The following is a 121,297-nucleotide window of genomic DNA, read 5'->3' as shown; positions in this document are numbered from 1 at the left end:
GAAAGGCATTAATACAGCATATTGTAATCCCTATTATTATTTTCCACATGGTCTTTAACGTAATGAAAACATCTAATGAGGGCCATTCGCAACGGATTCTCACTCCATGCTGTAATGATAAGCACACATTGTTTTCTTTCCTTGTGTATCACTTCTGTGAATATGCATATGTGACAGTTGCTTTGGCTGGCATTTACCCATGCTTCCTGACAATAGGGCTGACACACATGTGAATGACAGATGAGACAGGTCCAAATATACATTTAAAGCACAACTTTGTCAGATCCTGGGCGGTAGACAAATGTTTGTTGCATTACTGTTCATTAATACTATATCTCATATCTTTCTGTCTTCGGTTCTCTCAGGCTTCAAAGAAATTGCAGGCAAGAATTGCTCTTCACATATTTATCCCAGAGGGTTTGTGGTTGCTAAATACAGTGTATGGGTAATGATTTGTCTTAGTTAGAAGAATTCTAGGCCAATTATTACACATTCTATTCATGGAAATAAAAGAGTTTTATTGCCTTTGGAATGTGAAATACAATACTGTACTTCAGATTTTTGTTTAAAAATAAATATGGAAAAACAATACATTTTGGGACGGTTTACTGGTCCAAGATTAAGCCAATTTCTGAAGATTCAACATTGAGCTTTATAGTCCAGGAGTAGGTTTTCCCTGGACCTGAGAAGCCGGCCCGTTGGGTAGAGTTTCACCACATTTAAAGTCCCAGTTTATCCCCTGGTGACAACACAACAATTACTTTGCATCTCCCTCTTTGCTCTCACTGACCTCTGCTCTGCTATTTGATGATGGAGAGGATGCTTCTCAGATGTGTTTCAGCAAAGACAACCAGAAGTTGTATTTTCCTTTTGTTTGACAGGGACAGTGTGATGGTGTGGAGAGACATTGAGGGATGTAGGGAAAAGAGAAGGAGTATCTGAGGATATCACAGGCTCATGCGTCAAATGATAGTGATGAATTAATGTGTTAAAAAACATACTTTTTTGGTGGTGTCACTATTTCTTGCCATGTAATCAACCTCCAATCCTATGTATCACTTATTATAGTGATTGAATGCAACAACAGGATTTGAACCATTGCACTACAGCACACTGCAGTGGTGTAAAATACTTAAGTAAAAATACTTTAAAGTACTATTTAAGTCATTTTTTGGGTGTCTGTAGTTTCCTTAACTAATTATATTTTTGACAACTTTTACTTTTACTTCTCTACATTCCTAGAGAAAATAATGTACTTTTTACTCCATACATTCCCCTGACACTCAAAAGTACTCGTTACATTTTGAATTCTTAGCAGGACAGGACAATAGTCCAATTCACGCACTTATCTAAGAGAACATCCCTGGTCATTCCTACTGCCTCTGATCTGGCAGACTCACTAAACACACATGCTTGGTTTGTAAATCATGTCTGAGTGTTAGATTGTGCCCTTGGCTAAACATAAATAAAACAAAAACTAGAAAATGGTGCCGTCTGGTTTGCTTAATATAAGGAATTTGAAATGATTTATACTTTTACTTTTGATACTTAACTATATTTTAGTAATTAAATTTACTTTCGATACTTAAGTATATGTAAAACCAAATACTTTGAGACGTTTACTAAAGTTGTATTTTACTGGGTGACTTTCACTTTCACTTGAGTCATTTTCTATTCAGGTATCTTTACTTTTCTGACATTTGGGCACTTTTTCCACCACTGCCTTCCTGTTCCATAAAGGTTTACTCCTCTTCACTGATGCTGTAGTACATTTCAAATAAACAACTATACATAAAAGGGTTGCTTGGCCGCATTCTCTCTTTCAAAGTGGCCATGACAAGGACACAAACCAGGACCAGTTATCCTGCCACCACTTAGCTGAAAAGCTAAAAGCAAATCCAGCCGTCTCTCAAGGATTGGTGTGAGAGAACTGTTTACACTCTAGCCATCTTTTCTCAAGAGGACCATAATGGAAATAAGTCCAAGACTTTATTCTGTGTTCTCCTCCATGATTTTACTCACGTACATGTATGGCTTTTTCAAGTTTTATGTGTGCTTGTTTTTTTTAAATGGTTGAATTAATAAACAAAGCCGTACGTACTAACCCTGATCCCTTGACTGATGGGTATTCATTTAACAACCAAGAACAGACTATTTATAACACAACCTGGTATAAACTCACAATGCCTACGTAGTTGAAGAATTAAGTTGTCCTGAGACCCTAGACTAGACTCCTCACCCAATGGCTCAGGTTAGGTTTTGGATTTCTACCCAGAGCGATAGCACTACACTGCACAGCCAATTTCCTTTATCATTTTTTTATATCCAAGCCATTAATACCCTCTGCTGTGGCTGTAGCCATGTATGGTCAGGAGTTTTTTTTTTATCTTCAGGGTGCCCTCTCTCTGAACAGTGTTTTGAATTCCCCTGGTAAGCTGGCTTGGCCCACTCTCTGTCCTGGGTTGTGTAAGCACTACGCAGCACTGTATTTTTTCCATAAACCGGCTAAAATAAACATCTGACCATCAGTGAGGCTTCGCTGCCTAGACTAGACTAATAGATCAGGCCTCCTGGCAGGCCTCTCCATCTCTATCCACTCTGGGCAGAGAAGTGACAGTCGTCTGGCCTGTATGTCCGTCTGTGTGTAAGTGCCCTATTCCTGACTGAGCTGAAGTCACGTATCTGTCTGTGACGCCATGCCACTTCCCTGTAATGCCATACTTCCTGGTAGGCCACTCCATCTCTATAGAGAGAAGTGGCAGTTATGCCGGCTCTATGCTTAAGTTTCCTTAGCAAACCAACCAGAGTCTCATCTGTCTGTGACACCATGCCCCTGTAATGCAGCACTTGGTCTGTGGATCTGATAGCATAAACACAGTAATATAATGAAGTATTAGGCATGACAAGTCACCTGTCATTGCCATGAGGTTATGTTCAGTCTAGAAATTGTTGTTGAGGCTGATCAGCTGAGTTCTGGCTAGATAGGACAAGGTGAGGTTAAGTACTCTGACAGGAGCTGTCAACTAATTACTATACTAGTATCCACAAAACACACACACATACACACAATCAGTAATAATGAATTCATATCTTCCCCAGCCTCTGTCACGGTCAAACCTTTGTACATACTGTAACTGATAGATTCCTGCTCGTCGGTGTGAACGTTTTCCAATTATTCATTGCAGTGGCCAGATTTTTTTTCCCAATGAGAAAGCGAGGACCTAGAGTCCCACACATCTGGGCTGGATTTCCTACACAGCATCAAAAACAGATAACGTCAGGTCATTTTTGTTTCCATTTCCAAGAGCCTGGACCTCATTAACACATTGTTTGAAAATTCTTTCTAAGATTCCCTGAGTCGATGCAGGGTTTCGAAAACGTGCTTTAAAGAGAGAGTGGGTTGTTTGGTTCTAACACCTCTCACCCAGGGGAGTCTGGTGGGCTTCAACGTACGACTGGATTGGACTGACTCAACCACCCACACAATCTTTATAAAACAAAGTTTATATTTTTCAGGGTTAGGTCAATTAAATTTCAATATCAATAAATTCAGGAAGTACACTGAAATTCCAATTACTTAAAAAAATTGGAAAATTTGGAATTGAAATTGGAAATTGGTTTACTTCTGAATTGACTTGAATTTAAATGGATATAACCCTAATCCTGATATTTTTCACCTGAAGGAGAAGTAGTGTCCTGGAAAACAGTGTGTCTGTACCTTTATGTTTGCCAGCTAATTTACAACAGGACATTCTATATTTATAATCCTCATTGTGTGTCCTGAGGGACCACTATACTGTATAACTGTTATTGTTCAACTGTGCATGTCTCCATTTAGTTTCATAGTGCATGCAGGGCCGTAACCAGGACTTTGAAGAGTTTGAAGCTCATTTGCTGCATTTCTATACAATTAAAAAACTTTAAAATGATATTTAGAGAAAAGGGAAAAACAAGCAAAAATGACCCCAGACATTATCCCCTTGCTGCTGTAGGCTTATTCACCTCAGTCGATCTACAAACACAGCCTATTAGCTATACAATTGTAATGTTATACCTCTGAAAGGGGAAAAATATGATACATTATTAACACTCTGTGAGAGCTTCCCATGTCTGGAATACACTGCCATCGGACACACATAACTGCACCAAATATCACACTTTCACAAAATGCTTGAAGACCTGGCTAAAGGTCAATCAGATTTGTGAACATGGTCCCTAGCTGTGTGTTGCCGCTTTCCATGTTGTCTGTTGTCTGTAGCTTGTGAGGTGTGGAAACACTTTGTTGCTTTTATGAATTTTGTCTTGCTGCTTTTTGTTCTATGTTGCTCTGTCTGTATGCTATGTCTTGCTTGTCCTATGTTGATATGTCTTGCTTGTTCTATGGTGCTATTGTCTATATTGTAATTGTTTTTAATAACCTGCCCAGGGACTGCGGTTGAAAATTAGCCGGCTGGCTAAAACCGGCACTTTTACTGAAACGTTGATTAATGTGCACTGTCCCTGTAAAAATAAAATAAACTAAACTAAAACTAAACTAAACTAACACGTAGCATCAGTGTTGAAACTAAAACATATTGTATTTTTTAAACTGTATTTTTTGCCTTTTGATTGCATTTTAATGTAGGCCTATAGGGAAGATATGCCATGTGGAGATGTTCATATTGAATGTAGGCCTATAGGGAAGATATGCCATGTGGAGATGTTCATATTGAATGTAGGCCTATAGGGAAGATATGCCATGTGGAGATGTTCATATTGAATGTAGGCCTATAGGGAAGATATGCCATGTGGAGATGTTCATATTGAATGCCTATAGGGAAGGCCCTATAGGGAAGATATGCCATGTGGAGATGTTCATATTGAATGTAGGCCTATAGGGAAGATATGCCATGTGGAGATGTTCATATTGAATGTAGGCCTATAGGGAAGATATGCCATGTGGAGATGTTCATATTGAATGTAGGCCTATAGGGAAGATATGCCATGTGGAGATGTTCATATTGAATGTAGGCCTATAGGGAAGATATGCCATGTGGAGATGTTCATATTGAATGTAGGCCTATAGGGAAGATATGCCATGTGGAGATGTTCATATTGAATGTAGGCCTATAGGGAAGATATGCCATGTGAGATGATGTTCATATTGAATGTAGGCCTATAGGGAAGATATGCCATGTGGAGATGTTCATATTGAATGTAGGCCTATAGGGAAGATATGCCATGTGGAGATGTTCATATTGAATGTAGGCCTATAGGGAAGATATGCCATGTGGAGATGTTCATATTGAATGTAGGCCTATAGGGAAGATATGCCATGTGGAGATGTTCATATTGAATGTAGGCCTATAGGGAAGATATGCCATGTGGAGATGTTCATATTGAATGTAGGCCTATAGGGAAGATATGCCATGTGGAGATGTTCATATTGAATGTAGGCCTATAGGGAAGATATGCCATGTGGAGTGAATGTTCATATTGGCCTATAGGGAAGATATGCCATGTGGAGATGTTCATATTGAATGTAGGCCTATAGGGAAGATATGCCATGTGGAGATGTTCATATTGAATGTAGGCCTATAGGGAAGATATGCCATGTGGAGATGTTCATATTGAATGTAGGCCTATAGGGAAGATATGCCATGTGGAGATGTTCATATTGAATGTAGGCCTATAGGGAAGATATGCCATGTGGAGATGTTCATATTGAATGTAGGCCTATAGGGAAGTTAAGCCATGTGGAGATGTTCATATTGAATGTAGGCCTATAGGGAAGATATGCCATGTGGAGATGTTCATATTGAATGTAGGCCTATAGGGAAGATATGCCATGTGGAGATGTTCATATTGAATGTAGGCCTATAGGGAAGTTAAGCCATGTGGAGATGTTCATATTGAATGTAGGCCTATAGGGAAGATATGCCATGTGGAGATGTTCATATTGAATGTAGGCCTATAGGGAAGATATGCCATGTGGAGATGTTCATATTGAATGTAGGCCTATAGGGAAGATATGCCATGTGGAGATGTTCATATTGAATGTAGGCCTATAGGGAAGATATGCCATGTGGAGATGTTCATATTGAATGTAGGCCTATAGGGAAGATATGCCATGTGGAGATGTTCATATTGAATGTAGGCCTATAGGGAAGATATGCCATGTGGAGATGTTCATATTGAATGTAGGCCTATAGGGAAGTTAAGCCATGTGGAGATGTTCATATTGAATGTAGGCCTATAGGGAAGATATGCCATGTGGAGATGTTCATATTGAATGTAGGCCTATAGGGAAGGCCATGTGGAGATGTTATTGAATGGGAAGATATGCCATGTGGAGATGTTCATATTGAATGTAGGAAGATATGCCATGTGGAGATGTTCATATTGAATGAGGATAGGGAAGATATGCCATGTGGAGATGTTCATATTGAATGTAGGCCTATAGGGAAGTTAAGCCATGTGGAGATGTTCATATTGAATGTAGGCCTATAGGGAAGATATGCCATGTGGAGATGTTCATATTGAATGTAGGCCTATAGGGAAGATATGCCATGTGGAGATGTTCATATTGAATGTAGGCCTATAGTTAAGGAATGATTGAATGTAGGCCTATAGGGAAGATATGCCATGGAGATGTTCATATTGAATGATAGGCCTATAGGCCTATAGGGAAGATATGCCATGTGGAGATGTTCATATTGAATGTAGGCCTATAGGGAAGATATGCCATGTGGAGATGTTCATATTGAATGTAGGCCTATAGCCATGGAATGATGAATGTAGGCCTATAGGGAATGCCATGGAGATGTTCATATTGAAATGTAGGCCTGAATAGGGAAGATATGCCATGTGGAGATGTTCATATTGAATGTAGGCCTATAGGGAAGATATGCCATGTGGAGATGTTCATATTGAATGTAGGCCTATAGGGAAGATATGCCATGTGGAGATGTTCATATTGAATGTAGGCCTATAGGGAAGATATGCCATGTGGAGATGTTCATATTGAATGTAGGCCTATAGGGAAGTTAAGCCATGTGGAGATGTTCATATTGAATGTAGGCCTATAGGGAAGATATAGGCCATAGGGGAATGTGGAGATGTTCATATTGAATGTAGGCCTATAGGGAAGATATGCCATGTGGAGATGTTCATATTGAATGTAGGCCTATAGGGAAGTTAAGCCATGTGGAGATGTTCATATTGAATGTAGGCCTATAGGGAAGATATGCCATGTGGAGATGTTCATATTGAATGTAGGCCTATAGGGAAGTTAAGCCATGTGGAGATGTTCATATTGAATGTAGGCCTATAGGGAAGTTAAGCCATGTGGAGATGTTCATATTGAATGTAGGCCTATAGGGAAGATATGCCATGTGGAGATGTTCATATTGAATGTAGGCCTATAGGGAAGATATGCCATGGAGATGTTCATATTGAATGTGGAGATGTTCATATTGAATGTAGGCCTATAGGGAAGATATGCCATGTGGAGATGTTCATATTGAATGTAGGCCTATAGGGAAGTTAAGCCATGTGGAGATGTTCATAATGAATGTAGGCCTATAGGGAAGTTAAGCCATGTGGAGATGTTCATATTGAATGTAGGCCTATAGGGAAGATATGCCATGTGGAGATGTTCATATTGAATGCCCTTTTTTTTAAAGTTCCTAATAAATTCCTAATTTCAAAGTTCTGGTAAGATTAGTATATATTGTCTTGGGGGACCCCACACATCTGCTTGCTTCATCTCTCTCGCTCTCTCTCGGTCTCCTTTGCTTCCTCCTGCATGCATTGCAGCCTGCCTCAGCCTCACCCCTCAGTGTTACATCTCTGGCTGTCTCAGTAGCCTACTCTCTGTAAAGCAAGATTATTATGAGAACTTTCTAGTGTATTTTTTGCTCTTCCTGAGGTAGGCTCCGTTTAATGTTAACTTCCTTCATCCTTCTAGCTGGCTAAGTAATACTAGCCAGAGACCCCTTCAACGTTGCTGCAATAGAAGTCTCTGTCGGCAGCTAGCCACCTGATTGACTGACATATCTGACATAAGCAACTATTTACAAGTTGTGCACTCTCAGAGTCGTTTATTGTTTGTTTGGGGGATGTCTGTAGACACTGCAGGTGGTCGTGGGACAGTTTATAAAGTGCTTTTATGTCCAGCATCTTTTACACGTCTCAGGCTCTCGGCCTGTGCCACGAGAGGGTGGAGTTAGCTGAGAGAGTGGCGAATGTTTTGCAAGTAGAAGTCTTCACAGGTCCACCCAAACCCAAATACCCGAGACCCGACCCGGGAACCGAGCGGACCCAAAATTCTAACTCTTTCCTCGGGTCCGGGTCAGGTCCTGTTTGATTGTCATCAGGTCTCTGGTCTATGTAACTACAGCTGAGAGACCCAAGTGGACCTGAATGGACCCAACCACGGCTCTGCATAGCCGATAACATATTAATTTTATGATGAATTTATTGTCTTATAGAAGGCCTAGCCAACACCTATTCAGAAGAGCAACTTGGCTGATAAATATGATCTTTTTGTCACTCAGGTCCAATCGGGTCTGGTCTAGACCCGGACCCATTAGGATATGGGTCGGATCTAGGTCTGATTGTCGTCGGTTCCATTTGTGTTTGGGTCTGATTGTTCTCAGGTCCGGGTTTCCTGTTAAAAAATGGTATCAGGTCCGTTCGGATCCTGGTCTGATTGTCCTCGGGTCCGTTCGGGTCCAGGTCCATCTTTTTGGACCCGAGAAGACCTCTAGCTGCTAGGGCTAGGCAAATCTGGGTGGAAAAACCCGGGGGACGCAGGTGAACATTACGAACAAACCACTGTTTGTGATTTCACTCGATCACAAAGAGGTAGCGAGGCGTTATTATAACTCAGTCAGAGCAAGAATATAAGCGTTCTGAGCTTTGATCAGCGTGGGGAGCAATATTTAGATGTTGACCCGTAATATATTTTCTTTATTGTGTACAAAATATATGCTATATACACACTGCTCAAAAAAATAAAGGGAACACTTTATACAATACATTTCACATGCTGTTGTGCAAATGGAATAGACAACAGGTGGAAATTATAGGCAATTAGAAAGACACCCCCAATAAAGGAGTGGTTCTGCAGGTGGTGACCACAGACCACTTCTCAGTTCCCATGCTTCCTGGCTGATGTTTTGGTCACTTTTGAATGCTGGCGGTGCTTTCTCACTAGTGGTAGCATGAGACGGAGTCTACAACCCACACAAGTGGCTCAGTTAGTGCAGCTCATCCAGGATGGGACATCAATGCGAGCTTTGCAAAGAAGGTTTGCTGTGTCTGTCAGCGTAGTGTCCAGAGCATGGAGGCGCTACCAGGAGACAGGTCAGTACATCAGGAGACGTGGAGGAGGCCGTAGGAGGGCAACAACCCAGCAGCAGGACCGCTACCTCCGCCTTTGTACAAGGAGGAGCAGGATGAGCACTGCCAGAGCCCTGCAAAATTACCTCCAGCAGGCCACAAATGTGCATGTGTCTGCTCAAATGGTCAGAAACAGACTCCATGAGGGTGGTATGAGGGCCCGGCGTCCACAGGTAGGGGTTGTGCTTACAGCCCAACACCGTGCAGGACGTTTGGCATTTGCCAGAGAACACCAAGATTGGCATATTCGCCACTGGCGCCCTGTGCTCTTCACAGATGAAAGCAGGTCCACATTGAGCACATGTGACAGACGTGACAGAGTCTGGAGACGCCGTGGAGAACGTTCTGCTGCCTGCAACATCCTCCAGCATGACCGGTTTGGCGGTGGGTCAGTCATGGTGTGGGGTGGCATTTCTTTGGGGGGCCGCACAGCCCTCCATGTGCTCGCCAGAGGTAGCCTGACTGCCATTAGGTACCGGGATGAGATCCTCAGACCCCTTGTGAGACCATATGCTGGTGTGGTTGGCCCTGGGTTCCTCCTAATGCAAGACAATGCTAGACCTCATGTGGCTGGAGTGTGTCAGCAGTTCCTGCAAGAGGAAGGCATTGATGCTATGGACTGGCCCGCCGTTCCCCAGACCTGAATCCAATTGAGCACATCTGGGACATCATGTCTCGCTCCATCCACCAACGCCACGTTGCACCTCAGACTGTCCAGGAGTTGGCGGATGCTTTAGTCCAGGTCTGGGAGGAGATCCCTCAGGAGACCATCCGCCACCTCATCAGGAGCATGCCCAGGCATTGTAGGGAGGTCACACAGGCACGTGGAGGCCACACACACTACTGAGCCTCATTTTTACTTGTTTGAAGGACATTACATCAAAGTTGGATCAGTCTGTAGTGTGGTTTTCCACTTTCATTTTGAGTGTGACTCCAAATCCAGACCTTCATGGGTTTGATACATTTGATCCCATTGATAATTTTTGTGTGATTTTGTTGTCAGCACATTCAACTATGTAAAGAAAAAAGTATTTAATAAGAATATTTCATTCATTCAGATCTAGGATGTGTTATTTTAGTGTTCCGTTTATTTTTTTGAGCAGTGTATATATATTAAAACTCAGCAAAAAAAAAGAAACATCCCTTTTTCAGGACCCTGTCTTTCAAAGATAATTCGTAAAAATCCAAATAACTTCACAGATCTTCATTGTAAAGGCTTTAAACACTGTTTCCCATGCTTGTTCAATGAACCATAAACAATTAATGAACATGCACCTGTGGAATGGTCATTAAGACACTAACAGCTTACAGACAGTAGGCAATTAATGTCACAGTTAGGACACAAACTTAGGACACTAAAGAGGCCTTTCTACTGACTCTGAAAAACACCAAAAGAAAGATGCCCAGGGTATTGCTCATCTGTGTGAACGTGCCTTAGGCATGCTGCAAGGAGACATGAGGACTGCAGATGTGGCCAGGGCAATAAATTGCAATGTCCGTACTGTGAGACGACTAAGAGACAGGACGGAGAGCTGATTGTCCTCGCAGTGGCAGACCACGTGTAACAACACCTGCACAGGATCGGTACATCCGAACATCACACGTGCGGGACAGGTACAGGATGGCAACAACAACTGCCCGAGTTACACCAGGAACACACAATCCCTCCATCAGTGCTCAGACTGTCCGCAATAGGCTGAGAGAGGCTGGACTGAGGGCTTGTAGGCCTGTTGAAAGGCAGGTCCTCACCAGAAATCACCGGTAACAACGTTGCCTATGGGCACAAACCCACCGTCGCTGGACCAGACAGAACTGTCAAAAAGTGCTCTTCACTGACCAGTCTCGGTTTTGTCTCACCAGGGGTGATGGTCGGATTCGCGTTTATCTTCGAAGGAATGAGCGTTACACCGAGGGTCCGTCATGGTCTGGGGTGGTGTGTCACAGCATCATCAGACTGAGCTTGTTGTCATTGCAGGCAATCTCAACTCTGTGCGTTACAGGGAAGACTTCCTCCTCCCTCATGTGGTACCCTTCCTGCAGGCTCATCCTGACATGACCCTCCAGCATGACAATGCGACCAGCCATACTGCTCGTTCTGTGCGTGATTTCCTGCAAGACAGAAATGTCAGTGTTCTGCCATGGCCAGCGAAGAGCCAGGATCTCAATCCCATTGAGCACATCTGGGACCTTTTGGATCGGAGGTTGAGGGCTAGGGCCATGCCCCCCAGAAATGTCCGGGAACTTGCTGGTGCCTTGGTGTAAGAGTGGGGTAACATCCCACAGCAAAAACTAGCAAATATGGTGCAGTCCATGAGGAGGAGATGCACTGCAGTACTTACTGCAGCTGGTGGCCACACCAGATACTGAGTGTTACTTTTGATTTTGACCCCCCTTTGTTCAGGGACACATTATTCTATTTCTGTGAGTCACATGTCTGTGGAACTTGTTCAGTTTATGTCTCACTTGTTATGTTCAAACAAATATTTACACATGTTAAGTTTGCTGAAAATAAACGCAGTGAGAACATTTCTTTTTTTTGCTGAGTTTATATTTTTTTGAGAAAAAGGAGAGGAGAGGATGAAGACAGGATGAGGAAAGGAGGACACTTCAGACAATTGACACACACTCTTAAGACTTCTGATGGGTGTGTGGACGGAGAGTGTGTGTAAGGGTCAAAAGGGAGTTACTGAGTCTTACTAGTGATTCATCAACATATCCATGGTAACCCACTCATTGAGTGTCATTTCTCTATCCAATATACACTCACAAATCATTTAGGACCTGAGAAATAAACAAACTCTGTTGGAGTAATTCGCTGTCAGGATTGAACAATGCTGTGTTTTCTCTATTCTCTATTCTCCATTCTTTCTGATGGATTTTAAGCCCTATACTTGAATGTTGCATTAGAAGGAGTGAGTGGTATTAAACGGGATTCCTTTCCAGAGTGTGCATTTGAACAGAATTATTTAGATATGGTACGGTTTGCATATTTTCACTGTGTTTATTTGTTGATGTATGTTACTGCACATTTAAGACAAACTGAACTTTTCCAGATTAGTAGTGCATTACTGGAAACGTTTGAACACTGTTTATAGCACTTCATTGTTTTTCCTGTAACTGAGACACAAGATATGTAATATAAATCATTAATAAATGTGAAGATTTTTTTTTGCTGAAGTTGAGCGTAAACAGGCCTATTCTTATTATCAAGGTTGTAAATTAATCTGAGTCATGTTTTGGAATGACATCTCTCTCTTCCTCACACTATTTGGATTTTTACTAGACCTATGAAAAGTTTTAAGGGTTGAGTAAGTTAGAATTTTGTCCAGAAATGTACCCAAATTTCTATGTAAATAGTTTATGGTTAGTGAATGGTATAAAGTAGTTGTATTTGATAGATACTACACTCTATTATTACAAAGCTATTTTAGCAGTCATCCTAGCTGTTTGATCCAAACAGATTCACAAATAATGGGAACTTGTCTCTCTATGCAGATGTTGCTTCCTTCCGAGGTAACTATTGCTAGGCAACCCCCTGCACTTAAGCCAGTGTGAGAGATTTGCTAGCAAACGTTTATGCTATGAAACTAAATAAATACTTATTTGCTAGATTCATGATAGTGTTGTTCGACAAAGGAAAGGAAAGTGAACTTCAAAACGTAATGTTGTTTTATTGTGATTTGCAACTTTTGTTGGTATGTAATGAATCTGCTAACCTTCTGAAATAACTTAATCATATTTTAAACTGCACCTGATGTCTCTCCCCAGCTAACATAAAATGTTCCCACAACTTGTGAGAAAGTAATTTCAGACATGAGTTTTGAAAGTAGATCTCAAGAGCCAAAACGGATCCATGAAAATTGTACACAACTGTGTACTACGTCAAGCATTTGTTTTTGTTTTATGTGTATTTAATTCATATGATATGTTATACATTTGTACGTGCTTAAGATCCCAGGCTGCATCTTTAAGAGGCTTATTAGGTCATTCCCTAACGTTTTCATAGGAATGTTCCAGTGATTTTCCAGAATTTACCCAGAATGTGGTTACCATGTTCTCAGTATATTCAACATTAATAATCTAGACAGTGTCATTGGAATATTGCAAGCACATTAATGTGTCCAGCTTTCTGAGGGTTAGGAGAATATTTCATCAACATCATGCCAAACATACACAGAACATGGTTGCCATGTTCTCAGAATGTAAGATATTAATGTTTTCATGGGAGCGTTGTGTCCAATGATGTTTAAAACATAGGACGTTTGAAGCTTAGCGATTAAGAGCATTGTACAAGTAAACACAAGGTCACTGGTTCATATCCCTGAGCCGATTGGGTGAAAAATCTTATCCCTTCTTGCTCCTGTAAGTCATTCTGGATAAGAATGTCTGCTAAATTATAAAAAGGTAAAATGTATTCAAGACCCTGATTGGGCTTTGGAGGGGTTCCAGTGCACTGGGACAGCACTGCCCCGACTCCTACTTCGGAGGCATCCACCTCGACGATGAAGGGGAGTGAGGGGTCGGGATGTGCCAGCACGGGAGCAGTGGTGTCTCGAACGCCCTCTCCGCCTCCGCCGTCCAACGAAGCCGCTGGGGACCTCCTCTCATCAGGGAGGTAAGAGGCGTGACCACTGTGCTGAAGCCCCGGATGAACCCCCGGAAATAGTTGGTGAACCCCAGGAATCGCTGGACTGCTTTCACGGAGTTGGCGATGGGCCATGACTTGACTGCGCTGACACGTTGCTCCTCCATCTCCACTCCCTCTGTGGATATGAGGTAGCCCAAAAGGGACACGGACTGCTGGAAAACCTTTTTTTTCTAGTTTAACATATAGATTATGCTCCAACAGTCTTTCCAACACAGACCTGACCAAAGAGACATGCTGGGTGCGGTCAGCAGAATAGACAAAAATGTAATCTATATAAACCACAACACCCCGTCCCAGCATGTCCCGAAACACTTTGTTAATAAAGGCCTGGAAGACTGAAGAAGCATTAGACATGCCAAAGGACAACACGAGATACTCGTGATGCCCCATAGTCGTGGAAAAGGCTGTTTTCCATTCGTCACCGGCACTCCTCAAGTCCAGTTTTGTGAAGTACTGCACCATCCCAACCGTGAGGCACGAAGGTGGCAGCATCATGCGACCAACCCAGCAGTCTCCTCTTGGCCCAATAAATAACAGGGTTATGCCAAATCAACCAGGGGAGACCTAAAACAATGGGGTGCGTGGGGCTGTCTATAATCAAAAAGGTGATCTGTTCTAAAGGAGTGTCATGGGTCGTGGAGGGTAGGTTGGGGAGAAATTACCCCTTTCTCCACAATAGGAGCAGAAACCGAGATTCCTCCTTCTCCTATGCGCTGCCTCGGGCAAACGTGCAGAGCCCGCCTCCATCGGGACAACAGGAGGTTGTCCAACCGGATCGCCATGCTGATGAGCTGGTCGAGTGACAGGTTGTCATCACGGCAGGCTAACTCTGTTTGTACCTCCTCCTACAGTCCGCTGCGGAAAACGGTGACCAGAGCTGACTCGTTCCATCCGGTGGAGGCCACGATGGTCCGGAACTCCAGGGCAAACTCTGAGGCGATCCTAGATCCTTGGAGTTGTCACAGGCGCTCACCCCCTCTCTGCCCTCCACAGGATGATCAAACACAGAGCGTAAGAGGAGGATGTAGCGCTCGTAAGACTCGACCTCGGGTCCACCAGTTTCCCAGACCGTGGCACCCCAGTCCAGGGCCCGTCTGGTCAGTGCCGAGATGATGGTGGCAACCCTGTCTCTCCCGGAGACAGCCTCGGCGTAGCAAGCAAGGTACAGGTAGCATTGTAGAAGGAATCCCTTGCATCTCGCTGGTGCGCCGTCAAAGCGCTCTGGGAGGGACAGGGGTGTTCTGCAGACCGGCTCAGATAGGACGGAGGCAGGTAGTGGTGGTGCCAGAACCGGTGCTGGAGACTGGAGGGACTGCACATTCCCCTCCAACTGCAGGATGGTTTCCAGTATGCTGTCCATGGAGCAACCAAGTCTGAAGAGACAGTCCATGTGATGCTGGACTGTCCCTACGATGGTCGCCAGCTCGGCCTTTCCCACTGTCTCCAACAGAGAGGTCGATTATTCTGTCACGTTGTATAATGATAGGAGACAGGCGCAGGAATACGAAAATAGTTTTTTGATTTCCCTAACAAAAATAGAGTACGTCATGAAAATGACAGGGAAAAAGCCCAAAACAAACATATATACATATATATATATATATATATATATATATATATATATATATATATCAGGGATGTAACCCAAACAAAAGAGCAAGGTGTAAACCTCTAATACACGGGACGAGACCCGTAATAACAAGTGCACACTAACACAATATGTAAACTGTAATACAATGCAAAGTAAACATAGCACGAAAGCCGATACCACAGAGCACAGGTACTCAGAAGTACAATTGGAACAATAATCAACAAGGACAATGGAGAACAGAAAGGTGTGCAAAACAAGCCAGTCCGGGGTTGGTGGTAATGATCCAGTTCAGTGACACCTAGAAGGCCGGTGACGTAGACCTCCGGAGCTGGTGAAAGGAATGATCAGCAGTACTGGGGGGATCCATTACAAATGCATTATTCAAATTCAATACTTATATATTCATTTTCACTGTTTATTGCATTCATTATCTGCGTATTAAGTTTAGAAACTGTCATTTTAAGTTTACAAAAGTTGAATATATTCAACTTCTCAGATTCAGGTCTCAAAATTCTGATTCAAAAACAGAAACAACAGTGATGTTCCACTGCTCAGACGTTGCTGACACATGAGCGCACTGGAGCAGATTTTCATCAAGGATCTCTCTGTTCTTTGCTCTGTTCATTTTTCCCTCGATCCTGACTAGTCTCCCAGTCACTGCCCGTGAAAAACATCCCCACAGCATGATGCTGCCACCACCATGCTTCACCGTATGGATTGTTTCCTCCAGACGTGACGCTTGGCATTCAGGTCAAATAATTAAATCTTAGTTTCATCAGACCAGAGAATCTTGTTTCTCATGATCTGAGAGTCCTTTAGGTGCCGTTTGGCAAACTCCAAGCGGGCTGTTGTGACTTTTACTGAGGAGTGGCTTCCGTCTGGCCACTTTACCAAAATACCTGATTGGTGGAGTGCTGCAGAGATGGTTGTCCTTCTGGAAGGTTCTCACCATCTCCACAGAGAAACTCTGGAGCTCTGTCAGAGTGACCATCGGGTTCTTGGTAACTTCCCTTTCCAAGGCCCTTTTCCCCCGATTGCTCAGTCTTGGTGGTTCCAAAATTCTTCAATTTAAGAATGATGGAGTCCACTGTGTTCTTGTGGACCTTCAATGCTGCAGAAATGTTTTTTGTACCCTTCCCCAGATCTGTGCCTTGACACAATCCTGCCTCGGAGCTCTATGGACAATTCATTCGATCTCATGGCTTTCTATTTGCTCTGACATGCACTGTCAACTGTGGTGTGTTAAATAGACAGGTGTGTGCCTTTCCAAATCATGACCAATCAATTGAATATACCTAAGGTGGACTCCAATGGAAACAGGATGCACCTGAGCTCAATTTCAAGTCTCATAGCAAAAGGTCTGAATACATATGTAAATATTGTATTTCTGTTTTTAATTTTTAATAAATTAGCAAACATTTCTAAAAAAACCTGTTTCCACTTTGTCATTCTGGGGTATTGTGTGTATATTGATGAGGGGAAATGTATTTCTGTCAAAGGTGTGTACGGGAGGTGAAGTCAGGTGCAGGAGAGCAGAGTGTAGTGAACAGGCGCACTTTAATTCCATTCCAAAATACACAGCACATAAAAACAATAACGTGCCAAAAACTGACACACGGATCATGACAAAAGTAAAGCGCTCAACAATAATCCACCATACCAAACAAACAATTACACACAAAGACATGATGGGAAACAGAGGGCTAAAAATGAATGATTAGGGAATGAAAACCAGGTGTGTATGGGACAAGACAAAACAAATGGATATATGAAAAATGGAGCGGCGATGGCTAGAAAGCCGGTGACGTCGATTGCCGAACACCGCCCGAACAAGGACAATCTCATCAATTTTAGAATAAGGCTGTAACGTAACAAAATGTGGAAAAAGTCAAGGGGTCTGAATACTTTCCAAATACATTGTTAACACTTTTAGATAAATATGTGTATGTTCCTAACAGGGTGGAAATATGTCATGGTCCATGTGTGAACAATCCACCTATAATTACTAGTGACTGAGCTTGACCAATAAAAAAATGATTTCTGATACATATATACTTTTTTCCCCAAAAGTTATGAGATCCAAAAGGCAACACATAGTGAATGACCGCAAATCAGCTATGTCCAAATCTACAGTGCCTTCAGAAAGTATTCCACCCCTTGACTTTTTCCAAAATGGTGTTACAGCCTGAATTTAAAATGGATAAAATGTTGATAAAATTTCATGTTGATAAAAAAAAATTGTCACTGGCCTATAATGTTTTTCAAAACTGTGTCCAAATTAATAAAAAATGAAACGCTGAAATGTTTTGAGTCAATCAATATTCAACTTCTTTGTTATGGCAAGCCTAAATAAGTTCAGGAGTAAAATGTAAAGAAGTCCTTCCTAACTCAGTTGCGGGAGAGGAAGGAAACTGTTTTTCAATTTAAAAAAAATGGAATATAGCTATGCACAGGAAAAATCCTAGAGGAAAGCCTGGTTCAGTCTGGTTTCTACCAGACACTTGTAAAAAAATTAGCCTTTCAGAAGGACAATAACCTAAAACACAAGGCCAGAAGACAGTGAATGTTCCTGATTGGCCGAGTTACAGTTTTGAATTTAATCTGCTTGAAAATGTATGGCAAGACTTGAAAATGGTTTTATAGCAATGATCAACAACCAATTCGACAGAGCTCGAAGCAGTTTGAAAATAATAATGCGCAGATATTGTACAATCCAGGTGTGCAAAGCTCTTAGAGACTGGCTCATTAAAACTCACAGCTGTAATCTACGTCATCAGAGTGCGCAGCTGAACACTGCATGCTGGAAAGACTCGCTTTGTTATTTTAACTAAATCATAACCAATCTTTGTTAAACATAAATACCAAACTTGTTATTTAATGGATTACGCAATGCAGTTAGCTTTTAACAGCTAGGGCCGCTATTTCTTGTCCTGGAATCGCGTTTAACTGACAGGTTAAAGTCTGCTTGAAAGAGCAGCTAACCTAGGTAAGCTGCTAATGTTAGCCATCAAGCTAACAAAGTTAGTCCCAGATGAGTTTTCTAATGGAGCCGTCTTTGTCTGGAGGAGTAAAATAATCTACTACAATTTGTTTCGGGACAAACTGGATCACTCAGTGTGCCAATGCGGCAATTGTTTGCTTGCTAAGGATTATAGTCTTGAGGTGGCTTCATTGATCATGCAGGTCGCCAGCCTACGTAAGAAACTGGGAAAAACGCAAAGCGGAATGTTTGCCTTTTCTACACCGGTGGCTGGATGGCGTTCACGCATATTGGTGCATCTCTGTCTTGTCATTTGTCATTATCCGACTGGCCGGTGTTGCCCGGAGTTTGTTGGTCAAGGGAGCCATCTCCTGTCTCTCTTCTCCCATATGATAGCGGAGTCAAAGGAGCACAGCAAGAGGAGTATGACAATCAACGATGGTCGTATCTCACAAGCCGTGGAGGCCGTAGAAAGCGACCTCGGGCAAAGCAGTCTGCACTCCCAACGAGAGGCCTGGAGCGGATACAAACAACAAATAGTTACTTCCCTGGAGCCTGATCTTCCAGTACTTTCGTCGCTGGGGGTATCTGTGTCTGCGGCCACTGTGCCTACTCCTACTCCTTCCTGTACGATTTTCATCTGTCGGAGGCCTGCACCATCCTGTAAAGAGTGCGGATTTCCCTGACCTTCTCGTCAGCTGTGATTTTGGGCAGCTCCATGATAATAATTGTGACCGTTCCTGATGCAAAAACAATGTCTTATCCAGGAGCGAGAGTAAAATGACATTACTAAGCTGCTCCCGAATGTACTACGCCAGGACATGGACACCGATTTTATCATAGTCCATTAGGGTTTTAATGACATTATGAAGGGCAGCTCTGAATAGTTGAAACTGGATTTTTTGTGTCTGCGAGACTAATAAAATACCCATCATATCTGGCTATGTGATTATTGCAGCTCAATGGGTATAACTTTTGTTGACAATTTCGATACCTTTTGGAAACAAAAAATAAGGAGGATGAGATCCACTCAAGTCATTTGGGTTCCTGGATCCTTTCGCACAATTATAAGGCTGCGTTGAGACAATGACTTATCAATGACCCAAGCCCAGTTAATCCCTACCGTTATGTCGCTGAGTCATCATAATGCTTTAGCAAATGCACATTATACCAGCGGCATTGGTAGACAAAATGTAAGTAGCCTAATTTATGTCCCTATAACTGCCCTGAATGCCTCTGCTGATCCTACAGCTATTGTATGCAACAATCATGTGCCTATGAACCAGATTAACGCTGTTAGCACTCAGGCGGTGTGCCCTAGTAGGAAGTCCACTGTGTGCCGCTCACCCTGCACTAACATAAATAGCATGAGAATATCTAATTCTGCTACGATTCCCAGTAAATAAACTAAAACCAGCAAGTATCCTAGAAAAGTGCTCAAAATAGCCCACGTTAACATATGTAGCTTAATGGTTCATGAAATTAAGAACTTGCTAGTAACAGATTCAATTCATATTCTGACTATCTCTGAAACTCACTTAGATAATACATTTGATGATACAGTGGTAGCAATACAAGGTTATAACATTTACAGAAAACACAGAAATGCCAGTGGTGGAGGTGTTGCTGTTCATATTTAGAACCACATTCCTGTAATGATTAGAGAGGAGCTGATGTTAAATACTGTTGAAGTAATATGGCTACAGGTTCATCTGCCTCACCTAAAGCCCATTCTTGTGGGAAGCTGCTATAGACCACCAATTGCTAACAGTCAGTATCTGGATAACATGTGTGAAACGCTTGATAATGTATGTGACAATCAACAGAGAGGTATATTTTCTGGGTGATTTAAATATGGACTGGCTTTTATCAAGCTGCCCACTCAAGAAAAACCTTAAAACTGTAACCAGTGCATGCAACTTGGTTCAGGTTATCAGTCAACCTAACAGGGTAGTTACAAACAGCACAGGAATTAAATCATCAACATGTATTGATCACATCTTGTCATGTATCTCCCCAAGGAGAAGTGGGTGTGGATTCGGGGGCAGGAGAGAGCATACTTTGAAAAATAGTGTTTTATTAACAAGTCCAAAGAACAGGAACAGGACTACAACAGTAGCCTCAAAACAACCGGACCCCGTCCAGAAAAAAACACCTGTTCAACAGAACAAAAGAAAACGCAACCCAAACAAAATGACAGCTATCGTAACAATCCCGCACAAAACCCAGAAGGTATGGCGAGATTAAAATACCCCCTAATTACCCTATATTGAACACAGGTGAAACGCAACACAGACATAACCAAATGAAAAGGAAAAAGGAGCGGTGGCAGCTAGTAGACCGGCGACGACGACCGCCAAGCGCCGCCCGAAAAGGCAGAGGAGCAACCTTCGGTGGAAGTCGTGACACATCTTTACTAATGTTGCAGAAATTTGCTTTAAAGCAGTATCCAGATCCATTGGATGTAGTGATCACACTATAGTAGCCATATCTAGGAAAACCAAAGTTCCAAAGGCTGGGCCAAATATAGTGTATAAGAGGTCCTACAATAAGTTTTGTAGTGCTTCCTATGTTGTTGATGTAAAGAATATGTGTTGGGTCGTGGTGTGCAATGAGGAGCAAACAAACACTGCACTTGACACATTTATGAAATTGCTTATCCCAGTTACTAATAAGCAAGCATCCATTAAGAACATGACTGTAAAAACTGTTATATCCCCGTGGATTGAAGAGGAATTGAAAAAATGTATGGTTGAGAGGAATGAGGCAAAAGGAATGGCAAATAAGTGTGGCTGCACAACCGATTGGCAAACGTACTGCAAATTGAGAAATCATGTGACTAAACTGAATAAAAAGAAGAAGAAACTACACTATGAAACAAAGATACATTTTGGGAAAAAAGGCTCCATCATTCATTGAATCAGATGGCTCATTCATCACAAAACTGACTGATATTGCCAACAACTTTAATGATTTTTTCATTGGCAAGATTAGCAAACTTGACATGCCAGCATGACATGCCAGCAACAAACGCTGAGACTACACATTCAAGTATATCTGATCAAATTATGAAAGACAATAATTGTCATTTTGAATTCCGTAAAGTGAGTAGAAGAGGTGAAAAAAGTATTGTTGTCTATCAACAATGATAAGCCAACTTGGATGGAAAATTACTGAGGATAATAGCCACTCATATTTGCCATATCTTTAAGCCTACTAGAAAGTGTGAGCCCTCAGTCATGGAGGGAACCAAAAGTCATTCCGCTACCTAAGAATAGTAAAGCCCCCTTCACTGGCTCAAATAGCTGACCAATCAGCCTGTTACCAACCCTTAGTAAAGTTTTGGGAAAAAAGATTGTTTGACCAGATACAATGCTATTTTACAGTAAACAAATTAACAAATTGGTATTAGAGTAGGGGCCTGAGGGCACACACTTAGTGTGCTGTGAATCTGTTATGAATGTATTGTAATATTTAAAATTGTATAACTGCCGGACCCCAGGAAGATTGCCTTGGCAGCAGGAAATGGGGATAAAAAATAAATAGAAAAACAAATCGCTGACAGAGGTGATTCCAACATGTATTGGCTCAGGGGTGTAAAATGCTTATGTAAATTGGACAATTATGTATTTCATTTTCATTAAATTAGCAAACATTTCAAAAAGCATTTTTTCACTTTGCCATGATAGGGTATTGTGTGTAGATGGGTGAGAGAGAAAAAAACTATCTAATCCATTTTGAATTCAGGCTGTAACACAACAAAATGTGGAATAAGTCAAGGGTATGAAAACTTTCTGAAGGCATTGTATATGGAGGTGTAGGTGATGTCATTGTTCAGTTCTGCTTCCACCGTGTGGCACATTTTAATGTTTCAGCATGGCCATGATCTCATCCCATTCATATGGCCTCAAATTGTAGGTCAGTGTAGTGATAGTACACTGAGTTCCCAAGCAAGGAAAACCAAACAAATGTGGATGGAAAGTTACTGAGGATAATAGCGGACAATATTGCCACATTTATTTGCCATATCTTCAATCTAAGGCTACTAGAAAGTATGTGCCCTCAAGCCTGGAGGGAAGCAAAAGTAAAGCTACCCAAGAATAGTAAAGCCCCATTTACTGGCTCAAATAGCCGACCAATCAGCCTGTTACCAACCCTTAGTAAAGTTTTGGAAAAGATGGTGTTTGACCATCTTTTAATTTTAATGTAAACAAATTGACAACTGTCTTTCAGCACGCTTATAGGGAAGGGCATTCAACAAGCACAGCATAAATGACTGATTATTGGCTGAGAGAAATTGATGATAAAAAGATTTTGGGAGTTGTTTCGTTAGACTTCAGTGAGGCTTTTGACATTATCGATCAAAGTCTGCTGATGGAAAACGTATGTGTTATGGCTTTATAACCCCTGCTATATTGTGGATAAAGACTTACAGTTGAAGTCGGAAGTTAACATATACTTAGGTTGGAGTCATTAAAACTTGTTTTCAACCACTCCACACATTTCTAGTTAACAAACTATAGTTTTGGCAAGTCGGTTAGGACATCTACTTTGTGAATGACACAAGTAATTTTTCCAACAATAGTTTACAGACATATTATTTCACTTATAATTCACTGTATCACAATTCCAGTGGGTCAGAAATGTACATACACTAAGTTGACTGTGCCTTCAAACAGCTTGGAATGTTCCAGAATATTATGTCATGGCTTTAGAAGCTTCTGATAGGCTAATTGACATCATTTGAGTCAATTGGAGGTGTACCTGTGGATGTATTTCAAGCCCTACCTTCAAACTCAGTGCCTCTTTGCTTGACATCATGGCGAAATCAAAAGAAATCAGCCAAGACCTCAGAAAAAAATTGTAGACCCACAAGTCTGGTTCATCCTTGGGAGCAATTTCCAAACGCCTGAAGGTACCACATTCATCTGTACAAACAATAGTACACAAGTATAAACACCGTGAGACCACGCAGCCGTCATACCACTCAGGAAGAAGACGCGTTCTGTCTCCTAGAGATTAACGTACTTTGGTGCGAAAAGTGCAAATCATTCCCAGAACAACAGCAAAGGACCTTGTGAAGATGCTGGAGGAAACAGGTACAAATGTATCGATATCCACAATAAAACAGGTCCTTTATCGACATAACCTGAAAGGCCACTCAGCAAGGAAGAAGCCACTGCTCCAAAACCGCCATAAAAAAGCCAGACTACGGTCTGCAACTGCACATCAGAACAAAGATTGTACATTTTGGAGAAATTTCCTCTGGTCTGATGAAACAAAAATAGAACTGTTTGGCTATAATAACCATCGTTATGTTTGAAGGAAAAAGGGGGAGGCTTGCAAGCTGAAGAACACCTTCCCAAACGTGAAGCACGGGGGAGGCAGCATCATGTTGTGGGGGTGCTTTGCTGGAGGAGGGACTGGTGCACTTCACAAAATAGATGGCATCATGAGGAGGGAAAATGATGTGGATATATTGAAGCAACATCTCAAGACATCAGTCAGGAAGTTAAAGCTTGGTCACAAATGGGTCTTCCAAATGGACAATGACCCCAAGCATACTTCCAAAGTTGTGTCAAAATGGCTTAACTTCTTGCGTCGAGCCATCCCGGATCCGGGATCGTGACTACAGCCTCAAGCCCATTACCATAACGCAACGTTAACTATTCATGAAAATCGCAAATGAAATGAAATAAATATGCTAGCTCTCAAGCTTAGCCTTTTGTTAACAACACTGTCATCTCAGATTTTCAAAAATATGCTTCTCAACCATAGCAAAACAAGCATTTGTGTAACAGCATTGATAGTTAGCATAGCATTTAGCGTTAGCATTCAGCAGGCAACATTTTCACAAAAACCAGAAATCCATTCAAATAAAATCATTTACCTTTGAAGAACTTCTGATGTTTTCAATGAGGAGACTCTCAGTTAGATAGCAAATGTTCAGTTTTTCCTGAAAGATTATTTGTTTAGGAGAAATCGCTCCATTTTGTGCGTCACGTTTAGCTAAGAAATTTTTTTTTATCCAGGATTGTGTAAATCTATCAGCAAGCTCATTAGCATAACACAACGTTAACTATTCATGAAAATCGCAAATGAAATGAAATCAATATGCTAGCTCTCAAGCTTAGCCTTTTGTTAACAACACTGTCATCTCAGATTTTCAAAAATATGCTTCTCAACCATAGCAAAACAAGCATTTGTGTAACAGTATTGATAGCTAGCGTTAGCATTTAGCGTTAGCATTCAGCAGGCAACATTTTCACAAAAACCAGAAAACCATTCAAATAAAATAATTTACCTTTGAAGAACTTCGGATGTTTTCAATGAGGAGACTCTCAGTTAGATAGCAAATGTTCAGTTTTTCCTGAAAGATTATTTGTGCAGGAGAAATCGGTCCGTTTTCTGCGTCATGTTTGGCTACCAAAAAAAAACGAAAATTCATTCATCCAAACGCCAAACTTTCTTCCACATTAACTCCATAATATCAACTGAAACATGGTAAACGTTGTTTAGAATCAATCCTCAAGGTGTTTTTCACATATCTCTTCATGATATATCATTCCTGGAAGTCTCCTCTCTGTCTCAATCACATGGATGAATGCGAGCAGCTTGGAGATTACGCAACAATTTCAACAAAGGACACCGGGCGGACACGTGGTAAATGTAGTCTCTTATGGCCAATCTTCCAATGATATGCCTACAAATACGTCACAATGCTGCAGACAACTTGGAGAAACGATAGAAAGGGCAGGCTAATTCGTGGCGCTTTCACAGCCATATAAGGAGACAATGAAAAACAGAGCGTCAAAAATCCTGCTCATTTCCTGTTTGAAGTTTCCTCTTGGTTTCGCCTGTAGCATCAGTTCTGGGGCACGCACAGATAATATCTTTGCAGTTTTGGAAACGTCAGAGTGTTTTCTTTCCAAAGCTGTCAATTATATGCACAGTCGAGCATCTTTTTGTGACAAAATATTGCGCTTAAAACGGGCACATTTTTTATCCAATAATGAAATAGTGCCCCCATAGGTTGAAGAGGTTAAGGACAACAAAGTCAAGGTATTGGAGTGGCCATCACAAAGCCCTGACCTCAATCCTATAGAAAAATTGTAGGAAGAACTGAAAAAGAGTGTGTGAGCAAGGAGGCCTACAAACCTGACACAGTTACACCAGTTCTGTCAGGAAGAATGGGCCATAATTTACCCAACGTATTGTGGGAAGCTTGTGGAAAGCTACCCAAAATGTTTGACCCAAGTTAAACAATTTAAAGGCAATGCTACCAAATACTAATTGAGTGTATGTAAACATCTGACCCACTGGGAATGTGATGAAAGAAATAAAAGCTGAAAGAAATCATTCTCTCAGCTATTATTCTGACATTTCACATTCTTAAAATAAAGTGGTGATCCTAACTGACCAAAGACAGGGGATTTTTACTAGGATTTAATGTCAGGAATTGTGATAACCTGAGTTTAAATGTATTTGGCTAAGGTGTATGTAAACTTCCAACTTCAACTGTACCTGTCTAACAGAACACTGAGGGTGTTCTTTAATGGAAGCCTCTCCAACATAGAATCAGGAATTCCCCAGAGCAGCTGTCTAGGCACCTTACTTTTTTCAATTTTTACTAATGACATGCCACAGGCCTTGAGTAAAGCCATTGTGTCTATGTATGCGGATGACTCAACACTATACACATCAGATACTACAGGGAGTGAAATCACTGCGACACTTAACAAAGAGCTGCAGTTAGTTTCAACAAAATATTGTAACCTCAACTAAATATTGTAGTAAATAACATGGAAATTGAGCAAGTTGAGGTGACTAAACTGCTTGGAGTAACCCTGAATTGTAAACTGTCATGGACAAAACATGTTGATACAACAGTAGCTAAGATGGGGAGAAGTACAGTATGTCCATAATAAAGAGCTCTGCTCTGCCTTTTTAACAACACTATCAACAAGGTAGTTACTACAGGCTCTAGTTTTGTCGCACCTGGTCTACTGTTCAGTCTTGTGATCAGGTGCCACAAAGAGAGACCTCCGAAAATTACAACTGGCTCAGAACAGGGCAGCACGGCTGGCCCTTAAATGTACATGGAGAGTTAACATTAATAATATGCACGTAAATCTCCCATGGCTCAAAGTGGAGGAGAGATTGACTTCATCACTACTTGTTTTTGTAAGAAGTGTTGACATGCTGAATCCACCAAGGTGTCTGCTAAACTACTAGCACACAGCTTGGACACCCATGCATACCCCACAATCCCCAAGTAAAGAACAGACTATGAGAGGTGCACAGTACTACATAGAGCCATGGTAAGTCGCTCTGGATAAGAGCGTCTGCTAAATGACTTAAATGTAATGTAATGTAATGCTACATGGAACTCTATTCCACATCAGGTAACTAATGCAAGCAGTAGAATCAGATAAAAAAAATGGATTAAAATACACCTTATGGAACAGCAGGGACTTTGAAGAGACACACACACAGGCACAGGCAGAGACACACATACACATAAGACACACACTCTACACACGTACACATAGATGTTGTATTGTAAATATGTGATAGTGGAATAGTGGCCTTAGGGAACACACTAAATGTATTGGATAAAGTGAAATGTAATGTCATGTAATATTTTTTTTTAATGTATAACTTCCTTAATGTTGCTGGACCTCAGGAATAGTAGCTACTAGGGGATACTTAATAAATACAAATACTCACATCTTTGTGGCGCAGAGGTTTAATACACTGCATCTCAGTGCTAGAGGTGTCACTACAGACCCTGGTTCAATTCCAGCCGGCTGTGTTTGGGAGTCCCATAGGGTGGCGTAAAAATGGCCCAGCGTCCGGGTTGGGATTTGGCTGGGGTAGGCCGTCATTGTAAATAAGAATTTGTTTTTAACAGACTTGCCTAGTTATTTAAAAAATATTCTAATGTCCTCATTTATTTCACTATCTTGAGTATATCTCCCACATTGAGATACCGTTACAGTGACATTGTCCATTATATAAATGCATTGTAAGAATGTAGTTGATTTACATTGTGCATAGTGTAAATTGTATAAATGATAGCTCGATTTTCCCGCTTGCAACATGTAAACAACAGTGTTTACTGTTTTCACCCCCCGCTTCTTGTCTTCTGACGTACTACACAAGGGACCGCCCCTCCCCTGTCTCTCAGTCACGCAGCAGCTACGTGTGAGTGTAAAAAATAGAAACTTCCAAGATGGCCGAGTCCGTAGGTTCCATGCATTTCTCAGCTAATGGCAAAACAAATCCCCCAAACCCCTTGGTACCCAAAATACCGCCAGAGAGTCGACTACAGTCTTCCAATGATGTCTACCCTCCACCGCCAAAGAAAGTCCGAATCGAGGAGAAGAGTTTGAAACACAATAAATTGAACGGGGACTTAGTGTGTGCAGGGGAAAAACACAACGGGAAGCAGAGTTATGGAAGCCCAGCGAAATGGAGTTTCGGCCCGGCCAAGCCGAGCAACTCCACCGCGCCAGCTCTCACACGAAAGATCTTCAAGATCAGCAACTTTCTCGCCTCTCCTGCGAAAGTCAAGAAACCGAATGAGAAACGCCACAAGGAAAAGGAGAAGAGCGCTAAAACGCAGAGTTCACTCATGGAGAAAGTGAACCCTGAGAGTTGCCATACAAAGACGGAGAACGGTGATACAGCGTGTGGTAGGGTCAACATTGTCAGTCTTTTGAATCACAGATGGAATGTAAAAAGTCATGAAAACTAGGTTTGAAATAACTAAAGCCAGCTGAAAGGATTAGTTAAGCAGTGCTACTGTACAGTAGGCCTACATAATGCTACTAGGCCCAGTATATTATTATACCACTGATTGACAGAAAGGCCTACAGTTGAGATTAAGTTTAATTAAATGTTGATGGTTCAGAATCAATGTGTTTGTTACTTAAACTGTATTCAATTTCTGTATTTTAGACCACACTGGCAAAGATGAGAGAGAGAAGAAAAAGGAGAGCGATAAAGAGAGGGACAGGGAGAAGAAGAACCACCAAGTTATGGTTGCGAATGAGAGGGAGAATGGAGAGGTGAAATCTCCCCTGAACGGTATGGATTAAAAATAAATATAAAAATAAATAATGGTGAAATCATGTAGATTCAATGCCAAGTTGGCAGGTGTTCACACTGTTTTAGCTTCCCTCATAATAAATTGAGTCAAAAGCTGTGAAGTAGGTAGGTCATGCACACATCTTATTTACACCTGTTGGTTTACACTGTCTTCTCTTCCTTGCAGAATCAACAGAGAAGCCTAAAGTAAACTCGGAGGACGAGCTCCTCTTGAAAAAGCTAAAGAAAAAGAAGAAAAAGAAGCACAAAGACTGTGAGAGGGAAAGACGCAGCCGTCCCAAGATGTACCACCGCTCCAGTCAGACGGTGTGTTCTGGTATGTCTGTGGACCTGCCGGACCTGCTCAACACACCAGACAGGAGTAACTACAACACCAATAACAGTTTCTTCCACACCTTCCCAAGTCCCCATCAGGATCCTTCCAGCACCACCACTACTACCTCCGTGTCCACCTCCACTACCTCCATGGTCAGGGAGAGGTTGGGCTACGGCTCCCCCCTCCACAGTGCCCAGTCCCAGGGCATGTCAGGGCTGGAGTTTGGCCGTCTGATCCACGTGGAGCAGCAGGCCAACGGAGGAGCCTCGGTGGCCCACGCCTACTGCCAGCAGCTGGCTTGTCTCTCCCCGGCCGAGATGCAGCGCTTCGCCCAGGAATTTGTCACCCTGTCATTCAGCGAGGACCAAGCTGAAGCGGCCCACTACGTCATGGGCATCATCCATGGAGCAGCCTCCTACCTACCAGACTTTCTGGACTACTTCTCCTACAAGTTCCCCAACGCGCCGGTCAAGATGGAGGTGCTGGGGAAGAAGGATATAGAGACAACCACCATGGCCAACTTCCACACTCAGGTCAGTGGATGGATGAGAATGCTTTATAATCATCCTAAAGAATCACCACCTCAGTACCAGCCACTTACACACACTGGTGCTGATGTATATGTGTGACTTTGAAGTGCATGACTCTTCCCTAGGTTCTACTAATGTAAATCATTGACTCTTCACTAGGCTCTGCTAGTGTGACACCTAGACTCTTAAGTAGGTTTTGCTAGTGTGACTACTTGACTCTTCAGTAGGTTCTGATAGTGACTCCTTCACTCTTCTCTATGTGTTTTTGTTTACTTTCAGAATCTGCATTTATATTTCCCCTCGACCAGGGACTCTTAGTTCTGTATCCTAGCAACCCTGTTTCCTTCCTCCCTGCAGATAGTTTGACAGGTCTACTGCTCTCTATGTGAGACACCACATGGTTGAGCATTCAGCGATGCTGAAGATGAAAGGCTATCACTTACTACTTAATGTGATTCTATCATGTGAACAAACATTGCAGCGTGTTAAAGGATTATTAGTGGGCTTCGGTTGCCATTAGCTATGTGAATTGGGGCATAAGACAGACACTTGCTACTGCTAGATGTTGCTGGTATGAATTAATTATTTATTCAAAACATTTTCTCAATATTAATGTATGGCTAGATGAATTCCCTTGATCAATTACATGACTACTCACTGTGTGAGTGGGATAAAAAGTAGCAAATCTGAATGACCACAGATGTTTGAGTTCCTCACGTTTTAACCTTACGAGGTCATTCCCTCCAAGTTCCAGTTTTACAATTAAGAATAAACACACGGCAGCAGTTTGTTTTGTTACAGAGCTTGCACAGGTTTCAGAGTTGTCTCTACTAGCAGACACTATCACACGTCTGCATGAGATGTACACCGGGTTAGGTAAACAAAGCTTTTATCATTACAGTGGCATGTACCAACTCAGTGATATCTGGCAGAGAAGCATGAGTTAAATTGGGCTTTAAAAAGTACAGTTGTAAATGTAATCTCCAAAATAAAGCCTGAGTAATAGTGGTTGGATGACTGTGGGACTGGGCTTACACATGACAAACAAGAACACAATCAAATTGCGCATTTGAGGTGTTTTCCTGTTTGTATTTGCATGCGGCGTCAGGCCTCCTGAGGTAAGGCTGGTGAGAGGTTAAAGATGGTTGATATGTGAGGTCAGTGGAGATTTGTAAACAGAATGGTGAGAGGGCAGTGTTTAATAACCCTCTAGAATCTAAGCCCTGTCTAAACCGGGGGGGGGGGGGGGGGTTCTAAGCTAACATATGGAATTGTTTTAAGATTGTGATACCAACGATTACTTTGCTATTTGATTTAGAATTTTAAGACCCCTTAAGGTATATATATAAAATTTTAAAAAATAAATGGTTGCATGAAACATTGAATTTGGTATTATTGCGATTAGCCAATAGAAACTTATTGAATGGCGGATTTACTATATGGAACAACCGATAGTCCCCCAAAAAATCAAAAGGAAGTTCATTCTGAAGTGTCTGTCCTATATCTGAGATAAATTAAGATCAGGAAACAATTTTTATTTGTACATGTATTTATCCCCTTATTTTTTAGGCACTAAACTATCTCCATACTGGTATGGTACCAGGGGCCTTCAGATGAATCTTGTGCAAAACAGAGAGCACCATCCTATTCATGAGTCTCATCTTTCAATAGTGTTTTCATAATAGTTTGTAGGCCAACCCGTTCGAACGCTACAGACTTTTTCGGGATTTCTCATGATCTGACAAACACCACTCTAGCTCTGCCACCTTTCACTGCAGATACAGAAGGGCGATATCGGCGAATGTGATGGATTGAGACACAGCCTATGCAAAAACAAAACGGATATTTCTAGCTTAAACAGATGGATTTTGATGGGAATCTCTTTTATGTTAATTAGATTCCCGTGGGGGCACACATTTTAGTTTAAGGGTTTTAAAGTACCCTCCAGAGGAAGTTCCTGCTGCTATTTAAATGTCATTTCCTGTCCTAGCGAGTTTAGGTTTCACCTCCGAAGAATGACAAAGGCTACTTGTACTTATTCACAAATTGGGTGTGGGAATTTCCACGTAGTTGATAAACAACAAATAGGCAGTAGCGGTGCGTGGGTAAAATCACTGGGGAAGCCAAGCCCCCCGACCCATAACCATATTACAACCTACAGTTGCAAGAAAAAGTTTGAACACTTTGGAATTACTTGGATTTCTGCATTGATTTCTCATAAAATGTGGTCTGATCTTCATCCAAGTCACAATAATAGACAAACACAATCTGACTAAACTAATGACACACATTCTTATTGAAGACATTGAGTAATCATTCACAGTGCAGGCTGGAAAAAGTGAACCCTTGAATTTAGTAACTTGTAGATCTTCCTTTAATAACAACCTCCACAAAACGTTTCCTGTAGCTGCTTATAGGACTTGCACAAAGTTGAGGAATTTTGAATCATTCCTACTAGTGATGCACCGATATGACATTTTTGGACGATACAGATATCCGATAATCCAATACCGATATTTACCATTTTTGCGCCCTTTCAAGCATTCTAGTACAGTTAAATAGTTGACACACACGGATGCAGCAGTCTAAGGCACTGCATCTCAGTGCAAGAGGCATCACTACAGTCCCTGGTTCGATTCCAGGCTGTATCACATCCGGACGTGATTGGGAGTCCCATAGGGCAGCATACAATTGGCCCAGCGTCGTCCAGGTTTGGCTGGGGTAGGCCGTCATTGTAAATAAGATTTTGTTCTTAACTGACTTGCCTAGTTAAATGAAGGTTACACACACTACAGCTATATAGCTAGGTGTAATCTAAAATAACCCTAATTTATTATTTGATTAATGGTGGTGGGACCCATCTATGTGACGCTAGCCACAATAAGGATTAGCCACAATAGTGGACTTTGAGGTTAGCCTTCAAATTAAAAGTGTCATTGACAGTGATGCAAATGAATACAAATAGTAGAATTATGCCATAATTGAATAGATCATGCTAAATGAGATTGGAATGTTATATAAACTCAACAAAAGACAATCATTTGTTAATTTGACAATCTGTTGAAATCACACAATCTATTATACTTTACAATTGCATTGTGGGGCATACCTATTTCACTGTACTTTTTACCTATGGATTGTGGATCAATGACATGGGGTATCAGTCTACTCAGTGCATCATAGCTCTTATTGTGGGACCCTGAAACAACTGTGAATTGAAACACATTTATTGTCAACTTGTTCTGTTGAACACTATTCCAGAGGAAAAACAATACTGTGTGGATGTTTTGAAGTCTGATAACTCTGAGGATAACGTTGGGAAAAAATAGCTTGGGTATTGAGTAGACTGTTACCCCATTTCATTGATCCCCAATCCTTAGGTAAAGCTGTACAGTGCAATATGAATGTCAACACACACAATAGGCTGACTGGGGAGGTGGTTTCACACAGTCACAGTTCCGCGATAAGAGCTGCAACGCTAATATTTGCGTGAACTCTTCACAGTTGTGTTCTGATGGTGTCACCGAGTAGACTGATACCCAATTTTATTGCTTCACATTCCTACCTTGTTTAACGTTATCTAGTATAAATATGGCATGATTCCACTAATTGTAACCTTCTGCATCACTTTCAAAGAGGTACTTGTATTTTGAAAGGCAGAGTGCAAATTGCACTATTATGCCTAATTCTTCTTCTGGTTAGCTTCACAACACATGACCTGGTCAGGTCGAGTCTCACTAGCCAGATGAAGCTAGCTGGCTGCTTATAACGTTAGCTCTGGGCTACAAGGTTAAGTAGCTGGCTAGCTATTAATTTTCATGAACTAAAGTAAAATTTCAATAGGCGAACAACAAGTGGATACCTAGCTAATATTTACTTACAATGATTCCTATGTCATTGCTAAGAATAGTGAAAATGACTGCAGGTTCTACTGGTCGTTGTTTTCAGGCTGGTTGTATTGGTGTTAGCTAGGTACCAAGCTAAATAAAGCTAGCTACCCCAGAAGTTGCGGTCAAATAAATTATGCTTTATTACCAACGCGGTATTGTAAACACATCGTTCTTGGCCGGTGTTTGCTTGTTTGCAGACTTTTTTGTACAGCTTTGACAGTGCTACTGATAGTAGTGGTCGCACTTGGCTTGCAAATTCAGAACACACAATCTGTGTTATTTGACGTGTCAAATTGAAAGCTTATTTAACGCGCCAAATAGTGCGAGTGTAGCATTTCGCTACACTCGCATTAACATCTGCTAACCATGTGTATGTGACAAATAAAATTTGATTTGATTTATTGTCAAATAGTGTTATTTGTCATATCTTTTTTGACACGCAAAGACCCAAAGGGGACCCATAGTATGTCGTGAAGCTAATAGCGGTGGCGCTATTACTGTGTAACTCCGGTAGGGCAACATCTGAACAATAGTGCACTTGGTAACGTTAGTATGTACCAGTGCTCAACCAGTCGTGAAAACCAACATCACCCACAAATGACTGCTCGGCTTGTTGACTGTTCGATCCACATAGCAAACATTGTGGGCTAGGTTAGGAATGCTGTGTTTTACGTGATGTCATTACGTCATGTACCTACGTTATATAGGTATGCACGTCAGCTTTGACATTGGTTTTTCACATCAGCGTTAAACTAGACATTGTGCCGATATCAATGTTGGCATTTTTATTTAATATCGGCCAATTACGATATGTTCGCTGATATATTGTGCGTCCCTAATTCCTACCCTCAAATCTGTTTCAGTTCATCAATATTTCTGGGTTGTCTTTATTGCACAGCCCTCTTCAGGTCACGCCACAGCATTTCAATTGGTTTAAGGTCAGGACTCTGACTTGGCCATTCCAAAACACAAATTTTCTTCCTTTTCAGCCATTCTTTAGTTGATTTACTTTTGTGCTTTGGGTCATTGTGTTGTTGCATCACCCAACCTCTCTTAAGCTTGAAGTCATATATTGCTCCTCTGACATTCTCCTACAAAATGTCTTGATACACTTTTGAATTCATTGTTCCCTCAATAATTGCAAGGGGTCCAGGCCCTGAGGCAGCAAAGCAGCCCCAAACCATGATGCTCCCTCCACCATGCTTCACAGTTGGGATGAGGTGTTGGTGTGCAGTGCCCTTTTTCCTCCACACATAGCGTTGTGGCTTTTTCCCAAAAAGTTCAATTTTTTTCTCATCTGTCCACAGCACATTTTCCCAGAAGTGATGTGAAACATCTAGGTGGTCGGTCTTGGGCAAACCTGAGACGTGCCGCAATGTTTTTTTTTAGACAGCAGTGGTTTCCTTCGTTGTGGCCTTTCATGAACACCATTGTTGTTCAGTGTTTTTCTGATAGTGGACACATGAACACAGATTTCCATTGTTTGTAGAGTTTTCTGAAAGTCTTTTTCTGTTACCCTTTGGTTATTTCTCACCTCTTTCATGATTGCCCTTTTTTGCTCTTGGAGTGATCTTTGCAGGAGACCCACTCCTAGGGAGAGTAGCAACCGTCCTAAATCTTTTCCATTTGTAGACGGTTTGTCTTACCGTGGATTGATGAACACCAAGGTCTTTAGCAATGCTTTTGTTACCCTTTTCAGCTTCGTGCATCTCTATAATGCGTCTTCTAAGGCTCTGTGAAAGTTGTTGGGATCGAGGCATGGTTCACACTAACCAATCTTTCTGGAGAAGAACAGATTTGTCAGTAACCAGGCTTTGTGTGCCTTTATTTAAAGGACAGGGCACCTGTGCAACCCACACCTCCAATCTCATCTTAATTGAAACACCTGGCTCCATATAGCTTTTGGAGAAGTCGTTAACACAGAGGTTCACTCACTTTTTCCATTCTGCATTGTGAATCATTACTCAATGTCTTCAATAGAAATGTGAAAAGTACAACTGTTTGTGTGTTATTAGTTTAGTCAGATTGTGTTTGTCTATTATTGTGACTTAGATGAAGATCAGACCACATTTTGAGTAATCAATGCAGAAATCCAGGTAATTCCAAAGGGTTCACAAACCTTTTCTTGCAACTATATGTCAAATCAAATCAAATTTGATTAGTCACATGTGCAGGATAAAACAGTGAAATGCTTACTTATGAACCCTTAACCAACAATGCAGTTAAAAAATAATGGATAAGAATAAGAAATAAAAGTAACAAGTAATTAAAGAGCAGCAGTAAAATAACAATAGTGAGACTATATAGGGGGGGTGTACCGGTACAGAGTTTATGTGTGGGGGCACCGGTTCGTTGAAGTAATATGTACATGAAGCTAAAGTTATTAAAGTGACTATTAGTGGTGTAACGGACCGTAGTTGATCCGTACGGATCACCCCCCACGGTTTAGCATGCATGTGAACCGCGGATCAATTGCAAAGTTTAACCATCATAGTGTGAAATACAGTTTTACTACCGCTGTTACTTTTTAAAGTAGTAATTCCCTAAATCTCCATGCAAAGTTGCAGTGAAAAGATAGACAAGACAGATGCGTGCTGTGTTTTACCCTGAAGCCTGAAGGTTGATTTGATAATTTTTTAAAAGCAGTTGTGTGTACTGTTCACATGAACGGGGCATGTTGAATCAATCCTGGATGCTTGCGTTGCAAAAAGCAAAGAAGACTAAAGAGCAGTGACAGCCATGGCTAGTGGAGGAGCTAAAGAACTGGAAAAGCCTCCCGCTTCATTTGTCTCATGTATGGGAGCATTTTGGCTTCCCTGTCAAATATGATGACGGAAGAAGGGTGGTGGACAACACCATTACGGTGTGTAGGCATTGTATCACAAGAAAGCCACATGACCATGGAAATACATTGGGCATGGCCACACATTTAAAGCGTGATCAACCTGGTGTGTCAGTGACAGGAGCCAACTCAGCCAAGAGACAACAACTTCTCACCGTGGCATTTAAGCAGCCCTTTGCTGCAGAATCAGACTGCACTAAAGCCATCACCAAATCTATTGGGATGCTTATCAGTGCAGACATGAGGCCATGCTCTGTTGTGGAAAACAAAGGATTTAAAAATATGGTGAAATCTTTTTTGACACGCAAATACCCAAACGGTGTTCCATAGTATGTCGTGAAGCTAATAATCAAATCAAATGTATTTATATAGCCCTTCGTACATCAGCTGATATCTCAAAGTGCGGTACAGAAACCCAGCCTAAAACCCCAAACAGCAAGCAATGCCGGTGTAGAAGCACGGTGGCTAGGAAAAACTCCCTAGAAAGGCCAAAACCTAGGAAGAAACCTAGAGAGGAACCAGGCTATGTGGGGTGGCCAGTCCTCTTCTGGCTGTGCCGGGTGGAGATTATAACAGAACGTGGCCAAGATGTTCAAATGTTCATAAATGACCAGCATGGTCGAAATAATAATAAGGCAGAACAGTTGAAACTGGAGCAGCAGCACGGTCAGGTGGACTGGGGACAGCAAGGAGTCATCATGTCAGGTAGTCCTGGGGCATGGTCCTAGGGCTCAGGTCCTCCGAGAGAGAGAAAGAAAGAGAGAATTAGAGAGAGCATATGTGGGGTGGCCAGTCCTCTTCTGGCTGTGTACTTAGATTTACAGCCAAAACCCACTCCCTAGGATAAATAACTTAGAGTAAATTATAATACATTATTTCTAGGAATTAACAGCACCACGTGAAATGGAACTGTTATCTTAAATGATACATCTGGATTCTCTACTGTCTTCTCTGCTCTGGTATCTTCATGATCATTCTCTGCTCTGGTATCTTCATGATCAATCACCAACGTTTAGGGTGGGTACAGACGTGGCATCTCAGTATGGAGCGCAGTTCACAATGCTAGTATCTCATCTGCTGTAACTTTTTGTCTTGTGGCCGATACATTTGCTGCAGCATAGCCTATGCTACATTACTATTAGGACTAATATATCTGAATTCGCATCTAATTTACACATCTTCATTTGGGTTTCTCGGGTCACCTTGTTTTTTTTGCAGCCTATCACTGGAATATCGTTGCTTTAAATCACTGCACACGGAAGCACTGTGTTTCTCTATAAATTCCATTTAAATTGCATCGAAAATAGATGATCCTGTTCAAGATGTCCTAGCCTAACTCTTTCAGGTAATACATTCAATGCAGTGTTAGCCTTATACACTGCTCAAAAAAATTAAGGGAACACTAAAATAACACATCCTAGATCTGAATGAATGAAAATATTCTTATTAAATACTTTTTTCTTTACATAGTTGAATGTGCTGACAACAAAATCGATCAATGGAAATCAAATTGATCAACCCATGGAGGTCTGGATTTGGAGTCGCGCTCAAAATTGTGGAAAACCACTCTACAGACTGATCCAACTTTGATGTAATGTCCTTAAAACAAGTCCAAATGAGGCTCAGTAGTGTGTGTTGCCTCCATGTGCCTGTATGACCTCCCTACAATGCCTGGGCATGCTCCTGATGAGGTGGCGGATGGTCTCCTGAGGGATCTCCTCTCAGACCTGGACTAAAGCATCCGTTGGTGGATGGGCTGTAAGCGCAACCCCCACCTGTGGACGTCGGGCCCTCATACTACCCTCATGGAGTCTGTTTCTGACCGTTTGAGCAGACACATGCACATTTGTGGCCTACTGGAGGTCATTTTGCAGGGCTCTGGCAGTGCTCCTCCTGCTCCTCCTTGCACAAAGGCGGAGGTAGCGTTCCTGCTGCTGGGTTGTTGCCCTCCTACGGCCTCCTCCATGTCTCCTGATGTACTGGCCTGTCTCCTGGTAGCGCCTCCATGCTCTGGTCACTACGCTGACAGACACAGCAAACCTTCTTGCCACATCTCGCATTGATTCGCCATCCTGGATGAGCTGCACTACCTGAGCCACTTGTGTGGGTTGTAGACTCCGTCTCATGCTACCACTAGAGTGAAAGCACCAACCAGCATTCAAAAGTGACCAAAACATCAGCCAGGAAGTATAGGAACTGAGAAGTGGTCTGTGGTCCCCACCTGCAGAACCACTCCTTTATTGGGGGTGTCTTGCTAAATGCCTATAATTTCTACCTGTTGTCTATTGTCAATCAGTGTTGCTTCCTAAGTGGACAGTTTGATTTCACAGAAGTGTGATTGACTTGGAGTTACATTGTGTTGTTTAAGTATTCCCTTTATTTTTTTGAGCAGTGTATTTAGCTAATGAATGATTGGTCAATATGCTTCCAACTTATAGCCTCTGTCTTAAAGGGAAAATACACTCAAACTATCTTTTGGTTTTTATTTTTATTAGGCCACTGTTGATACAATCCCAAAATATGTTTCATGTCAGCAGCTAAGTTTAAAAAAAATATATTTTGGACATTTATGAAGCAGAATGTCACAAGCTACATAATCATGGTAATGCAAAAATATTCTAACCTGTTTCTCCCGTGTCTCTGCCCCCAGGTGAAGCGTACCTACTCCCAGGGGACGTACCGTGCTGGGGCCATGCGGCAGGTCAGCCTGGTGGGGGCCGTAGACGAGGAGGTGGGAGACTACTTCCCCGAGTTCATCAACATGCTGGAGGAATCTCCCTTCCTAGAGGTTGGTTTAGAGTGTGTGTCTTTACATAGACAGTGTTTGTGTAATTTCATCAGCACTGTGCTATTCTACTTTTGTTTAAACTTAAATAAAATAAATAAATATATACCAGTAAATGAGCTTATGTGTGTGGTCCCAGCGTACCCTGCCCTGGGGCACGTTCTCCAGCCTGCGCCTGCGGAGCCCCACAGAGAGTGACGACGGACCCATCATGTGGGTCAGACCAGGGGAACAGATGATCCCTGTGGCTGACATTCCAAAGTCCCCCTTCAAGAGAAAGAGGTACATTGCTTGATTTTGTTTGGCATTGTTGTTTGTCCACCATTGTGAGAAGATTGCTGTAGGTCTAAGTTTGCTAGGGACAAGAACCAAGTCATTGCAGCAAGCCACCAACATGACATAAGACATTAAATTTAATGAAGCAGTCTGTGGTATCCTCATGCCACATCCTATGGCATTTAGTTTTTGCTTTAAAAATGCATTTACATTTCCCTCTGTTCCAGGTCGACCAATGAGATCAAGAACCTGCAGTACCTGCCGCGGGCCAGCGAGCCCAGGGAGATGCTATTTGAGGACCGGACCAGAGCCCACGCCGACCACATCGGACAGGGCTTCGAGAGACAGACCACCGCCGCCGTGGGGGTGCTCAAGGCCGTGCGCTGCGGAGAGGGGTGGGTACACATCTGGTCTCTGTAGCCCTGACCTTGTGTGTGTGTGTGTGTGTGTGTAGGTGGGGATGGTAGGGAAGGGGGTTGTGTGTGTGTGTGTGTACACACACCGGAGTTCCTCTTTATGACAGTCTCTCCCTCTCCACTGTCTCTCTCTGTAGTGATGCTCCTGCCAGGGTAACCAAAGACGTGGTGTGTTTCCACGCTGGAGATTTCCCAGAGGTGGTCCAGAGGCTCCAGCTAGACCTGTACGAACCACCCCTCTCACAGGTACGTCTGAGATCAATGGATTCTACATGGATCCTTAGAACAGATTATTAACCAATGATTGTGTGTGAATGGTTGCTTTAACCAACAAAATAATCTCCTCTACTGTCTTTTCCTCTCCCTCCTCCCATTCTCCTCGCCTCCCTCCTACTCTCCTCTCCCTCCCATTCTCCTTTCCTCCCACTCCGTAGTGTGTGCAGTGGATAGATGATGCCAAGCTGAACCAGCTAAGGAGAGAGGGCATCCGCTACGCCCGTATCCAACTCTACCACGACGACATCTACTTCATCCCCAGGGGAGTGGTGCACCAGTTCAAGACTGTGTCTGCTGTCTGCAGCCTGGCCTGGCACATCCGCCTCAGACAATACCACCTGGACCAAGAGAGGGAGGAGGAGAGCTGTACTTCTACAAGGGCAACAAGTCAAGTCATAGAGGAGGAGGAGGAAGAAACAGAGGAGAGTGAGGAGGAGTGGGGGAAAGAGGAGGACACTCTTACACAGCCACGGACGCAGGTGAAGACTGAGGAAAAGGAAGAGGGAGGAGAACGGACACCCGTACTGGAGCCGCCACTAGTTTGCAAGGAGGAAGATGACACCGAGGAAGAGAAGGGAGGGGAGAGAGGAGGCTGTACACCTACACTGACATCACCTTTGGTCAAGGAGGAGAGAGTGGAAGGAAACCCACTCACAGAGACACTACTGGAAGTCAAGGAGAGAAAGGAGGTTGACGAGCATCACAAGATAGAAGAGATGGAGAGAAAAGGAGCAAGAGATGTCAGCACATCCACACAGATGGCACCACAAGTGCAGATGGAGGGAGAGAGAGATGGAGAAGATATGGAACTCTCGAAGGCATCACAGCATGCTGGGATAAAGAGAGAGGAGGAAGAAAGACACCACAGGACACCTCCACAAGTCCAGAAAGAAAGAGAGAGGGGAAAGGATGGTAGCACAGCCTCACAAACACCACCAGTCAAGAAAGGGAAGGGGAAAGATTTGGAGAAAGATGGAAAAGAGAGGGAGAAAGAGGAGAGGGCGAAAGATAAGGAGAAAGTGGAGAGGATGAAGGAGAAAGTAGAGAGGGTGAAGGATAAAGAGAAGGAGAAAGTGAAAGAGGAGCGAGAGAAAGATAAGAAAGAGAGGGTTAAAGATAAGGACAGAGAAAGGGAGAGAGGGAAAGATGGAGAGAAGGTGAAGGGGAAAGATGAGAGTGTGATGGAAAGCACCACACAAACACAGACATCTCCACCCATTAGGAAAAAGGAGGATGAGGAGAGGAAACACACACATCCATCCCAACATGCCCAGAGGGAGGAGAAGGGAATGAGAGAGGCAGACACAGCCTCAAAGACACAACCTCAAATCAAAAAGGAACGAGACCGGGACAGAGGTGGTAGTAGTACACAGACACAGTCTCACACACGGCTAGAGAGAGAGGAGGGCAGAGAGAGCAGCACACATGGACATAAACCCTCACATGGAAAGAAGGAGAGAAATGGTTACAGGGAGGGGAAAGAGGGTAACCCATCCATACACACTTCACACACCAAGCCAGGGAGAGAGGAGGATGGAAAGGCTGTCACTTCTAGAAACACATCGTCTCATGTAAAGAAGGAGGGGAAGAGGGATAGAGGGGTCAACCATAAGGAGGAAAGGAAGAAACCGCCCCTGCCCCTAGCTGCCCCCCCTCAGACCACAAACCCCCACGGACGCTTGTAACCTTTGACCTCTTTAAGCCTATGGAGGCATTTCAAGCCCCACCCCTCTCCCTGACAGACAAGTCTCACCACCACAGCGACTGTCGAGGTGCTCTCTCCAAGTCCGAGAGCCGGACGCTAGCACCCTCTAAAGGACCAAAAGTAAAGGACACAACACAGACCAAACCTACAGTTCCTTTCCAGGACACACGGCCGCAGCACTCCCTAAAACACCCCATGAAACCACACACCACACACGCACAGCAGAAAGCCTTTTTATTATGAATGTGTAGTTTTCTCTCTCTTACTTAGTCTGCTCCCAGATCTGTTGCTGCTTCAGCCATACTATCATTGTCATGCCATAGTACATATACAGAGTTGAATTGGCTAAAGCACATACAGATCTGGGACCTAACCCTGTTTTGAAAACTTTGAAAATCCTTTTCTTTCCTCCATTCCTTGAAGTAATCACTGATCTAACACAGTTGGGTAGGTAAACGCAAATGTTCCACCACGTAGCTAATACCAATAGTCATGTCAGCATCAGATCTGAGGACGGATGCATTTCATAGCATCCGAAGAGGGCTAAAGTAAGAATTTACGCTAAGTAGCTCACTTTACGTTTGTTAGTGAATGTACGTAGTAGGTTCTTTATATGAAAACCGTTGTGACCTGTGCACTACTTAGCTACACTATTCTCTTAAAGCACCTACTCTAGGTACTATACAACTCAGTCCCAAAACAGCCCCTTGGTTCCTTTGTCTTCTCCTAGCCTTTCCTACTTTGAAGTTTGCAGATCTGACAGGACCAGATTGGTGTACTTTGGCAATATGGTTCCCCATCTAGACAGAATTTCCTTAGTCTACACTAGACTATACAGAAGCGGGTAGTAGGGGATAGGCGTCTATTTTAAATAGAGAACTAGTCTGCCTGTATGCTATGGGGAGCTTCTACCGCGTTCCTTATACCTATCCAGGCACTTCAGTTCTGCCAACACAGAAGGGCTCAGAGCTAGGGGTTGTTTTTGGACCAGGCTTACATGTATGATTCAATACAGGGCTGTAAATGATACGTACCGAATCTGTACAGTATGGATGTACTAGTACTGATGTGAGAAAATGTATACAGAAATGCATATATTTTTTGTAAGACAAGTTTTATTTTCCATAGAACTTATTTATCATTTTATGTATTTTTTTTGTTCAGATGTATGTGAGAAACTCTTGTAAATACCTTTTATTCCTAAAATTAAGACTTGGTAGTGTGATTTATACTTTGACCAGAACCTCTCAATAAAAGGTTCCTAATATTACAATGGCCTCTTATTCATTGTGCGCATTCTCATCTGACCAAGTTGAAAACTGAATTGACCCCAGCTCTGATCACACACACTCACTGAATCCACCAATCATCAAACTAGTGTAGTTTGATTTTTAATGCACGTGTCTGTTAAAGGGCAATTCCACCACTTTTCAACCTAATTTTCATTATCTCCAGCATCAACATATGCAAAAACGTTGCATTTCTATGTTTTGTTGGAAAAAAAGATCAAGTTGAAAAGTTATGAGTTTTTTTGGTGATTTGGGTAGCGAGAAAATACACTCGCTTGGGCTAGAAACTCAACCCTACCCTGTGTTGTCACAGAGAATCATTTTTCCCCCTTATCTTTTTAACCACATACCATAGAAATGTGCTGTTTTCACATATGTAGACACTGGTTTGATGCTGTAGATTATGAATATGCGGTTGAAAAGTGGCAGAATTGCCCTTTAACCTTGTACAACCAACCGTAAATCTTGCTCGCTTACATTCTGTTTCGCTACGCGGATGGCGCCGCAGTAAAAAGTCTAGCAAAAAGAAAGTTAGACGCACAAATATCATACCCCTGCAAAATGCTAACCTTACTGTCATGGTGAGAGGTTAGCATGCCTTGGAGGTATAATATTTGTGGGTCTTAACTTTTATCATTATTCACGATTGATTCAGGATTGTCTGTAATCATGGCAGAATCAACATGAATGTAGAGGTGTTTAGGAACATATTCTATTCTTATTTACAATAAAAGGGACTCCAAAATGACAATATTTACCATTCATTTCTATTGGGCACAAAATTATCTAAAACAAACAGCAAATGCATCCAACAAATTTGTAGAGTCACAAGCTTGATGTAGTCATTGCGTGCTAGGACTATGGGACAAAATACTATACTTTGACTACATATAAGTGAATTTTGTCCCAATACTTTTGGTCCCCTAAAATGGGGGGACTACGTACAAAAAGTGCTGGAATTTCTAAATGGTTGACCCAATGTGAAAATTCTCTCTGGTTAAAGTGGACAGTCTGCACTTTAATATCGTAGTCATTGTATCATTTAAAATCCAAAGTGCTGGAGTACAGAGCCAAATCAACAACAAATTGTGTCACTGTCCCAAAACTTTTGGAGCTCACCGTACATTTAAAGTGAAACTCCCAACACATAACATGGGCCCAACAGACAAAGCAATGGCCGGGAACATCCAAGATCCCCTTCAGTGTCTGCAGGTCTGATGGAACCTGATAGGTGTAAGGCTGCCGACAATGGGATTTTGTGTCTGAGAATTTCGGATGCTTTTTCAATGGGAGTCATCTGTTCCCCGGTGAATGACAACGGATGGTGATTCACTGACAAAAAAGGCACAAATGGTCCGTCTTTTGGCAGACAAACTTGTCCGAAAATAGTTGACTTGAGTTGATCTACATCATAGGCTCTATACGATTTCATCTATGTTCAGGAGTATGAGTTTGGCCGTAGCCCGTTACAGGTAGAATATTAAGGAATGTTCTAAGAAGTGTTGTCAAACCAGGCACACCCCAGCCGATGTTTCTCAATCCATTCCCGTGGGACTCTAAAGGGATGCACAGTTTGGTTTGAACCCAGCATTAGCCTTATTCAGCTCATATGGCTAGATGATTCCTTTCTTAGTCGAATCAGGTGTGTTGGTGCTGGACTAAAGCAAAATAACATGCACCCTCCTGGGTGTGCCACAGGAATATATTGAGAAACTCTGCTATAACAAACAACAAAATATCACAGAAGACAACATGGCGTTAATATGATTATAGATCCCTTTCTATCCCTGATTCTGTGGTTGTCAGTAACAGTAGGAATCATTCCACCAATTTGGTGCCTTTTGAGATGTGTAATTTGTGAAAAAAAACATTGATTTCACCAAATTGTAACATTCTGTCATTAAGACGAAATGTTCAACTTAATGAATGACACGTTTTACCATCTCAATACTATATTAAGTACAGAATGGTTACCTGGAGGGAAATGGGAGAGGGTTACGCTTTTTTCAATTTCAGTCAAGGGGAGGGTTAAGTATTTTTTTAATATAGCTTAGGGGAAGGTCATGTCATTTGTAATTGATAAAATGTCAATATTTTTCAATGTTTTAGAATTAGTTGCTTATTAGGCTATACACTGTGTATACAAAACATTAGGAACACCTTCCCCCTTTTTCCCTCAGAACAGCCTCAATTCGTCGGGGCATAGTTTCTTTGACATTCAGACACTGAGATACAACCTTCTACAGCAGAGGAGACCAAAAATAACTTTGCTTGGGAAGTAATCTAATTCTGTTACTATCAATTGATTAGGCTATTCACTTTCTGTACAATAGAATGTTTTTTATGGACACACTTGTGACCGTCTCTCGTTGGGTTAAAGCCACGGAAGAAGAGTAGCCAGAAGTTAAAGCTTAGATTTTTCTACATCGGTAGGCCTACTTTGTCTGGGGTGGAAAGGTCAGCCTAACTTTTGAAAGTACCATGCTTAACGACGACTCCGATTAAATTATTTGCAAACAGGGACAGTTTTGTTGCAAACAAGACATACTGATTTGGCATTGGAGAAATATGAAAATATGTACACATAGGCCTATGTCCGTTCTTGGCCTGTGATTTTGGTCATTTGTGTGGTATTAAAAAATATTCTGCTAATATGTAAAATGACGTAGAATTGCATAAATGTTTATGAACTGCTATTTTTTTCTCTGACCTGCAAAAACGATGATATATTCATGCAATGCTTTTACTATAAAAAAAATATTTTTCCACCACTACTCTTGTCCACAGTGCTCTGTGAACCCACAACCTTCTGATATCAAAATTCTGGCGTTGCCATGTAATGCTTACAGGACAAAGAACAGTTTGTAAAACTCCATATCTACAGTGCCTTCAGAAAGTATTCATAACCCTTGACTTATTCCACATTTTGTTGTGTTACAGCCTGAATTCAAAGTTAATTAAATGTTGTTGTTTTTCTCACGCATCTTCACACAGTACCCGATAATGACAAAGTGAAAACATGTTTTTAGACATTTTTCCAAATTTATTGAAAATTAAATACAAAAATATGTCATTTACATAAGTACTCACATCACTGAGTCAATACTTTGTAGAAGCACCATTGGCAGCGATTACAGCTGAGTCTTTCTGGGTAAGTCTCTAAGTGGCATTCCACACCTGGATTGTGCAATATTTGCCCATTATTCTTTTCAAAATTCTTCAAGCTCTGTCAAATATGTTGTTGATTATTGCTTAGACTTCAGGTCTTGCCATACATTTTCAAGTAGATTTAAGTAAAAACTGTAACTCAACCTAGAAACATTCACTGTCTTCTTGGTAAGCAACTCCAGCGTAGATTTGGCCTTGTGTTTTAGGTTATTGTCCTGCTGAAAGGTGAATTCCTCTCCCAGTGGAAAGCAGACTGAACCAGGTTTACCTATAGGATTTAGCCTGTTCTTAGCTCCATTCCATTTATTTTTTTATCCTGAAGAACTCCACAGTCCTTAACGATTACAAGCATACATGATGCAGCCACCACTATGCTTGAAAATATGGAGAGTAGGACTCAGTAATGTGTTATATTGGGTTTGCCCCAAACATAACACTTTGTATTCAGGACAAAAAGTGAATTGCTTTGCCACATTTTCTGCAGTATCACTTTAGTGCCTTGTTGCAAACAGGATGCATATTTTGGAATATTTTTATTCTGCACAAGCTTCCTTTTCCCACTGTCAATTAGGTTAGTATTGTGGAGTAAATAAAATGTTGATCCATCCTCAGTTTTCTACTATCAAAGACAAAACTCTAACTGTTTTACAGTCACCATTGGCCTCATGGTAAAATCACTGATCAGTTTCCTTCCTCTCTGGCAAATGAGTTAGGAAGGAGGCCTGTATCTTTGTAGTGACTGGGTGTATTGATACACCACCCAAAGTGTAATTAATAACTTCATTCTCAAAGGTATATATAATGTCTGCTTTTTTTAGTTTTACCCGTCTACCAATAGGTGCCATTCTTTGCGAGGCATTGAGAAACCTCCCTGGTCTTTGTGCTTGAATCTGTGTTTGGAATTCACTGCTCGACTGAGGGACCTTACAGATCATTCTGTGTGGGGTACAGAGATTAGGTATTCATTCAAAAATCAAAGGGGTTGAATACTTATTGACTCAAGACATTTCTGCTTTCAATGTTTTATTAATTTGTAAAAACAATTACAAACACAATTCCACTTTGACATTAATGGAATATTGTTTAGGCCAGTGACCAAAACATCCATGTTTAATCCATTTTAAAATCAGGTTGTAACATAAAATGTGGAAAAGGTCAAGGGGTGTGAATACTTTATGAAGGCACTGTAGACATGTTCTCTGCTATCCACTTTGTTTTAATTATTATTTTTGGTATAGGGCCATTTTTTTTTTCAGCGTTCAGGGAGGGTTTATGTCAAATATATTTTGCTGCAGTGAGGTCCGCTTTTCTCCATGTAACCGTTATTTTAAATAATGTTCACTCCCTAATTAGGGCTTTACAACGATGGTAAAAACTTGAGATTTTGGGGAAAAGTGGGTTAAAATCTTCCTGGAAGTCACAGAGGGACATGTAAAAATGCTGAATTTTGGCACTTTAGCAAGTCTTTATTCAAATAAAAAAATCTGATTTATTTAATTCTCTGTGGTCTATATTAAAGGGAACTTCATTGAATATAACAGTCTTAATTTCAGGCTTTTAAAATGTCTACTTAAAATATCAAAGGAACGCAAAAGGCACTCATTTTGTGGAACGACCCAGTAACAGTACAAGTCCTGTCCCGAGTCACCAAGACCTCTTACACAACACCCCGGAGGGCAGGCAATCCCCCCCTCCATACTCTCTGGATTGGGTCAGATTACCAGTTATATAATTCACTTCATATCACACTGAGCCATGTTCCAAACCATAGAAAATGTACACCTTCTCCCTTCTTTGAGGTAGTCACTGATCTGCATGTGATTGGATAAATGAATGCAGGGACCTACTGTTGTATAATCAGTCATTCTGCTTTCACCAATCCAACCCAGGCAGATATTTGAAAACTTCAGCAAAGTAGAGACATTTTATGATTTGTGTGTTTCTTCATGGTCTCCAGGGGAAAACATATCCCTATCACACTTAAAAGAAACATAATCAATACCAATGTTCACATATAAACCCATTGGACCTAACGGTCCCAGTTATCAGAGAATAACACAGGCACATGCACAGACCAGTCAGTCTGTCTGGAGAGCAAGGGTTCGAGTCTGCTTACGAATTCTCTGAATTCTCAACCAACACGTCTCAAATATCACAAGGCAGAAAAATTATACACTGGAGCATCAATTGAGTCGATTACCACTGAGTCCCACACATATATTTGAAAAACAATGAAAAGTTTGTTAACAAAATGACAGTAAACAGCACAAAATGTAATTCAGTTACCAAACTTTGCATTTGCATTGTTCTTCAAGTAAATGTATTTTCGTAACATTTTCTGAAGAAACAGGAAAAAGTTTCTGCACGCTCCTAGTCAGATGCAAATGTTTTTAATTATAGCTGAGCAATAACAAATCAGCTGTGGATCAGCTGTGGAATAGTCCCAGTCTTGACTTCAGTTCCCCTGGCAGAGACCATCATGGCTGCAACATTGCTTGATGCATCACTATGGCGAAATAAAGATTACATTTAGGAGCATCATAAAGTCAAATACATTGTCATTAGTGCCATTTCACTACTCTCTCCTCCCCCTCGGTCTCTATTGTAGTAGTCTTTACATTCTGTACTAGTGGGAACAATCTCCCTTCACCCCCCTTCTTTCAGTCTCTGCTGTAGTAAAATAATCCAATCCATTTGTTATCTTCATCACAGTCCTTTTCAGTTCAGTTTCTCCTGCAGTGGATTACAATACTCTCCCATTCACCTCCCTTACAGACTCAGTTGCAGTCTTTAGACTGAGTAAATAAAATCAATCTCCATCTTTCTCCCTCCTCTCAGTCTCTCCGGTAGTGAAAGACATTGTAGCCAAGCTCCACCATGGCCCCGACCAGCATGGCCCAGAGGGGGACACACACCACACTGAGCCAGATGTCCGTCAGCCTCTCCAACCGGGCGCACAGCGTCAGACAGAAGCCCAGTTTCAGCAGCATTGCAACCAGGTACAACACCCTCTGCTGCAGGTTCTGCTGGTCGTCCCGTGGGTCATACCCGGGCTTGCACCGACCCGCCATCTTCACCACCAGCATGAGGATGAGAATGGTGTCAAATGTCCATACAGGGAGGAAGATGAGGAACCAGTTCCAGTGGATCTTGGAGTCCAGTTTGAGGACCAGCATGATGAGGAATATGAGGGTGAAGGTCCATGACAGTAGGACTCTCTGGGCCAGAGACATTCTCATTTAAGTGAGGGGTGGCCTGGAGGGGGTACGTTAACTGTGACACTGGCAAGTTCTGGTCAAGCGTGAGATGAGCCTGAAGGTGGGACACACACACACACACACACACACTAGGATGAAAGACAATATTTGCTAAACATGCCGAATTACACTGGATGTAGTAGGAGGGAGTAGCAATGTTGTCTTCCTGGCAATGGTGGATCATCATCATGATCAATCTAGTTTGATATGACAATTTCCACTTAGTCAATTAATGACAACAATATATTGGTTAGCGTATCTAGCTATAGTTCAGCAACTACCGGTAGCTAGCTAGTCGAATTTAGCCAAATCTAATCAAGCCGAAATGACATTTGAGACAGGCAGCCATTCTCCTTACCTGGATCAGAGGATTTGTCACAGATATAAAAATGTATCTGTAAAATCCATATCATGAATAATACTGTGTTTTTATTGGAAGTTTGTTACGAAGTGGCTACAGCATTTTCTAATGTTTAGGTTTATCTTCCGGGAGTAGTTAGTGGAAAATAAATTGGACCCTCCTATAAACCACTACGATGAAATATTCTCATGATGTTTGTCAATCATACAAAACACCCCTCTGATTGAAGGAAAATAAAAACGTGGAACCGGAAAGTACATAAACGCTGTCCATACTTGGTTTAGTTCAGTCAATTAACTAAATGAAATATCGTCTATTATATCACAGATAAGCCATTATATTGTCCAGACACTCCATTGGCCACTCTAACGTTGAAAATAAATGTCTTCAAAAATGGAAGGAAGTCCGGGAGGCAAGATCAGGTGGGACCCTTCTAGCCAATGAGAGGGCAGATACGAGTGCGATAACAGGCACAACTTCGACATAAAGTATTTTCTCTCAAAATGTATACTTAAATCCGTACACTCGTAACAACCTAAGTATTGTGAAACTACACGAAACAAATAAACCGTTACATTTTTTGTTTACCAAATTCGACACTCAATGACCTCCATACAAAAACTCCTCGCTTAGTGAGCGAATAAAACGCCACCTGCTTGGAGAATACAGATTTTTGGGCCCAGTTATCCCTCGCCTCTGCCTCTGATTATATTGACAAGATAGACGTGACCGCTCTAACAATGGAAATACATGTTATACTCACAGATGGAAGGCAGGCGGTAGGAGGCGAGATCAGGTGGGACCATTCTAGCCAATGAGAGGGCAGATACGTGTGTGAGCAACACGCCATAGAGATAGTTAGGACTCAATCTTTGTGTCTGTGCCATTATAAACTGGGTGGTTCGAGCCCTGTATGGCCGTGGTATATCAGACCGTATACCACGGGTAAGGCAAAATATTTATTTTTACTCCTCTAGTTGCGTCGTGCATAAGAACAGCCATTGCTAGCCAGCCAACTAAAGCTAACACAGTCAATTCAAACCATGCAGCTAGAATATCAGCAAAGTAGCTGCATTTAATTTCGTTTGACCTGTTTTTATATTGGCATTTTTTTTGCATATATCCATTAAAATGATGTTGATTCATTTCGACTGGCTGAGAAAATATGTCCTTCTAGTCCTGATACAAAAATTCAAAATAGGACAGTGTAGATCGAATTTCAATATTGAAACAATGCTGCAAATGTTGAGAGACAGACATCAATGTTTGTACAAACCCCGGTTGTTACAAACCAAATGTTAGGCTAGAAGCAAGGGGAAATAATGTCTAGATGTTTTTTACAGTGGAGATCAAGTTAATGAATTGGCTGGGCTGAAGGGACACTGGCTGCGCAGGGAATTCTCAGATGGAACGGAAAACAAGATTTTTGCGTCATAGGATTACCGCTAAACGTTTTTTAGTATGGTTTAGAATATGTCTCAACCAATCACAATGCCTGTTTTGACCAACCCTTTGCAGAACAACGTTCTTCAGCCGCCACAGCCACATTGATGCTCGAAGGTAGAACGGGGCTAGTGACTGTTTCATCGAAAGTATACTATAGGGGTTTAGGAATATAATTACATTGGAAAAGTAGGCACATATTTTGTAGGAAACAACTTTGCCATCATCGTATTGTCAAATTTACTTTAGACAGATCGCAATGTTGTCATTAGCTAGCAAAGCTTGTGAAAAATAGATAGTAATGCTAATGTTAGCTAGTTAAAATCTGGAGGTCTCCCCTCAATCGTAGCTAACATACTGCATCTAAAGTCAATCTGGCGAGAAAATGTTTCCTCCTACCAATTATTTGCCTTTTTTAGAAATGACATGTTTTCAAGCCACAGTAATGCGCCCAATGTGGATGCATTGAGTAGAATACTCACTCAGTTGGTCATTAGTCCTAAACTTTATCAATAAAACGTCACAATAAGGTGCTGAGCGCTAGATTCGCCTGCTGATGGGAAATGAGATCCCCAGCTCAGCTAAAAGCATTGACAAATTGGTGCCGTTTTCAAGGTACTGTTAAATAAATGTTAACTACGATCAACAAAAATACAAACGCAACATGTAAAGTGTTGGTCCCATATTTCATGAGCTGAAATTAAAGATCCCTGTAATGTTCAAATTTTGAGCACACATTTGTTTACGTCCCTGTTAGTGAGCATTTCTCTTTTGCCAGGTTAATCCATCCCCCTTACAGGTGTAGCATATCAATAAACGGATTAATATATTGATAAAAGTAATCTTGTCCGAAAGAGATTTACAAGGTTATCAAAACGTCACGCCAGGGTAAACCTACACATAACACAGCCCGTTAAGAGGCCTGGAAAATATGTTTCCTGCACAATTTTTCCCCTTTTTTCATAAAGCTCTTTTGTGGGATAAGTCATTGTTCTACCCCAGCTGGCACGAGAGGAATATTGACTTTGTTCTTGATATTTTCGACAACAAGGGTAATATTCTCACATATGAACAATTTATAACATTGAAAGAGTTTCCAATACCTTTCAGATAGTTTATTTCTGTGATCAACGCCGTTCTCAGTGGTCTAACTACACTTGTGAAAAGTCATCTTTAATTTTGGGAATGATCACAAAGTTTATCCAGAACTCAGATTGGAAGGTGTGGGTTTACTTGAAACCTTACAAATACTGTATACCAAACAAAGTTAAGGAAGTGCACTTCAACATTTTACATAAGATATATCCATGTAATTCTATGATTTCCAAATTTGTGGCTATTGATGATATCTGTGTTTTCTGTGAATGTAAATTTGTGTCAGAATTTTGGGAAAATCTTGCAAAGTACTTATTTACCATTATGAACACTGCCTATAATTTTAACATACAATATATAATGTTACTATTGCAATGATAACAAAACCACTGAAATGATTGTTATTTTTTAAAATTCTTGTTGCCAAATACTTTATACACAAACAAAAATTCCCAAATTCTAAACCAAAATTACAAATTTTTCTGATTGAATTTAATGATCTTATTAAAACACTAACCCTAGTGAATAACAACAAGAATAACATCTTCATGATAATAAGATCTTTTCAGAGTGAATATAATTGCACTTAAATTGTTTCTTTTTTGTATTTTATTTTTATTGATATTTTTTGTACGTTTGAGCATTGTTAATACCTTTGTTTGATTTGCTAGACATGTTTGATGTAGCAATGTAAGTTGATTTTTGTATTATGAATAAAATACATTTATAATAAATAAATAAATAAAAATATATATTTTTAAACACAGCCCTTTAAGTGTTAGGATTTATGGGTATTATGACCCCTCCTCTTAAACTAAATGACGGCTTGCCTCTTATCCAATCATCGTTCCCTTATGCCATACTTTGTACATCTCAATTGTTATATTGCTTAAATAGGTCTCTCATTAGTATCTTAGTCATAATTTTAGGCAATGTTGGAATGATGCATTTCATTGTTTTGCTTACTTTGTGTATTATAATTAGCTCATGTGCTTTTCTTCACCAGGAGGGGACACGATATAATGTTTTTGGGTCTGTAACCATGTTTGCCAGTGACAGTCCCTTCCCATTCAAATACTGTATTCTCTTTCAACAAGAAGTTTAGTAATAGACCCATGTACTTTCGGTTGATATAGCCAGGGTTGTTTTGTTTGCGCAATGTGCTGTCTGTGCGTTGGTATATGGTCTATAAAAGGGGATCCTCGTGATTGTATTTTCCTTATTTTTTAGAGCACCTAATAAAATACTTCAAATGGTAGGCTAACCGCATCTCTCTCTCTCTCTCTCTCTCTCTCTCTTTGTCTCTGTGTGGTGGCTTAGAGCATAGTCAGAACTACAAATGTTTGATTATTCCATGCAAAACAATTGCGCATATTTAGCTCTATCATCAGAGTAATTCAGCAAGTAACTTAATTATTTCCGTGGTCAGTAAACATCAATTGATCATGTAATTTCAGATATGTATGGTATAGCTTCACGATATCGCTCAATATTGGCCACCGCCATTAATAGGATATTTGAGTGATATAAAATAAAAGTGAGCTATACCGGAGTATGTATAGTGTATAGTCCTTTTTGGCCTCTGCCTGTCAAGCAGGAGAAGGATGAAATTTGCAGATGTAGGCAACTGTTGGCTGATAATGTTTACTTTGCAAACTACTGGTTGAAACGTTGTACAGTTGGCTAAACATAGTGGTGAGTAGACCTAATGTACTTTTTTTCTCCAACCAATGTAGGCCTACCTAGCAAAGTTAACTAACATTATCTCCTTTTCAACATGTTTTTTTAAGAGCGTATTTTATCACAATTGCTGCTGACAGACATGATAGGCTACATTGATTGATTTACCACGTTGAATTGGCTAGCTAACATATCACCTCAATATGGCTAGTTAACGAGCTAACTTTAAGGAGATAAACTAGATGGCTATATACAAATATTGTTTGAGTTTCTTGCCATCTATAGTGGGGATGACAGTAGTCCGACTGACAACTTTACCAGGACGAGGATTTGCCGATGTCAAGCTCTTTTCAAAAGCCCAATCTCTGGTAAAGCAAGCTAAATGTGGAAAGGCCCTCTAGTATCTGAAATGACATGATCAATGGTTTTACTGATCATGAAAAGCATGCAGTTATTTGGTGCATAACTCTGATGGAGCTAAATGTGGAATAATCGGACATGTGGTGTTCTGACTGCTCTTCAAGAGGTGATATTAAACCCAAATAGTTCTAACATTTATTTAATCATCTCTAGAAAACGGCATGCAGTTGTCAATGGTTTTAGCAGAGATGGTGGTCTCCTTACCCCCCAGCAGCCAATTCTAAGGCACAGCACTGTATTGTGAAGTTTTGTTGATAACGACCTATAACGGGTTATATCCATGAAGAGTACTCTATCTCTATGACAACAGGCACAACTCAGATAAAGTCGGTTTTTTCAAAGTTGCTTAAATGCCACGTGTGTCCACTTAGTGAATTAGTAACAATCTAACCATTATGACACTTCCTCACGTAGCAAATTAGCAATTACATTTGTTTTTGACAGTCTTTGACCACCATACAAAAATTCCTTACCTCGTGGGTTTATTTTCACGGACATATATATATATTTTTGCCTTGTGGAACCTCTCGCTTTGCCTCTTCCTCTCAGATTAAATTAAGTCAATGGACTAAATAACATTTTATTTAAGAAGGCAATGAAAATCTGTACTTAGCCACTGAAATTTTTATTAAAATCTGATATCACAAATTAATGATCATTTACAATCATGGATAAAAACGTCTAATTACAGATAAAAATACAAATAAAAAAAGCAAAGTATACAAAAACGGTTGAGGTAAAACATCATAAAAATAGCTTCAGTTAAAAAGGCCTTATTGAAGTCACAAGTTAAGTTAAAAAGCTTACTTCACAATATCTAGCTGTCCTAAAAAACAAAAATGTATTTACAGTTGAAGTGCCGCACAACACAGTGAATGATACAACATTCAATATCATTAAACACTCATTTTCTCTTCCTATGTAAACAGCAAACAAACAATGAAATGTAATTATTAAGTCAATCATAACATGACTGCTTTATGACCTTTGAAAAGAGGATGATAGACCGGTCCCAGATGTATTTTAGCCATCTCCTCTGACTATCATTTTCACTCCATACATGTTTGGCATGACAGTGAAAAAACACAGAGGGGAGAGGGAACATACAGATGGGACAAGCCAGGTTAATACATACTGGACTATGCAGGTTCTTAGAATGAGGAGCAAGATGTGACCAAATCATATTCACATACTCTATTTACTCCAAAATACTGCAGGTCTCCCAAGCTTTGTAGAAAACCCAGACACAATCCAAGGGCCCACATCCAAATGCCCACAGGTTATGGCATCATAGTGGTGAGAGTTAAGTTTCAAAACACATCCCAAAAAATGCAGACATTATCAGATCGAATCAAATGCTTAGAAAAGTTAGTTTTTTCTTCTCCAAGGAAATGCTGACTAAAAAGAGGTATCTTGTGGAGAGGAGTATGGAGTGCACATAGCCACAGAATCCTTATAAGGATGAGGTTGCCTCTAGCCTAAAGACTTCCCTCCAATGTCTAAGCTAAGATATTTGGGGAGGGCAAGCTGATCCTATACGTGTGCCTAAGGCGCACCTTCTACCCATGATTCCCTCTCTACACAGTGCTCTGCCTGCTCTCCCGACCATATCCCACTGACTCCGAGCAGCAGGGTGGGAATTCTATGAATATCCCATCCAAATCTGTGTCCAGGGACTCCAGCACCTGTCCAATGATGGTCTCTGGGCTGGAAGATCCACTGGGGGGAGAGGAGGGGGCACCATTGACCATGTCTGTGAGGGTCATTGTTACCTCCGTCCTGTAGAGGGGTCCTGGGGAGTGGAGAGGGGGGATTAAGGGGGAGAGGAGAGGAGACTCCATAGTTCCTGCCAGAGGGAAGGTTGTCAGTTAGGATCCATCAGTCTGGCAAGAGTATTTTTCTTATTTTTCCTACTATGGCAACTTTTCCACCCTGCGCCTCTGGAAGTTTACAGTTTGTAGTGTATGCATAGCCTAACCTAGTAAGGACCTAGTGAGGAGGACTGAGGCCCTACCTGTGGACTGTGGAACCACACAGAGCCTGTTAGCAGAGGCGCTGGAGGTGGATGGGTCAATTCCAGAGGCAATGTCGGTGTAGGCCAGGCCTTGTTCCTCTAGGCAGGAGATGACCTCACAGGCAGAGTGGCGTCGGATGCCCCCGCTGCCCACCGAGCTGGCATCAGGGTCGTACTCTGCCACGGGCGTCAGGAGGAGAGGGATGTTGTAACTCTTAGAACGAACCACAGGGTTCTTAGACGGCTGGTCTACAGGCTGCTTAGGCCAGCACCACTGGAAACGATTCTCTGTGGGAGGGACAGAGTGTATAAGAGAAGGAGAGTAAAGGAGAGGGAAAATGTAGTGGAAGAACAGTGAACAGGGCAGTATATGTATCTTACCTAGCACACAGGAGCAATGTGCCACGCTGCCGTCTCCAGAGTAAAGGCCGTGGGTGCCCAGGTAAGGAGAGACCACCCTCTGGACCAGAGCCTCCAGACGCAGGTAGTCCTCACTCACACCCCGCGACTCATGGACACCCTACAGAGAGAGAGAGAAGACAGGTCAGAGCGTGGGTGCCCAGGTAAGGAGAGACCACCCTCTGGACCAGAGACTCCAGACGCAGGTAGTTCTCACTCACACCCCGCGACTCATGGACACCCTACAGAGAGAGAGAGAAGACAGGTCAGAGCGTGGGTGCCCAGGTAAGGAGAGACCACCCTCTGGACCAGAGACTCCAGACGCAGGTAGTCCTCACTCACACCCTGCGACTCATGGACACCCTACAGAGAGAGAGGAGAAAGGTCAGAGCGTGGGTGCCCAGGTAAGGAGAGACCACCCTCTGGACCAGAGACTCCAGACGCAGGTAGTCCTGACTCACACGACTCATGGACACCCTACAGAGAGAGAGAGAAGACAGGTCAGAGTGTGGGTGCCCAGGTAAGGAGAGACCACCCTCTGGACCAGAGACTCCAGACGCAGGTAGTCCTCACTCACACCCTGCGACTCATGGACACCCTACAGAGAGAGAGAGGAGAAAGGTCAGAGCGTGGGTGCCCAGGTAAGGAGAGACCACCCTCTGGACCAGAGACTCCAGACGCAGGTAGTCCTGACTCACACCCCGCGACTCATGGACACCCTACAGAGAGAGAGAGAAGACAGGTCAGAGTGTGGGTGCCCAGGTAAGGAGAGACCACCCTCTGGACCAGAGACTCCAGACACAGGTAGTCCTCACTCACACCCCGCGACTCATGGACACCCTACAGAGAGAGAGAGAAGACAGGTCAGAGCGTGGGTGTGAGTGAGGGACATAAAGAGACAGAGAAAAGGAGAGAGAAAGACAGAGAGAGAGAGGTGTTCTGTACATACCTGCAGTATAAGCAGCATTTGCGTGACGGAGGGGGGAATGCGGGCGCGAGGCCGAGACAGAGCATCCTCCAGCTTCACACTCAGAACTATGGTGTTCCTGAAATGGAGCAGAGACAGCTGTCTCACACTGGGCTCCTTACCCTGCAGAAAGAAAGAAGGGGAGAGGTAGAAAGAGGAATGGAGCGAGGGGGATGTAGGGTTATGAAAACGCAGCTTTAATTCCCTTATAGAATGTTCTTCTTTATTGTCTGCTGAGAGAGAATCAGAGAGTGAGAGAGAGAACAGGTTCGAGGAGAGTCAGGACAGAGAGAGATACAGAGTGAGAGAGAGATGAGGAAGGAGAGTGATACCTGTACTGGGTGAAAGATGGCCTGTAGCATGTTGAGAACATCACAGAAGAAAAAGTCCCATGTCTCTGCCAGAGAGTCCAGTAACTTCTGACCTGAACACCAAAGGAGGAGCAAACCAACTGCTGTTAGTACTAAAATAATCTCACAAAGCACAGCAGTTTGGGACCTATGGTCTCAGTTGACTTTGGTGCGTTAAGCACAGAACATCACAGACCCTGACAAAGGTAACCCTGACAAAGGTAACCCTAACAAAGGTAATGTAAGCTTCAGTTTAATTATTTTTTATTTGGAGCACTGACTGCTCTCGCTACTGTCACTGTTAACACATCTACTATGAAAAGTAAGACACCACAAATACCTTCGTAGAATCTTATTTTGTCCCGGAGAATGACCATGCCCTTTGTCAGCAACTGGTTCTGAGTGAGAGGTTCAATAAAACAAGCATTGGTAAAAATGTATATTATGGCCCAATCAGAAACAATCTATCCATGATATTATTTCACCATTTAGCAGTAACATCACCTACCTGGAGGTATTCTGTGAAAAACGACCCCAGCTCTGTTTTCAATAGGTGCCTGAGTAAACAAAGTCAAGAGTGTTAACACACATGAACAGAGCCTACATTTGTCTTGTGCAATACACTGATAACACAAAACAGGTAAATGCTTCAAAGCCATCTATGTGAAATTAGATACTATATTATTGTGTAGGTATATATACACAACATTACCAAAAGTATATGGACACCTGCTCATCGAACATCTCACTTGTATTTATATTTATTATGCCAAGGCAGCAGCTACTCTTCCTGCGGTCCAGAAACATTTAGCCAGTTATACAATTTAAAAACTTGACAATACATTCACAGATTTCACAACACACTGTGTGCCCTCAGGCCCCTACTCCACCACATAGCTACAATACAAAATCTATGTGTACGTGTGTGTGTATAGTGCATATGTTATCATGTGTGTGTATGCATGTGTCTGTGCCTATGTTGGCTTCACAGTCCCCGCTGTTCCATAAGGTGTATTTTTATCTCTTTTTTTTAAAAATCTAATTTTACTGCTTGTGTCAGTTACTTGATGTGGAATAGAGTTCCATGTAATCATGACTCTTATGTAGTACTGTGTGCCTCACATAGTCTGTTCTGGACTTGGGGACTATGAAGAGACCTCTTGTGGCATGTCTTGTGGGGTCTGCATGGGTGTCCTGCTGCTCGGAGTCAGTGGGATATGGTCGGGAGAGCAGGCAGAGCACTGTGTAGAGAGGGAATCATGGGTAGAAGGTGCGCCTTAGGCACACGTGTAGGATCAGCTTGCCCTCCCCAAATATCTTAGCTTAGTTTAGACAGACAGCTCGGTGCATTCAACATGTCAATACCTTTCATAAATACAAGGAGTGATGAAGTCAATCTCTCCTCCACTTTCAGCCAGGAGAGACTGACATGCATATTATTAATACTAGCTCTCTGTGTATATCCAAGGGACAGCCGTGCTGCCCTGTTCTGAGCCAATTGCAATTGCAAGTCCCTATTTGTGACACTTGACCACACGACTGAACAGCAGTTCAGGTGTGATAAAACTAACCTTGTTGATAGTGCTGTTAAGAAGGTAGAGCAGTGCTTTATTATGGACAGACTTCTCCCCATCTTAGCTACTGTTGTGTCAATAATGACACGCCCACCTCAGAGAAAGACACAGCTTAATGTGAGCTCTCACATCTTTCAACATATTATTTTACAAAAGGATAGATTTGGAGTTCGATAAACTTGGATTTTTCGGCAGGTACATATGCAGGATGCTACTCTCCACAGCATGGCCTTCGCTCCAGATCAAAACTCCAAACCTATGACATCATTTTGACCAAAATTAACCGGAGAGATTACTGCTTCCAAGGTTTGCTTTTTCCAACCTATACAGAGGGTGCTCTAGCCAACAAATAGCAGAGATCAGAGGACACCATTCCAACCTGGAACTGAGCCAGATACACATTCAATTAGCACTAAGGTGTGAAGTAAAAGGTCTTTGATCCCAACATGTGTCAGGAGTCTTTGAAGCGTCCTCTGAAGCCCCCTCCTGCTGTTCAAAGACCATTCACTGGCATTTTCTACAAGCAAACTGCCTCCAGAAATAAAAGCTTCTGCAGTTGCCTGCTGCACCACTGCTTGGGTTCCCCCTGGCGATCTCTTCACTCTCTGCCCTGGCCTGTCTCTGTCTCCCCCTGTCTGGTACAGGTACCTCCACCACACTCACCCCTCTCGCCTCCTGAACACAGGCACTGTTGGGGCGAGTGACTCTGAACTTACAATGGCTAGCCCCAGGTCGTTATATATATTTTTAAATTATTGTGCATTTTGCTATTTGCCTCATGACTCCTGCATACTTTGTTGACTACAAACTTTCTTTACCCAACCATGGGACGGACTGTTTGTTCCCACAGTCGGGACTCTGACTCTCTATTGGTTACAGACTTTTGGCCTCCCATCCTATTCTAACCATCTCTCGCCGGCTTTGTATTCATGTTACCTGATGAAATTGCTGTACAATATGATCTGGTTGCCATCTGATGCACATTCAGATGTCATAAAATCAGCACTGTAGAGTTCTCCCTTTTATTTATTTTTTATATTTAACCTTTATTTAACCAGGTAGGCCAGTTCTCATTTACAACTGCGACCTGGCCAAGATAAGGCATAGCAGTGCGACAAAAAGAACACAAAGTTACACATGAACAAACGTACAGTCAGTAACACACAGTGTGTGCAAATGTAGGACAGTAGGGAGCTAGACAATAAATAGGCCATAGAGTCGAAAATAATTACAACTTAGCATTAATACTGGAGTGATATACAGTGGGGAGAACAAGTATTTGATACACTGCCGATTTTGCAGGTTTTCCGACTTACAAAGCATCATGTAATTTTTATCATAGGTACACTTCAACTGTGAGAGACGGAATCTAAAACAAAAATCCAGAAAATCACAATGTATGATTTTTAAGTAATCAATTTGCAAATTATTGCATGACATAAGTATTTGATCACCTACCAACCAGTAAGAATTCCGGTTCTCACAGACCTGTTAGTTTTTCTTTAAGAAGCCCTCCTGTTCTCCACTCATTACCTGTATTAACTGCACCTGTTTGAACTCGTTACCTGTATAAAATACCTGTCCACACACTCAATCAAACAGACTCCAACCTCTCCACAATGGCCAAGACCAGAGAGCTGTGTAAAGACATCAGGGATAAAATTATAGACCTGCACAAGGCTGGGATGGGCTACAGGACAATAGGCAAGCAGTTTGGTGAGAAGGCAACAACTGTTGGCGCAATTATTAGAAAATGGAAGAAGTTCAAGATGACGGTCAATCATCCTCGGTCTGGGGCTCCATGCAAGATCTCACCTCGTGGGGCATCAATGATCATGAGGAAGGTGAGGGATCAGCCCAGAACTACACGGCAGGACTTGGTCAATGACCTGAAGAGAGCTGGGACCACAGTCTCAAAGAAAACCATTAGTAACACACTACGCCGTCATGGATTAAAATCCTGCAGCGCACGCAAGGTCTCCCTGCTCAAGCCAGCGCATGTCCAGGACCGTCTGAAGTTTGCCAATGACCATCTGGATGATCCAGAGGAGGAATGGGAGAAGGTCATGTGGTCTGATGAGACAAAAATAGAGCTTTTTGGTCTAAACTACACTCGCCATGTTTGGAGGAAGAAGAAGGATGAGTACAACCCCAAGAACACCATCCCAACCGTGAAGCATGGAGGTGGAAACATCATTCTTTCAGGATGCTTTTCTGCAAAGGGGACAGGACGACTGCACCGTATTGAGGGGAGGATGGATGGGGCCATGTATCGCGAGATCTTGGCCAACAACCTCCTTCCCTCAGTAAGAGCATTGAAGATGGGTCGTGGCTGGGTCTTCCAGCATGACAACGACCTGAAACACACAGCCAGGGCAACTAAGGAGTGACTCAGTAAGAAGCATCTCAAGGTCCTGGAGTGGCCTAGCCAGTCTCCAGACCATAACCCAATAGAACATCTTTGGAGGGAGCTGAAAGTCCGTATTGCCCAGCGACAGCCCCGAAACCTGAAGGATCTGGAGAAGGTCTGTATGGAGGAGTGGGCCAAAATCCCTGCTGCAGTGTGTGCAAACCTGGTCAAGAACTACAGGAAACGTATGATCTATGTAATTGCAAACAAAGGTTTCTGTACCAAATATTAAGTTCTGCTTTTCTGATGTATCAAATACTTATGTCATGCAATAAAATGCAAATTAATTACTTAAAGTCATACAATGTGATTTTCTGGATTTTTGTTTTAGATTCCTTCTCTCACAGTTGAAGTGTACCTATGATAAAAATGACAGACCTCTACATGCTTTGTAAGTAGGAAAACCTGCAACATTGGCAGTGTATCAAATACTTGTTCTCCCCACTGTATGTGCAGATGATGATGTGCAAGTAGAGATACTGGGGTGCAAAAGAGCAAGGGGTAAGTAATAATATGGGGATGAGGTAGTTGGGTGTGCTATTTACAGATTTACAGGCTGTGTACAGGTACAGTGATCGGTAAGCTGCTTTGACAGCTTATGCTTAAAGTTAGAGAGAGAGATAAAATACACTCATCGGCAGCAGAGAACTGGAAGGAAAGTCGTTCAAAGGAAGTGCTGGCTTTGGAGATGACCAGTGCAATATACCTTCTGGAGCGCGTGCTACAGGTGGGTGTTGCTATGGTGACCAGTGAGCTGAGATAAGGTGGGGCTTTACCTAGCAAAGAATTATAGATGACCTGGAGCCAGTGGGTTTGGCGACGGATATGTAGTGAGGCCCAGCCAATGAGAGCATAGAGGTCGCAGTGGTGGGTAGTATATGGGGCTTTGGTGATAAAACAGATGCACTGTGATAGACTGCATCCAGCTTGCTGAGTAGTGTCAAGGATCGGTAGGATAGTCAGTTTTACGAGGGTATGTTTGGCGGCATAAGTGGAGGCTTTGTTGCGAAATAGGAAGCCGATTCTAGATTTAATTCTGATTTGGAGATGCTTAACGTGAGTCTGGAAGGCGAGTTTACAGTCTAACCAGACACCTAGGTATTTGCAGTTGTCCACATATTCTAGGTCAGAACCGTCCAGAGTAGTGATGCTAGTTGGGCGGGAGGGTGCGGGCAGCAATCGGTTGAAGAGCATGCACTTAGTTTTACTAGCATTTAAAAGCAGTTGGGAGGCCACGGAAGGAGTGTTGTATGGCGTTGAAGCTCGTTTGGAGGTTTGTTAACACAGTGTCCAAAGAAGGGCCAGATATATACAGAATGGTGTTGTCTGCGTAGAGGTGGATCAGAGAATCACCAGCAGCAAGAGCGACAACATTGATATATACAGAGAAAAGAGTCGGCCCAAGAATTGAGCCCTGTGGCACCCCCAAAGAGACTGCCAGAGGTCCGGAACAGCAGGACCTCTTGCATAGTGGAGAAGGTACAGTGGGATTCGAAATGGTCGGTGATCTGCTTATTAACTTGGCTTTTGAAGATTTTAGAAAGGCAGGTGTCATGACGTGGGCCTCTTTGGGTATAGCGAGTGCCTTCCCCCTCTCCTCTCCTACACCCAGGTTCTGTTATCTCAGGTCGTAAATTCCTGGAGGAGACTCTCTCCCCCTGGCCATGCAGAAAGAGACACAGAGAGAGAGTTTCACAGTAGAACAAAGGATCTTCTTCTACATCACAGAACTGAACAATATCCATGTTTTGGAGAATGTGTAAACGGTCGGTGGAGAAGTCAGCTACGACCCGTCCGTTTTGTTTCATGTTAATGACCTCATGAAAGACAATACAGCCACATTACCATAACTCTGTTTATACAGGAGCCTCCGTTACGAGGTTTGCGTCTAATTATTTTACAAAATGAATGAGTAAAGATTAAACTATTTGTGAAATTATGTAATGCTAGGTTAAACCGTTAACGTGAGAGAATTGTATTCCCTTTAAAGTTTAACTAAGCCATTAGCCCGCTCCCATGAGCACAGACATGATCTGGCTCATGGGACAGCCCTTTTCTACTGTTACGAATTTTTTAAAACACCTAAAGAAATTCTCTTCAGACCATGCATACCTCGGTCAGCTGAGGGGGCAAAGGTTTGAGTAGAGAATGCAAAAACCTCAGTCTAAGCTAATGTTGTAATGGTTGTTGAATTCCTAACCACACCACGTAGAGCATTGGCTACATAGGTGGAAATGGTTCAACTCTGAGACTATCGATCCCGAGAGAATAAGAGCAAATCTTAGATACTAATTACTAGTCTGCAGCTAGAAATTATGTGAACCTGGGATGCGAAGACCGACAACAGCCGAAACATCTATTCTATAAGATCATTTCTGAATGGTACTCTGAAGTATCCATCCTAACAACTAAAGACTTCAGGGAAGCAGAGAGATGCTTGGATGAACTTTCCAACAGGACTGACGATTCCAACCGAGATCACGATGACACACTTGGCGTAAATATATATTGATTGCAATTATTCCAGAATAAGGGAGCGTTCATGTGCAAAGGATTAGCATTTCAATGAATATAATTATCAACTGCGTAGTGACCCTTTTGTCTTTCCCGCCCTTCTCAGTCCACACTAAAGGTTGACCAATTATGATTTTTCAACGCCGATACTGATACCTATTATTGGAGGACCAAAAAAAGCAGATACCCGATTAATCGGATGATTTTTTACATTTATTTATTTATTTGTAATAATGACAATTACAACAATACTGAATGAACACTTTTATTTTAACTTAATATAATACATCAATAAAATCAATTAAGCCTCAAAAAAAGAATGAAACATGTTCAGTTTGGTTTAAATAATGCAAAAACAAAGTGTTGGAGAAGAACGTAAAAGTGCAATACGTGCCAAGTAAAAAAGCTAATGTTTAAGTTCCTTGCTCAGAACATCAGAACATATGAAAGCTGGTGGTTTCTTTTAACATGAGTCTTCAATATTCCAGGTAAGAAGTTTTAGGTTGTAGTTATTATAGGACTATTTCTCTCTATACCATTTGTATTTCATATACCTTTGACTATTGGATGTTCTTATAGGCACTTTAGTATTGCCAGTGTAACAGTATAGCTTCCGTCCCTCTCCTCGCCCCTACCTGGGCTCGAACCAGGAACACATTGACAACAGCCACCCTTGAAGCATCGTTACCCATCGCTCCACAAAAGCCGCGGCCCTTGCAGAGTAAGGGGAACAACTACTTCAAGGTCTCAGAGCGAGTGACGTCACCGATTGAAACGCTATTAGTGCACAGCCCACTAACTAGCTAGCCATTTCACATCAGTTACACCAGCCTAATAGCGGGAGTTGATAGGCTTGCAGTCATAAAAAGCTCTATGCTTGAACCACAGGGAAGAGCTGCTGGCAAACGCACTAAAGGGCTGTTTGAATGAATGCCTACGAGCCTGCTGCTGCCTACCACCGCTCAGTCAGACTGCTCTATCAAAAATCAAATCATAGACTTAATTATAACATAATAACACAACAGAAATACGAGCCTTATGTCACTAAAATGGTCAAATACGTAAACTATCATTTCGAAAACAAAATGTTTATTCTTTAAGTGAAATACGGAACCATTCCGTATTTTATCTAACTGGTGGCATCCATAAGTTCCTGTTACATTGTACAACCTTCAATGTTATGTCATAATTACATAAAAATCTGGTAAATTAGTTCGCAACGAGCCAGGCGGCCCAAACTGTTGCATATACCCTGATTCTGCGTGCAATTAACTTCTTGGTGACAGGGGGCAGTATTTTCACCTCCGGATAAAATGCATGCCCAAGTTCAACTGCCTGCTACTCATTCCCAGAAGATAAGATATGCATATTATTAGTACATTTTGGATAGAAAACACTCTGAAGTTTCTAAAACTGTTTGTGAGTATAACATAACTTATTTAGCAGGTGAACCCCCGAGGACATTCAGTTTTCTTTTTGAGGTCACTCTCTTTTTGGGTCACTTGAAGTGTACTGTTAGATAGAGGCGCGTGACCAGAAAGCTAGCTTCAGTTTGCTTTCTTCCTGTATTGAGCACAGATCATCCCGTCTTCAATTGTATCGATTATTTACGTTAAAAAATAACTAAAGTTGTATTACAAAAGTAGTTTGAAATGTTTTGGCAAAGTTTACAGGTAACTTTTGAGATATTTTGTAGTCACGTTGAGCAAGTTGGAACCGGTGTTTTTCTGGATCAAACGTGCCAAATAAATAGACATTTTGGATATATATGGACGGAATTAATCGAACAAAAGGACCATTTGTGATGTTTATGGGACATATTGGATTGCCAACAAAAGAAGCTCGTCAAAGGTAAGGCATGAATTATATTTTTATTTCTGCGTTTTGTATCGCGCTTGCAGGGTTGAAATATGGTTTCTCTCTTTGTTTACGGAGGTGCTATCCTCAGATAATAGCATCGTTTTCTTTCGCCGAAAAGCCTTTTTGATATCTGACATGTTGGCTGGATTCACAACAGGTGTAGCTTTAATTTGCTATCTTGCATGTGTGATTTAATGAAAGTTTGATTTTTATAGTAATTTATTTGAATTTGGCGCTCTGCATTTTCCCTGGCTTGGCGCTCTCCCATTTTTCCCAGAGAGGTTAACGCAAGAGAAGTGACACAATTTTCCCCTAGTTTAAAATTGCCTGCTAACCTGGATTTCTTTTAACTAAATATGCAGGTTTAAAAATATATACCTCTGTGTATTGATTTTTAGAAAGGCATTGATGTTTATGGTTAGGTACATTCGTGGAACGATTGTGCTTTTTTCGCAAATGAGCTGTGCGAAGTTGGTCTTCACACAGTTCGCAACGAGCCAGGTGGCCCAAACTGCTGCATATAGCCTGACTCTGTTGCACAGAGCGCAAGAGAAGTGACACAATTTCCCTAGTTATAAGAAATTCATGTTAGCAGGCAATATTAACTAAATATGCACGTTTAAAAATATATACTTGTGTATTGATTTTAAGAAAGGAGTTGATGTTTATGATTAGGTACATATTGCGTGAATGCGCTTGTTAAATATCCGTTTGGTGAAGTAGGCTATGATTCAATGATAAATTAACAGGCACCGCATCGATTATATACAACGCTGGACAAGCTAGATAAACTAGTAATATCATCAACCATGTGTAGTTAACTAGTGATTATGTTAAGATTGGTTGTTTTTATAAGATACATTTAATGCTAGCTAGCACCTTACCTTGGCTCCTTGCTGCACTCGCATAACAGGTAGTCAGCCTGCCACGCAGTCTCCTCGTGGAGTGCAATGTAATCGGCCATGATCGGTGTCCAAAAATGCTGATTACCGATTGTTATGAAAACATTAAATCGGCCCTAATTAATCGGCCATTCCGATTAATCGGTCGACCTCTAGTCCACACCCACTTCCTTTTGTCCACCAAGCCGTCATATCGGCTTAGCACACCAGTGAACCTCCCCTATCATTTCCTTGTAACCATATCTACTTTTAGTTTGTTTATGCATTTCTGTGATTATTTAGTTAGTTAGTAAATAAATGATTAAGACAATTGATGTATGGATGATTCATAGTAAAGGCTGGGTTCGTGCAGATAACCAACAACTTACCATGTTTGGAATGAGACTAACATGAGGTAAAGAATAATGCATTAATTAGAAGACTAATTGATCAGATATTAAAATATCTGAAGAGTTTTATTAGGAAAATTATAACTTCATAATCTGAAGATTTTCCTTGGTGGCCCGACTTCCTAGTTAATTACATTTACATTATTAATTTAATCACTGTTTGTTTTGTTCGATAAAGTTCCAAGTTTTGTTGGCGCGTTTTGTTCAGTAATCCACTGGCTCAATGGAGGTCACAACATGCAGACGAATACATTCTAATAGTACAGGTAAAGTTCGTTGAAACATGTCAAACGATGTTTAGAATGAATCCTCAGGTTGTCTATTGTCTAAATAATCGGTAATATTTCAACCGGACAATAGCGTATTCAGTAGAAAGGAAAAAGAACGATGGGGTCGTCGTTCTATCGGTCATGCGCGCAAACGAGCTCTGCTTGATTCTGCATGCCACTTACAAAATTATCTCATTCTTCCTAATTTTTCAGAAAACAAGCCTGAAACAATGTCTAAAGACTGTTGACATCTAGTGGAAGCCATAGGAACTGCAATCTGGGTCCTAACCATTTAGATACTCTATAGGCATTCAATTGAAAACTACAAATATTTTCCTCAGGTTTTCGCCCGCCATATCAGTTCTGTTATCTTGTTAGAGACTAGCTCCCTCTGCGGGGATCAAATCAGCGGAAATTTCAAGAGCGCCACGTATAGTTTTTGATAAAACTCAAACTTTCATTAAAACACACATTCAATGTACTGAATTAAAGCTACACTCGTTGTGAATCTATCCACCAAGTCAGATTTGTAAAATGCTTTTCGGCGAAAGCATGAGAAGCTATTATCTGATAGCATGCACCCCCAAAGTACTGGAACGTCACCTAAAACGACAGATTTTGTGGTAGCCGGCGCTACCCAAAACGCAGAAATAAAATATAAAACATTCATTACCTTTGACGAGCTTCTTTCTTGGCACTCCTAGATGTCCCATAAACATCACTATTGGGTCTTTTTTTTCCGATTAAATCGGTCCATATATAGCCTAGATATCGATCTATGAAGACTGTGTAATCAAGGAAAAAACTGAGTTTTATAACGCAACGTCATTTTTTTAAATAAAAAAAGTTGACGATAAACTTTCACAAAACACTTCGAAATACTTTTGTAATGCAACTTTAGGTATTAGTAAAAGTTAATAATCTATCAAAATGATCACGGGCGATGTATATTCAATAGCTCCACGTCCTGATATCATGTCCAAATATTTCTCAACCAAAACATCCTGTCGGAGACCGGAAGAAATGGGCTGTCTCTTGTTCGTTTGACCAAGAAACAAAGCCTAGGCAAATGACAAGACTGGTGACATCGTGTGGAAGCTGTAGGAATTGCAATCTCGGCTTCATGTAATTTGGTTTCCCATCAACAATACATGCAACTGGCGCATTGATATATTTTCCCATTTTCAGTGATCAGATTTTCCTGCGCTTTTCGATGAAACACACGTTCTGTTATAGTCACAGCCGTGATTTAACCAGTTTTAGAAACGTCAGAGTGTTTTCTATCCACACATACTAATCATATGCATATACTATATTCCTGGCATGAGTAGCAGGACACTGAAATGTTGCGCGATTTTTAACAAAAAGCTGCAAAAATGCGCATGATCCATAACAGGTTTTAAACTCACAGACATTATTTTAATAGTTTTGGAAACTTTAGAGTGTTTTCTATCCAGTTTACTTTGGGCACGCTTCTCATCCAGATGTCGAAATACTGCCCCCAAGCCATAACAAGATAACCTTGTTCTGAACACCTCCAATACAAAGGTCATGTGGTTTGGTAAGAAGAATGCCCATCTTCCCACAGGTGTGATTACTACCTCTGAGGGTTTAGAGCTTGATACAAGTACTTGGGAGTATGGCTAGATGGTGCACTGTCCTTCTCTCAGCACATAGCAAAGCTGCAGGCTAAAGTTAAATATAGACTGGGTTTCCTCTATTGTAATCGCTCCTCTTTCACCCCTGCTGCCAAACTAACACTGATTCCGATGACCATCCTACCCATGATAGATTACGGAGACATCATTTATAGATCGGCAGGTAAGGGTGCTCTCGAGCGGCTAGATGTTCTTTACCATTCGGCCATCAGATTTGCCACCAATGCTCCTTATAGGACACATCACTGCACTCTATACTCTTCTATAAACTGGTCATCTCTGGATACCCGTCACAAGACCCACTGATTGATGCTTATTTATAAAACCCTCTTAGGCCTCACACCCCCTATCCGAGATATCTACTGCAGCCCTCATCCTCCACATGAAACACCCGTTCTGCCAGTCACAATCTGTTAATGGTCCCCAAAGCTGCAGATAGTGACAGGAATGAGCTGCAACAAACACTCAAACTGGACAGTTTTATCTCAATCTCTTCATTCAAAGACTCAATCATGGACACTCTTACTGACACTTGTGGCTGTTTTGTATGATGTATTGTTGTCTCTACCTTCTTGACCTTTGTGCTGTTGACTTTGCCCAATAATGTTTGTACCATGTTTTTGTGCTGCTAACATGTTGTGTTGCTACCATGCTGTGTTGTCATGTTTTGATGCCTTGTTATGTTGTTGTCTTAGGTCTCTCTTTATGTAGTGTTGTGTCTCTCTTGTTGTGATGTGTGTTTTGTCCTATATTTACATTGTATTTATTTTTTAAATCCAAGGCCCCCGTCCCCGCAGGAGGCCATTTGCCTTTTGGTAGGCCATCATTGTAAATAAGAATTTGTTCTTAACTGACTTGCCTAGTTAAATTAAGGTTAAATCAACATGTTTAAATATGTTTTGACCATGACAGTTTACAATCCAGGGTCACTCCAAGCAGTTTAGTCACCTCAACTTGCTCAGTTTCCACATGATTTATTACACAATTTAGTTGAGGTTTAGGGTTTAGTGAATGATTTGTTCCAAATACAATGCTTTTAGTTTTATAAATATTTAGGACTAACTTATTCCTTGCCATCCACTCTGAAACAAAGTGCAGTCATTTCTGTCGCTGTAGTAGCTGACGTGTATAGTGTTAGAGGGTGTTGAGTCATCCACATACATAGACACACTGGCTTTACTCAAAAAGTAGGGGGCTTAGATAGCTGCCCTGGGGAATTCCTGATTCTACCTGGATTATATTGGAGAGGCTTCCTTTAAAGAACACCCTCTGTGTTCTGTTAGACAGGCAACTCCTCATTCACAACACAGGAGAGGGTGTAAAGCCATAACGCATATGTTTTCCCAGCAGCAGACTATGATCGATAATGTCAAAAGCCGCACTGAAGTCAAACAAACAAGCCCTCAAACTTTTGATCATCAATTTATCTCAGCCAATCATCAGTCATTTGTATGAGTACTGTGCTTGTTGAATGTCCTTCCCTGTAAGTGTGCTGAATGTCTGTTGTCAATTTGTTTACTGTAAAATAGCGTTATATATGGTCAAACACATTTTTTCCCAAAAGTTTACTAGGCTTAGTAACAAGTTGATTGGTTGGCTATTTGAGTCAGTAAAGGGGGCTTTACTATTCTTAGGTAGAGGAATTACTTTTGCTTCCCTCCAGGCCTGAGGGTAAACACTTTATAGTAGGCTTAAATAGAAAATATGGCAAATAGGAATGGAAATATCGTCCGCTATTATCCTCAGGAATTTTCCATCCAAATTGTCAGACCCTGGTGGCTTGTCATTGTTGATAGACAACAACAAAAAATGTCACCTCTTCCCCACTCACTTTACGGAATTCAAAATTACAATGCTTGTCTTTCCTAATTTGGTCAGATATACTTGGATGTGTAGTGTCAGCGTTTGTTGCTGGCTTGTCATGTGTACATTTGCTAATCTTGCCAATGAAAAGATCATTCAAGTAGTTGGCAATATTAGTCGGTTTAGTGATTCAATGAATGATGGAGCTGAGTTTGCTTTTTTTCCCAAACATTTCAGTTAAGGTGCTCCAAAGCAATTTACTTTCATTCTTTATGTAATTTATCTTTCTTTCATAATGTAGTTTCTTCTTATTTTTATTCAGTTTAGTTACATGATTTTTCAATTTGCTATACGTTTGCCTATCGGTTGTGCAGCCAGACTTATTTGACATTCCTTTTGCCTCATCCACTCAACCACACAATTTTTCAATTTCTCATCAATACACAGGGATTTAACAGTTTTTACAGTAATTTCCTTAATGGGTGCATGCTTATTAGTAACTGGAATAAGCAATTTCATAATTATGTCAAGTTCAGCGCCTGTTTGCTCCTCATTACATGCCACGGACCAACAAATATTATTTAAATCAACAACATAGGAATCACTACAAAACTTATTGTATAAGTACACTATATTAGTACACTTGTACACTATATTAGGCCCAGCCTCTGGACATTTGGTTTTCATAGATATGGCTACTACATTGTGATCACTACATCCAATGGACTTGGATACTGCTTTAAAGCAAATTTCTGCAGCATTGGTAAAGATGTGAATACATTTTGATGATTTGATTCCTGTGCTGTTTGGAACTACCCTGGTAAGTTGACTGAGTGGGCAGCATTCCAAAATCATGGCCATTAATATGGAGTTGTCCCCTCCTTTGCTGCTTTAACAGCCTCCACACTTCAGGGAAGGCTTTCCGCTACATGTTGGAACATTGCTGCAGGGACTTCCTTCCATTCAGCCACAAGAGCATTAGTGAGCATTAGGTCAGGCACTGGTGTTGGACGATTAGGCCTGGCTCGCAGTCAGAGATCCAATTCATCCCAAAGGTGTTTGATGGGGTTGAGGTCAGGGTTCTGTGCAGGCCAGTCAAGTTCTTCCACGCCGATCTCGACAAACCATTTCTGTATGGACCTCGCTTCGTGCACAGAGCCATTGCTGTGCTGAAACAGGAAAGGGCCTTCCCCAAACTGTTGACACAAAGTTGGAAGCACAGAATGTTCTAGAATGTCTTTGTCTGCTGCAGCATTAAGATGTCCCTTCACTGGAACTATGGGGGCCTAGCCCTAACCATGAAATAAAGCCACAGACTTTGCTGACTTTGCTTCCAGAGGCAGTTTGGCAACGCGCTTCAGCACTCTGCGATCCCGTTCTGTGAGTTTGTGTGGCCCTCCACTTCGCGGCTGAGCCGTTGTTGCTCCTAGGCGTTTACACTTCACAATAACAGCATTTACAGTTGACCGGGGCAGAAATTTGACGAACTGAATTGTTGCAAAGCCGGCATCCTATGACGGTGCCACAGCATCCTATGACGGTGCCACCGAGCTCTTCAGTAAGGACATTCCACTGCCAATGTTTGTCTATGGAAATTGCATGAATGTGTGCTCGATTTTATACACCTGTCAGCAATGAGTGTGTCTCAAATAGCCGAATTCATTCATTTGAAGGGGTGTCCACATACCTTTGTGTATATATAGATTATTAATGTGTAGTTACATGTATTTACACCAAGGAATGTGAGTCTCATACAACTGCATGATATCTGGGTATTGTGCAACCCAGCTTTCTCTTTTAAACGTACTGTTCATGTTTGTTTCCAGTGCTAAGTATAAAGTACCAGTCAGAGGTTTGGACACAACTCATTCAAGAGTTTCTATTTTTACTATTTTCTACATTGTAGAATAATCGTAAAGACATCAAAACTATGAAATAACACATATGGAATCATGAAAAATCTTAGTGTTAAACAAAATCAAAATATATTTTATATTTGAGATTCTTCAAAGTAGCCACCCTTTGCCCAGATGATAGCTTTGCACGCTCTCGGTATTCTCTCAACCAGCTTCATGAGGTGGTCACCTGGAATGCATTTCAGTTAACAGGTGTGCCTAGTTAAAAGTTAATTTGTGGAATTTCTTTCCTTCTGAATGTGTTTGAGCAAATCAGTTGTGTTGTGAGAAGGTATGGTTGGTATACAGGCAATAGCCCTATTTGGTAAAAGACCAAGTCCATATTATGGTAAGAACAGCTCAAATAAGCAAAGCAATATGACAGTCCATCACTACATTAAGACATGAAGGTCAGTCAATCCATTTTGAAAGTTTCTTCAAGTGCAGTCGCAAAAACCATCAAGCGCTATAATGAAACTGGCTTACACGAGGACCGCCACAGGAACGGAAGACCCAGAGTTACTTCTGCTACAGAGGATAAGTTAACTAGAGTTACCAGCCTCATAAATTGCAGCCCAAATAAATGCTTCACAGAGTTCACAAGTAACAGATACATCTCAACATCAACTGTTCAGAGGAGACTGCGTGAATCAGGCCTTCATGGTCAAATTGCTGCAAAGAAACCACTACTAAAGGACACCAATAAGAAGAAGGTACTTGCTTGGGCCAAGAAACATGAGCAATGGACATTAGACCAGTGGAAATCTGTTCTTTGGTCTGATGAGTCTAAATTTGAGATTTTTGGTTCCAACCTCCGTGTCTTTGTGAGATACAGAGTAGGTGAGCGGATGATCTCCGCATCTGTGGTTCCCACCATGAAGCATGGATGAGGAGGTGATTTATTTAGAATTCAAGGCACACTTAACCAGCATGGCTACCACAGCATTCTGCAGCCATACGCCATCCCATCTGGTTTGTGCTTAGTGGGACAATCATTTGTTTTTCAACAGGACAATGACCCAACACACCTCCAGGCTGTGTAAGGGCTATTTGACCAAGAAGGAGATGGATGGAGTTCTGAATCAGATGACCTGGCCTCCACAATCACCCGACCTCAACCCAATTGAGATGGTTTGGGATGAGTTGGACCGCAAAGTGAAGGAAAAGCAGCCAATAAGTTCTTAGCATATGTGGGAACTCCTTTAAGACTGTTGGAAAAGCATTCCAGGTGAAGCTGATTGAAAGAATGCCAAGAGTGTTCAAAGCTGTCATCAAGGCAAATGGTGGCTACTTTGAAGTATCTCAAATATAAAATATATTTTTATTTGTTTAACACTTTTGGTTACTACAGGATTCCATATGTGTTATTTCATAGTTTTGTTGTCTTCACTATTATTCTACAATGTAGAAAATAGTACAAATAAAGAGAAACCCTTGAATGAGTAGGTGTGTCCAAACTTGACTGATACTGTATATTGAAACAAGGTTAGGACTAGTCCCTACACAGCAAACTGGATAGTTTTACCTAGTGTTCATTTCAGTGTAATACTTATTGTGTTGATTCAGGAGATAAATGGACTTTCTAAGAGTGAAATTAACACTCAGTGGTGTACAAAGAACCCAAGTGGTGGTGTTAATAAGTGTTGAGTGTGACAGTGTGATTGTGTCAGTTTTACTCTGTTGAGAGTAAAACATTCCATCAAAACCACAGCCCTCATTCTCATATTTCTCAGCATGCTCTACTGCAGATGGATTGTGTTTTTACATGTTCATTTATCGATTGATTAATCTTATGCAATACAAAGATAAAACAATACAAAAAAATAAATAAACTATTTCAATCAGTTACTTATATGTATTGCATCCATTACTGAAATGGTTGTTCCAGTTGAAATGGTTTAGCTAGTCTCCTTTATCAATGTTCCTAACCATGACAGTCATTCTGAATGCAGGTTGTGGGTGAATAAAGATTACAACTGTTGATGTCCTAACTCTGGCTGGATTCCAATAGGAATTATACATCACTTTGCAAGCCAGCATAATGTGACTTGCAGGCCTGATGTGGCCTGTAAACCAGGAGGTTCCAAACACCACTGTGTTAGGTTAAAACATGGCCATCAGAGTAAGGCCTTATGGTGTACAGTGCATTCGGGAAGTATTTAGAACCCTTGCCTTTTTCCACATTTTGTACTTTACAGCCTTATTCAAAAATGGATTAAATACATTTTTCCCTCATAAAAGTACACATAATACCCCATAATAACAAAGCAAAAACATTTTTAGAAAGTTTTGCAAATGTATTAAAAATGAAAAAATGAAATAACACTCTAATGGGAACTGTAATGTTTGTGCTTTTCTTACATACATTTTTTTTATTCAAGAGCACACCTGCATTGCTTGCTGTTTGGGGTTTTAGGCTGGGTTTCTGTACAGCACTTTGAGATATCAGCTGATGTACGAAGGGCTATATAAATACATTTGATTTGATTTGATGTACCATATATTTCAAGAGTGTGAATAAGTATACAATTTGGATTAAGTCACACAAAAACAACAGAAACAAAGAAAAAGGGCAGAAATGACAGAATAAGACCTGTACGATATGTCAGAAACTGACCAGACACCTTCATACCTGTGCTGTCTATGTTGACAGATTGATGATATTCCTTTTTTAATTTTTATTAAGTTTATCAGGGCTCATAAAAAACCGATGTAGTACTTTGAATTGAAACTCCCTTGTTCGGTTACATGTAGAGTGGCTTTATATACTGTTTTCCATATGTTCCCCCAGCTCTCCTCTGATATCTGAACCTGTAATTCAACCTGCCATGAGTTCCTAAGATTATCTATTCATGTGCTGTTCTAATAACACATTTCTGTGTTCATGCAAGTGGCTGACTGTACAAATCCTCACTATCAGTAGCTGCAATTTGGCAGTACACCCAGACTTTGTTTTGAGAACGAACAAAAGATATCTCAGTTTCAAGGTCTCAGCTTACAGAGAAGAATCCTCATGAGGTATTGGTCTGTCACATGTTATGAACCAGTACTGATCTGTCACATGAATGAAACAAAACGGTAATGATTAATTAATTATGCTAAATCATGCAAATATAACATGTCTGTGTATAGCCGTATATAAGACACCTGCTGGATCTGCCCAGGCAGAGTTTCTGATTGACATGTGTACTATGGTGCATTGAATTGGTTGGAACCTCTGCAGCGCGCTGACAATAAATAATGATTAATTTAAGATTGACTTTGAATGTCCCTGTGTAAGAATTTCCACAACACCACATTTCCATAAGTATTCAGACCCTTTACTCAGTACTTTGTTGAAGCACTTTTGGCAGCGATTACAGCCTTGAGTCTTCTTGGATATGATGCTACAAGCTTGGCACACCTGTATTTGGGGAGTTTCTCCCATTCTTCTCTGCAGATCCTCTCAAAATCTGTCAGATTGGATGGGGAGCGTAGCTGCACAGCTATTTTCAGGTCTCTCCAGAGATGTTCTGTGCTCTGGCTGGGCCACTCAAGGACATTTAGAGACTTGTCCCCGAAGCCCCTCCTGCGTTGTCTTGGCTGTGTGCTTAGGGTTGTTGTCCTGTTAGAGGGTGAACTTTCACCCAGTCTGAAGTCCTGAGCGCTCTGGAGCAAGTTTTCATCAAGAATCTCTCTGTACTTTGCTCCGTACATCTTTCCCTCGATCCTGACTAGTCTCCCAGTCACTGCCGCAGAAAGAAAATTCCCACAGCATGACGCTGCCAACACCATGCTTCACAGTAGGGATGGTGCCTGGCTTCCTCCAGACGTGACGCATGGCACTCAGGTCAAAAAGTTCGATCTTGGTTTCATCAGACCAGAGAATCTAGTTTCTCATGATCTGAGTCCTTTGGGTGTCTTTTGAGCAAACTCCAAGCGGGCTGTCATGTGCCTTTTACTGAGGAGTGGCTCCGTCTGGCTACTCAACCATAAAGACCTGATTGGTGGAGTGCTGCAGAGATGGTTGTCCTTCTGGAAGGTTCTCCCATCTCCACAGAGGAACTCTGGAGCTCTGTCAGAGTGACCATAGGGTTCTTGGTCACTTCCCTGACCAATGCCCTTCTCCCCCAATTGCTCAGTTTGGCCAGGCGGCCAGCTCTAGGAAGAGTCTTGGTGGTTCCAAAGTTCTTCCATTTAAGAATGATGGAGGCCCTGTGTTCTTGAGTCCTTCAAAACTGCAGACATTTCCTTCGACCTCATGGCTTGGTTTTTGCTCTGACATGCTGTCAACTGTGGGACCTTAGGTGGGTGCCTTTCCAAATTATGTCCAATAAATTGAATTCACCATAGGTGGACTCCAATCAAGTTATAGAAACATCTCAAGGATGGTCAATGGAAACAGGATGCACCTGAGCTCAATTTCGAGTCTAATAGGAAAAGGTCTGAATACTTATGTAAATGCATATATTTTGTTACATTTGCAAACATTTCTAAAAACCTGTTTTTTTCGCTTTCTTGTTATGGGGTATTATTGTGTGCAGATTGCTGAGGCAAAAAAAATAATGGAATCCATTTTAGAATAAGGCTGTAACGTAACAAAATGTGGAAAAAGTCAAGGGGTCTGTGTGCTTTCCGAATGTACTGGATGTATTGTCATAAACAATTTAATTTGACATTATTCGCCCGCAGTAGAACCTGACTTGGTGAATTGAATATAATTTCCCAAACGGGTGAATCCACAGACAATGACTGTATTTGTTAGTGAAAAAGACATGGTTGTTGAATTTGTTCATTTATTGTCCTGTGGACTCCATGTCTTTTTCACTAACAAATACAGTCATGGGTGGTAAATCTGCGATTCACCCGAAAGGCAAGGCACCTTGGGAAATTATATTGGAGGCGTGGCTTAGTGGGGGCATGGCTTTCAATTAGTTATTTTTGGCCACCAGTGAGTATAAGTGTTGTACCAGTCCACAGGACAATAAATGAACAAATTCAACAACCATGTCTTTTTCACTAACAAATACAGTCATGGGTGGTAAATCTGCGATTCACCCGAAAGGCAAGGCACCTTGGGAAATTATATTGGAGGCGTGGCTTAGTGGGGGCATGGCTTTCAATTAGTTATTTTTGGCCACCAGTGAGTATAAGTGTTGTACCAGTTGAAGTGGTGTACGTTTATGTTAATTCAAGTTGAGCATGTCTGCTGCCAGTTCTGAAGTCTTTATAAATGCTGACATGAGATCATTCGATGATAGGAGATCCCGTACAGGGAAGAAATTAAATCTACTTTCACCTCTGTGTATATTACTGTGTAGTAGGACAACAACCAGACCAGGCATCATCAAGACCCAAAACAGCACGCACCTGAGCGAGATGGCCGGGATGAACCTAGGAGCGATGCGCTGCTACAACACGGTGAGGCTAAAGCTGATCCCCAACAAGGAGGCTGCTGAGGACGGAGCCACTTATCGCCAAGGAGCAGCAACAGCAACCATAACCGCCAGACCAGAAACCATGGCCCGCCTGGAATTCAGCAGGAACTGCCTGGTGAAACCCCAGGGGTCACAGGAATCATTTGAAGCCAGTTTCAAGACCCCCCAGTCACTAGAACAGTTTCGGTAAAAATTCAGAAATTGTAAAGATTCAGCCTCATTTAACAGAATCAGAGGATACCTCCTTTCCGACACAGAATCCAAGATAGTTACAGTACGGTTAACAATGAATGCATCCAGGCCTATGACACGCATGTTTGGTTAAGCAGGTTCGCCACCCTCAAGTCAGTGGCAAGGAGGGTCCTGGACTGGGGCACAAAAATGGCTGGTCTAGTTAAGACCACACCCAACCTGAGTGGGCAGAGTCCAACACCTCCCAAGCACCATCACGCTGGGGAACAACAGAGTCTCCGTCCACTACTACGGCATGACCAAACTGTGCAGGAACTGGACCATCTGGCCGAGGCCTGCACAGCCATCATCTGCAAGATCTGTAAAGACAAGCATCCCAACTCAGACTGTACCTCCACACGCCGCTGCAACCTGTGCGGGATAGGCGGCCACCTACTTCAGAACCTGCCCTAGTTCCTATGCCGGCAGAGCAAGGGACAGCGCCACCAACCCTAACCCAAATCCCAACCCCACCAACCCACTCCGCCAGACAACGAAGATCCAGAACCAGACCTTTCCACAGGTAATGCCCAACCCACTTCCCAATATGTCCCACTCCACCCAAGACCTTCCAGAAACAGCCCCTACCCCTGCTGGCCCCTCTATCTCTGCCCCATCCCAACAAATCCCTTCCTAGCCACCTCCACCCCCATTAAACCCCAGGTCAAAAATTACCAAATGATAACTCCTCCCCCTGCTTCTTAATGGCCCAGATCCAACCTCCTTAGCCCTCCCTACCGATAATCCCACACAGCAGCAAGCTAGCCTCAGCCCAGACCCCTCGAACCCTCCAAACCGTCTTCACCCCTCCCAGCACCCTCATTTCTATCACCAAGTCAGTACAGGGGGCCACGAGGTAATCAGTGGGGAGACACGCCAAGACCTGTGAACAGCCAAGAACCACCCAACAACACAAATGACCCGGTAGAGACCCCTCACCCACCTCTGCAATGAAATGATCAAACATAGACCTGGTTCAGACTAAATATCACACCTTCAAGTGTGGACCCATATAGACACGGGCCCAGTGTTTAACACTGAAGAATTTGCTGTGTATGATTGACTCAGCTCTCTGGCCTGTTGGTTTTCTTCTATAGTGTGTGATATGCGTGACTTCAGTTGTTTACTGGGCTGTAATCGAGGCTGACATGACAGAACTGACAGCTCTGGTCTGGTCTTGAAAGATAATGAGATATCTGGCAAGACCACATGGCCTCCCACAAACACACACACACATACACACACACACACACTTAGCAGATAAACGCCATGCTAGCAAACAGATGTGTGTGTTTGCTTGTGTTTGTAACTCACCTGACACCTTCGTTGAGGACATAGAGTTCATTGTCAGCCAGACCTTTCTTCTGGAAGACGGCAATGACAGCATTGTGGATGCTAGTGGACACACACACAAACATCAACATGTACCACTCAGATTCCATTTACCCATGAAAATATATTTAATATTCATCTCAAGCACAGACTACATGCATGGTCAGGCTGCAGCATACCTGTTCCAGGTAGAGTTGGCCCCAGCCCTCTTCTGTTTCTCTCCTCTCTCCTCCGGTGATCCCTTCTCACTCTTTCCTAGCTCACTAAGACTGGGAGAGCTCATCAACTTCAGCCTGTGTAGAGTTCTCATGACAGAAGAGAGCGAGGGAGAGAGAGAAGGACAGCAGACTAAGCATTGAGCTACAGCAAAGACTAGAAACTGAACAAGAAGTAGATCATTCAAATAGGGGAATAGAGAGAGGGGTGGGGGTGTGAAGAGAAGCGAAGAGTATGAACCAAGAGTGTAACGTGAAAGACGGAAGAGAGACTGTGCATCTGGCCGAGGCAGAGACCAGAGCAGAAGACTCAATGTGACACTGAGGAGAAGAGAGAGAGGGGTGAGGGGAGGAGGAAGAAGGAGGAGCCATGGTCTGTGACTATTGCTTATTGTCTGAGGTCTCAGGAGAAAAAAACAATACCATTTCCTTGCTCTACCCCTCCCCTGGCTGAAGCGGAATTAGTGGAAGGGTATCAAATACATCAAACACATGGTTTATTATGAGCCGTCCTCCCCTCAGCAGCCTCCACTGATACACACATACATGCAGACATACAAATACAATAAATTCATTCACAGCACAAAATCAAATGTGTATGGGACTGCAGAGAAAGGGAACTAATAAAATTATTTTTTGCTGTTTACCTGACAGCGACACCATGAGCTTAACAGGAAGAAGTCTAGCTCTTTGACAACAAAAACAGGGACCGGAAACAGTGACACAATAAGGCACAATGAGAGACTGTTTCCTGCATGGTAGGGGATGTATTGCGGGTCAAAATATGCAACGAGACAAGCTAGGATAAAGGAAGTAGCCTCGCTAGGCTTCTAGGCTCTCCTGTTAGAAACACAAGACAGTTTGAGGTTAACAACAGATCTTGGATCAGATTACCCAACCCCCAATCGTAACCTTAAGCGGTCGTAGGATGAAAACGATCTGACCCTGTATCATTGGTTATGAGCAACACGGCCGGGAATGAGACGAGAAAGCAATGCTCTGATGGGAGAAAGACTAAAAAGACAGAAGTGGAAATTACCGCACAGAAAATAGATAAAATACAGTGATATGATTAGTGAGGGCAGTTAAAGGGTTGAAGTCTGGTTGGTTAGAAGGTTAGAGGTTGTCTGATTGGTGAAACGGATTGAAAATGTGTATTCTGATCGGTGGAGGGGTTAAAGTACAGTGTGAATAAATGCTTGTGTTTCTGGTCAAACCCACATAGTCCAGGAGAAGTCTGCTGACACCAGACCACTGAACAATAGACCTTTTCAACACCCCACTCCCACTCTCACAGACACAGGAACACACACAGGCATGGAGTACGCATAGGCATTTGGATAGACATAGAAACAAGCTCATACACACCAGCATGCACACACACACACACGTGCACACAAGCACACACACACTCAAACACTACACACACAGGGTGTAACCACATTTTCTGTGCTGTTCTGATCTCTCTCTCTGTGTGTTTCACTATACCTCACCCACAAAACCCCACACTCAGTCTCTTCTTTTGATTACTCCCTTTAGCCATTCCTGCAGAACTTTTCAGTAATAACTGATGAAACAACTCAGCAATGTTGCGTAAGGCCAGCAAAATGTTACACACAGTCAATGAGTCAAAGTTCAAATACCCATTAGCCAATAGGCCAGATGTGTTGCACACTTATACAATCCTTAGAGGGAGTAGTGACAGGTGGGTAAGGATTGGATAACTATAAGCAATATGCTCAAATCTTACCCGTTGACATGCAAACTGGACTTTCTGCCCTATCGCTTACACCCATCTTTTTTTATTTCCAGTTATTGCATGTTAGGTGTACCATTGAGATGGCAGGGCAACTCTCTGTAGTATCATCTGCCATCCACTACATAAGGAATCGGGCTTGGGGTTGATTTCAGACTGGCTATAGTTTTATGACCACCCTGAATGTTAATCCTTGGAGTTGATCCTCACCTCCTGATTGGATGATCGCTATTGTCCACATCATGGCTTGGGGGCGGGGCTGAGAAGGTGGTGAAGTTGAGTGACAGGGGCCGGGGGGAGGGGCGAGAGCCGTGCCGCCGACGGAGTCCATCCAACATCTGTCAAAGGAAACATTGAGAAAACAACAACATAAAAATGAACCAACAAGAAACTTCAAGAAACCCTTGACTCGCCAGGGTCTTTCTATTCAGGGTGGGGTCAGGGTGCAAAGTGACAAAGCATTCTCAGAAAGAACCATATTATACAGAACAGGCATTCCTCTTCATCATATAGAATAAGGAATTGATTGTGTCTGTCAACTTAATATTCTATAGATTATTATTATTATTGTCACAGCAGCTAGCCAACCAAGAAACATTCAACACACGGAAAGAGAGAGAGTAGTCAAAACCACAATGAACTCTGAATGGCCTCTCGATACTGTTGAAGTAGCAGCCTATCATTTTAGACGTGTAACAACAGTGGCATTTTGAAATCAAAAGGGTGTGTAAGGCTTACTCAATACTCATACAAACTCATTCAGTCTACACACACAGAGATGGCATAAGCGGTGGCAAAATGGGTAGGTTTGCAGGAAATTAGCTGTAACATTGCACAATACTCCTCTCCGCCCATGGCAGAACGTGTAGAATTGCAAGATTTAAAAAAAAGTCCTCTCCACCATCAAGAGGGGGCCACAATTTGGCTGTAAAAAAATACAAAATAAATACCATTGCTAAATAATTTATGGAAATACTTGTAGATGTAAATACATTTGACCTCATGCTTATTGGTCTATAGGTTCATTTGCATAATTTTGTGGAAGTCATTTTTTTTTTCACCTTTATTTAACCAGGTCTGCTAGTTGAGAACAAGTTCTCATTTACAACTGCGACCTGGCCAAGATAAAGCATAGCAGTGTGACACAAACAACAACAACACAGAGTTACACATGGAATAAACAAACATACAGTCAATAATACAATAGAGAAAGTCTATATACAGTGTGTGCAAATGAGGTAGGATAAGGGGGGGTGAGGCAATAAATAGGCCATAGGGTTGAAATTATTACAGTATGGCAAATTAAACACTGTGGTAATAGATGTGCAGAAGATGAGTGTGCAAGTAGTGGTGCTGGGGTGCAAAGGAGCAAATAAAATCAAATAAATAACAATATGGTGATGAGGTATCTGGATGGGCTATTTACAGATTGGCTATGTACATGTGCTATGATCTATGAGCTAGTGAGGGAGATATGAGTCTCCAGCTTCAGTGATTTTTGCAGTTTGTTCCAGTCATTGGCAGCAGAGAATTGGAAGGAAAGGTGACCGAAGGAGGAATTGGCTTTGGGGGTGACAAGTGAAATATACCTGCTGGAGCGCGTGCTGCGGGTGGGTGCTGCTATGGTGACCAGTGAGCTGAGATAAGGCGGGGCTTTACCTAGCAACAATTTATAGATGACCTGGAGCCAGTGTGGTAGCCAGGTGGAAAGCATGGCCAGCCGTAGAAAAATGCTTTTTGGAATTCTCAATTATCGTAGATTTATCGATGGTGACAGTGTTTCCTAGCCTCAGTGCAGTGGGCAGCTGGGAGGAGGTGCTCTTATTCTCTATGGACTTTACAGTGTCCCAGAACTTTTTGGAGTTTGTGCTACAGGATGCAAATTTCTGTTTGAAAAAGCTAGCCTTTGCTTTCCTGCCTTTGTATTGGTTTGACAGTGATGAGGGGTGGTCGCTTGACCGCAGACCCATTACGGACACAGGCAATGAGGCAGTGATCGCTGAGATCCTAGTTGAAGACAACAGAGGTGTATTTAGAGGGCAAATTGGTTAGGATGATATCTATGAGGGTGCCCGTGTATACGGATTTGGGGTTGTACCTGGTGGGTTCATTGATAATTTGTGTGAGATTGAGAGCATCGAGCTTAGATTGTAGGATGGCAGGGGTGTTAAGCATGTCCCAGTTTAGGTCACCCAACAGCATGAGCTCAGAAGATAGATGGGGGGCAATCAATTAATTGTCAAGGGCACAGCTGGGTGCATAAGGTGGTCTAAAGCAAGCGGCTACGGTAAGAAACTTGTTTCCGGAGAAGTGGATTTTTAAAAGTAGAAGCTCAAATTGTTTGGGCACAGACCTGGATAGTAAGACAGAACTCTGCAGGCTATCCCTGCAAATTTCTTGTCGTAAAATGTTATAGTTAGGGATTGAAATGTCAGGGTTTTTGGTGGTCTTCCTAAGCCAGGATTCAGACACGGCTAGGACATCAGGGTTGGCAGAGTGTGCTAGGGCAGTGAATAAAACAAACTTAGCGAGGAGGCTTCTAATGTTAACATGCATGAAACCAAGGTTTTTACGGTTACAGAAGTCAACAAATGAGAGCGCCTGGGAGTGGAGCTAGGCACTGCAGGGCCTGGATTAACCTCCACATCACCAGAGCAACAGAGGAGGTGTAGGATAAGGGTATGGCTAAAGGCTAAAAGAACAGGTAATCTAGTACGTTCAGAACAGAGAGTAAACAGAGCAGATTTCTGGGCATGGTAGAATAGATTCAAGGCATAATGTACAGACAAAGGTATGATAGGATGTGAATACAGTGGGGGTAAAGCTGTGCATAGAGTGACGATGAAAGAGATATTGTCTCTAGAAATATAATTTAAACCAGTTGATGTCACCGCATGTGTAGGAGGTGGAACGAAAGTGTTAACTAATGCGTATTGAGCAGGGCTAGAGGCTCTACAGTGAAATAAGGCAATAATTACTAACCAAAACAATAATGGACAAGGCATATTGACGTTAGGGAGAGGCATGTGTAGCCGATTGATCATATTAGTCCAGTGAATGGCTTCAGGCAGCTAGCGGGCTTGGGCCAGCAAGCTAACAGAAGGGCCTTTGAGGGACGTCGCAACGGAAGAAAGTCTGTTGTGGCTCCCTCGTGCTGTTACTTCGGCAGACGGATCAGCATGGCTCTGTGTGGTAAACCAGGCCAATTGGCAAAATAGGTATAGCGGGCAAAGAATTTGTCCGATGGGCCTCTTAAGCTAACAGTCCGATGCGCTCTAGACAGCTAGCTGGCCGCGGCAAGCAGGCTAGCGGATGTGCATTCAGGGGACGTCACAATGGAGGAGCCAGTTGAGAAACCCCCTCGGGTGAATCAAGTCGGTAGTCCAGTCATGATGGGTCGGTAGGGGTCCAGGCCAATCGGCAAACTAGGTATTGAAGCCCAAGGAGTGGCTGATGGACCTCTTCGGCTAGCTGGGAGATGGGCCTATCAGATGGGCCTAGCAAGGCTAGCTCCAGGCTAATTGCTTGTTGCTTCGGGACAGAGATGTGAGCCAGGAGTGGCCACTCGGATGGCAGCTAGCTAGTTGTGATGATCCAGGTGAAAAAAAGGTGCAGAGCTTGCGGTAGGAATCCAGGGATATGGAGAAAAATAAGTACGATTTGCTCTGGTTTGAGTCGCGCTGTGAAGACTGGCGAGAGGTGTCTGGGCTAAAGGTAGCTGATGACTGCTAGCATTGGCTAGCTGACTTCTGTTGGGGATTCTGGTTCAGAGGACGGATCAGCAGGGCTCCTTGTGGTAAACCAGGTCAATTGGCAAAATTGGTATAGTGGCCAAAAAAATTGTCTGAAATTTGTCCGATGAGCCTCTGAAGCTAACAGTGCTCTAGACAGCTAGCGGGCCGTGGCTAGCAGGCTAGCGGGTGGGCATTCAGGGGACATCGTGAAGGAGGAGCCAGTTGAAAAAAAACCCTCGGGCGGAATTACGTCGGTAGTCCATTTGGCATATGTATTTTAATTAGCCTTCATGTATCTTACTTATCCAACACAACTATTACACACACATCATACAAAGTATATTTTAATTAGCCTTCATGTATCTTACTTATCCAACACAACTATTACACACACATCATACAAAGTATATTTTGATTAGTATTTTTACTGCAGCTGGTTGCTGCTGGAGTAAATCATTTCTCAACTGATAATTTAATGCTCGCCTCCGATTCACCATTTAGGTGCAGGCAACAGACTATCAGCGCATTAACATGTGAGCTGGAGGCGTACTTAATTGTTTGAAACCGGCAAGTTTTACTTCATATTATGAGGCATGTCTACTTACCTTGCTTCAAAGTATAGGCATAATCCGACGATGGAGGCAATTATTTTATAAATAGCCTACTTCATAGGCAGCATCTGTGTTTCAAGTTTGTGGAAGCTTACAATTTATCCTATAATTTTACCTATCTGTGTACTAGTAATGATTGAATATGCACATTTTCGTGGAACAGTTTCATTTCAATGATAATGTTTTCATTTCTACAAATCCCTGTCACTTAGTTAATCATACAAATCTACATTAAAGTGATAAAAATCATCTAAATTCAACAAATGCGAGACCACCAGCCTATATAGACACATTGATACACCTTGTAGGTGTATCCTAGTCATATCAGCAACTCATTCTTGCGGTTGTATCTTTAGATTCCTCTTCTTTCTAAGTTTCCAAAGGAGATTTTCATCTCTGTCAAATATAAAACCGCTCTCATTTTGGCAAATGTTTGAAAATGACGTTTTATTGGCTGCTTCATTACAGGAATTGCATATTCTCTTAAGATGAATTACCATAATCTAAATGTGATTTCTGTCATTCTAAGCACCGTGGATGGACGCCCTAATCGGTTATGTACCCAATGCATATGGGTCCGGTAAATCACTCACAGAGTGCAAATTACACCATGACATTCAGGGAGTCTCTATTGAGTGCACTGCTTGAACACATTTTATGGGCCTAATAATAAAGACATGATTAAAATTGTAAAAATTAAATAGCTTTAATTGTGGTATGAACACAAACACTCAAGATATTGTCATCTGATTGTCAAACAAATCACTTCAAAAGTAGGCTACCTGGCACCTACTTCAAAAGTAGGCTACCTGGCACCTACTTCAAAAGTAGCTCAGGTAGTGCATGTTCATCCACACCAAAATAATACCATCACCCAAACTGCATGTATACTTGCCATTTGATCAATGGAAATAGACATCTGTTAACACCAAAAAGTGTTCCTAATGACATTCAATGTTTGTCATTGATTAGGCATACATAAATTGATGCGTCTTGCTGACAAATGTACCTTTTTTTGAAGTCTGAAAGTCGGGACACCTGAAATGGGGCTGAAAATGTCCCGGGAAAAACAGGATGGTCACCCTAACACATTTACATTTACATTACATTTAAGTCATTTAGCAGACGCTCTTATCCAGAGCGACTTACAAATTGGTGCATTCACCTTATGACATCCAGTGGAACAGTAGTGCATCTAAATCTTTTAAGGGGGGGGGGTGAGAGGGATTACTTTATCCTATCCTAGGTATTCCTTAAAGAGGTGGGGTTTCAGGTGTCTCCGGTGTCTCACATGGTCAACTTACAAGACTAGGCTACAGTGTGTATTACCAGGAACTTCAAACAGGCCTACCAGTAGCCAGTGATGTAGTGGTGAAAAAATAGGTGGTTAAACTCTGATTGCTGGTTGTGGTGAACAAAGTAATGCTCCCTATACTTTCAATGCATACTTTCCTGTGGGCCGGCTAAGGAGTATTGGTGTCTCTGAGGGGTCTTTGTCCTGGTTTGGTAACTACCTCTCTCAAAGAGTGCAGTGTATAAATTCAGAACATCTGCTGTCTCAGCCACTGCCTGTCACCAAGGGAGTACCCCAAGGCTCGATCTTAGGCCCCACGCTCTTCTCAATGTACATCAACAACATTGTTCAGGCAGTAGGAAACTCTCATCTATTTATATGCAGATGATACAATCTTGTACTTAGCTGGCCCCTCCCCAGATTTTGTGTTAAACGCTCTACAACAAAACTTTCTTAATGTCCAACAAGCTTTCTCTGCCCTTAACCTTGTTCTGAACACCCCCAAAAACAAAGGTCATGTGGTTTGTAAGAAGAATGCCCTTCTCCCCACAGGTGTGATTACTATCTCTGAGGGTTTAGAGCTTGAGGTAGTCACCTCATATTTGTACTTGAGAGTATGGCTAGATGGTACACTGTCCTTCTCTCAGCACATATCAAAGCTGCAGGCTAAAATTAAATCTAGACTTGGTTTCCTCTATCGTAATCGCTCCTCTTTCACCCCAGCTGCCAAACTAACCCTGATTCAGATGACCATCCTACCCATGCTAGATTACGGAGACATAATTTATAGATCGGCAGGTAAGGGTGCTCTCGAGCGGCTAGATATTCGTTACCATTCGCCCATCAGATTTGCCACCAATGCTCCTTATAGAACACATCACATCACAGCACTCTATACTCTTCTGTACTGGTCATCTCTGTATACCTGTCGCAAGACCTGCTGGTTGATGCTTAATTATAAAACCCTCTTAGGCCTCGCTCCCCCTATCTGAGATATCTACTGCAGCCCTCATCCTCCACATACAACACCCATTCTGCCAGTCACATTCTGTTAAAGGTCCCCAAAGCACACACATCCCTGGGTTGCTTGTCTTTTCAATTCGCTGCAGCTAGCGACTGGAACGAGCTGCAACAAACACTCAAACTGGACAGTTTTATCTCATTCTCTTCATTCATGGACACTCTTACTGACAGTTGTGGCTGCTTTTTGTGATGTATTGTTGTCTCTACATTCTTGCTCTTTGTGCTGTTGTCTGTGCCTAATAATGTTTGTACCCTGTTTTGTGCTGCTACCATGTTGTGCTGCTGCTATGTTGTGTTGCTATCATGTTGTTGTCATGTTGTGTTGCTACCATGCTGTGTTGTCATGTGTTGCTGCCATGCTATGTTGTTGTCTTAGGTCTCTCTTTATGTAGTCTTGTGTTGTCTCTCTTTGTCGTGATGTATGTTTTGTCCTATATTTTAATTAAATGTATTTTTAATGCCTTTTGGTAGGCCGTCATTGTAAATAAGAATTTGTTCTTAATTGACTTGCCTAGTTAAATAAAGGTTAAATGAAATAAAATAAATGAATTTTTCTGAAAAGATGGGTAAACAGTGTTTACTTGCGTTTACCCTCCACTAGGCCTACACCACTGCTGGTAGCCTACCCTCTCAGCAGAGGCAATTTTACACACATGAACACACGCAGAACAGGTAGCCTACATTCAATATAATACATGAGTTGAATCAAAACATGTTTGAATGCTTCTAACTGAAAGAGCTAACTATAGGCCTACTGTCATTAACGTACTTGTTGGATGGATTGGATGCGCATTGGTGTCTAGCTGTAGGCTAGTTGTCTAGTGATATTGTCGACCATCATCAGCTGATCCAGGAAAGAAAAAAAATATTGATAAAAAATAATAAAACTAAATAAACGGTCTGCTACTTCTGGCCACAGATGTGGAAACACCAGTACCTGCGTGCACCTGAAAAACAAAGTAATGAGCGCTCTATAAACAGCTGACCGACAAAAGCAAACAATAATAAATCAACTGATAAATCTAATGTATTGGAATAAAGGCTATTTTTGTCATGTCAAACAAATGGTGAAAATTAGGAAGTACAAAGGAAAATCGATGCCTAAAGGAGCTCAGATGAGGATGAAATTCAGCACTACTGAGTGGACAGCACCACCACATAGAAATAAATGGCTTAAACCATGACAGAGAGGTGGGGGCATTCGTTTAATTTGGAAGCTTTTATTTTAATATTTACCACTGCATTTTAAAAATACAAAAATTGTTAAATGTAGAGACCCCCCCCCAAAGCTAGACTTTTGTTGTATTTAGGGAGGCTAACGTCTCATTCAGGGGAGCTGAGCCCTCCCTTGCTCCCCCGTAATATGCACCCTGCATGCAAACACACACACCCTCTAACAAATGAAAATACAAGGTTTAGTTTATAATCTTTTGCATGAAGGAGCATGTTCTCCAGGCAGCAGGGAAAACACAGCTCTCCTACTAAGGCAACATCCAACTCTTCCCTGACTACACTATGGAGGTATTCAAAAAGCGAGCGTAATTAAAGAAGGTTAAATCTGCCCTCTACAATGCTGAAATAAGATTCAAACTACTCTACCCGGCGAGTCTCAAAATCACCAACAAAGACCGGGACAAAACCTTCTAATCTGGCCATGACATGGATAGATACTTCAAGGAGGAATTTTCCAGTCCTCACAGAATAAGATAAGCTATTTCCTACATTTCATTAATTCCGTAACACAATGACTCAAGCCTACATGGGCTAACCTCCTTGCCTGATAATAATAATAATATTGAAACAGAACTTGATAAAAACTGAACTGATTATGGCAAAGCAACCCCGCTGATACAGTATCAGTCAAAAGTTTAGACACACCTACTCAATCCAGGGTTTTACTTTATTTAAACAATATTGACATTGTAGAATAATAGTGAAGACATCAAAACTATGAAATAACACATATGGAATCATGTAGTAACCAAAAAAGTTTTAAACAAATCAAAATATATTTTATATTTGAGATTCTTCTAAGTTGCCACCCTTTGACTTGATGACAGCTTTGCACACTCTTGGCATTCTCTCAACCAACTTCATGAGGTAGGTGCCTTGTTAAAAGTTAATTTGTGGAATTTTGAGCCAATCAGTTGTGTTGTGACAAGGTAGGGGTGGTCTACATAAGATAGCCCTATTTGGTAAAAGACCAAGTCCATACTATGGCAAGAACAGCTCAAATAAGCAAAGAGAAATGACAGTCCATCATTACTCTAAGACATGAAGGTCAGTCTATCCGGAACATTTCAAGAACTTAGACATTTTCTTTAAGTGCAGTTGCAAAAACCATCAAGCGCTATGATGAAACTGGCTCTCATGAGGACCGCCATAGGAAAGGAAGACCCAGTTACTTCTGCTGCAGAGGATAAGTTCATTAGAGTTACCAGCCTCAGAAATTGCAGCCTAAATAAATGCTTCACAGAGTTCAAGTAACAGACACATCTCAACATCAACTGTTCAGAGGAGACTGTGTGAATCAAGCCTTCATGGTTGAATTGCTGCAAAGAAACCACTACTAAAGGACACCAATAAGAAGAAGAGACTAGCGTGGGCCAAGAAACACAAGCAATAGACACTAGAATGGTGGAAATGTATCCTTTGGGCTGATGACTCCAAATTTAAGATTTTTGGTTCCAACCTCCGTGTCTTTGTGAGACACAGAGTAGGTGAACGGATGATCTCTGTATATGTGGTTCCTACCGTGAAACTGTCTGCTTTATTGTTGACTGTCTCCTGCATTCTCTCTCTTCGTGAATTAAGTAAAAATGTAACTTCTGCATTATTTAGGTGTGGTAACTTCCTTCTTGAGATATTTATTTTGGGACATATTGCATTTTGCATTTTCAATTATTATTACTATTATTTTTAATATTCATAATACATTTTGGGGGCTTTGGGGTGCCGAATAATATTGCTGGCGGCCCAGATTTGGCCCGCGGGCCGCCAGTTGGGGAGGTTAGGTAGGTTATGTTCGTCATTTTCCCATGGAAATATCAAGTTCATATTCGCAAGATTGGGGAAGTAGGCTACTAAAGACATGTATACCTAAAAAAAAAGATTAAAGCATAGACAAATTAATTAAACACAAAAGATTTCCAAAGACAAATATTAAACAAAACTGTAGCACTTTAGAAGAACAAAAAGCAGTCGAGAGAGAATGCAGGAAACAGTCAACTAATAAAGCAGACAGTGGACCATTTGGTGGTGCTGAAATGTGAAGCTGCAACCGTAGCACAAACAATAGGTCTGGTGTTCTGGTGCGGAAAATATAGCTAACTTGTTATGCAAGTGGCGCACAGCTACAGATGGAAAGAAACTACAACAGCTGAGTAGTTAATTTAAACAATATTTTTATTGGTGGAGAAATTACAAGATTATGTTATAATACTGTAATTGCATCAAATGATTGTTTTATGCAACAGAATAGAAGGTTCTTAGAACTCTATTGTGTCTGTGTGAACTGTGTGTGAATTTTCTCCTATCATTGCTATGCAGACGACACACAATTAATCTTCTCCTTTCCCCCTTCTGATGACCAGGTGGCGAATCGCATCTCTGCATGTCTGGCAGACATATCAGTGTGGATGACGGATCACCACCTCAAGCTGAACCTCGGCAAGACGGAGCTGCTCTTCCTCCCGGGGAAGGACTGCCCATTCCATGATCTCGCCATCACGGTTGACAACTCCATTGTGTCCTCCTCCCAGAGCGCTAAGAACCTTGGCGTGATCCTGGACAACACCCTGTCGTTCTCAACTAACATCAAGGCGGTGGCCCGTTCTTGTAGGTTCATGCTCTACAACATCCGCAGAGTACGACCCTGCCTCACACAGGAAGCAGCGCAGGTCCTAATCCAGGCACTTGTCATCTCCCGTCTGGATTACTGCAACTCGCTGTTGGCTGGGCTCCCTGCCTGTGCCATTAAACCCCTACAACTCATCCAGAACGCCGCAGCCCGTCTGGTGTTCAACCTTCCCAAGTTCTCTCACGTCACCCCGCTCCTCCGCTCTCTCCACTGGCTTCCAGTTGAAGCTCGCATCCGCTACAAGACCATGGTGCTTGCCTACGGAGCTGTGAGGGGAACGGCACCTCAGTACCTCCAGGCTCTGATCAGGCCCTACACCCATACAAGGGCACTGCGTTCATCCACCTCTGGCCTGCTCGCCTCCCTACCACTGAGGAAGTACAGTTCCCGCGCAGCCCAGTCAAAACTGTTCGCTGCTCTGGCCCCCCAATGGTGGAACAAACTCCCTCACGACGCCAGGACAGCGGAGTCAATCACCACCTTCCGGAGACACCTGAAACCCCACCTCTTTCAGGAATACCTAGGATATGATAAAGTAATCCTTCTCACCCCCCCCCTTAAAAGATTTAGATGCACTATTGTAAAGTGGCTGTTCCACTGGATGTCTTAAGGTGAACGCACCAATTTGTAAGTCGCTCTGGATAAGAGCGTCTGCTAAATGACTTAAATGTAAATGTAAATGTAACTGAAAGTGGGCCTCTGGGAGATTTAATACTGACAGTTATCCCTCAGCTTCTTGATGAAATCTTACATCACCTCTGTGACAATACTGCGGCCTGGTCCCTCTGCCTGTTGTTTCTTCAGTGTGCTGAAGTGCAGCAGCCTGCCAGTCCAAATCGAACAACTCAAGCTTCCTAGTAAAGGCCTCAAGTTTTTCCACCACGTCCACAACTGTTTTCCCTCTTCCTTGTACCTGCAGATTTAGCCCATTTTAAGTGACAGAATATCACCAAAAAAAGCAACACTGGAGAGGAATTCCTATATTTCCAGAATACGAAGGTGGTCAGCTGCTGCCCTGATTTAGATTTTTCGGAGAAAATCCACAACTTGGACATGCAGCTCACAGAACTGCTCCAGCTCTTTTCCTTTACTCAGACAGCGCATGTTGCTGTGAGCCAGGAGATCATCGTGGGTGGCCTCCTCTGATTCTGTCACAAGCTTGTGGAAAAGACGGTGTTGGGTGCTTGATGTCACCGGTGGCCTAGTGGTTAGAGCGTTGGACTAGTAACTGAAAGGTTACAAGGTTGAATCCCCGAGCTGACAAGGTAAATATCTGTCGTTCTGCCCCTGAACAAGGCAGTTAACCCACTGTTCCTAGGCCATCATTGAAAATAAGAATTTATTATTAACTGACTTGCCTAGATAAATAAAGGTCAAATAAATAAAAATCCTGACAAAGTTGATTATGCAGCATTACTTTATCCATCACCTATTTTAGCTTGCCGTTTAGTCTGGTATGGGGCTGTTACAGTGACCGTATTACCGCCACACCGGCAGTCGCGAGTCATGATGGCAGTCACGTTTAGTCATGGTAGGCTTCTCCAAGCTCTGATGCTGCTGATGGTCATTAGTAGCCTACCAAACTTGCTAGCTGCCTGGTACTCCGCACTCTATTGTCCCTCTAATCACTCTGACATCAATGCAAGTGTAATCAAAAATCTAATCAAACACTTCATGAGAGCCCAAGAGCTCATGTTGCGCAACATTTCTATAGGCTATGCAATTGCATGAGAAAACTGTGTGACGGCCTCTATTAAAAAGAGGAGGTTCCCAACAGCTTTCTATAGGCTAGGCCTACTATATTTATTTCTCAACCTTCCTAATATTAAGCACATTGCAACTCTTTAAAACAGGATTATATGAATATTAACCATGGGAAAAACGTCCTCCAATCGCTATTTAAGTGCAGAGATAACATGTATTTTTCCCCTGGCCCCTGTTTCGAGACAAGTGCATGGTAATGGTCCATTCTAAATTAAAACAAATTTCACACATATATTATTTTGTATATGTAAAGACAAGATTAAAATAACACCCATCTTGGGAATTTATCTTTAGACCAAGCTTAACTCGATTACCGAGAGGCCTACGGTTTGAGTATAGACCAGTACCTCATCACAGAGGGTTTGAGTAGAGACTATGCATTTCTCTTGCTGAATTCTTAACCATACCACGTGGTTAAACTCTTAGACTATCTAACCGACAGAATAAGAACAAATCTTTGATACTAATTACTAGTCTGCAGCTAGGAATTCGGTATCATTGAACGCGAAGACCCACAACCGCCGAAACACCTATGCTACATTGCTGAATGTTACTCTGAACTATCCATTCTAACCATGGCAGAGAGAGAGAGAAAAAGAGAGAGAGAGAGAAAGAGAGAGAGAGAGAGAGAGAGAGAGCGGACAAACTCTCCAACAAAAACAAACTTTCCAACAGAGATCAAGACGATATCTATATTGATTGCAATTATTCCCGAATGAGTGTCACGTTCTGACCTTAGTTCTTTTGTTATGTCTTTGTTTTAGTATGGTCAGGGCGTGAGTTGGGTGGGTTGTCTATGTTCCCTTTTCTATGTGGTGTTTTTGTGTTTGGCCTGGTATGGTTCTCAATCAGAGGCAGGAGTCGTTAGTTGTCTCTGATTGAGAATCATACTTAGGTAACCTTTTCCCACCTGTGTGGTGGGGGTGATTGTTTTCTATTTTCCATTTCAGTGTTTGCACAATTTGGGACTGTTTCTGTTTTCATTTTGTTTCCCTTGTTCTTTTTGTATTCTTTATTCATTCTCATTAAATTACATTATGGATACATACCACGCTGCATTTTGGTCCTCCGATCCTTCCTACTACTCCTCGTCAGAGGAGGAAGAAGACCGTTACAATGAGTGAGCGTTCATGTGCAAAGGATTAGCATTTCAATTGTTATAATTATCAACTTTGTAGTGTCTTTTATCTCAGTCGACCCCCACTTCCATTTTGTCCACCAAGCCGTGATGCCGGTTTAGCCCACTAGGGCACATCCGCTATCATTTCCTTGTAACTATATCTACTGTTTGTTTATGCATTTCTGTGATTTATTTAGTTAGTAAATAAATTATTTAAGACAATTGATCTATGGATGACTCATAGTGAAGACTGGGTTCGTGCAGATAACCAACAATTTACGACGTTTGGAATGAGACTAACGTGAGGTAAAGAATAATTCATTAGTTGGAAGACTAATTGATCAGATATTAAAATATATGAAAGTTATATTAGGAAAATTATAACTTTGTAATCAAAATATCTTCCTTGGTGCCCGACTTCCTAGTTAATTACAGTTACATGATTAAGTTAGTTTAATCACGTAATAATAATTACAGAGAATTTTTGATAAAAATAAGTCTTCAGTTTAATAATGCCAAAGACACGACAGGGAAGAACATTTTCAATATAAAAATGCACCTTTATAATAAAATAATTACATGCATAATCTCATTTGTGATCACTTTTGATAATGGTATTTTCTGCTAATGGAACATTTGTGCTTATAGCCTACTGCCGTGTGCGCAGTAGGCTTAGAATGTGAAGAAATGGTTCATCAACATTTTAAGGTAAATGTTCTCATCTGTTGCATCAGGCTCATTTCTTAATAACAGGTTTTTTGATGCTAGTGGTTGTATTAATTTGGGAACTATCGCATCCTGCAACTGTCCCTCAACTATGTTTGGAATATTTATTTCTCGCACAGAATAGAATAGGTCAACTTTTGTACTATGGGTGATAGTAGATTGACATAGGCTAGTCCTTTTGCTGAAGAAAAGTAAATATGAACAGTTCTTCCAATATCTTCAATATGCGCCTCTGAATTGGATAAGGACGCACACAGTTGCGTCCCCGATGTGCCTGTCTTCACTTGTAGCCTGTGACAAAGACCCGATCACGTGACTGAGAGCCATATGAGTGAGAGGTGCACTGGCACACAACGTGAAGAAGGGAATTATAATTATTATATTCAGCCTAAGTACATAATGGCCAATGTCCGCAAAAGGCATGGATTGTTTTAGGGGGATTACGGACTCACAAAGGGGATGCAGCCGGGAAATTTTAGGTATTAGCTTGCAGTTAACACTTGCATCGGGCCTCTGTCTGGGGCGGAAAGGCCCCCCTTGGGTTGTGCCGTTGCGGAGATCTTTGTGGGCTATACTCGGCCTTGTCTCAGGATGGTAAGTTGGTGGTTGAAGATATCCCTCTAGTGGTGTGGGGGCTGTGCTTTGGCAAAGTGGGTGGGGTTATATCCTTCCTGTTTGGCCCTGTCCGGGGGTGTCCTCGGTTGGGGCCACAGTGTCTCCTGACCCCTCCTGTCTCAGCCTCCAGTATTTATGCTGCAGTAGTTTATGTATCGGGGGGGCTAGGGTCAGTTTGTTATATCTGGAGTACTTCTCCTGTCCTATTCGGTGTCCTGTGTGAATTTAAGTGTGTTCTCTCTAATTCTCTCTTTCTTTCTTTCTTTTCTCTCTCGGAGGACCTGAGCCCTAGGACCATGCCTCAGGACTACCTGACATGATGACTCCTTGCTGTCCCCAGTCCACCTGGCCGTGCTGCTGCTCCAGTTTCAACTGTTCTGCCTTATTATTATTGGACCATGCTGGTCATTTATGAACATTTGAACATCTTGGCCATGTTCTGTTATAATCTCAACCTGGCCACCCCACATAGCCTGGTTCCTCTCTAGGTTTCTTCCTAGGTTTTGGCCTTTCTAGGGAGTTTTTTCCTAGCCACCGTGCTTCTACACCTGCATTGCTTGCTGTTTGGGGTTTTAGGCTGGGTTTCTGTACAGCACTTTGAGATATCAGCTGATGTACGAAGGGCTATATAAATACATTTGATTTGATTTGATTTTGATTTGAAAGTACCATGCTTTCTTGTCTCAAAAGTGGTTGAAAGTTTGCTACTGTATGCATTTCTCTAGCGCATCAATATCCTGACAATAGATTTAGCTGACATATGACTAATAATTGGTGTCAATTGTTATGCAGTTTGGAAGCACAGACTTAACAGATCAGGGCAGACTGAGGGGAGAGACCAGCATCTTGCCCTTTTGGCATTGTGGAAATGGGCAAATGAGGCGGTGGTTGATGATTAATGGCAAATTATGAATCCTTCCTTTTGAAGTTATCCTTTCCTCCTCTCGACACAAATCCTTCACCCGTATAGACTGTTTTCACTTCAAAGGGCCTATTCAAATAAGTTCATGTATAGATCTATTACCCATGGCCATCTCCAAGCATGCAGCACGTTGGCGGTTTAACCTATCATTGCTCCAGATTACACATTTAAAAAGGAATTTGAAGAACAATTACTAGAATTCATTAGCATTAACCAACCATCAGCGTGTGGGACCCCTGTATGCTGTGGGATGCAGTGAAGGGCTTCATTAGGGATAGGTCCATAGCATTCGCATTGGGTCTCAACAAAGCGCAAACCATAGAGTACTATAGCTCAAAACAAAACTGTCACAATTGGAAGCAAGTATGCACATCTGCACTACCTCAGACCAAATGTGGGATGTTTACTGGGATGAATCTTGTCCTGGAGGCAGAGCTGAGAGGTTTCCGCTTGATGGGCCGGCCGCAAAGTCAAAATTGGCTATGTTAAAACATTTATGAAAACAAAAATGAGCTTTTTGGTCTTAATTTAAGGTTAGGGTTAGGCACAGTGTTAGCAGTGTGGTTAAGGTTAGGGGTAAGGTTAGGTTTTATGACTTTGTGGCTAGGCCAGCGAGTGACCACCCTGCAGAGTTGCCTCCAGGACAAGATCTATCCCAATAAATGGCAACCTGCAAATTTCAGGTTTACAATCGAAGTTACCTGCTGCAGCGTATCTCAGAGTTCTGTGCTCAGCTCTTTAGCCGCCAGTTGCTAAAGTGCAGAGGCCTGCCTGCCGTTCCGCCATAGATGGAGCCCCATCTGTACAAAAGCCCACCATTCAATCCCATGGAATCCTGTTTTTCATCCATATCGCCACGCAGCACACTGAACATCCATCCCCTGTGCCGTTTCATGAGAACAATATGTCCTCGTGAATAGCATCCCACGACATGTATAGCGGACCAAAGTCAATGTATGGGCATATCAGCCCTCACATCTAACGTCCATTTGGAGAGCATAAGCTGGGGAGTTTTTGAGTTTCCTCTTGTTGCTAGCAGTAGCATAAATAATTTGTTTAACAGTGTTATCTGACAAAGGTATTGATGTGAGTCTCTGTGCCTCTGCCTCCCCACACATTGTTTTCACCATATCTCTATGTATGAGTGTCCAGTATGAAGGAAGTTAGAGACTGTTTCCCCAATGTTAACTAGCGTTAGCGCAATGACTGGATGTCTATTGTATCTACTAAGCGAATCCTTTCGGTCAGTACTCAACACTGTTGACTAGAAGTTTAGGTCCCGCGTTCGGTAGTGTTAACCTTGCAGTTCGCCTGAGAACAGTGAAGCAGGAAGACAGGGATCAAGTCATCCTGAGGAAAGCTTAGAGAACGCAGTTTCCAATCAATGTGAAGTCTTTGCTGCCCTCCTAAGCAAAAAGGCGGTAACTGCTCATGGAGTGGAACTGAGAAAAATGTATTGAAAGTTTTTAATTGTCCAGCCAAATGAATTCTAGGGAGATCATTGGAGATGTAATGATCTGTTGCCTTACAATGAGTACATTATTTTATTCATGTTGACCCTGACCTCTGACATGACCTTTGACCCTTACACGGCAGTTACTGCCTTCTTCCTTGGCATGGTATGTTATAAATTGCAGGGTAATACCAAAACAAAGAGCATTATCTGCAATTTTAATTTGTTAGTTTACTATACATTTATGCTACTAATACAAGAGCAGTGTAATTACTGACAGTGTAAAAGAGTTTAAACTGCATCCTTTGTGTGTCTTCCACTAAGATACCAGTTGCATTTACATAGAGTTGTATGTCCTGCGTCAGTCACATTACATACTGTGTTTCACAAGTAGCCCATGTCTTGTTATAAGAATACATGTTAAAAGCAGCACTGCAATTATTTGAATGACATGAAATGATGACCTGTCTTGTAATATATAATGATGGAACATGATAGAAGTATGACAGGGTAGTACAAATGATTTTTTTAAATGACCATGAGGTTGCTAATAAAAACATTTTATTTGTATTTTTTCAAATGACACTTTTGAATGAATAAATAAATTACAGCTTTAAGAATACATTTGAAACATATTTACATGTTCATATTCATAAGAGGATGCAAATTACATTTATCTACAATTGATAAAATGCTGAATAGTTACATTTCATTTTTATGTAACATTTCATTTTTAAGTAAAACTTCTTCAGTGCTCTTCAGTGCTCTTGCCTGCATTAGAAGTTGCAGCCACATGGAGGAAGTCCCCGAAGTCGTACACCACACCTCCAAGTCGAGCTTTCATTTCCTGTTCCACGCCATGGTGGAAACTGTCTGCACTCATGAAGGTGTGTCCTGGTTCGAGGAACTTGAGTGTGATGTCCTCCATCAAAGTTGAGTCAGCATTGACAACACTCACCAGTGATGTTAGGAGGCACCAGTTTTTGTTTTGAGAAGTGCAGTTATCCACCCAATACACTGCATGCTTGACATCCCTCTCCCTCTCCAGTGCTGTTACATAAGATGAAGTAATCTCCTCTGCCTTCTGACCAGCTGTTCCTTCATGCCATACCACTGAGATTGTTTTCTTCTTCTTTTGAGACTTCTTTCCAATGGTGGTGAATGTCTCGTGACAGGCAACGATTCTTCTGTTTTCACACCTGGCATGCGAGGGAGCATGATGACTTTTTGCATATCAACGCTCCTCACAGACCAGTCCTCAGGCCAATCTTTCTGTGCATCAGCCTGGTAATGGCTTCTGCTCTGCTCTGCAGACTTCTTATACTCCTCATATTTTCTACATTGCATGCAGTCGGGGTTGGGGATGGTGAATTCAGGTGCTGCATGGCTGTTGTCTTGGCAGGCTTGGGTTTCCATGGCCTCATTCTCCCTGTGCTCCATCGTAAAGATGATGACCCTGCACCAAACAGAGCTCTCACTCCTCCTCTCCAAGCTTCACAAAGTTGATGTTCCTTCCCTTTGCAATAAGTTTCGTAACCGCAGCTGGCATCTTTGTTCTTCTCCTTGTAGTCATTATGCATGAACCGTATATTGACGTCACTAGGGAGGTAGAGGGGCATGCTCTCGTCTGTAGTGTCTGATTTGGGGATGGAAGGACTCAATGTGTTGCAGGATTGGATTCATGTTCAATTTGCTCGCTGAAGCTTTCTTTCCCCTCTGATCCTTTGGTGGAATCAGTTTGGTGGTGATTGACTTGCCCATCATTGTGACAATCAACCTGTCATTTTTGGGGTGGTAGGCCAATGTTGTCAGAAAAAACACTTTGCACACCTGTTGTGCAGAACCGCTCTGGTTTGGAAGATGGTACAGGAACCATCTTCCAAACCGACTGTTAGCGCCAACAGTGATATTTTTCTTAGATTGCTGTGCCACCATGTGAAAAATCCATGTCCTCTTCTCGTTATACTTCATCTCCCAATACTTTTCCCATATTACCTTTTGCCTACCCTCTGAAATATTCTGACTACATTGCCTCTTGCATTTGGGACCACATGGCTTACCCATTGGTGGAATCTTGGATTTCTTGTTTGATAGGTGCTCTGGAGTTGTGTCCACGGGCTCAGCTGCCACTTGTGCTGCAACATTCAACTCTGAAGGTGGATGATAATCTTCATCATCATCATTGGCAATTGATTTATCATCTGATAGACTGATGTCTAAAGAGTCAGAGACCACCCACTGGTTCTCTATTTCCTCAAATAGTGTTGCCACTGTGACTTCAGTTAAAGGGGGTAGATCAGGAATCTTTGTTGGAATGTGGCCCTCAAACTCAACTGAAATAAACAGAGCAAATTATCAGGGTTATGCATCCTAATTATTCTCTTCTGTCATGGATGATAATAGTTAATACTGACATTTTGTGGTGTGCAAATATATGATCACAATCATTTTCGGTTATTCTATAATATAGGATATAATCAATGTTGATTTTATCTTGTGCAAACATTATCAAAATAATTTTCACTGTCATAAAACTCAGTTATTTATAAATACAAATACAAACAAATTGCATGGATGGACATTGATAGGAATGAAACCTAGTATTGACGTGGTTGACGTGGTTGTACTGTCCTAATACACCCTCACATTGTAATCTAGACCACAAGGTTTGGTGGAAGACATGGAAAACTGTTTTTTCTGCATTCATGTAATGATGGCACTGAGGCAGACACATTGAGCACACATTGGGCATGTCAAAGCTTGTTGTACTAATTACATATGCCACCAACAAAAGGGATGGATACAATTTGGGATTTTAACTTTCCTGACCAGGACAGTCACGCAATACTGGAATATAAAAGAAAACCAGAATCCCTGAACATGTGAGTGGATATATTATTAATGAGCTAGCAATGCTGTGTGTGTGCTCATCCGGAAAACGAGTGTGCGTGGCTTTTGACAATTCAGTATGGGGTGCACGTCCAACTGACCGTCAGCTGGCTAGAGATCACGTGTATGGTGTAACGTTAGGGATTCAAATAACTCATGGAATGTCAGAATACAACTATAGGGATTATATTAATTCTAGGTAAAATAGATTAAAGCTAGTATAAACTGCTGATCGTCTCTTATGGGAACATGTAGCACAAATCTATTACTTCATGATAATGCTAGCTAGGTAGGTTTTGACGTTTTGGTATGGGCGTGTCAGTTTTAGCTAAGTGGCTGTCACTGGCTAGAAATCGTGTGTATGGTGTACTGATTCAAAGAAACCATCAGATGAAATTTCAGAATATACTTCATTATATGGCTAATAGATTGAAGTTAGTATCAATTTCAGATCTCCTCTTATGAGAGCAGGTAGCATTGTTAGTCTATGCACGCTAGCTAGCTAGCTAGCTAATTAATTTTGATCTCAGATCTACTTAGCTAGCTAGTTCTTACCAGTGTCTGGATGTCGGCGTTTCAGAGCAAGTTCAACCATCAGTTCCCCCCGGGAATGCTGTGCCATGGTGTTGTATCCCTAGATTAGCTATGTATATGTGTGTAGCTGTCAGTCAGTGTCATACAGGTTCGATTGAATCACTATCAGAATAAAATTATATGAAACCATGGTCAAATGCAGTAACTGCAGCCAAGGGCAGGTTGAAACCAAGCTAAAAGGCAGTAAGTTCAGTTACTGCCATTTACCTCCCTTTCACAGTAACTTTTTGCAGTTACTGCTAATACGAACACCATTTTCTCCCAAACACAATACAATAGAGGCAGGATACTTGTCCACATGATTAAGCATGCATTTAATGTAACAAAAATTACATTAACTCATTTTCAACCAAATGAGCAGTTACTGCCTTTTTTCTTGTGACGGCAGTAGCATGCTAGCAGATACCCATAGACTTCCAATAATTTAGCTAACGCTAGTTAGCAATTACGCTAGCGCTAGTTGGCAAATTCCTTCAAACTGCACGCTTCATGAGTTCATCTGACTGTGGGGAAGCAGTTAAAGGGCTTAAATGCCAAAATCCCGAAGTACGCATTTAAGGCAAAAGCAAAAAGGAAACCCAGCTTCCCAGTGGTGTGAGCCTACCAGACGAGCTAAATGCCTTCTACGCTCGCTTCAAGGCTGGCAACACTGAACCATGTATGAGAGCCCCAGCTGTTCCAGACAATTGTGTGATCACACCCTCCATAGCCTATATGAGTGAGACCATTAAACAAGTTAACATTCACAAGGGCAATACTTATTACCAGGATGTTTACTCTGAGCATGTGCTGACCAGATGGCAAGTGTCTTCACTGACATTTTCAACCTCTCCTTGACCCAGTGTATAATACCTACACGTTTCAAGCAGACTCCCATAGTAACCTGTCTAAATGACAATCGGGCACTATCAGGGACTATCGGGGTACTATCAGGGACTATCGGGGTACTCACATCTGTAGCCATGAAAGGCTGGTCATGCCTCACATCAACACCATCATCCCAGACACCCTGGACCAACTCCAATTCACATACCGCCCCAACAGATCCACAGATGGATCTCTATTGCACTCCACGCCACCCTTTCCCACCTGGACAAAAGGAACACCTGTGAGAATGCTGTTCATTGACCACAGCTCAGTGTTCAACACCATAGTGCCCTCCAAGCTCATCACTAAGCTAAGGACCCTGGGACTGAACACCTCCCTCTTCAACTGGATCCTGGACTTCCTGATGGCTGCACCCAGGTAGTGAGAGTAGGCAACAACACATCTGCCACGCTGACCCTCAACACAGGGGATCCTCAGGGATGCATGCTTAGTCCCCTCCTGTACTCCCTGTTGACACACGACTGCGTGGCCGCGCACAACTCCAAATGACTCCAACGATGAGACAGCCTATAAGGAGGATGTTAGAGACCTGGCAGTGTGGTGCCAGGACAACAACCTCTCCCTCTAGACCCAAACTGTTATAGACCTATATCCATCCTACCCTGCCTTTCTAAAGTCTTCGAAAGCAAAGTTAATAAACAGATCACTGACCTTTTCGAAACCCACCGTACCTTCGCCGCTGTGCAATCCGGTTTCCGAGCTGCTCACGGGTGCACCTCAGCCACGCTCAAGGTACTAAACGATATCATAACAGCCATCGATAAAAGACAGTACTGTGCAGCCCTCTTCATCGACCTGGCCAAGGCTTTCGACTCTGTCAATCACTGCATTCTTATCGGCAGACTCAACAGCCTTGGTTTCTCAACTGACTGCCTCGCCTGGTTCACCAACTACTTTTCAGATAGAGTTCAGTGTGTCAAATCAGAGGGCCTGTTGTCCGGACCTCTGGCAGTCTCTATGGGGGTGCCACAAGGTTAAATTCTCGGGCCGACTCTTTTCTCTGTATATATCAATGATGTCGCTTTTGCTGCCTGTGATTCTCTGACCCACCTCTATGCAGAAAACACCATTCTGTATACATCTGGCCCTTCTTTGGACACTGTGCTAACAAACCTCAAAACGAGCTTCAATGCCATACAACACTCCTTCCGTGGCCTCCAACTGCTCTTAAATGCCAGTAAAACCAAATGCATGCTCTTCAACCGTTTGCTGCCCGCATTCCGCCCGACTAGCATCACTACTCTGGACGGATCTGACTTAGAATATGTGGACAACTACAAATACCTAGATGTATGGCTAGACTGTAAACTCTCCTTTCAGATTCATATTAAACATCTCCAATCCAAAACTAAATCTAGAATCGGCTTCCTATTTCCCAACAAAGCCTCCTTCACTCACGCCACCAAACATACCCTCGTAAAACTGACTATCCTACCGATCCTCGACTTCGGCGATGTCATTTACAAAATAGCTTCCAATACTCTACTCAGCAAACTGGATGCAGTCTATCACAGTGCCATCCGTTTTGGCACCAAAAGCTCCTTATACCACCCACCACTCCGACCTGTATGCTCTAGTCGGCTGGCCCTTGCTACATATTCGTCGCCAGACCGACTGGCTCCAGGTCATCTATAAGTCTATGCTAGGTAAAGCTCCACCTTATCTCAGCTCACTGGTCACGATAACAACACCCACCGGTAGCACACGCTCCAGCAGGTACAGTGGGGCAAAAAAGTATTTAGTCAGCCACCAATTGTGCAAGTTCTCCCACTTAAGAAGATGAGAGAGGCCTGTAATTTTCATCATAGGTATGACAGACAAAATGAGAGAAAGATTTTTAATGAATTTATTTGCAAATTATGGTGGAAAATAAGTATTTGGTCACCTCCAAACAAGCAAGATTTCATGGTCTCTCACAAACCTGTAAATTCTTCTTTAAGAGGCTCCTCTGTCCTCCACTCGTTACCTGTATTAATGGCACCTGTTTGAACTTGTTATCAGTATAAAAGACACCTGTCCACAACCTCAAACAGTCACACTCCAAACTCCACTATGGCCAAGACCAAAGAGCTGTCAAAGGACACCAGAAACAAAATTGTAGACCTGCACCAGGCTGGGAAGACTGAATCTGCAATAGGCAAGCAGCTTGGTTTGAAGAAATCAACTGTGGGAGCAATTATTAGGAAATGGAAGACATACAAGACCACTGATAATCTCCCTCGGTCTGGGGCTCCACGCAAGATCTCACCCCGTGGGGTCAAAATGATCACAAGGACGGTGAGCAAAAATCCCAGAACCACACGGGGGGACCTAGTGAATGACCTGCAGAGAGCTGGGACCAAAGTAACAAAGCCTACCATCAGTAACACACTACGCCGCCAGGGACTCAAATCCTGCAGTGCCAGACATGTCCCCCTGCTTAAGCCAGTACATGTCCAGGCCCGTCTGAAGTTTGCTAGAGAGCATTTGGATGATCCAGAAGAAGATTGAGAGAATGTCATATGGTCAGATGAAACCAAAATATAACTTTTTGGCAAAAACTCAACTCGTTGTGTTTGGAGGACAAAGAATGCTGAGTTGCATCCAAAGAACACCATACCTACTGTGAAGCATGGGGCTGTCTTTCTGCAAAGGGACCAGGACAACTGATCAGTGTAAAGGAAAGAATGAATGGGGCCATGTATCGTGAGATTTTGAGTGAAAACCTCCTTCCATCAGCAAGGGCATTGAAAATGAAACGTGGCTGGGTCTTTCAGCATGACAATGATCCCAAACACACCGTCCAGGCAACGAAGGAGTGGCTTCGTAAGAAGCATTTCAAGGTCCTGGAGTGGCCTAGCCAGTCTCCAGATCTCAACCCCATAGAAAATCTTTGGAGGGAGTTGAAAGTCCGTGTTGCCCAGCAACAGCCCCAAAACATCACTGCTCTAGAGGAGATCTGCATGGAGGAATGGGCCAAAAAAACAGCAACAGTGTGTGAAGACTTACAGAAAACGTTGGACCCCTGTCATTGCCAACAAAGGGTATATAACAAAGTATTGAGATAAACTTTTGTTATTGACCAAATACTTATTTTCCACCATAATTTGCAAATAAATTAATTAAAAATCCTACAATGTGATTTTCTGGATTTTTTTCCCTAATTTTGTCTGTCATAGTTGAAGTGTACCTATGATGACAATTACAGGCCTCTCTCATCTTTTTAAGTGGGAGAACTTGCACAATTGGTGGCTGACTACATACTTTTTTGCCCCACTGTATATCTCACTGGTCGTCCCCAAAGCCAACACCTCCTTCAGCAGCCTTTTCTTACAGTTCTCTGTTGCCAATGACTGGAACGAATTGCAAAAATCGCTGAAGCTGGAGACTTATATTTCCCTCACTAACTTTAAACATCAGCTATCTGAGCAGCTAACCGATCGCTGCAGCTGTACATAGCCCATCTGTAAATAGCCCACCCAATCTACCTACCTCATCCCCATGTTGTTTTTTATTTACTTTACTCCTCTTTTGCACACCAGTATTTCTACTTGCACATCATCATCTGCTCATCTATCACTCCAGTGTTAATCTGCTAAACTGTAATTACTTCGCTACTATGGCCTATTTATTGCCTACCTCCTCACGCCATTTGCACACACTGTATATAGACTCTCTCTTTTTTCTACTGTGTTATTGACTGTATGCTTGTTTATTCCTGTCACGTCCTGACCTTTAATAAAGGTGAAAAAATCAATAAAAATCAGCTAGACAAAGGAGCTGATCATAGACTACCGGAAATGAAGGGCAGAGCATGCCCCCATTCACATCAACGGGGCTGCAGTGGAGTGGGTCGAGAGCTCCTGTGTCCAGGTCACCTAATAATCCCCAGTTTACAATTGGCTCATTCATCCCCCTCCTGTCCCCTGTAACTATTCCCCAGGTCGTTGCTGTAAATGAGAACGTGTTCTCAACTTACCTGGTAAAATAACGGATAAATAAAATAAATAAAAATCACTAAGGACCTATCATGGTCCAAACACACCAACAGTCGTAAAGATTGCACGACAATGCCTCTTCCCCCTCAGGAGGCTAAAAAGATTTAGATCCTCAAAATGTTCTACAGCAGCACCATTGAGAGAATCGTGACTGGCTGCATCACCGCTTGGTACGGCAACTGCTTGGCTGGCTCTATGCACACTCACTGGACTCACACACTCACACATATCACACACACACACACACACACACACACACACATATTGACACCACACACACACTCACACACACACACACATATTGACACCACACACACACTCACACATATCACACACATATTGACACCACACACACACTCACACATAGACACACTTTAACACTCTTCACATACGCTGCTGCTACTGTGTTTATTATCTATCCTGATTGCCTAGTCACTTTTACCCCTACCTACATGTACATATTGCTGCAATTACCTCAACTACCTCACACCCCTGCACATTGATTCGATATCGGTGCTCCTTGTATATAGTTGTGTTATTGTTACTTTATTGTGTTAATATTTCCTTTTTTATTTTTGTGATTTTTTTCTCACTTTTTAACTCTGGATTGTTAGGAAAGGGCTCGTAAGTAAGTATTTCACGGTAAAGTCTATACCTGTTGTATTCGGTGTATGTGACAAATACAATTTGATTTGATATCATACTAATTGGGGCTTCCTGCATATATGTTTACTATGTGACATCTACTACTGAGTCCAGGTTGCAATAATAGGGCGCCAACAGCTGGTCATAGGGAAAAATACAATCTAGGCACACTGTTAATTAAACTAAGAGTAGGCTATCAATAAAGAGTTGTCTTGAATATAAAACAGGTAATACAGTGGATGTATCTGAGACTAGAGATGAATTACAGATGAATTTCCCTCTTTTAAACAAGTCTAATGCTCCACAATAACCAAGCTTCAATGTCTACTCTATAAGAAGGATATTGGGACATAGGGCTGTTACAATTTGTAATGCTGGTGTCATAAGGTTTCTAAAAAAAACACAGTAATTTAGTAATGATTGTGCTAATTCTGATAGTCACTAACTTCTTTACACTAATTGTATGGGTTGAGAGTTTGTTGATCTCGCTCTCTTTCCACCTTACTTTGTAGAGAGTGCCGATGAACTGTGAAGCAGAAAGAAACTTAGAAGAAAACTAGAAATATTGAAAGTTGATAACTGAACTTAAACGTAGGAAAAAATACACTGAGTATACAAAACATTATGAACACCTGCTCTTTCCATGACATAGACTGACCAGGTGAAAGCTATGATCCCTTAAATCTGTGTAGATGAAGGGGAGGAGCCAGATTAAAGAAGGATTTTTAAGCCTTGAGACAATTGAGACATGGATTGTGTATGTGTGCCATTCAGATGGTGACTGGGCAAGACAAAAAATGTAAGTGCCTTTGAACAGGGTATGGTAGTATGTGCCAGGCGCACCAGTTTGAGTCAAAAACTGCAACACTGCTAGGTTTTTCACGCTCAACAGTGTGTATTAAGAATGGTCCACCACCAAAAGGACATCCAGCCAACTTGACACATTGAAGCATTGAAGTCAACAAATGCCAGCATCCCTGTGGAATGCTTTCGACACCTTGTAGAGTCCAATTAAAGCTGTCCTGAGGCAAAAAGGAGAGTGCAACTAAATATTAGGAAGATGGTTGAAATATTTGGTATTCTTAGTGTATTTTCAACTAAAGAAGAATCAAGTGCTCAGGTAATCAGTGTGCTAAACCAGAAGGGAATTGGGATGTATTTTCCATTAATGTTTGTGAACAGAGGATCCTAACTGGTTTTGTATGGCCATCTTCTACAATCTACTTTGCCATCTAAAGAGGCTTGTTGTCATCATCATCGTCGCCTCTTCTCTCTAGAGAGACATTTGACTGGTACATTGTGGTAGGAACTGAACTGAGACAATTGAGGGCACTGACTTACATTTTTATTGGGTACCCAGTTTATTATTTTTGATGAACTTATTGGATAAAACTGTATTGTTATGAATGAATGGTCATTGCAGTTGTGATACTCTGGTGTTGTGTATTGATCTTGAACATTAAAAAAGATAATGAAAAAACAAATGTTTTCAATTATAGATAAACTTCCATTTAAAATGCATACCCCTGTGTCCTTGCATTATTCTTCCTTCAGTAGATATTGAATGTTATCCTTACTAGATAACATTGCTTTAGAAACCAGTCTAATTTCAAACCTAAATAGACTGTATGCACATCATACATAGTAACTCTAAAGTAGTTCCTGGTGTGTTACAATTGAATAGGAACCTACAACCCAATAAAAAATGTTTTAAATTAATTCAACTAACAAAACATATATGCCCTTTTTGCATATGCTTATTGTGACTGGAGATTACAGTGTTTGGATGACATCTAAGAAATAGTAATAATAGCAGGCCGAGAGAATCCACACACACACTCCCTTCGGTCTGTCTGCCTCGCAAACCACGCCAGTCTGGGTATTCTGCTTTTGTTCTTGCGGAGCGGCTGAGGTTCCTTCCCTTCCATAATCCACAGATCGATATTTTTAATTTGCAAACGAAGGCATTCACTTCATTCATTTATGAGAACCCCTTAGGCTACATAATCATATCCTTGCTCTATACATATGTGTTATACAATTGTTGATGCGCAGGCTACAGTTGCCTACACAAAGGAAATGTATCCCCATAGAACACGATGTCCATGTCATAAGGAGGGACGTAGCCTAGATTACACGTGAAGTAAGCAATTTGAACATGTGCGCTACAGAATATGCAAACAAACAAACCCATGTAAACAATGGGAATGTAGGCCATTTTACCGTGCTCAATCAACAGACACACATACCTTTAAAAAAAATCGAGCATAAATATCCTACCCATACAGTAAAGTTCACTGACTGTACACACACATCCATCGCACACTACTCACCGTTCCTTCTCCTGATCGTGTTGCTTATAATAGAATGAGGTGGATATAGCATTGATCAACTGTATAGCCTATCTGCGATAAAACCCATAGTCTATATCATTGTTGATTTTTCAGTCTGCACTGACCAAACAGGCATTTTGGTGCAGTTGTGCGATGCGCCAGCGACCTATCCTGCGGGAGTCATTCCAGAAGCATGCATGCTCGCCTCCGTGTTGTTTTGACGAGGTGCAATCCACTGTACCAGACGCCGTGCGTGTTTTGCGTCTGTGAGCGTGTACGCGCGTATTGGTGTCTGGTGTTGTAGGGTGGATGAGATAAACGTTCTCATTCAAGCACGGCGAGTTTAGACCGATATGTTTACATTTAAAGGTCCAATGCAGCCGTTTTTATCTCAATATCAAATCATTTCTGGGTAACAATAAAGTGCCTTACTGTGATTGTTTTCAATTAAAATGATCAGAAATAAACAAAAATAACTTAGCAAATACAATATATCAAGCAATAATTTTGCTATGACTGTCTGGGAGTGGTCTGAGAGAGGGACCTAATTGGAGGAGCCTAATGGGAGGGATACATAAACTGAAAACTAGCTGTTATTGGCAGAGAGAAGGGCAAAGTCTCGTTGTTATCGGTTTATTAACCCAACCCAGCCGATCAAGCTGACATATCGGATGGTCTTTTCAAACAGCTCTTACACTAAATATGCATTATCAGAATTTTAATTGTGGAAATATATATACAACACAGGAAAAATGTAGTTTTTGACTGCATTTCCCCTTCAATTTTAAGCACAATTCTATAATTTATTGTTAAACTACACACTTTGTCATCTCATAGTTTACGTACAGTGCAAGACCCCTTAGATTTGTGTGTATTTGGTATATGTTGTGTAAATTCTTAGATATTAATTGTTTGATATTACAGCACTGTCGAAGATAGACACACAAGCATTTCGCTACACCCGCAATAACATCTGCTAATTTTTATTTATTTATTTTTATTTCACCTTTATTTAACCAGGTAGGCAAGTTGAGAACAAGTTCTCATTTACAATTGCGACCTGGTCAAGATAAAGCAAAGCAGTTCGACCAGATACAACGGCACAGAGTTACACATGGAGTAAAACAAACATACAGTCAATAATACAGTATAAACAAGTCTATATACAATGTGAGCAAATGAGGAGAGAAGGGAGGTAAAGGCAAAAAAGGCCATGGTGGCAAAGTAAATACAATATAGCAAGTAAAACACTGGAATGGTAGTTTTGCAATGGAAGAATGTGCAAAGTAGAAATAAAAATAATGGGGTGCAAAGGAGCAAAATAAATAAATTAATTAAATACAGTTGGGAAAGAGGTAGTTGTTTGGGCTAAATTATAGGTGGGCTATGTACAGGTGCAGTAATCTGTAAGATGCTCTGACAGTTGGTGCTTAAAGCTAGTGAGGGAGATAAGTGTTTCCAGTTTCAGAGATTTTTGTAGTTCGTTCCAGTCATTGGCAGCAGAGAACTGGAAGGAGAAGCGGCCAAAGAAAGAATTGGTTTTGGGGGTGACTAGAGAGATATACCTGCTGGAGCGTGTGCTACAGGTGGGCGATGCTATGGTGACCAGCGAGCTGAGATAAGGGGGGACTTTACCTAGCAAGGTCTTGTAGATGACATGGAGCCAGTGGGTTTGGCGACGAGTATGAAGCGAGGGCCAGCCAACGAGAGCGTACAGGTCGCAATGGTGGGTAGTATATGGGGCTTTGGTGACAAAACGGATTGCACTGTGATAGACTGCATCCAATTTGTTGAGTAGGGTATTGGAGGCTATTTTGTAAATGACATCGCCAAAGTCGAGGATTGGTAGGATGGTCAGTTTTACAAGGGTATGTTTGGCAGCATGAGTGAAGGATGCTTTGTTGCGAAATAGGAAGCCAATTCTAGATTTAATTTTGGATTGGAGATGTTTGATATGGGTCTGGAAGGAGAGTTTACAGTCTAACCAGACACCTAAGTATTTGTAGTTGTCCACGTATTCTAAGTCAGAGCCGTCCAGAGTAGTGATGTTGGACAGGCGGGTAGGAGCAGGTAGCGATCGGTTGAAGAGCATGCATTTAGTTTTACTTGTATTTAAGAGCAATTGGAGGCAACGGAAGGAGAGTTGTATGGCATTGAAGCTTGCCTGGAGGGTTGTTAACACAGTGTCCAAAGAAGGGCCGGAAGTATACAGAATGGTGTCGTCTGCGTAGAGGTGGATCAGAGACTCACCAGCAGCAAGAGCGACCTCATTGATGTATATAGAGAAGAGAGTCGGTCCAAGAATTGAACCCTGTGGCACCCCCATAGAGACTGCCAGAGGTCCGGACAGCAGACCCTCCGATTTGACACACTGAAATCTATCAGAGAAGTAGTTGGTGAACCAGGCGAGGCAATCATTTGAGAAACCAAGGCTGTCAAGTCTGCCGATGAGGATGTGGTGATTGACAGAGTCGAAAGCCTTGGCCAGATCAATGAATACGGCTGCACAGTAATGTTTCTTATTGATGGCGGTTAAGATATCGTTTAGGACCTTGAGCGTGGCTGAGGTGCACCCATGACCAGCTCTGAAACCAGATTGCATAGCAGAGAAGGTATGGTGAGATTCGAAATGGTCGGGTATCTGTTTGTTGACTTGGCTTTCGAAGACCTTAGAAAGGCATGGTAGGATAGATATAGGTCTATAGCAGTTTGGGTCAAGAGTGTCCCCCCCTTTGAAGAGGGGGATGACCGCAGCTGCTTTCCAATCTTTGGGAATCTCAGACGACACGAAAGAGAGGTTGAACAGGCTAGTAATAGGGGTGGCAACAATTTCGGCAGATAATTTTAGAAAGAAAGGGTCCAGATTGTCTAGCCCGGCTGATTTGTAGGGGTCCAGATTTTTCAGCTCTTTCAGAACATCAGCTGAACGGATTTGGGAGAAGGAGAAATGGGGAAGGCTTGGGTGAGTTGCTGTTGGGGGTGCAGTGCTGTTGACCGGGGTAGGAGTAGCCAGGTGGAAAGCATGGCCAGCCGTAGAAAAATGCTTATTGAAATTCTCAATTATGGTGGATTTATCAGTGGTGACAGTGTTTCCTATCTTCAGTGCAGTGGGCAGCTGGGAGGAGGTGTTCTTATTCTCCATGGACTTTACAGTGTCCCAGAACTTTTTTGAGTTAGTGTTGCAGGAAGCAAATTTCTGCTTGAAAAAGCTAGCCTTGGCTTTTCTAACTGCCTGTGTATAACGGTTTCTAGCTTCCCTGAACAGCTGCATATCACGGGGGCTGTTCGATGCTAATGCAGAACACCATAGGATGTTTTTGTGTTGGTTAAGGGCAGTCAGGTCTGGGGAGAACCATGGGCTATATCTGTTCCTGGTTCTAAATGTCTTAATCACGTGTATGTGACCAATAACATTTGATTTGAATGGACTTTTTCCACATTTTGTACCGATACATCCTTATTTTAAAATTGATGAAATAAAAACTTTTCCTCAGCAATCTACACAAAATAGCCCAATATGACAAAGCGACAAAAGGTTTTAGAAATTTTAGCAAATTTATAAAAAGTAAATAAACATAAATACCTTATTTACATAAGTATTCAGACCCTTTCATATGAGACTCGAAATTGAGCTCAGATGAATCCTGTGTCCAATGATCATCCTTGAGATGTTTTAACAACTTGATTGGAGTCCACCTGTGGTAAATTCAATTGATTGGACATGATTTGAAAAGGCACACATCTGTCTATACAATGTCTCACAGTTGACAGTGCATGTCAGAGCAAAAACCAAGCCCTGAGGTCGAAGGAATTGTCCGTAGAGCTACGAGACAGGTTTGTGTCGAGGCACAGATCTGGGGATGGGTTCCAAAACATTTCTTCAGCATTGAAGGTTCCAAAAACACAGTGGCGTCCATCATTCTTAAATGGAAGAAGTTTGGAACCACCAAGACTCTTCCTAGAGCTGGCCACCCGGCCAAACTGAGCAATCGAGGGAGAAGAGCCTTGGTCAGGGAGGTGACCAAGAACCCGATGGTCACTCTGACAGAGCTTCAGAGTTCTTCTGTGGAGATGGGAGAATCTTCCAGAATGACACCCATCTCTGCAGCACTCAACCAATCAGGCCTTTACGGTGGAGTGGCCAGATGGAAGCCATTCCTCAGTAAAAGGCATATGACAGCCCAATTGAAGTTTGCCAAAAGGCCCCTAAAGACTCTCAGACCAGGAGAAACCAGATTCTCTGGTCTGTTGAAACCAAGATCGAACTCTTTGGTCTGAATGCCAAGCATCACATCTGGTGGAAACCTGGCACCATCCCTACGGTGAAGCATGGTGGTGGCAGCAGCATACTGTGGGGATGTTTTTCAGTGGCAGGGACTGGGAGACTAGTCAGAATCAAGGGAAAGATGAACTGAGCAGAGTACAGAGAGATACTTGATGAAAACCTGCTCCAGAGCGCTCAGGACCTTAGACTGGGGCGAAGGTTCACCTTCCAACAGAACAACGACCCTAAGCACACAGCCAAGACAATTCAGGAGAGGCTTCGGGACAAGTCTCTGAATGTCCTTGAGTGGCCCAGCCAGAGCTTGGACTTGAACCCGATCGAACAACTCTGAAGAGACCTTAAGATAGCTGTGCAGCGACTCTCCCCATCCAACCTGACAGATTTTGAGAGGATCTGCAGAGAAGAATGGGAGAAACTCCCCAAATGCATGTGTGCCAAACTTGTACCCAAGAAGACTCAAGGTTGTAATCACTGACAAAGTACTGAGTAAAGGGTCTGAATACTTATGTAAATGTGATATTTAAAAAAAAAATGATATACATTTGCAAAAATGTTTTTGCTTTGTCATTATGGGGTATTGTGTGTAGATTGATGAGGGGAAAAACGATTTAATCCATTTTAGAATATGGCGTAACGTAACAAATGTGGAAAAGTCTAGGGTTCTGAATACTTTCCAAATGCACTTCAATGTTCAGAGAGCTGACTAGTTTGGAATTAGACTACTAACATAATTTTGTCTAGTTGGAATGTGTAACTTACACAGTTACAGGCAATAGTGTTGAGGGAGTGATTATTTAAAAGATTAAAGTAAGTAAATGAACCAAAGAGAAAGTGGCGAACCGGGACTAAAATAAACATATTTGTGCACACTATTATAGGACCATGGAATGGCTGTTTTATAGGCCTACTATTACTATTAGGATAATTAGCCTAGCATAAATTATAGTACTAGCCTAGGCTATTACTTTATTTCTACAGTGAGGGTACTTTGTAAATTTAAGTAAAATATAATTTTTTTCTGCAGGGTCATGATTGGTGTTTAGGATGTTCAGGTGTCTGTCTATCTCCATAACAATGTTTGTGAACAAAATTATTATAACAGTGTAGAACAGAACTGAACAGTCAGATCCAGTGAGTTCTTTGGTTTTACAGTAGTGGCATTAGAGAGGGCAGCAGGGGCCGGGTGTTTGAACTGTTAAACTTGAACATTATCATCACATGCACTCACATTCTCTCTCTCTCAATTCAATTCAATTCAATTCAATTCAAGGGCTTTATTGGCATGGGAAACATGTGTTAACATTGCCAAAGCAAGTGAGGTAGATAATATATAAAGTGAATATATAAAGTGAAATAAACAATCAAAATTAACTCTCTCTCTCTCACGCACATGTGCACACACACAGACACACAGCTCAGGCCAAAGAAGCACTGCAAGATTATATTTTTGAAATAAAGAGGCACTACACTATTTTCTTCATGACATAGCTTTTGTGGGGCACTGGGCTACAAGGCTACATCTTTTGGACAGATGTAGCCTAGATGTGATGAGGAAATTAACATTTTGAATATTACCACTATCTCCCCATAAACGCTTGTCTAATGGAGTTTAGAAACATGTTGCTCTATATCCAGCATTGACCCCAATATCACCCAGTTTCAACACAGTGGGGGTGGGGTCTATGCTCTCTGCCATCTGTCACATCATCATGACACGAACATCATGACATGTTCGTGGCGAGCGTCAGTGCAGTCAATCAGGGCACGTCCTGGCACAATTGAGGTAGAGAAACGGTGATTGCAAATATTTTTTCGAGGATATTATTTGTTTTTCACATATACGGCTATGGTATGTGATTGACGAAATGACATCTGGATTTATGATGCTGATTCATTTAGTTCATCACTGCGCAATAAATGCGCAAATCTAATATTCTTGAAAATAGAAACCCACTGAACCCGCATACGACCAATGAACAAAGCGAAGGGCGTGACCAGGGTAAATTTCGAGGAGATACGTCACTCAAACTACGAACCAGGGGTAAGCAGGAAATGCAAATAATATTTGTAGCTAGAATTCACTCGTTAGCTAAAGTCAAAGGTAATTTACGGAACATTTATGAACTTTTCAACGTTTGTGTCGAGTAGTAAAGCTTCACCTCATAGCCAGCTCGTTTTCCATCGGCAAATTAATGCCAAAACATCTGCTAGCCAGTACACTATAGTTACTGTTAGCTAGCTAAACTAGATTAATTTATTTGTCACAGATGTAATCGCAAGGTACGAGTACAGTGCAATTCTAACGATCCATGCTACAAAAGTGCAGGTCAAAAAAGAGAAGGGAATGAGATAATAGAATTTAGGGTAGGGAATGACCATAAGGGGAGCACGACCCACGAACCCGAGAGCTTGGGTGGCACCAAACCCAGTTCAGCCCCCCAAATCACAACCAGCACCAGGACATCAGACAGGGCAGGTGAGACTGGACTGGGTAATGAATGAAAGTGTTAACCCTGCTCCTGGAAAACTACTGGGTGTGCAGGCTTCTGTTCCTGACCAGCGCTAACAGATCTGATTCATTAACACCTCGATTACCTGAATCAGGTATTCTAGCAATGTAAAGGCTTCCATTTAATGAATTTGAGGAACATTGTTAATGGTACACTATTTTCTAGATTGTTATTAATTCCATTCTCCTGTCACAGGTGAGCCCTTCAGTCCATACAGACAAGGACAGTTCATGAAGAAACACAAGGTCTACACATGAGAAAGAGCTGTTTCACTGTCACCTAAAATCCATTTGAACAACAAATCATTTTAATTTTGGTATTTTAATTCATATGTTGAGTATATAGGAATCTCTTGTTGCTGCTAAATGCAAATAAATATTTACATGTGTATTTACTAGTAACCCTCTGTTCTGATTTTACATGTTTTGATCACATATCTGAATTCTAGGAACATTACATTCCTTCTCAATGTTACATACAGGTCCAGTACCCTGGCCACACACCAACCTCATTGGCAGAAATAAGTGACGGTCTGTGCTGTTTAAGATAAGGGAAGATTATATATTTTTTTTAATGAGCATGGCTGTATTTCTATTACAGCATATTGGATGACTCAGTCATATTCCATTCAACCAGTTCAATGTAACAGCAATAGGGTTAGGCTACTACATGATACTCAAATTTTCCCAATACCCATGAGGTTGCTACAACCTAGCCTATGAATGAAAGTTTACAACGTAGGTGCACACAGGTCGAGATACATTTTTGAGCTGACACATGGACACATTCAATATAACCTTGCACACTCTTGCCTGCGTCTATCTGATATAGTGTAATCATTAGTCCAACAGTTGCAAATGAGTTTCTATTGGACAAATGCAGGTATGTTTATCCCATTTTTGTTCCCATTTAAGAAAAGTTTTTCAACAGAATGAATATACCGCTATGTGTAAACACAGTCCACTTTCATAGCAGCCACATTGCGTTTATGCGCTGTCCCTTCGCTTGTGGACTTCAATGCATAACACATCGGCTGTATGTGAAAAAAATCTTTACATGCCAAACCATATAACCGCTACACACAGCCCACATCTTTGTCACCATATTAGCTAAAGTAACGTCATAGTCAACATGGCTAATAGAACGCATTAATAAACCCGCTACAATCATGTAACGTTAGAGTACAGTCAATAAGCAGTTTAGCGTTTACACCAGTGGGCCTCGGTGGCAATAAATAAGTAAAACCAAAATCTTACCTAAGCTAGCTAAATTAGTATCCGTCTGTTTGAGCAGGGTGTTTGTGTAGGCTAAACTAGCTAGGTAGCCTAGTGGGGCGGCAGGTAGCCTAGTGGTTAGAGAGTTGGACTAGTAAGGTTGCAAGTTCAAACCCCTGAGCTGACAAGGTACAAATCTGTTGTTCTGCCCCTGAACAGGCAGTTAACCCACTGTTCCTAGGCAGTCATTGAAAATAAGAATTTGTTCTTAACTGACTTGCCTGGTTAAATAAAGGTAAAATAAATAAAAATTCTAGTTAAAAGAAACTGAAATAAAAAACATCTCAATTTCTCCTCTTTTGGAAGATATTTTGTTCAAAACTGTTCAACTATTGTCTCTCTTTGTCAACTACTTCCCACATTTTATGCAGTGCTAGCTAGCTGTAGCAGTATTCATTCTCTGATCCTTTGATTAGGTGGACATGTCAGTTAATGCTGCAAGAGCTCTGATCGGTTGGAGGACATCCTCTAAGTTGTCATAATTACTGCATAAGTCTATGGAAGTGGGTGAGAATCATGAGCCTCCTAGGTTTTGTATTGAAGTCTGAAGTCAATGTACCCAGAAGGAGCTAGCTGTTCTCCAGCTACATCATGGTGCTACCCTACAAAGTGCTGTTGAGGCTACTGTAGGCCATTACAAAATGGTGTTTTAATCAAATATTTGGGGACATGTGATTATATTTAGTATAGTCTTATCCAAGGATAACTTTTTAAATATAAAAAATAAAATCAGAGGATGGTCTTCCCCTTCCTCCTCTGAGGAGCCTTCAATGGCAGAAATAAGCATACACTAGGTCTACTTGGTGCATGTATAAGACGACACACTCATAATGATCAGTTCTATTTTTATTTATCTTTTTTACATTTTGTACAATGTGAAAAAACATACACAAAACCATAGAGTAGACTGGTCACAAGAGCCAGAGAGGACAGGAATCCAAGGGTACAACATTAAATAACTTAGTGATATGTCATTTTGTCAGGATAATCTTTTAACCACTTGAGGATAAATAACAGATTTACTGTTAATAGGATGATTAGTAGCTTATGTGTGGGCATGTGCTGTACAGTGGGTTGTGTTGTAAGTAAGCCCAAGGTCTAAAACCAGTTAGCATGCAGAATTCAGGAAACACATATGGATACATTGACAACTAAAAGATGTGCCTGTGACAGCAGTGAATGGCAATTAAAGATCGGCACTTTGTGTGGACTCACTTACAGCAAGGCAAAGATTAACAAAAAAAAAGCAGGATCTCAGTTTTCCAAATATCAAAAACACTGTTTTTCTAAAAGTCAGTAACAACCATCCTCAGCATGCAAACAACTCCATTCCCCCTCGGTTCCTATAGAACTTCAAACATAGCATATTCTGCAATGCAGTAACTTAATATTCTCTAGAGAAATGAATGTAGTTATTCAATCCAGGACTGGGTAGGTGAGAAGGGCACTGTAGTGAGGGGAATGGTACCATTCATGCGAGGTGACAAAGAAGCAAGAGAATGGTACCAATGAGGGAAAAAAACAAGACAACGGTTTAGTTCTCCTTTTCTTAAAATAAGTGATGCTATGCAATACTGTACTGATTACATTCATTCAGAAAACCTACTAACAGACTAATCTTACCCAAATCTACCTTTGACAACCAATATAAGATACGCAGCTTACACACAAACACCATTGGTGACGACAGAAAATAACTTGTCTTCATACAATCCAATTTGTAAGTCGCTCTGGATAAGAGCGTCTGCTAAATGACTTAAATGTAAATGTACCCTGTGTGCTCTGCATTCAATTAGACAGTCTTGTGTTGGTATACGACTGTCACCTGCCTCTTCTGACACTGACTTGTTAAGGTATGTAAAACTTCCTCTTAACCTCCACATTAGACATTTACCGATGTCTGAGGACGTTTCTGATGGATGTCAATGGTTGGTAATAAAAACAGGTCTTTCAGTCACTGGACTTTAAGCCATCAGAACCGCAGGGCTAGGTGTTTACGGTGGAATTTCTCTCAGTAGTGAAAATGCAAGGCACTAAAGAGTTCTGCAAGTTTTTACTGTTACTGTGTGGGGGTGGGTTACAGCAAGACATAGAGTACTCTATGATGAGCATTATGTGCAAACCCATATACGCACATATACATGTATGTGTGTATACATACGTGTGTCTATACATATATGTGTATATGTATGTGTATATATATATATATATATATACACACATACATATACACGTATATGTGTATATATACACATATGTGTGTATATATATATATACACACATACATATACACATGTGTATATACACATATATATATATATATATATATATATATACACACACACGTGTGTATATATGTAT

General features: G+C 41.9%; 4 protein-coding genes and 1 long non-coding RNA gene across 8 annotated transcripts in view; 2 read left to right on the top strand and 3 right to left on the bottom strand.

The window, feature by feature from the left end:
- Nucleotides 1–27,809: 27,809 nt before the first annotated feature.
- On the top strand, nt 27,810–43,025 carry LOC115134860 (lysine-specific demethylase RSBN1L-like). The gene is made up of 8 exons (XM_065022474.1): nt 27,810–28,301; nt 28,567–28,695; nt 28,883–29,565; nt 38,945–39,082; nt 39,219–39,361; nt 39,583–39,750; nt 39,909–40,017; nt 40,206–43,025. Exons 1-8 carry the CDS (start codon nt 27,839–27,841, stop codon nt 41,730–41,732), a joined length of 3,360 nt encoding a protein of 1,119 aa, XP_064878546.1. The 5' UTR covers nt 27,810–27,838; the 3' UTR covers nt 41,733–43,025.
- A 4,190-nt stretch (nt 43,026–47,215) lies between these two features.
- On the bottom strand, nt 47,216–50,670 carry LOC115134732 (transmembrane protein 60-like). Of its 3 annotated transcripts, none has more exons than XM_029668922.2 (2): nt 50,591–50,670; nt 47,216–49,521 (listed from the first exon to the last, which is right to left on the bottom strand). In XM_029668922.2, exon 2 carries the CDS (start codon nt 49,446–49,448, stop codon nt 49,044–49,046), a length of 405 nt encoding a protein of 134 aa, XP_029524782.1. In that variant the 5' UTR covers nt 49,449–49,521; nt 50,591–50,670; the 3' UTR covers nt 47,216–49,043. The 3 variants fall into 3 exon arrangements, with proteins under 3 accessions (XP_029524782.1, XP_029524781.1, XP_029524780.1); XM_029668921.2 differs by lacking the exon at nt 50,591–50,670 and adding an exon at nt 50,416–50,580; XM_029668920.2 differs by lacking the exon at nt 50,591–50,670 and adding an exon at nt 49,825–50,404.
- Nucleotides 50,671–55,071: 4,401 nt separating this feature from the next.
- On the bottom strand, nt 55,072–111,078 carry LOC115134174 (proline-rich protein 5). The gene is given in 12 exon segments (XM_029667884.2): nt 55,072–56,096; nt 56,099–56,311; nt 56,480–56,767; nt 56,861–56,999; nt 57,828–57,968; nt 58,178–58,269; nt 58,536–58,593; nt 58,704–58,752; nt 80,432–80,512; nt 80,629–80,754; nt 82,631–82,758; nt 110,868–111,078. Coding segments are annotated over 11 exon segments (1,401 nt in total). The 5' UTR covers nt 110,868–111,078; the 3' UTR covers nt 55,072–56,010.
- Nucleotides 111,079–116,881: 5,803 nt separating this feature from the next.
- LOC115134731 (uncharacterized) lies at nt 116,882–118,052 on the top strand. Of its 2 annotated transcripts, none has more exons than XR_003864367.2 (2): nt 116,882–117,628; nt 117,858–118,052. It is a non-coding gene; the product is annotated as an uncharacterized LOC115134731 (long non-coding RNA). The 2 variants fall into 2 exon arrangements; XR_003864366.2 differs by having other exon boundaries at nt 116,882–117,756.
- Nucleotides 118,053–119,764: 1,712 nt separating this feature from the next.
- Nucleotides 119,765–121,297, bottom strand: part of LOC115134173 (serine/threonine-protein kinase WNK1-like) — a 60,939-nt gene continuing 59,406 nt past the window's right edge. Inside the window, 1 exon segment of the mRNA XM_029667880.2 lies at nt 119,765–121,297. This exon segment is cut by the window's right edge and continues 2,087 nt beyond it. The gene's annotated coding sequence lies outside the window, so the exon portion shown is untranslated.

Source organism: Oncorhynchus nerka, linkage group LG9a (genome assembly GCF_034236695.1).
Source record: "Oncorhynchus nerka isolate Pitt River linkage group LG9a, Oner_Uvic_2.0, whole genome shotgun sequence".
Lineage (NCBI taxonomy): Eukaryota > Metazoa > Chordata > Actinopteri > Salmoniformes > Salmonidae > Oncorhynchus > Oncorhynchus nerka.
The sequence above is the reverse complement of the archived record's forward strand: the minus strand, read 5'-3'. Positions and strand labels throughout refer to the sequence as shown.

Excerpts from the sequence above, each read along its gene's own strand:
- LOC115134860 (XM_065022474.1), top strand. The coding sequence starts at position 27,839 with ATGGCCGAGTCCGTAGGTTCCATGCATTTCTCAGCTAATGGCAAAACA. Across the intron at positions 28,302-28,566 it reads GAACGGTGATACAGCGTGTG|ACCACACTGGCAAAGATGAG; the intron begins GTAGGGTCAACA and ends TCTGTATTTTAG. Across the intron at positions 39,751-39,908 it reads GCCGTGCGCTGCGGAGAGGG|TGATGCTCCTGCCAGGGTAA; the intron begins GTGGGTACACAT and ends CTCTCTCTGTAG.
- LOC115134732 (XM_029668922.2), bottom strand. The coding sequence starts at position 49,448 with ATGAGAATGTCTCTGGCCCAGAGAGTCCTACTGTCATGGACCTTCACC.